The sequence below is a fragment of the Heliconius melpomene genome, chromosome 15 (assembly GCF_056956725.1).
Source record: "Heliconius melpomene rosina isolate 202511_hmr_F chromosome 15, ASM5695672v1, whole genome shotgun sequence".
Taxonomy (NCBI): domain Eukaryota; kingdom Metazoa; phylum Arthropoda; class Insecta; order Lepidoptera; family Nymphalidae; genus Heliconius; species Heliconius melpomene.
In genome coordinates this window covers 2,634,530-2,742,291 of record NC_140403.1, presented here as the reverse complement: position 1 = coordinate 2,742,291, position 107,762 = coordinate 2,634,530, and the positions used below count along the sequence as shown (strand labels likewise).

At 33.3% G+C, this 107,762-nt stretch overlaps 6 protein-coding genes and 1 long non-coding RNA gene across 13 annotated transcripts; 3 read left to right on the top strand and 4 right to left on the bottom strand.

Annotated features, from left to right (window-relative positions):
• Positions 1-2,308: 2,308 nt before the first annotated feature.
• LOC146531300 (putative sodium-coupled neutral amino acid transporter 12) lies at positions 2,309-9,289 on the top strand. Its single transcript, XM_085198471.1, has 5 exons — positions 2,309-2,603; positions 2,727-2,939; positions 4,059-4,318; positions 5,591-5,793; positions 6,429-9,289. Exons 1-5 carry the CDS (start codon positions 2,526-2,528, stop codon positions 7,187-7,189), a joined length of 1,515 nt encoding a protein of 504 aa, XP_085054597.1. The 5' UTR covers positions 2,309-2,525; the 3' UTR covers positions 7,190-9,289.
• Positions 9,290-9,662: 373 nt separating this feature from the next.
• Positions 9,663-29,945, bottom strand: LOC146531299 ((E3-independent) E2 ubiquitin-conjugating enzyme UBE2O). Of its 6 annotated transcripts, none has more exons than XM_085198463.1 (25): positions 29,610-29,944; positions 28,483-28,710; positions 27,973-28,215; positions 26,747-26,861; positions 25,244-25,375; positions 24,546-24,682; positions 23,675-23,838; positions 22,763-22,867; positions 21,978-22,185; positions 21,732-21,854; positions 21,446-21,546; positions 20,689-20,824; positions 20,064-20,150; positions 19,469-19,622; positions 18,576-18,763; positions 18,052-18,141; positions 17,539-17,736; positions 17,060-17,165; positions 16,555-16,657; positions 16,062-16,151; positions 14,255-14,373; positions 13,447-13,658; positions 12,962-13,159; positions 12,349-12,499; positions 9,663-11,761 (listed from the first exon to the last, which is right to left on the bottom strand). In XM_085198463.1, exons 1-25 carry the CDS (start codon positions 29,832-29,834, stop codon positions 11,382-11,384), a joined length of 3,993 nt encoding a protein of 1,330 aa, XP_085054589.1. In that variant the 5' UTR covers positions 29,835-29,944; the 3' UTR covers positions 9,663-11,381. The 6 variants fall into 6 exon arrangements, with proteins under 6 accessions (XP_085054589.1, XP_085054590.1, XP_085054591.1 ...); XM_085198464.1 differs by having other exon boundaries at positions 14,261-14,373; XM_085198465.1 differs by having other exon boundaries at positions 22,763-22,858.
• Positions 29,946-30,429: 484 nt separating this feature from the next.
• Positions 30,430-41,336, top strand: TBC1D16 (TBC1 domain family member 16). The gene is made up of 8 exons (XM_085198470.1): positions 30,430-30,950; positions 32,374-33,488; positions 36,183-36,379; positions 37,079-37,580; positions 37,783-37,927; positions 39,351-39,457; positions 40,221-40,402; positions 40,892-41,336. Exons 2-8 carry the CDS (start codon positions 32,620-32,622, stop codon positions 41,083-41,085), a joined length of 2,196 nt encoding a protein of 731 aa, XP_085054596.1. The 5' UTR covers positions 30,430-30,950; positions 32,374-32,619; the 3' UTR covers positions 41,086-41,336.
• LOC146531298 (uncharacterized) lies at positions 36,044-37,801 on the bottom strand. The gene is made up of 2 exons (XR_014878801.1): positions 37,639-37,801; positions 36,044-37,334 (listed from the first exon to the last, which is right to left on the bottom strand). It is a non-coding gene; the product is annotated as an uncharacterized LOC146531298 (long non-coding RNA).
• An 8,436-nt stretch (positions 41,337-49,772) lies between the features above and the next one.
• Positions 49,773-51,518, bottom strand: LOC146531296 (nudC domain-containing protein 3). The gene is made up of 5 exons (XM_085198460.1): positions 51,283-51,518; positions 50,786-51,204; positions 50,523-50,708; positions 50,324-50,439; positions 49,773-50,040 (listed from the first exon to the last, which is right to left on the bottom strand). Exons 1-5 carry the CDS (start codon positions 51,393-51,395, stop codon positions 49,888-49,890), a joined length of 987 nt encoding a protein of 328 aa, XP_085054586.1. The 5' UTR covers positions 51,396-51,518; the 3' UTR covers positions 49,773-49,887.
• A 513-nt stretch (positions 51,519-52,031) lies between these two features.
• Positions 52,032-89,986, top strand: LOC146531295 (uncharacterized). 2 transcript variants are annotated; one of them, XM_085198462.1, is made up of 7 exons: positions 52,032-52,443; positions 65,846-65,975; positions 82,961-83,066; positions 84,601-84,743; positions 85,083-85,180; positions 86,003-86,168; positions 87,980-88,225. In XM_085198462.1, the coding sequence occupies exons 1-7, from the start codon at positions 52,318-52,320 to the stop codon at positions 88,084-88,086; spliced, it is 876 nt and encodes a 291-aa protein (XP_085054588.1). In that variant the 5' UTR covers positions 52,032-52,317; the 3' UTR covers positions 88,087-88,225. The 2 variants fall into 2 exon arrangements, with proteins under 2 accessions (XP_085054588.1, XP_085054587.1); XM_085198461.1 differs by lacking the exon at positions 86,003-86,168 and adding an exon at positions 87,364-87,529 and having other exon boundaries at positions 52,034-52,443; positions 87,980-89,986.
• Positions 89,987-90,032: 46 nt separating this feature from the next.
• On the bottom strand, positions 90,033-101,335 carry Sans (SAM_USH1G_HARP domain-containing protein Sans). Its single transcript, XM_085198458.1, has 9 exons — positions 100,947-101,335; positions 95,378-95,521; positions 94,182-94,403; positions 93,595-93,818; positions 93,108-93,268; positions 92,484-92,650; positions 92,199-92,324; positions 91,678-91,796; positions 90,033-90,999 (listed from the first exon to the last, which is right to left on the bottom strand). The coding sequence occupies exons 1-9, from the start codon at positions 100,967-100,969 to the stop codon at positions 90,728-90,730; spliced, it is 1,458 nt and encodes a 485-aa protein (XP_085054584.1). The 5' UTR covers positions 100,970-101,335; the 3' UTR covers positions 90,033-90,727.
• Positions 101,336-107,762: the final 6,427 nt, after the last annotated feature.

Below are 107,762 nucleotides of genomic sequence, written 5' to 3'. Positions count from 1 at the left end.
AATAAATAGCATTAGTTCAAAATTATAATGTATTTAATGTACTTAGGCACTGTTAATAGGACAACAAAGATAATTACTTGCATGTTTAGGTTTTTAATTAATTCTATTAGAGGATCTATTAAAATAAATAATCGATAAAGGCGAAGAGGCCACGGCTGGAAGGTATGCGACATAACCACTATAATAGGAAGTATAGCAATAAAGTATATCTCAGCTCTTCCAGATTGCTAGGGCGTGTTCCACGTTTTTCGTATGATATAAGAAAAGCTATTGTTTTTGCTTAGTATATTTACATAGAAAAGTAATCTAACTGTAATAAAGCTAAATAACCGCATGATCGCATTCTAGTACGGAGCCGAGAGCTATTTCCTATTTAATTCTTCGTTATAGGAAACAAAAGCTTTTAAATAAATAAATATAGAGGATAGAGGACAATACTCTACATAGAGTACAAACACTACATATATGTTTGTACATAAAATGATAGTATTTAGGCCCTCAATGGCCTATATGTTTACTTATATTATTCCAGTAAGATAAATACAAGAATTCCTACTAGTATATACATAGATAAATACTAGTAAGAAAATTATGAAAATCAAGCTATATATACATGTGTATATAACTATAATATAATTATTGTTATTCCTCTTAGGCTAACAAAAAATATCTTTATACTGACAGGATATAATATAATATACCCAGTTTATGTTTTATAAGTATGAAAAAGGTTTTTGTTTTCTATAACTTATTTTATTTTAATTTGTTTATTGTAATAAATAAAAGAATATCGAACACTACGTTCTCTACTCCGAGTTGGACACGCTAGAGCGTATCTAGAGATATTTTCTGGGGGTCGGAGGTGGACTTTAGCTTTGAACAAATATGCCTGTGTGCCTAAAGGGTATTTTGTAATGTTTCAGGGCTATTTGTTGTTTATTAATGCTTCTGGGATGGGCACAAGACTTCTGAGATAGGCGCAGACCCCCGGTCTCCCCTTATTCCTACGGCCAGAATCCCACAACATTTACGTGAACAATTAGATATTTTTCAAATGCACTGCGATCAAAACAAATAACTACTTAATCAGTAAGTTTTTCGTTAAAACAATGGAGTTGCGAATAAGACGAGAATACTGTATAAAATACTCTACTTGTAGAGTGTTAAATTCCCTTTCCGAGCGGCCTTTTTTAGATTCTGCCACCAAACGTCAGTGTTTCTAAAATAGCAGAAATTTTTTACATGAATATACTTAATTATATTGCAAAATTTTAAATTAAAATTTTCAATGAGCTTTTTATACAGATGGAAGTGTCAGTGCTCCTTTTACGGGAAAAGTATAAAGGATAAAATATTTTAAACCCATACCCTAAAGAAATTAATCAAGATACCTCAACAGTTTAGATGTAGGATTTTTTTTTCATTTCACGATGTTTATCCATACCTGTATTTCATGTGACGCAATTACGAATAGATACCAATAAAGTTAACACATTCGACATACTACTACAAAAATACTATTAAAGGTTAAACTACTTTGAACTTTCCCTCCAATAAACCTACGACTCGATTTCGGAATGAGGCGTGTGTGGCGGTGTCCCTGCGGATAGGTTTATGTGTGCGTGCGTCGTCCTTGACAAATAGCGTTTTATTTTACAACAATAATTTTATTATTTATTTTGTTAATAGTTTTGTATTTTTATATTTATTTGTAGTTAATATAAACATCACTTTCTCATTTTTGGGATTTAAAAAAAAAATGTATTAGGCTTTTATAGAGTAGTTGAAACTATGATTCCATTTAAAGTGGTGCTGACAAAAACACTCTGTATATTTCTGTATAGAGATTCTCACAATTATCAATTTTTTTTTCGGTTGTAATGTTAATACTGTTTCTGTTAGCCCCATTGGCTTTTACAGTGAAACCGGGTGAGGAGAAACAATGGAACTCAGTGCCTGAGAAATTGCAAGCTCTACGTAGCTGCTTAAGAGGGAAATAATATTTAAATTTAATATATGGCAATATATTGAGTACCGTAATAAAATACTTTCAACTACAAAGTTAATTAATTGAATAATACAAACGTTTTTAGTAATAATGTTTCTACAAAATCATATATTTTGGATTGTAATAAATTTTGATGTTCAATTTGCCTTCTATATTAAGTAATTCTATTACTACTAAATATTTAATTTTAACAAAATTAGCAATTGCTATTTTAAGAAAAACCAGATTACGGTATTTTTTATAATTTAATATTTATTATTTATCTATTATAAATGTCAAAATTATCAATTTCAAAACATATTTTTATTTTCTAATGTCAGATAGACGTCATTCAACATCCGTGATCTGTCACTTCATGTGCAATGTATATTGTATATACAAATACCTACATAAAGAAATAATAATAATTGGACCATATTGAAGTTCAGTTATAATAATATTGAATAAGATTTATTGATAAATGTACGGTTAATTTCACGGCCTATCAGTCCGCTATGTTAAATTGTAAGCCAACGTTATGCCGCGTAGTCCATGGATAGTAAGAAAAATATTAAGAATGCCTTTAACAGAAACCAGTGATCAATACTCAGTATGGGTAGGTATTTTAAAATTATTTTAAATTTTTTTATTTGTTTTAATTAATTTGTTAGGATTCATTAATATTATTTAAAATTTGAGTTAGTTATTTGAGTTTATACAAATAATATGTTATTTCCAGGTGGGGTTAATCTATATATTCAATTTAATCGTTGGAACAGGAGCTCTTACCCTTCCAGCAGCATTTGCTCGAGCAGGATGGGGATTGAGCACAATTTCCTTAGTTTTCCTGGCTTTCATGAGCTTCATGAATGCTACATATGTAATAGAGACTATGGCATGTGCTAATGCTGTTTTTAAATGGAAAAGATTGCAATTCTTAAAAAGAAATAGTGTAAGTAACCACAAAATAACAGATAGAAAATTATTATTATACATTATTAGTAATTAAAATTTGAAATAACACAAAAATATGAATGAAACGAGAGTTAAGATACTCCATTTCTCTCTTTCTGCAGAATTCTTAAGGCATTGCTTAATGAGGGGTGGAACTCAACTCTGCATTTTTGTTTTAGTACCATAGCTAAGAAATGAAAATATCAATAAATAAAAGTTATTCCCCCTTAGTGGGAATCAAACTCACAACTGTTGCATTACAGTTACACTCTTGTGTCCTTGTGCCACAATGGCTTCAATTTGATTATTCATTCTTAAACTATTTGCATTTTATAATAATGGTTTAAAATTATTGCCTCATTTGATAACATATAATGTAATCTAAATACCTAAGTTTATAATAGTATTTATATCTCTTGTTATCTTTTATTTCTGCACTGAATAAAATATGTTTATATAATTGATACTGCTTTAACAAAATTATGAGAAATTATATTGTTACTGTTACTTAAGAATCAAATTTATTCTTTATTTTAAATTCTATAAATTTTGCTTTAAATAATATTCTAAATATCTTTTATAAGTTTTTATTAGCTTTGACCTTATTTAATTTAAAATTAAATAAAGGCTCAGTGATTATCTTGCTGATAAGTGTTATGTCCTCTTCATTGAGTTCTTCCACTCAACATTCCATACCTCGAGAATTCGGCGGAAAGTGGGGAATGGAGTGTCTTAACACTAAGTTCCCTCAGCCGACCCTGCTAATGTATACAAAATAAGATAATACTGTGTAAGGCTAAAAAAAATATATTTAAAACTTTTTATTTTATGTTAACCCTGTATCTCGTACAAATCAAGGTAGGCAGAAAGAACCAGTGAACCTAGAGTTTAGATACTCTGTTCCTATTATGACACTTCTGTTCCCCCATTTCCACCTAATTCTTGAGCACATGTTGCACTTTGCATTGTAAATAGATCAATTAAATATGTCGTGCAATTGGGGGAATGAATCATTGAGTGGGAATCTAACCCACAACCTGTCACGTTTACTTTCGCACCCTTTAATACGATGGGCCTCATTTATGAATCTCATTAAACTATTTTTATCATATTACAGGTAACAGAAAACGAATCAGAAGACGAAGCTGCAACATCCCAACATGGTTACGGAGAAATGGAAGATCCGCTGGTCTGCGGAGACTCTATACCCTCGCGCTATTACAGCCTCGATAATCGCATAGAGCTAGGAGAGATGGCCAACTTGTTTCTTAGTAAAGCGGGCAGAACTATGTTTTATTGTACGCTTTGTGTATACTTGTATGGGGATTTGTCTATTTACTCTGCAGCTGTTTCGAAGTCCTTAATGGATGTTATATGGTGAGATTTTTGTTTTACATAAGTATTTTTTATTTTTCTTTGTAGTTTTTAACTGATTTCGGTAATGAGGAAGTTCTCAATTTGACTGTATTTTTTGTTTGATATCTCAGATGTTTCAACTGGGTGAACTGACTTTGATTATTTCTATTTTTTTATTTTCTGCTTCTTTAGTGTGGCAATAGTTCTTGTGCTTGTAATAGTTAATTCAAAGGTCTAAAGCGCGGTGTTGAGTACCGAGAAAATTGGGCGGACAGTGGGCAACGAGGTCTCTTGACACTGGGTAGATAGAGAGAACTCTATATACTTAGGTTATGCAGGATACGGATTACAAAAAAATACTTATAAAAGTAAATGTTATTTACATATCTGAATATCGGCTATACGTCACAGTTTAATTTTTATTTGTTCAGCAGTTCTAAAGCATACATGTGCATATTGAAAAATAATTTATGTTTGGTAAAGTTCCGCTGCTATAAAATTATTTGTGCATTAAGTATTAAAAGAAATATGATTAAAACCTACAACTCAAAAAACTCTAATCTTAAAACAGTTGGACATAGTTTCTTTAATCACGGCTAAGAACATTATAGATTAAGTCACTTTTTAAACAAGATAAATTTAATTAAAATTAATCCATCCGTTCGGGAGCTACGACGGTACATACAAACAGACATAGATTACAGATACATATATCCTTCAATACATAAAACAGACACGTCAAAGTTATAACAAGCCTTTTTTGTTATAAATTATTTCAAGTGTATATGATAATAATCAATTTAACCTACTTAAAAACTAGCTCTGATAGAGGGAACATTCCGTAGAATTTTCAAGACATGGCATGTTAAGTGGCGGAACACAACGCCGCGTTTTTTCTCTTGTTATCAGAGCGTAAAAATTTAAATATAAATGATAATTTCTGTCCCAGAGTGGGAATCGAACTCGCAACCGTCACGTTACAGTCACACGCTTGTATTTCTGTGCCCGACGCGACGGCCTCGGTATGTATATTTATAAATACATGTTTTATTGCCTTATATGTTATATATTCTGTTAATACGTTTTTTAAAACGTATAAACATTAGAAACATAAAGGGATTAAATATAACTAAACGTTTCCTTTTTCTTCCTACCTTCAAGTATTAGCGACCACTTTCCACTTTCCGGAAAACTTTAAAGACATTGCGTGTTAATGGTAGAACTCAACGCCGCATTTTGCTTCGAAACGTTATCTTAAAAACAATATAAAAAAAACCTATTAACATTTCACAGTTCACCAGTACCAAAGAATCTAACAAACACAACTGACTGGGATGTCCTTCCGTGCTTCAACAGACCTGACGCGGTTTACACCCGCTTCGACTGCTACAGAGTGGCGCTGTTGACCTTCTTCGGAGCCATGGGTCCCTTCGTCTTCTTTAATGTCCAGAAGACGAAGTACTTGCAGTTGTTTACTTCGGGCATGAGGTGGCTTGGTTAGTGGTGTTTTTTTTTTAATTTTACATCTTATATATTTAATATTTCTTTTTTATCAGCTTCACGCTATATACTGCATAGAGTTGGGTAGGTAGTGGGAACGTAGTGCTAAGACACTTCGTTCTTCATTTTTTCAATTTTTCGAGGCATTGCGTATTGAATGGCAGACCTCAACGTCGTGGTTTCAAAGCGAAGAAATGGAAATATTAATTAATTTATTTATATAAATGAATAATAACTTACTTCCCCCGAGTGGGTATGGAATCCACGGCCGGCGCGTTACAGTCATACTCTTGTGCGCACAATACAACAATACGTATAGATATTATATAGAAAAAAATATTACAACAAATGGTTTTGAGGCTGTCATGGTGCAATGAAATAGTTACAAACTAAACATTTATTGTGGGGTCGATTCCTATTCGGAGGATATTTAAATTATTTTCATGTCCTCAATCCGGTAGACAAAGCGTGGTGTTGAATACTTAACACAATGCCTCGAGAATTCGTCAGAAATTGGGAATGGAGTGTTACGACACTAGATCTCTTTACAGGGCTTTGCAGATAAAACCTGCAAAGTTGCTGTTTTCGTAGAAAAAAGATAAACTATTAATATTATTTTAATTTGTTCCAGCTTTCGCCATAATGATATCAATGGCGATCCATCTGATAATAACGCATGGCCCGCAAGGTTCACCACCGGCCTTCGACGTCACCGGCATGCCGACTCTATTCGGTGCCTGCGTATACTCCTTTATGTGCCACCACTCTCTTCCTGCTCTCATCTCTCCGATAAGGGGGAAATCTAGATTAGGTCTCCATGTTTTCTTGGACTACTTTCTTATTACTATCTTCTATCTTCTTCTCGCTTTCACAGGTGCTTTCGCATTCGCCCAATTAAATGATTTGTACACCTTAAATTTTGTTCCCACAGATAATGAAAATATTTTATTGGAAATTGTTGAATATTTTCTAGCTTTGTTTCCGGTTTTCACGTTGTCCACCAGTTTTCCTATCATAGCTATCACATTGAGGAATAATCTGCAAAGTCTCTTCTTGGACACGAGTAGGTTAGATTCGTATAATTTTATATTGAGAAAGTTGATATTTCCCGTAGTGGCGATCGTTCCGCCGTTGCTTTTAACTTATTTCCTGGAAGATATAAGTATTTTGATTAAATTTACTGGTTCGTACGCTGGTACTGGTATACAGTATATTATGCCTACATTTTTAGTGGTTTCAGCGAGACGGCATTGTACGAATTTATTGGGGCTAGGCGTTGTGAATAAGTACAAAAGTCCCTTCTCCAACATAGCTTGGGCTGTCTTCGTTTTGTTATGGTCAGTTATGTGTATTATATTGGTCTCGGTTAATATGTTTGAAAAGAGTTCATGACATTAGATGGGATATATATACTTTCAAATGTTAACCTAAGTTTATACAAGCTTGATACTGTTCGTTTTTGTTTTGATAGTTATTTAAAATTTTTCTTTCTATGAATATAAATACCTGCTATTACCATGCTGGCAACTCAATACAAATTTCATTAAAAAAGTACTTACAAATTTTCTTTGTTATTTACTATTTTCAAAAGAATTTTTAGGGTTCTGTATTTTTTTAAGGAGAAAAGGAAACCTTATAAGATCAGATCAAAATTCATAGGATACTTCCGGTTGATCCAGAATTATGAAATTTTGTAGCTAGCATCTACATGTAGTTCTAGTTCAGGAAAAAATCTGAAAATTACATTTGTGGTTAAATAATAGCCTTACAAGGGGTGCAAAATTTGATATTAAAGCCGCTAGTTCAAATGAAGTATCAGATGAAATGGCTCTGGCTAAGCTAAGCCCGAATTTGAGAAAAAGCTCGACCTCCAATTTTTGTACGGAACCCTCGGTTTGATATAATTGATTTCAGAACAGATAAATAAATATAATTTATTTATTGAAAAAATAATAATAAAATAATTCTTTTATACTTGCATTTCTTCTACTTAACTACAGCTTTAATAAAATCAGTGATTTCTTTTTTATTCTCAATGTGATTTTGTGGAACACAGAAAAATATATATAATTTTTTTTTTCCAAAAATATGTTCAATCCAACACAGAAATGTATAATTATCTATTTTATTTTTTATTAAACAACCCCAAGTGTTCATGATTTGTGCCGCTGTATTAACAATTGCACACAAACTATCCTTTAAATCTAGTGATTTTGTGTATATATTAAATTTTTACTCAATTTTAACTAATTTAATTAAATTTGTTGTGTATTTATAATTTTTAAAAGGAAATTTACTATAAGGAAAATCTTTGAAAATTTATTTTTAAGTACTACTAACAAAAATAAAAATGTATATAAAATAGGTTATTGTATTTTAAGTATTGTGTTAATCCATTTGGGGTAAGGGGTAAAATTTTAGAAAACATTACACCCCTGTAACAAGGAGCGGAGTTCACACAAAGTCTTACTAACGTAAGATTGTTTTTTGCTACTACAACACGGTACGGGGAATCCCTCGATTTTATTAAAAAAATGTGTTACATAATACTGAAATACCTATTTAAATATACTGTTTTAAATTTGACAATTGAATGATATAGATAAATGATAATAATAGTTAGAAGTTGAATTTAATATGTAGTTAATACTCGAGTGGGTCTTCCTTTAATAGTTACTTCAATACTGCTGTTTGTAACCAAAGCTTTTACATTTTGCATATTTTGATAAATAGTTCTTAGTCTTTTTATTATAAAGATGTTTGTTTTATATTGTAACTGTATGAAATATTTAGAAGTATCTTTTTATAACAAATATCAAGTCTAATTTAATAAATTCTAAGTATTATTTTAAAGAAATCTGTGGGGAATGGAGTTCCATAACAATAGGTACCCTCTGCCTACCCTGCTATATGCGGGATACAGCGAGAAGCTGAAAGACAAAAAACTTATCAGTGATACAAAAAAATAGATACAATTACACGCATTTATTGATAATATAATATTTTGGTATTTTCTGCTATTACTCTCTCTATTTCATAATTATTAATTTGTTAAAATTGTAAATACGTATTGTATTTATAACGATATTGAGTTTTTTTATTTTCTTTTCTTTTATGTTAAAGTACCACCAAATAGCTGGAGCAAAAATGAACTTAAATTTAATATCGGCATGCTTCTAAAAGCATACATGTATAAGATATAATTATATTACTTATATAATTTATATGTATAATTATATTACTTATATAATAAGCAATTTCCAGTATGTATGTACCTAAATTTGATAAATTTTAAATTTACTTTGTGATATATCCAGAAAAATGATAATAATTAACTTTAAAATTGTATTTTGTGTATTGTTTCAATTACATACTGTGATAGAGTAACCATTTCGTACGATGTAAATATATATTATATATAAATTGACTGATGTATTGTTTTTTTTATAGTGCAAAATATTTTTACAAATAAATGTTTATTTGCGGGTTGTATATGTTTTTTCTTTTGTTTTCACGTTTTTTTGTCCTGTAAGTCACGAAGGGTGCTGTCCAAGGATGTATGTGCTGGATACAGCATAAAGCTCATTTAATGTAATTTTAAGATATTTAGATTAACCTTATATGAGAGACTATTGCAACGAAAGGTCCATCAGATTCTGGTAGAAATAATTATTTATTACGACACTAGAAATTTCCAGTTTATTAGTTTCTATATTTTGTTAAGACACTCTCTAAAGCAACTCTCTAAGCCCTGAAGGCATTGCCTGTTAAGAAACAAAGAAATGAAAATATAAATTTAAGTAATATTTCATTTCGAGTGTGGACTTGTGCCAAAATTATGCAATTAAAAAATAAGACACAAACAGAGGTTGAAGAATTATTATATTTTTATCATCATTACATACAGTTTGTCACTTATCGCGTACACAAGCGACAGAAAGCCTTTCATAGCTCAATTGACTTTGGCATGAAGTTACATCATATTTGTGCAAGCGGCGCCGCCACTCCGTACCGTATCCTATAAAGGGGCCATACATTAATTATTTCACACGAATTTCATTATTTTTTGACCCCGAATTCGTCCTTGTCACGTTTATAAATAATTATTAAATTAAACACCTAGTCATTATTAAATTAAAATAGGAATTCCAAAATTGTGGAATTTGAAATGTGAAGTCACGAAATTCAGGGCTCGCCACCTCACTCCTTGTACAGTAGAGTTGACGAGTTGTGGCTGTTTTGAAATTAGGTTGCGCAGATTCCATTCTAGAGTTTTTTGTAACTCTATTTTTTCCAAAATGTACAATACGCAAAAATTCATAAAACCCAACATCAAGGCGTCCACGACTCGCCTGTACTGTCTGTACTGCCCACATAATCCCGATTGACGTGTGACGCAATTCACGAATGGCCCCTAAGCACTAAAGATGAAAATAATCTCTATTCATTGACTAATTCGAAAATTTGGAATAGGACGAAAATATTTTGCTTGTTTTTTTTTCACATTTTAAGTCTGTATTCGTTAGCAGATCTACCGGTTATACAAGCATTGGTAACATATATATCATAGCGCCATTTTTGGAATTTCATTTCATTAATACAATATAAATAATTATTTAATATTCTAATAGTAAAAACGACAAAAAAAATACAAATTATATAGAAATGGAGTGAATATTACATTCATTATAATAACACAGAACGCACACAAAAAAAATCATTAACGAGGTATTTCACCATTCATACAGATAAAACCAAAGCGCTTCTATATATACACGTATATATATATGTGTGTGTATATATAATAATAATTTCAATTGATCTAGATTTCATCAACAAAAAAAAATCGATTTATATATATTTATATACGAGAATAGGGTCTAGGTTTTAGGCGTAGTTAAAATAATCTGTCTTTATCTTAAAGCAATAAGTATACAATAATATAATTCGAATAAAGGAGGCGACGACGCGAAATAATTTCAATAAGTACTAGTTACCTAACTTTGACCGAACAAAGAAGGCATTACTTTCAACAAAATAAATAAATAATGTTAATAATAATCTATAATTAATAAGTCTAATAATAATTCGCATTAGATCGAACTTTCCATTTAGAATTCCATACAAAATAAACTCGGTCAATTTGATATTATCGATGAATATGAACAACGGATGACAAATTTCATGCGACTTTATATTAATAAATATTATTATTAAATTCGCGATGAAATAATAATAAAAAAAAAACAACAACAAACGTGCCGCAACGCCCGTTCCACTAAAATAAACTATAGTCGAAAGTAAATCACAATAAATACTATACCTACGAGATACGAGCGTGTGACGTCACTCGCGCGACACCGGGGCATTAGGGTTGCCACATAACAAAAATATGAAAAAAAAAATTATAAAACCAATTATGTATATTTAAAAATATAAAGAAAAAATACCATTAAATTTGAGAACCACAAAACACTGTTTCATACGGACGCACTGGTCGGTAACAACAATAAAAAGTTATATAAAAAATAAAAGAAAAATAAAACCATCAAGTGGCAACCCTATCCCATCGCTAGGGATGGGGCTATAAGGCGGAGGGGGGCACTTCGATATCGTGGCGACGGAGGGCCGCGCGGAACGAGTCTAGCGACGACCGTAGGGTTAGACAGAAGCCTCGCGACGCTGGGATTAGGGGGTAGTCGGGGGCCTCTGGAGGACTTGCATTAGGAACAAGGGGTACTGGGAAAGCCTCAGGGAGATTAGGCACCAGGGGGGCCTCAGTGGATAGTGCCACGAGGCCCTCCAAACGACGGCATAAGGGCGCGGCATTGGTGCGTAGGTGCTGAAGTATTTCCTCGCAGAAAGGCTCTGGTGGATTCATGAGCATCTTCGTCATGGACTGCACGAGCTTCAGCAATACCATTTCGTTGTACATGCGCGAATTCTCTTTGCCTTGTTGTGTACCTGGATTTTAATAAGAACTTTGTCAATATTTTTTTATAGTTTCACGCTGTATCCCGCATATAGCAAAGTGCTTAGAGTTAAAAATTAAAAATAATTCCGACGAGTGGGTATCGAACCCACAATCGTCGTGTGTATAATGTACAATGTACTTTATTTAGTAATACATATCCTCGTATTTTAATATTATTCTAAAGAATAGGAGTAAGCCACAATATACATGCTGTATGGTGATACATCAGATATCATGAACACTGAATTCATAACTAAAACCATTAAAATTTAGAGGCCGTCGTGACGCAGCGGCATAAGGTTGTGACTGTAACGCGACGGTTGTGGGTTTGATCCCCACTCGAGGAAGTGAAATATTTATTTACGTTTATATTTCCATTTCTTCGCTCTGGTGTCGAGGCAAAGCGCGGCGTTGAGTTCTGCCACTCAACACGCAATGCTTCCAGAATTCGGCAGAAAGTAGGAAACGGAGTGTCTTAATACTAGGTTCCAATAAAGAAAATTTTCTCGACACATTTCAACATATAACGAAAAATAAAAGGCAGTAAATTAAAGAAAAAACATCCCTTATCCCTTACCCTTCTGTTTCTCATAGCCAGCCTCATTGAAATACGGCTCGGCGTTCAATATGAGCCCCTGTAGGGACACAATGACTTGTAGCAGAGAGCTGTCCTTGCCCCACACTTCTACGCCGCGGCCCGACCACGTGCCCAGCAGTGATACACACACCTGAGATAATGGCATTTAATTAAATTATATTATTATAAACTATACAGTTTTATAATAAATATTTAATCATATTTTTTTAGAAATGTAGTTTCAAATACAATTTTTGTATTACAAATTGTTATTACAATTTTTTTTTCATTATTTTGACAGATTGGGTCAAATATTTTTGCTCAATTTAGTACATTACTCATGAAATTTCGAAAATACACAACACTACACCTACACCTACCCACCATAAGTGGTAAATTACACGATTATGGTAATTTACCACATGGTAAATTACCCACATGCCCTCATTGTTCTTACCTTTACGACCATCTTATAGCGTTACTATATTAACCTCATATAATAATGTGTGTATACGACTTGGGGTTTAGCCTATAGAACACTGACTCACACTTCGATCAGGCGGTAGCGTTGCTATATTTAGAGAGTATTAACCCCATTTTATGATCCACCTACCTTGCCATCTTCATACAAATTGGGATTCAGCCTGTCGGAGCAGTACGAGTGGTAGTGGCAGAGGGGAGGCGCGCGCGGATACTCCCCGCCCAGCTGCACGTCGAACACGAAGAGGCCGCCCTCGTAGGGGGTGCGCGCGGGGCCAGCTATCATCACCGATATGAGGTCAATTCTGTCCTCGTATCCGCGGACCCATACCTGGTATAGTGATAGTTTGTAAATCATGTTATGATATATATTCTATTGTTAAAAGTGTAAAAATTTGTTTATGCAATTCAGCCAAAAAGAAAATTATTGCATTGTTAAAAATTTTACTCCTGACGGTAAATCTCATACAATCAACCTCCAAGTCCCAAATTTAATTATAATAAGGTAATCGCATCGTGGCCGCCCTAAGCGCAGCTATATATAGATGCATATTTGATTTAAGGATATTTTTACTTTTGATTATATTCTTTCCGAAAGAAAAATACGTATATACTCACACCGGGTGGCAGATCACTCTTCAGCAGCTTGATTTCTCTCTTCACAGCGGAGTAGAAGCTCCTGGGCTCGGAGGGCTGCAGCATGGAAAGACGGAAGCGGTGCGTGGCGGGTGCTGACTCTAACACGCAAAAACCCTCGCCCACTTCTGATTCGGCCTCCATGTCACCTTCAGCTGTTGCTAGCGGGGCGGTGGTGGTGTCAGGTTGTGGTGCTATTAGATATGGAAATATCATTGGTATAATATTTAGAAAGGTTTAATAAATACTCTTGTCTAGCAATATCAGAACTTTTTTGTTTGGTATGTTTGGTGATTGATGGATCAACAGTTGTCTATGATTTGAGAATTAATGTTTTCTTGGAAAATGTTGGGTCTGTGCTCGAGACTTTTTTTCTCAATATAGCACAATTCGTACCATGCAATATTTTAAAACTATCCGTCGATAAATCTTAAAATTAACATTAATATAATTTTATATAGCAACTTTATCCAATAACTTTCAATGTGTTATCTATAATTATATAAATGCTATGCTTATTACCTTATGAAATGTTATTAGATATTTAATTTATTTCACATTTCCAAAATATGCGTGGAACATATTCAGTATTATACATTTCTTTGCTCTGGTATAGAGGCAAAACGGGGCGTTGAGTGCCGGCATTCCACACGCAATACTTTCAGAATTCGCCGGAAAGTAGGGATCGGAGTGTTTTAACGCTAGGGTCGCTCTGCCTACAGTGCTACAGGCGAGATACAGCGTGAAGCTGAAATAAATTGGGCGGGCCAAGTCGTCGATAAAAACTAACCTTTGCCTTCAGTCTTGGTCGCAGCTTTACTGGTAGCATCCTTTGCGTCTGTTGTAGTTTTATTTTCATCGCCCTTCTCATCTTCGTCAGCCATACTGACCACTAACGCGCCGTATTGACTGAAACCAGCATCATTGATATATTATCAATTATATAAAAAAAATATATAAACTTTATTATATTCTTTTTTTTTAATTTTTAATCAATTAGGGAATCAAAATTGGGAAACAATAATAATCAATATTAATAATGAAAGAGTAAAAATCACGAAGAAGTAACCAATAAAGATTATTTGCTTTACAACAATAACTTATAATAGGAAGAGATGTGTGTCAAAGTAGTGTTAATAGTTTTTTTTTAAAAGAATAAACGAAATGGCTTACATTTAATAAGAATTGAATGACCAAAAAGATGAAATTGAGATCAAAAAGAAAAAGAGATTTAATAGGTCAAAAATCAAGTTTGTAAAAGATAAATTATTTGTACATTATAAGTTGAAAAATCTTCCCATTATAAAAGAAAACAACATAGCTCGGCCAAGAAAAGTATGACGTCTGTCACATATGTACATCATGCACACAAGGATACTTCTCAAAATTGTAGGATTATAAACATATATCGTATCACGCAAGACTTACATTAAACAAACATTGTATACTATTCTAACACATGTTTTGGGTACAAAGTTATTAATGCATCGGAAAACGGAGAAATTAAGTTACCACTTTTTACAGAGTCATCTACAAAATATATAAAAAGAAAAAAAAAACTAACTAAATATGTAATAAATGGGATTTGTGCTACTGGATTTTTTCTATAGGGATTTAAAAATATATATAAATGTAAAAACTTAATATATAAGGATATTAAAAATAAAAAAATGGCTCAAATGCATAGTGAAATATAATAATAACATTTTTCATTTTATATTTCTACATGACTATTTTGTGCACTAAAGAATATAATAATAACTAACATTTTTATTATTATTAACTTTTCTGTGTAGTAGTAATCTTTTTTTTTATCATACAGATAAATACTGAAAATTTTAAAATCTTAGCATCTGAGCCAATAAAAAAAATCAAATTAATTATTGACGCTTTTAATTAGTAAGATGACTCATAATTAAACAATTAAAAAATGCATGTCAATGAAATGAGTCTTAGTGAACAAACATCTTTGTTTAATATAAGTGATGCGAGTTCATATTGGACATATATAATTAGACATATATTAATTTATGACATTTAGATATTGAACATTGAGGGTATAAAAAGGCAAATGAACATTATATTAAACATAAACATAAAAATAAACATAGCACAGTCGGAGACACGGGACAAACACAACATGTGGTATGAACATAAAACATAACATAGATATTAAAAAAATAAAAAGCAACATAAACAAATATCTGTACATATCATTAATTTATATCCTTTCAACAGTAACAAATAGATTTTCCATTTTCCATTTTTAAACATTGACTACGAGCTACTACTCTTTTTGGTTTTTAAGATTCACTCTGTATACCACATATAGCAGGGTAGGCAGACACCGGCAGGCACCGTTCTCCATGTACTACCCAATTATCGAAACATTGTTTGTTAAGTGGCGACTTGACGAGACTTCACCAGAGCGAGAAAATATTTCCGAGTGGGATTTGAACCCACAACCGTCGCGTTTACCGCTACGATAGCACCTTTTACTTTATTATTTTTTAATATTCTCCTAATTTTCAGATATGTACAGATCTAAAGAATTAGCGGGATGGGGGGATAAACATAAAACATAAACAAAGGCTCACACTGAAAAGTGGTATGGTAACTTCTCTCCACTCGCGTTTTGAGTTCTCATTAAGCTGTTAAGGAATTCGGCCAGCTCTTGCGGCCTTCTCCTGCGGAAAACAAATTGCCTTTCATATTCACTTTTGTGGGCCTCTTTATACTGAGCCTAAGATAGCGGATTCGATATCCAATAAAGACTTTAAATTTGTTTTTAGTGTATGTATATTATGTATTAATTTTAAAAAGTTATATAAGTTTAATATGTGTACGAATATGTTTTCGTTAGCTTATTTAGACATTAGACAGCCGTGTATCAGTTGGACAAAATGTATTTATATATATTAATGTAAAAAAAAACCAACTAATCTGCATAAATATAGCGAGATTTTTGCATAAAACCTATACATTTACCTCACATCCTAACATATTATATAAGAAACTAAAACACAAGCAATTAATAAAATACATGAAAATATATATGAGAAAATACAATGAAAAATAAATATTACATACCGACTGACTTCAGCGTGCGCCTTAACCAACTGTCGATGAATAAGGGAGCAAAGTTTGTAGCAAACGTTACGTGAACTGCCTTCGGCTTCTGCGTCTGTTAATGCTGTTAGTAAAAGATAAGTTATTGTAATATTTACCTAATTTAATATAATAAATAAAATGATTTTTCCTCTGTGAAATGCATTTCCTCTATGTTATTTTTCAAATGCTAATTAATATGTAATTTTTAGGTTCACATTGTATCCCACAATGTCTGTCTATAGCAGGATAGATAGAAGGAACCTAAAGTTAGGACAGTTCGTTCAGCATTTTTTACTCAATTTCCGAGACATTCCTGAGTAACGGAAGTCAACGCTGCGTTTTGTCTTATAAACACGCAAGTTCTCGAAAGTTCGCCGGAAAGAAAGGAGCCGAGTATCGTTACACTACCTTGGTTCTGCCTGCCTACAGTGCTATATAAGGGATATATAGTGAAGCTATAAAAAAATATATAAGTTTCACTTACGATTTTCTCCTGTGGCGTTATCTACAGCGGTATTGGTATCCGAACTGGAAGCTTGGACTGGATCAATATTTATATTAAGAGATTTCTTTGGTGACTTAGTGTCTACCTGAAATGTAATAACAATAAATATGTAATAAAATTATATATCACCTAAACATAAATAAGTGGCTTTGAATGTAAATGAGGGGTATATTTAGAATTTTTAAAATCACCTTGAAATTATAAAATAGCTTGTATATTATTTAAAACTTTTAAAGTGTTATGCAAAATAAAAAAAACTTTTTTAGGAAATCATTTAATTTTTTAACGATATCCAGCTTGACAAGAAGTTTCTTAACTCGTTTGGCGTAGTGGTTTGCAAGAGGCGCGAGGCGTAGATCACTCGGAGGGTTTGCAAGAGGCGCAAACCCAAATTACGATAAATTTATAGATATACTATAGAATATTTACTTTAGTGTATTTTAAAAACAAAAAAGTACCTCCATAGGCTCTGCAATGGCCGCTATAGCTTGCCTAAAACTCTTCTCGTCCATGACAGTATCGCACTCGAGTGCAGGTTCGATGTCCGGCTTGGGGTCATCGCCGGGTGCAAACAAACGTGCCAGTTGTTCGTGGACGCGGCGTTCACCCGCGCGTGGTGTTGTAGCGCCGCGTTCTCTCACTCGTTCTAGTAGACCCTATGGATGGAAAATTTAAATATTGCATTATATATTTTTTTCAGTAACACGTTTTACACCGAGATTTGTAAGTAAAGCAGAGTGTTAAAACATTCGGCTTTACTTACAAATTCGAGTGATGGATATGGTTTATTTAATTATGCTTGTAAAAATATTTATAAATTGATAGTATATAATTAACAGCCAATGGTAGGGTTATGTTAGTTTGACAATTCAAATGTCCTTGCAAAAGTTTATATGAACAAAAAATATTTTGAATTTAAAATTAATAAATTAAAGCGACATAGTCGTTATACATAAATTAACGAAACCTACCAAAAAGTGATCCTCATGAAAAAAAGTGGTACCCATCAATTTGTCTAAGAATCTGCAATCCTTGTAGAGATTTAATAATTTCCGCATTATCTGTAAACATGGATAACAAAAATTTTTGAATTCTGTATTAAATATCTAACAATTTATATAATATTAAATAAGAAGAAATGTTGTTCTTATTTAATATTATATAATTAATAACAAAATAACAAGATATGTTAAAATAAGTAATAAAAAAAAATAAGAAAAGTATATTTTAATATATTAATGCCAAGTGAAGGTAGGATCGAAATAAATGAAATTTTTGTTTTTTGCCCTTGCATAGTATACCCAATGTACAGTATTATTACAATTTTTTCAGCTTCACGCTATATCAGCAGGCACATATGTAGTAGAGGGAGCCTATTGTTTAAACACTCCACTCCCCACTTCCCACTGAATTCTAGATGTATTGCTTGTCGAATGATACAACTCAACGCCGTGTTTTCGAGTGTATTACAATAATAAACATCGACATAACATACCTCCTGGCTCTGCAGCGTCGGGTGTTTTGCGAATAACTCCTCGAGTCGGCGCATGGCGACTCGGCCGCGCTCGATGTGCGCCGCCACGCGTGGCTCCAGCAGCTTGGGCAAGCCCGCGCCCCCCGCGTCCTCCGTCCCCGTCGCTGACGCTGCCAGCGCCGCCTCCGAGCTGGGGCTGCTCGTGACCACTGGCGACAGAGAGATAAAAGCCGATGAAAAAAATATAATACTGTGAGCACGCTATAAAGCAAAACTCCATAATCAACATTTCAAACATTTCTATCTCAAAACATAAACAAAGTGGGAGCGTGTGCGCTCCTTTTACGGCAGCTGCATATAGGGCAAAATATTTCAAGAAAATTAATCAAGATACGTCAACAGTTTAGTCGAAGGTTTTTTCCTCATTTCACTATTTTTATCCATACTGTATTACATATGACGCAGTTACGGATAGATACCGTAAACACCTACTACTACAAAAATACTACTAAACGTTGTTGAGCTGTCTCTTTTCATTCATAAAAGACATACTAGAACGAGAAAGGAATATCTCTCGTTTTATTTTACCTATTTTCTATAATAAACCTAAACAAAGTTTTACTTCACCGGAAATACTTACGACTTGATTTCATGAATGAGGCGTGTGCGGCATTATCGCTTTGATAGATTTGTCTGTGTGCGTCATTCTTAACACATAGTTTTTTATTTTACAATATATATATTGTTTGATAAAAACACTCTTTTATTTTTGGAAATATCTCTTTTGTTTTAATTGTATTAGGCGTTTATAGAGTAGTTAAAATTGTGCTTTCATTTAAAGTCCTGATGGTAAAAACTCTTTGTTTAAAAACACACAAAAATAGACTAATAGCGAATATAAAAAAAACAGCTACCAGGACCAGCGATTTCAGCACTAGGTGGCGCTGGCGGTTCGTCTGGTGTCTTGGGTTCTGGTTCGTGGGTTGAACTTTGAGTCTCCCATGTTGCCTCAGAAGCTGAACCCTCGGAGCCCCAAAATTCACCATCCTCAGAGTCATATTCGCCTACCTGATGGAATAAAAAAGGAATCTTTATTAATATGATTTAGATGAAGAGTTTGTTAGATTAAACGCTCTCATCTCACTAAGTATTGTTTTTATTAGCTTCACACTATATTCCGCATATTGCAAGATACTTACGATTGCATATCCTTTTAGTAGCCGCACAATTTTCAAGACATTGCATATTGAGTGTTGTAATTCAAAGCTACGTTTTTTGTCTTAATCCGAGAGAGAGCAAGGAAATAATAACGTCAAACAATTAATTTCCCTTAGCGGGAATGGAAACTACAATCATCACCCTACACACGCTACAGCAACGCTACGCTACACGTGCCAATGCGCCACGCCGGTATCTTATTTTATTAATATACTATTAAATAAATTTCAACCAAAATTTAACTTCTTTAAAAATAACAGATTAATATTATTTTATTCACAAGTTGGTTACCTTGTATAAATCCTGTGGCCAGCACATACTCATATGTCCATCCACCCACCACACTTTAACGCGACCGGTTGGGAAATTATCGATTACCTAAAAATAAAATACATATTCGATTTTCTTACAAAATAATATTATATAAAACAAAAATTTTATTTAAATATAAAATGCATCAAAACGCATCATGTGTTCAAATCTTTCTTGATCTTCTTGGCTATAAATTATAAGGAACGGATATAATTAAGCTACGCACACTAGCGCACACTATATAATTAAGATTAACGAATGTTCTAGGGAACACCATTTTTAAAGACAAAAATTGCTTTATTCTTGAATGATTTCAGAAAGGAGCCACCAGAATACAATAATTCAAACAATATTAGCGCCGAACATGCAATACGGTTAACAAGCCCTTTAAGGTACAGTACAAAAATGACTTGGTTGAAATAATTACCAAAAGGTTTCAATACAAGATTCTTATGATCTTCGTTTTTTCAGCTTCACGCTGTATTTCACAACATAATAGACGTCCGTTCCCCACTTTCCATTAAATTCCATTTCATCATATGATATTATTTAAAATAAAATTTAACAATATTTTTAAGATTTAATTTGATTCAATAATAACAACCTGTCCCGCAGTACAATTGGCGTCTTCGCCGGCAAAGTTGGCGACGCGGATGACAACTGTCCCAGGGCGGTACTGAAAGTCCGGGTGGTCCTTCAAATCGTATACGCTCATTTCACTCTCGTATAGCATTTGAGGCCTGTAAGCATATATAACTTTTTTTTAGTTTCCCCACTGTATCTCACGTATAAAAGAGTAGGCAGAGGGAACCTAGTCTTAAGACAATGCGATGGTAATAAATCAACTCCTTGTCTTGTAACCAGAGCGAGGAAATGAAAATATTAAACATTTCTTGGGAATCGAATCCAGAGCCGTCGCGCTTACAATCACCCCCTGTGCCACTGAGCCACGGAGTCCTCATGTATAATCATATTTCGTTATAGAAATTTCACTACTTAGCGAGTGTAAGTAAGTACTAATAATACATTGACGTTTTTTAAATAAATGGGCATGTTAGTGATGCCATTGAGGAATAGTGGGACAGCGACTAACTGTATATGACGCTAAAAAACACAAGCGCTAACGCGGCAAGGTGTTTCGCCATGCAATGTCTGAAAATCACACATTAATTAGTGGAGGAGTGTTTTAACACTAAAAATAAAAGATGAAAAAAAAAAATCAAATATAATCTGCTGGAACTGAACGAAACTTGGAACAGGTTCCCCAATTTAGCCAGAACGTGACGTGCCTAGTAGGTACTATGCTACGAGCAGCATATACATGTATATAAATTAACAAGAAATATATAGGTAATACTTACACGGGCTCATCTGCGCTAGTATACGTGCGATACCAGTGCACGATGGCGGTGCGGCCGTGGTGGTCCACGCGCTGGACAACGCCGTACTCGCGGTGTTTTAGCTGTCAATAAATAAAAATAAATAAATAAATTAGCTTCACGTTTTTTTAGCGCACATAGCAGGATAGACAGAGGGTTAGTGTAAGTAGGGCCTAATGTTAAAACACTCCGTTTCCCACACTTAAGTATATTTTTAGTCCCGTCACTTTTAAATTTTTATACGTTTTCAAAGATAGTAATAATTTACCTGATTTTCCTCCACATTGGCAGCGCCATTCACAACAAAATCCCCGGGGAAGCACTCTTGTCCGTCCAAATGGTGAATTGGATACAGCTGAGTGGAGGGGATTCCCATTTCGATTGTGCCATCCTGCAAGATCGTAAATTATGTTTAAAAACAACAAATTGACAAATTTTGTTAATAAACTAGTCACCTACTCGTTTGGGTAGGTTGGTACAAACACACACAAACACACGCACGAACATCACGTACCTGCCACACCACGTTGGCGCGGCTGCTCGTGTGCAGCGTCTCCACGACGACGCGGTCGGCGCGACGAGGGGGCGGCGCGGGCGGGGCGCGGCGAGCGGCACGTTTCAGCCGCTTGCCGCGCAGGAGGCGCACCGCCAGCTGCGGGGAGCGCGCGCCGCGGCCCGACCCCGATGCCGCGGACGAGCACCGTGACGACCATGTTGCGCCACTGTCGAAACCAATGAGATAACATTTTATTACAGTACGGTTGACGAGTCCTCCAGGGGCCGTCCTAAGGATACTGTGGATGGCTGCGCAGATTTCGATAAAGAATTTTTCTTACTTATGATTATTTTCTTCCCGAGTAGAAAAAGCTTCGAAAACTTGACCTTGGGGCGGCAACGACTCGTTGACCTTAATTTACCAATGTTATTTACTTATATAATATATTTCTTTATTTTTCATAGTCGTCTTCTTCCTGGCATTAATCACGGCTATTACCAGGGTGTGCCTTCCTACTCAACCTACTCCACTTTTTATTTTTCATAGTATGTAATGGATTATTAGTAATTGTTGTTACTTTTGCAAAACCAGAAATACGACTTTCATCATATAAAAAAAAAAACAAATAATACAAAAATCATCAAAAATTCACAAAAAAATATATAAGTAAACAAATTATAACACCCCAAAATTTTTTTATGAATAACAAACTCAAACACCATTCAATTAATCAATCACAACTACTATAAACTCTTTTAGAATTAATTATAAAAAAACAATTAATCAATAAATGGAACCCTCACCTGTCAGTGTCGCTGCCGTCGCTGCTGGTGTTCTCCCAGTTCTCGGAGTCGTCGTCGTCGTCGCGCGCGGGCTCGGGGCTGCGCGTGTGGGATTTACTTAGCGCGCTTTAGTATACACCCCTTTCGTTATTTATACATCTTCATGTTTACTACTACTATGTCATATTATCACTAGTTTTTTTATTTTATTTTTTACTTCACGCTGTTTCTCACATGTATGTAAGCAAGCGGGGTAGGCGGAACGTAACTCAACGCCGTGTTTTGCCTTCTTACCAGAACAGGGAAAAAGAAAATAATACATGGCATGAAGTGGGAGTCGAACCCACAACCTTCACGTTTAGTTTAGTTTAGCAACTGCTGCGCCACGACATGGCATTGCGTTTATATTTCTTTGTATTGTATATTTAATAAAAAGGTAGGCCGTCGTGGCACAGCGGCACAGGGGTGTGACCGCAACGGTTACGGTGTATGGTGTACGGTTACATTTTCTTTTCTTCGCTCTGGCGTCGAGGCAAAGCGCAGCGTTGAGTTCTGCCACCCAACACGTAATTCCTCCAGAATTCAGCAGAAAGTGGGGAACGGTCGGTGTCTTACACTAGGTTCCCTCTGCCTACCTTGCTGTGTGCGGGATACAGGGTAAAACTGATTTTTTTTATCTAAATCCAATCAAAAATCTAATTTCGGAAGAAAATTAAAGCTTTCTTCCATTTTTCGAAGTATTGTGTGCTGAGTTGTCGAATTCATCGCCGCACTTTATCATATTATGAGGGCGAGAAAACAAAAATATTCAATAATTCACTTCCCTGAGTGAGGATCGAACCCACAACCATCGCATTTAAAGTCACATACCTCAACAATTTTTACAAATGATTTTATTATAAATTTTCAAATAAAACAAGCTACAATGCTCACCTGATACCCGAATCATTCTTCTCTTCAGTAGTCTCTTCTTGACTGCTTGCTATTGGTAATGTGACATCTCCGATAGGGTCTATTTTGATGCTTGGGCAGTTCAAATCCACTTTGAGTGCATCATCTAATGATTCTAGTTTATCACCATCTACTTCCATTTCGTTCTGTAATTTGATATAATAAATTAATAATGTTATTAAAAGTTTTTGTATGTCATATATATATTTTTACATTTTTGTGTGTGTGTTATTCCATGCTTAGAAAGGAAAAATGCTGCTTAGAAAATATATAATTTTTTTGCACCTTGGAATGCAAACCAAGGAAGTCAAATTAGTCTTATATTTTTTTTGATGTAGACCAATATAACTAGTAGAAAAGAAAGCTGTAAGTCTCTTATAATATTTATACTTATATGTTAAAAATATATATAAAAAAAAACATTTGATTAATTAAAAAACAATATTTACAACTTTATATACTATTTTTAATAAACTTTTCATTCATTTGTTTTGCTTTGTAGAGTTCTTCTAAAAACAGTACACATGTCAGTGTCAGCATATGTAGGCAATGTCAGTAGTTGACCATGAGGTGACTGAGAAACAATGTCAATGTAACATTCAATCTGTAAGAGATTGTTATGGCTTCCTATTGTTTTATATTAAACTATTTATTATATTAAACTAATTTAGTTTAAAGCTGGACCACTCTTCCGTTAACTGTAGATGCATACTGACATTTTAGGATTTCTCCTTACTTACGATTATATTCTTCCTGAGTGGACAATGCACAATAGTTCAGAAAACCTAATAACTATAACTGTACTCTATGACTGAACTGTATATTTAAGCTTTAAAGTAAAAATTTAACTTACATCAGCAGGTTTCAGTTTCCTATGTGCTGATGCCCGTTTCTTTGGCCTCGACGGCATATGATCGGTTGAGTTTGTTTCAGTCTTTGAAGTCTTTTTACTTGGACGACTTTGCTTCTTGAGATTTCTGTAGAATTTACCTGTAATGAGAGGTTCATAGTTTAAAGATTTTTAAAATAAGTTATATGTGTCTGTGGCATGGTACCTGCACAGATGCAAACAGATGGATAATTATTTTTTGATTTGAAGTGTGACAGTAAAATTGTCGTATAATTCGACTGTCCCTAGCTAAAGTATCGAAGTGAAAAATTGTAACGTTTAAAAACGCATAAATAACTAATCTTGGAATAATAACAAAGAGAAATCAATTAATACTACACTTCTTAGTAGTTTTAAAGACCATTAAAAACATTTGATTTTTCTCTTTCAATTCTTTACCTAAGCACCATCGAGTCGTTGAAAAATTGTTACATGGACCTAACATTCAATATATTATTTTCGAAAGAACAAAATATTTTAAAAATATAAGTTTTACGTAATTTTATCTAAAGAATCATGTCTTGTAATTGTAATATATAATTTTATCTAAAAACTTTTTAAAAAAATTAATAAAAATATTAATTTTGCCTATTCTAAATGTGTTAAATAAAGTTGTTGAAATTTTAATAACAATAAAAACGTTTTGTTATTACAAAACTTACTCTGCTGTTTCCTCCATTGCTTCTTGCTTACGAACGTGTCTTCAGAACCAATAGTAAGGAAATTCCTATCACCGACCTGCAGTGTACAAGGCTCAAACACGTTCAGCAATTTAAGCTTTTTGAGATCATCTCCTGGAACAAGACATATAAGTAAAAAAACACCATGTAACTTAACAGAAATCGAAAAAGAAACGAGATATAAGTATTTTAAATATATTGTGAAAAGTGTTGTATAAGGGGCCATTCACACAAATTAAATGGTTTTTTTATCGTACAATTAATTAACGAAAATAGCATTTACTTAATTATATTTGTATATTACATTTTGAAATGTCATATAATGATATTAAGGACCCCTCCCCATCCCTTTGTCACATTTCAGCGACCTTCTCCATCTCCTTAACTGGAAATCCACTAGTACTGACTGCCTTTGATTATTGATCTTTTTTTTTAAATGTACGCTCTATCCCACACAGAACAAAGTAGGAACCCTAGTGTTAAGACACTCCATTCCCCACTTTCAGCGGAGTTCTGGAGACATTTCGTTTTCGAAATGTCCGAATGAGAATATTTAACATCTCACGTTTACAGTGGCACGCGGGGGTGCACCCCTGCGCCAAGGCTGCCCTCTAGTTTCATTCAATATTTGTGATAATCGCGAAAATATACGATCAAACAAATACGTTTAATCATTTTTAGTTTATAAATCTATTATCCTTTTTATTATTTCGCACGGAATAATATATACAATATATTATAAATATTCAATCAAAATAAAATATAATAAAATTTTTAAAAAAGTCCAAGATTCGTAGTACGCATCTTAATTTACTATTCTTACTTACCGTATCGATTGTTATATTTATAGCGGCGCCTTCAACTTACTATCGTAGGGCTGACTGAGACTTGTATTGATTTATTTACAAATTATGTCACTTGTTGCTAAATCATGTAACTGTGTAACTACGATTATGAGAACTTCATTTTTTGTCGTACAAAAATTATAAAAAAACCGATTCATGTTTATTCTTGCATAACAGGGTAAGCAGAGGGAACCCAGTATATACACTTAGGTTCCTACGCATCATCATACTTTCGAGATATTGCGTTTTCGATAACTTAGTCATTACCACGCTTATTCTATCGGATCCACAAAATGGAAATTATTTCAAAATATTAGGTACCATTTCACCGAGTGGGTATCGAATTACAAGTATGCAACGGAACACCGACGAATAACTTGACAACGGAGAAGAGAGAGAGAAAGTTAGGCTCCCTCTGCCTATTTGCATATAGCAGGGTAGGCATAGGAAACCTGAGAACCTAGTGTTATAGTAGGCACTGCTACATTCCCCTTTATTGTGTATTGTGTGTATTGTGACACATGTGTATTGAGTTATAACAAATAGTTGTGCGTTAAAGTCATGCAATCAACGCAACAAATTAGACGCAAACGAAGCCACGTGTAAAAGCTAGTAAATTAATAGAAAATATAATAGTCACCTTCAACGAGGAACTTAGGTTGGTGCAGGACTGCGGCGTCCGCCGGCTGCGTGCAGAGAGCTCGGCACTGCCAGTGCACGTTGACACTCTCCGTCACCACCGCCTCCACAGTGAACTGGAACAAAGCATATACATATTTAATTTATAGTACTGCCGACGAATATTGGCCTGCGTAAAGTCGATTTGTGCACTCGGGAAGAAAATCAGAAAAATCGGGAAAAGGACACGAAAGTCGAGGTCGGCGTTGAGTTCTGCTATTCAATACGCAATGCCTCCAGAATTCGGCGAAAAGTGGGGAATGGAGTGTCCTAACACTGGGTTCCCTCTGCCTACCCTACTGGGAGGAAAATAATTGAAAATCCTAAAATCAAATTGTCGCAGTCATCTATCTGCTGTTACTGATAATATGACGGCACCCACGACTCAATGACTGTACTACCGGCGGCGTAAGAGGAGCGTTTCGATTTTTATACGTTCTAAAAAGTATATATCAAGCGAACGCAGTCGAAGAACGTCTGTCCGTAAATACAATGGTTGTGGGTTCTTTACTTAAATTATTTTCCTATTCTAGTAAGTCTAACCGCGGTGTTTAGTTCCGCCATTAAACACCCAACGTTTCGAATTCGACAGTTACGAGCGGAATGCAGAAAACATAGTGTCTAATATCTCTCTGCCCTTAAAAGCAAGCACAAAATATTTTTATTTAGCACTAACAATGATGTATAAATCATGATTCATAATCAACTAATAGATGCTTTACATACTAAGTAGTTGTTTGACAATCTAACAATAATTAATAATAACAAAATGACAACATACCTAATATGAGATTAATAAAATATATTTTACTTATGTCACTTGTCACCAATTTATCACAGTTAGTGGGTAAGGGTTATATTCCCATTTAAATAAATATATACATCGGTCTTTAAATTTTGAAATGGCTTAAAAGTCTATAATAACTCTACTTGCCTAAACAGATAAAATACAATTATTCACTGCATTCTGCATTTTAGCAACATATGTTACTATATTACTTAATATTGTAAACAAAAAAGTTTATGAGGATGGATGGCTTGATACACTTTCATGCATAAACTTCTGTACAAATTTAGAAGAAACTTTATTATAATACATCATATATATGTGTGACATAATTTATTTAAAGAAATATATATAATTTGGTTATAATATAGCACTAAGTTTCACTGTTAATATAACCATACCTTATAATCATGCATCTTGTGTTTTCTGGCTACTTTCATTTCCTTGGTCATGTGGAGCCAGTTTGCATTGTCCAGAGACCCGAGGGGACCATATACTACTTGGCTTGGATAAAACTCAGACGAAGAATAAGGAGTTGCACGGCGACGCCTCATAGAGTAGTCTTCTAGAGGACATGTGTCTAAATCTGGATATTCTAGTTTAGAACCATCTGTGGCAACTAGACGGAGTTTGCTGTTTACTGCCTGAAACAAAAAAAATCCATCCTAAGTGTAAGTAATGACTTTAAAAATATAAAAAAAATATTTATATAGAAAAGTTGCAGAATTCTAAATGCTATTGGTTGGTTAGTTAACTGGAATCTAATATGAAACAGTTTAACTAGTGAATTCACCTAATAGGCACAATACATATTTTATTAGTCTTACGAAGATTTTAAAACGTCTGGGTATGTGAAATAAAATTTCTGAGGTTTTTGTAACATACAAATTATGCACAAAAAATAAACTTACCTTCGATGTTCCCACCCAAGAATCAAGACACACAGCCAAATCAGGTGTGAATTCTTCTAATGGTTGTAATCTTTCACTCGCTACATTTGGTATAACATGTTTAGTTCCCACAATCTGTAATGCTGCTGTCATTACAATGTCTCTGCAATAGCCACGCTGAGTGTCTTTGCCCGCAATGAGACGTCTTACTACATCTCCGGGCATAAGTGAGCGGTCTGCGAGGCCAACCTGTTAAGTAATTCATTATATTTAGATTTTTTTTGTTTATATTGTATCCTACATACAGCAAAGTAAACAGAGTCCGCTTCCCGCTTCCCTATTAAACTTGAGGGTATGTCTGTGTATATGTTAAACCTACAACTATTATGTGTACAGTCAGATTCTGAAGTATTTAAGACTAATAATTTACGATTAATATTTGGAATAAATTAAGACTAATCATTGAAATAAATTAAAGTAAGGTTTGGTTTTGTTACTTAATTAATAATAGTACTTGTCCAACATTCATATTAAGACACAAAATATGATTGCAGAAGTGGTTAAAAAGTAATACATATAAAAGAAATTGCTTTAATATCTTATGTAATACAATAACAATATAAAAAAAATATTTCTTTAATATTATTGAGTTTGAAATCACATTTATAAATATAGTAAATGTCTTATTATATGCATCAAAAGTAGTATGCCTTTTAGTGCATCTATACTTGATATGATTACAAGGTGAAATCTATTATTTATTAGATAGTCTGCAATGAAATATCTTGGTAGCCGAACTGTTAAATGAAAGTTGATCATTTATTTAAGATGTAAAATTGTACCTATACTTAATAAGGATTACTGCAATTTAACAACATGAATTAAACAATTCAAGAAAAGAAACTTAAGCATTTGACAAAAATTGAGATTTTTTTAATCTTGCTTGTGGGTAGAATTTAGATTATTCACACATTATTTTATTTGATTATTTGTTCATAAAATACCCTAAAAAATAATAATAAACCTATTAATCATATTTTATTAGTACGCCAATATCGTACAAGATTTTGTTTATGAGCTTTTCATATAATAAAAGTTTAAATTATTCAAAAAGACACTGCTGGGTTCCACTAATTTGGGGAGCTTACCGATTTTTCTGAGATGACACGCTCAGTGCCTGATGGGTGCCAGACCACACGAATTTCGCCTTTTTGTATAGGTGTTTCTATGTCGCTCTCCTGATCACTGGAATTGGCTTCGTAATTCTCCAATACCAGGCCGAATACAACTTGGCCGCGGTTGTTGATTTTATACACTTCATCCTCGTAAAAATATTGAAAGTCAGTTGGAGATCCTGGATTTTGCCCCGCCATATTGACGGGAATTATCTAAAGACACAAATAATTTTGTTTTTTACGTGATTATGTTCTTTCTGACAGCTGATTGCAATGTGTGGCGCATGCGTCAATTAATAATTATGCAACAGAAACGCCATCATGCGGCGTTCATGTAAAAAACATTGTTGCACTTCTTTTTACGTAGTTGCCTTTTAACTTTATTGTAGAACTATTATCCAAATAACATTTTTTTATTTCTTTATGGATATTTCGAAGCATATCGCCAACGTCTGCGAAGAAATATAATCATAAAAATTATAGTCAATATTTGTAAAGTTAAAAAGAATGCAAATAAAAGTACATAATATAATACATTTTAATGTTATAAATAAATAAATAAGTGAGGTCGACGTGGCTCAGGGGCAAGCGTGCGACTATAAAGTAGTTGTGGGTAAAAAATATACTTTATTGATTTATTTTTTATAGTCTTTTGTTGTTAATATATTATGCAAAATATAATATTTAGGTAGGCAACATTATTGTTTTCGATCAAAGTTCGAATACTAACGCGGGTAGTCCAGTAGTATTATTGACAAAGCAAAAAAAAAAAAAAATAATAACAAAGTCGGTGGGTATATTCAATGAATACTTATTTTTTATAAATATTATAACCTTATTTAAATAACACGTAATGTCCACATACCAAAAGTATTACAGTTTTGACATAACAAAATTTCTAAGTGGTGTTAACCGTATTTATTCAATTATATTTGCTAGTCTTATCTTAACTGAATCTCTGTTTAACGTGCATTCTCTTATTGTGTAGTGGTGGTAGCTTTTTTTGACTATATTTTCTTTGTCAACGTCGCATTGGCGAAGTGATTAGTGCTGAACCGGCACGCTCAGAACGCCTTAGATAAAGAACAACAACAAAAAGCTACGCATAATTATTTACTTTTAAAGCACCATCATAAGCTTATTTACATTTAATCTGGGCGTTATCGGATGCACTTTACAAATATAAATATGAATTATATATAGAACTATGAATATACCTACCTGTAATATTATCAATACAATAATATAAAAAAATGTAAATTAGTAGTATAGTATCTAATAGCCATGTGTATTTGAATACTTAGTACAAAGTAGGTAAGTTGTTTAGATAATTTGAAAAATATTTTTATATTTTAAATATTTTTTTACAATCTTTAAGCATTTACCATCAGTGTAAAGACGGACACTCTGCTCTCTATTTACTGTTTATCTATTTAAAGACTTTGTACAGTATGGTTGATTACGTCGTGCCGAAGTTAGTAATAGATGGCTGCGCAAGTTATTTTTTTTTCTTTTGATTAGCTACTCCCCGAGAGTACAATAACCAAAGTTTAGAAATTTTAACTTCAGGGCGGCCATTATTACTATGAGTAGGCAACCTGTATGTTAAGTCCGGACTAGCGTAACGGTACGCTGCATTATCCAACTAAACCTCTGGAATAAAGAAAAAGAGAGAAATATTATATAAATTAAAAATTAAATCAGTTTCACGCTGCATCCCGCACACAGCAGGGTAGGCAGAGGGAACCTAGTGTTAAGGCACGCCGTTCCCCACTTTCTGCTAAAATCTGGAGGCATTGCGTGTTGAGTGGCAGAACTCAATGCCGCGCTTTGTCTCAACACCAGAGCGAAGAAACGAAAATATTAATTTAAATAAATACTTTATTTCCTCGAGTGGGGATCGAACTCACCGAAACCGTCGCATTACACCCTTATGCCACTGCACCACGACGGCCTATGTGAATGCTGTTTCTATTATTAAATAATTAGGTACTATCAGCGTTGTATAATGTTTATATTTAATCTCATGTCTTCAATGGAGTCTGGAAAACAATAAACTTAAACAAAAACTTACTATTGGCAACAATGATATCATACTATATGGATACATATGAAAATCAACAGGAATTTTTTTACTTGGCTAAAAAAATATCGTGTTGCATATCTGTGAGAATTCCAAAAGTAAAAAGGGGTATATTACGCTCAGTCTTGGAATTCGTTAAAAATAAATACAAACATTATTTAAAATAAAATGCAATAAAAAAAAAACATTAAACATATGCATTTATGCATGTGTGTGTATGTATTGATTTTAAATACCTACCCACACATCAAAATTTTTATTCGCATACATTTATAAAACAAAAAATATATAAGATTCTTTATTGCACCAAATTAACACATAATAAAACATACATTACGAAAAGACATACACAACGGTGGACTTATCTCTAGAAGAGATCTCTTCCAGCCAACCCGTGGAAGTGGATAAGTGCAAAGTAGCGGGAAAGACAAGATAGTGCAGTGAAATTGAGAAAGACAAAAACAAAATAAATAATAAAATAAAACTAATAGTAATAATAAATATAAAAAATAAATAATTAGGCATGACATACACACAAATAAACATAAATATAGCTATACAAAATAAACAATATATTATAACATTTAAATATAAATACATATATACTATATAATAAATACATATTCTAAATAAAACACATTTTACAATTTACAGTGCGGACATGCGTAATATGAGCAAGACGTCGGTATATTGTGTCACAGCCACAGTCACAGCTGACGTTACTCCGAGTCCGACCTCTGCCGATCAATACAACGTTATCAACGATATTTAACCCAGTGTGGGTGTTTACATGCGCGCCGGCCAGTACTCCTGTAGCGCTCAAATGAAATCCACGCGAGTGATAACAATAACTTAATGATATTTCACAATATTGGAACCAAACCAGAAATGTAAACCAGCATGCCTCTGCCCGATCTCATAAAACGTGCGTCTAGCTATTTCCTAGGACTGGAATTCGAAGACGAGGAGCCCCACGACTATGTAGATAATGAAATTTTGTTTTGTAAAAATAACGTGTGCGTTCACCCACCGACGATCGCGAGACACGAGCTGGATATTGTCCATCATCCCGGCTACTTAACAGTGACGACGAAGGTTTTTACCGATCAGCATAATAATGCCAAACGTCCTACTCTTTTCCTCAATTGGATACCTAATTCCACTTTGAGGAAATGCCCATCTGCTGTAGAAAGCAGTCCCAATGATGAACTTGTGTACATAAGGCCCACAAATCCTCGAGATATACCACGACAGAAATCTCTACCGGAAAAACCAAGGAAATATCGAAATAATGACAACGCTTTCTCCGATTCATCTGAAACCACAAGTCTTAATTCAAATTCGGACAAACAAAGTGTAAAATCGAGTGACACAAGGTATACGCAAAATGATACGACGCAGGAGGAACTATCATCAAGCTCTAAGCCGACTATCAAATCCATGGATTCTAGTAAAGATGATGTTTTCGTGTCTATAGAAAAGGATGAATCGAAAGATCAAATATTCGAATATGACCGGCATGTGCGCTCGCAGTCAATGACGTCAGTTAACATTACAATTGCTAACCCAAATATAGAGAACGTTGATCTGACCCCTGACTCCGTGTCGGGGAGCTGTATGAGATCTCTGTCTATGAGTTCTTGTGATGAAGGGAACCCTAATTGGATGAGTACGCCGGAGTTTTTGGCACTAAAGCACAACTTGGTCTTCCCTGACAGTGTGCACAGCTCCCCTGTACCGCAAAGGCGACAACCATTAAAATGTCGAAGGTGAGTGACAAGTGCTTACAATCTAATTTAACTTCTCAAGAATTTTACGTAACACAGCTACTTATGTATATTTTCCAAGTAAGTAGGTATTTAAATATTTGTTGTACCTAATATATTATGATGTTTTTTTTCTTTGTCCATTTCTTTATTTTTCTTATTGAAACATACTTATCTTATTTGATACTCGAATCGAATTATTTTTACATTATATTGGGTCATGTTCAATGGATGCAGCGGAAGTGTCATACTGTTTCATTTGCATTATTCACTTTAGATAATTTACAAGGTTATTTTTTCTAAATAGTACCTATTAATCTAGGGTTGCGTGCTTAAAAGATATTTGTTTATATATGATAAAACAATTAAAATAAAAACGACAACTAATGACATAAAAATTTGTATATTATTGGTATCGTATTTTGGGTTTTTGTACTCACAGAATTGCATAAATTAACGAGCAGCTTTAACAAAACACATTTAACTTGAATATAGGTGTAATGTACCTATTTGTAAATAGGTAACCATTACATATCGAAATATCTATTTGTTTTGCTGTTAATAATCAGTTTGCTCTTTTATTATGGACTTCCCTAATGATAGTATAATCTGCAAATTTACGTTTGTTAACTTTTAAATTAGATACGGAACCCTCGTTTGGCGAGATCGACTCGCACTTGACCGGCTTTTTTTATTAAAATTGTTTTCCTTATAGTGGGCAGAAAATAAGAAAAATAAATTAAAGTGAAGATGATTTCTTACGAAATTAGTTAATATAAATGTACTTATCACCATCTAATAGTTACATCTAGTAATTACACATAGGTTGATTGACACGACTGTGGTACTCTATTCAATGGAATTAACAACGAAGCCCTAACACAGTTGATCAAATGTCAAGCCAAAAACCACAAGGAGGATTTTGGGATTACCCTTTAGGTCTTTAATCCACACGCAGCACTCAAATTTCATGAGTTATTGACTACTCAAAGTTCATTAATTTATACAATACACGTATATATAAAACCTACATTAGATTTTATGGTCAACTGGTACCTTCGACACGTCATAATTGAGGAACTGTTTATTTAATACATTTTTTTATTTAATTATTTCTTTATTTAGAATATTTTTTTTATTTATAAGAATTTCATACAGGTTTGTTTTCTGTAGGTATACCATTAAACATAAAACACCTAAATACATTTTTCTTTACTGTCTTTCTCAAGTTTCTGCCCATTTTTAACCGACTTCTGTAAGAAAAGGAGGTTATCAATTCGACTGTATTTTATTAATTTTTTTTTTATATTTGTTACCTCAATAAATGTACATGTTCTCCTATACCTACAAATGCAAATCGATTCCACGCCAGCGTCATAATATCCAATATTTTAATATTATAATATTTCAACAAGTATTTAAAGCAAACATGTCGAAAGTTCATATACGAATACATAAATTTCATCTGCCGACTGCCGTTCGCATGTCATTAGCAGTTCCACTTCCACCGCATTCCCTCAGGCCTCGCCTGTCTGGAATGTGGCTATTACGTTCTAATGATCCTGGGTCCTGGAATTGGACTGGAATATCTAAGCTTACCTATATATATTAAATAATTGTACGTGAATTATCTCCTGAAAATTCGTGCGTCTCTGAAAATATTTGTAGGTATTGTAGAGCAGTAAAGCGAATAGTATAGTGCTTAATGGAGTGAATTTAATATTGAATTTGATATCTGTTAAATAAACTAATATTTATCTATGAATCTTTCCATAACGTATATTTAGAATTAAAAAAACTACTGTTCTTTACTTGTGTTTATGTTTATTAAAAATTTAAATTAAATCAGCTTCACGCTGTATCCCGCACACAGCGGGGTGGCAGAGGGAACCTACTGTTAAGCCACTCCGATTCCCACTTTCCGCCGAAATCTGGAGGCATTGCGTGTTGAGTGGCGGAACTCAACGCCGCTCGTTGCCTCGACACAAGAGCGATGAAATGAAAATATAAGTCGAAGAAAAAGGGATCGAACCGACAACCCTCGCCTTACAGGCACACCCTTGTGCCGCTACGCCACGACGGCTTTTGTTTATTATTTTATACCTAACGGGTAAACCGTTGCAAAATATTTTTTACTATATAGCCTATATGGTAAATTAATCTCGTCAATAAATAATACAACACATACAAAGGCATAAAGAAAACATTATAAACAGTTTCAATGAAGTCGATTGTTTCTGAGTTCTGTAGAAATGTATTGTTACTGAAAAATATATTTTGATGATCTAATAAATTCCCAGCTATGTTGTTCTTTTTGTATACAAAATATGTTTATTTCTATCCATATTGGAATTAAAAGAATAATTTCGCCGTTAATTTATAAACATAAAATTAGAACATGGGCCTCCAGAATTCGTCGGAAACTGGGGAACGAAGTGTCTTAAAACTAGATATAGCGGTATAGCGTAAAGCTGATTTGGTTTTATTTTTATGAACGTAAGTTTCTGATAAAAAATAATAAATGTCGTTCAGAGGACATTTTAAATTAAACTAGGGAATTAATTTTATGAAAACTGTTTTATTAAAAGATAAATATAATATACATATATCTACTTAATTTGTAATTGCATTACAATCATATTTATTAAAATAAGGGCTGTATTTTTCTAAAATCTACAGTAACTTTTTTTGGTCCAGATTCTCCGTAGATCTAAGCCAGATGCGATCATTGCGGCTGTTCTTCAACGACGACAACTGCACCTGTGGGCAGCTGGTGGTAGCGTCCAGGGAGTCCCAGTACAAGATATTGCATTTCCATCATGGCGGGCTCGATCATCTAGCACAAGTGCTGCATAGGTGGCATTCTCTATTGCACAATATTAAACTAACTTCAGGTAATAAGTTATTTGTTGTACCTACCTACTAATGTTAATACGCAAGAAAAAGTGAAGCTTTTAGTTTTCTTTTCTCGTCCTCATCTGTTTCTTCAGCTTCACTGTATATCTCGCACATAGCCGGGTAGGCGGAGGGAACCCAGAGTTAAGAAGCAGCCGTTTCCCACTTTTTTCCACTTTCCCCAAATACTGGAAGTTTTGCATGTTACCAGAGCGAAGTACTAAAAATATTAATGATTCCAATTCCTTGAGTGGGAATCGAAATCACATCCCGTATCATAGCGTTTACAATGACACACTTGTGCCTCTGCGCCTGAACACGCCTCATTTTGTATTCTATTTATTGATAATATGGTATCTCTAATAATAATATTAGTAAGATATTTGTTTTAGATAAAAAATGAGATAAATATTATATTGTAATTGCCAAATCAAAGGTCACTGGTCCCATTACCACAACAGAAATATATGTGCTACTTGATATAATATCAGATACCGATATTGAATATTTATTTAGGTTGATACTTTATTTAATATATGTAAATCAATGGATTTTTTTAGATTTCCATAATAAATAGAAAATTATAAATATTTTATCTACCGTTTGAAACTGTTATCGAGTTCGAATAGTCTGTAAATTATTTATAGCTTTTGTTGATGGTATAAAATTTACTAACAATGTTAATATCATTTTTTTAGGTTCCGAGGAATCTAACTTACCTTACCGACACTTCATGGTGTGTCGTCCAGAAGTTCAGAAATCAGAACAGCATCCCGAAGAAGAAAAAGTACCAAAAATCACTCCTGAACTTTTTTACGGTAAAATCATGAATGCTAAAGGAATGATCGAAGACGATCTATTTTTAAGAAAGTGTGTTTTCTTTGGCGGACTTGACAAGGAGTTGAGACGAGAAGTTTGGCCGTTTTTACTGCACTGCTACCCATATAACTCTAGCTATGATGAAAGAGAAATAATATTACAAATAAGAACAAGGGAGTATGAAGAGATTGCAAGGAAAAGATTGGAGAAAATGACTCCCGAACAGCACGCGGTGTTTTCGAAGAACGTCCAAAGCGTTATCGAGAAGGACGTTGTACGGACCGACAGGGGAAATCCCTTCTTCGCTGGGGAAAACAATTACAATGTAGAAATAATGAAGAATATTTTACTTAATTACGCCGTTTATAATCCAGCTTTAGGGTACGTTTTAACTTTCATATTGTTTTATGGAATAAAACATAGAAAAGAATATGCTTACCTACGTTTGTTTTTATATTGCGAGGCCTGCCTACCTCTTACAACTCTTACATTAAAATGTTTTCTCATGTTACATTAAAATTACCTTAGTTAGTTTAAAACTGTTATAAATTTAGGAATAACATTATATATTTTTTAAATCCAGATACACACAAGGCATGAGCGACTTGTTAGCGCCGGTACTGTGTGAAATTAAGTGTGAAGCGGAAGCGTTCTGGTGCTTCGTAGGGCTGATGCAACGCGCCATATTTGTTTGCACACCCACCGATAATGATATGGATAATAACTTGGTAAGTATTGACATAAAATGATTATATTATATTGATTGTGATAGTTGCAGTGTTATTGAACAGTTTTAGTTTGAGGATCGCGTCCTCGATGGTTAGACCATTGGCAGGACATGAGAGTCAATGGTGTTTCGAAGATGCTAAAGACTGTGCAAAGTGGAGTAGGTTGAGTATGAAGGCAAACCCTGGCAAAAGCCGGGATTAATGCCGGAAAGAAGAAGAGTTTAATGGCAGCCCACAACTTGTCGCGATTACAGTCGGAGCCCAGAGTAGCACAGATTTTTTTTATGAAATACAAAATCTTCTACATTATTATATATATCTAATATTATACGGGCTGAATGTTTGTGGTGCTGTCAATTTCTAATTAAAAAATGTACCTACCTGGGTATCATATTCAACTTTTAATTAGAAAAAAATAAATAGGTACTTGTCTAAAGGCAAAGCTAGTGATTGGTTTGCATTCACTAGCTTTGCCTCTCGACGATATGAATAGTAATGAACGAGGCAATGAAAGCCATAGGTGTAGCAAATTACTTCATTTTGTATTCAAGTATGACAACTTACTTAAAAATTAATAACTGTCGCTTAGGAGTTGACTTGAAATTTGCATTTTTTATTAATTTAACAAAGGTTCTAGTCTCGTACAAGAAATAGGATTATCGTGAGAAAGTCTATAAAGTAATTAGTCTAATATACGGAGAAAGTTAATTTTAAATGTATTATTATATACTTACTGCTAAATCGAAAGTTGAGTGACGACTTGACTACTAAATTAACAACGAAGTTACGAACTTATTGATATTTCATGAAGATTGGTTAAATACACGCGAAGAGTAGCGTCTGTGTACCCGATCGATAACTGTAGGGAAAGTTAAAAGTAGGTATTAACTTTGCTAAAACTATGAACTTAATTTTGTAATATATTTGGAAATGTGAAAAATATTTATTTACCTAGAAATTAGAGTGTTGTGTCTGTGACTGTAAACGGGACAGGTTGTAGATTCCCCACTCCAGGAAGGGAATGCCTCTTTAATTTGGAGAAAAGTGGGGAATGTCTTAGATTCCCTGCTTATCCTGCTATGAGCGGGCTACAGCGTGAAGCTAATAAAAATTAAGTGTTATATTTATCAATCAACCGCCATTTCTTAGAGTAATGTATTTAGCGAAAAATCCCTTTATGTCCTAATATAAGTTACATACATGTATTAAAATTAGCAATTAAATTATAGTTTTCTCAAAACGTCACGTACATTAGTTCTAAGTTGCGTAAATAAATAAATATTAAAATTTTATAGTATAAAAAAAAAACATACAGTCAAATTGACAAACTCTTTTTCTTACAGAAGTCGGTTAAAAAATGAGCTGAATCCTTATGTGTATAAAATATTAAGGCATTATCAAATGTATTCTATTTGTTTCCCAGAGCTACCTTCGCGAACTAATAAGGATAATGCTGCCTCATTTCTACAAACATCTAGAGAAGCACGTCGACGCCATGGAGCTATTGTTCTGCCACCGATGGATATTGTTGTAAGTTAAACACAAATGGTCAATTTTTCATATTACTTAAAATAAATGCGACTTTTTAATATTTATGTTTTAGAATTTTAATATCCACATTAAAACAATTAAAATCAGCTTCACGCTGTATCCCGCATACAGCAGGGTAGGCAGAGGAAACCTAGTGTTGACACTCCGTTCTCCACTTTCTGCCGAACTTTGAAGGCATTGCGTGTTGAGTGGCAGAACACAACGCCGCGTTTTGCTTCGACACCAGAGCGAAGAAATGGAAATATAAACGTAAATAAATATTTCACATCATAATATCCACATAGTAGTTAATATACGCCTAAAGGTATTTTATATTGCCCTGATCTCCAGGACATGGCGAGGACATCAGGTTCATGCTATAAAAATATTATGTTCTTGTTAAATCCCAGAACGCAAAGTTTTGTTACTTAGGTAGATATTAATACATAAGTATAGCTAATAATTGTAAATATTTAGGAACCAATTATAATATTGGTAGGTTATTTTTTGTATGTTTTTTTCGTAAAATTGCAAAATTGCATATTTAATAGAAATATGTTTAGTTTTTTCATATCTATCCGCAAAAGCAGTTATTACCGTAAAATTATTAATCCTACCAGTACTTCCAGAGATATTAACGAACAACAAGCGAACAAACTCAGCTTTGTTATATTAGTACTCTATAGATAAAGATATCGTCATAATATATAGCTAACTTTTTATGATATAAATTAATGAGTTCCTTTTTATCTTGGATTTTAAGGTGTTTCAAACGTGAATTCACCGAAGCAGTGGCGCTACGCATGTGGGAGGCTTGCTGGGCGAACTACCAGACCGACTACTTCCATCTGTTCCTCTGCCTCGCCATCATCGCGGTGTACGCGGATGACGTCATCGCACAGGATCTGAATACTGATGAAATGCTGTTGCATTTTAGTTCCTTAGGTAAGATTTTTATATTATTTTATATAAATCCGTCGTAGTGCAGTGGACACAAGCGTGTGACTGTAAATGTGATGGTTGTGGGATCGATTCTCATTAGCGGAAATAGTTCTAGAAACAGGGCATAGCGCGGCGACAAGTTCCGCGACTCAACACGGAACGGAAAGTGGGGACGGAGTGTCTTAACACTAGGTTCCTTCTGACCACCTTCCTATATGCGGAGTACAGCGTGAAGTTGAAATAGAAGTTTTATTTCCTATAAATTTTTCTTTCATAAGTAAACAAGAACGTGTAAATTAAATAGACAATTGAATTCAGTAAAAACAAAGACATTTATATATAAAAAATAGTTCTCTTCGGTTTTTCAATTATCGTCGTTTCTAGAATAACTAATAGTAGTTTTTGGATCTACTCCGAACTGTGCGGAAGGATGAAAAGATTAGTCTTTAGCAAACATAAATCGCCATAATAAATTTGATTAAATATTTCCAGCAATGTATATGGACGGGCGTCTGATTCTTCGCAAAGCCCGAGGTCTGCTGCACCAGTTTCGACAGCTGGTGAGGATACCTTGTACTCTAGTGGGTATGTGTCAGCGATGCGGCCCCGGCATATGGGACTCCACTCACCGACCCAACGTTGAGTGTACTGGCGCTCATGATTTTTGTGAATATGCTGTACAATGAATTTTATTAGTTTAGCTGTTATTGAAAATTTAAGCGTTTTGTGTTGTAATAAGGTGCTTGGTAACTCCGAAACTCGAGTTCTTTTAATTAACCCTAGAATCTAAAATAACCTCTAGACGAACTTTGTTGTCAAAGTACAAAATATTGCTGCTTTTGGTACACAAAGTGAATTATTAGAAATATCACGTTTTCGGAGTTAACCCGAATGCATGAATGTTTGAATAAAGGAATAAACTTCGAATGAGAGAAAATTTTCAGTATTGTATTGTCATTGAAACAAAATGGCGGATAGTTAACATTTTGACGTTTAGTTTCGACATTTATATGACAGGTTGGAAATTAATGTTGGTATATTTTTCTTTTCTTCATCAATATATTAAATGTGGTAGGTAAGGGCATAAACGTAATATGTACAAATAGGTGTATGAAAATAATAAAATTAAATAGATATATGAATTTATATTGAGCTTAAAATTATTTTTGAAACAGTTTTAAGGTCTAGTTAAATGCATTTTAATGCAAATCTGATCCAATTAGACTGGTTTTGTTTGCTTTAAAAGCTTTTAGCTATATTCAATTACTACCTAATGTTGCAGTTCAATAGTCTACATTTATATCATTAAACTAAATTATTAAGAATTTAAATCAATAATTAGATATTATTTGGGATGTGACGATGCACAGCATCTGTGAGAGGGCGCTGTATACTTCCCTTTGATTATCCAATGATTTTCACTTCCGGTTGCTGTTTTCGACCAATCAGCGATCGCCGGAAGTCACGTGGTCTCAGGTGGTAGGGCGCCGGAACGTATAAAAGGCGACACTACGCTTCTTATCTCATAGCGTCGTCGTCGACGTCGAGGGAGCCCTCTCTCTCCGCGGCGCAACCTGGCGCGCCGTGCCTCGCGGGATCGACGCCCGCACCAGCCGCCTCGCCTTCCCCAGGCCAGGCACCCAGGGCCTCGCGCAGTGCCCACCGACACCAGGAGCTGAAGAAGCGCTCCCCCTCCGCGCCCTCCAGGGTGCTGGACATACCATGTCCCCGCAGTCTTCACTGAACAGGGACATGGTAGTTTTGGCAGAACTCAAGCACAATGGCGCGCTGAGTCGGGAGCTGATGGAACACATGGCCGTGTTCCTAAACGACCGTGCTCGAGCGTTGGACCAGACGCAGTCGCAGCCCATGTACCTGACACCGGTGCGCCGTCAGCGCACTGCAGAGTACGAAACCCCAGGCACTGGAAAGCGCCACTGCCCGGTGACCATCCAGGCCAGCCGGCCTGAATCAAGAAAACGCCCAGAGGGAGGCAGGGTCGGCAAGGACATGCCACTCCTCGTTCCTCCAACTACAGTTGCTTCCACGTCGGACCAGGCAACGGGTACCGTAACCACAGCGACCACCACTTCGAGCTCAACGTTCGCCGACGCGCTCCGGGCACCTGGCCCAAGCCGGGTGACACAGGATGCGCCAACCACTGCGACCTCTGTAACACCCAAGCCGCGCTATCCCCCGCTGATAGTGGAGAATATGCCAAATTGGGCGACTCATTTCCGGTCGCTCCACAACAAATTGGGACAAGCACCTAACGCGCGCCCCTTCGGTAGAGGGGTGCGTTTTACACCCAGCTCGGAGAATGAGTACCGCGTAATACAGCGGTACCTCTCTGAGCTCGAGAAGAGCGAGGCCATATCCTGGTTCTCCTATGCCCTCCCGGCGGAGAAAAGCAAGAAGGTAGCCATCTGGGGGCTACCCGTCACTACTACCCCGGAAGTAATAACCGATGCCCTGGCGGATCTCGGCTTCACTGCCGAATACGTGCGTCCAATTAAAGCGAGGAAGGGGAGGCCCGGGTGCATCTTCCTCGCCATCCTGAAGAACACCCCGGACCTGATACCTGGCATCTACAGCGTGACGGAGTTGTTATTCATGCCAGGTATCAAAATAGAAGCCTGGAGGAGCAAGAGGGGCCCGGCGCAGTGTCACCGCTGCCAGGCATTCCGGCACTCCAGCCACGGGTGCTACCGGCGGCTGGCTTGCGTGAGGTGCGGCGAAGAGCACCTCGCGCGCGATTGCCCGAGGGCCCTCGATGTTCCCGCCACGTGCGCCAACTGTGGCGGCGCCCATCCCGCCAACTACTCAGCCTGCCCCCAATACAAGAGGGAGCTCCAGAACAAGAGGGCGGGCACAGTCGCCCTCACAAAAGAAGATTCCACCCGCAAACCCAGGACCTCAGCTCCCTTAGTCTCCCCCAACACGGTCGGAGCGGAGAACGCAGCCGCCACTCTCATGGCCCCCGCCAATCCTGCTACGGAGAAGGGTGGCAGAAGACTCAAGAAAAGGGGAGGGAAGAGGACAAAGAGACAAAAGGCCAGCGAACCTCCTCCTCCCCTCGCTGCCCCCTTGAAGACTGCAGCCGCGGCCCCTGATGCCGCGCCTAGAACCACATCGGCCACAACCCGCCAGCCGACGCACGCTATCATCGTCAGGGCCATCGACACCCTCAAGGAAGTTCTCATTGCCTTGCAGGAGGGTCGTGACCCTGTCCAATGCGTGCTAAGCGGGATGAGCAACCTTCTCCTTCACGCCTGAGGCCCCCCGCGTACTCTATTGGAACGCCGCAGGACTCCGCCGTCGCCTGCCCTTTTAAATTGCGCTGGCGCTGGGAAACGGCATGGCGCTGGGAAACTACAGCTGGGCGGATGCCCTCTCGCCGTGGTTTCTGGCGGCGGCCATTACTATGACCGCGTCATTGTGGTGGGCACTAGGCCCGGTGGAGTTGTGTCTGCCAGGGCAGGCACAGTGCAGAGGAGGCAGGGGAAGGGGGGATGAGCATATGCCACCTGGGCGGTCAGCCCAGCCAGGTGAGACTCGTGGTTACCCGCGAGAGGCCCAGCTTAGGCGACCAGCGACCGAGGTGACTGCTCAGGAATCGGAAACGGTGGGAGAGGGGGGGATAATATCCCTCGGCAGGCGTCTTCTCTCGTCTGGCGGTCGGGTGTGGAGTGGCGCGATGCTACGAAGATGCAGATGGTCCGATGCATCGGCACGGCGGAATGCGTTAGACGCGAGCCGGCCGATGTGAGCCTCCAGGCTTTCCATTTTGAGGTCTTTGTGGAGTGTTGAGTTGCGAACATAATATGGTGCCTGGGTCACTCGCCGTAAGGCGAGGTTCTGGACCACCTGCAGGATTCTTCTTTGGTTCGCGCTGACGAGGGCGTACCACGCCGGGCTAGCGTACGTCAAGTGAGGCCTGACATACGCCTTGTACAACGCTATGAGGTAAGAAGCGTAGTGTCGCCTTTTATACGTTCCGGCGCCCTACCACCTGAGACCACGTGACTTCCGGCGATCGCTGATTGGTCGAAAACAGCGCCCTCTCACAGATGCTGTGCATCGTCTCTCCACAATAATACAAGTTTTATTGTTATGTAAAACTTGTACTATTTTAATTCTATAGGTGGATATCTTGATTGAAAATAATGATTCAATGAATGGCATATTCTCTTAATCAACGTCAATTTAAACGAACTAAAAAAAGTAATGTAAAAAATAATACAATTTCTCATAGATGTTTATAATAAAAATGGTTTTATATGCTACCAAATATTAAAATAATTAATACTATTCTTATCGTTAATTAGAAAATATTTACTAAATGCATAAAATCGTTTGATAAAATATTACATATTATTGTAGGTAATTTGACAACTGGTATCACATATGAAGTATAATACTAAGAATTATTTTCAGTGCGATAATTTATTATTTTTGAGTTTACTATGATAATTTTTTATTCATTGAAATTTTCTTATGGTCGTTGATATTGTTAGTTACACGTCGTTTCATAATATCTATATATATAAAAGGACTTGTCCTCACTGACTGAGGTAAGACGCACGCACACCCTTAACCGCTGATGGTAGAAACGTGAAATTTGGACAGATGTTTATTTTCGTAATCTGGACATCCATTAAGAAGGGATTTTGAAAAAATTTTACCCTAAAGGGGCGAAATAGGGGTTGAAAGTTAGTATGGAAGAAAATTTAAATCGGCACCGATTCTTATAAAATTTTAAATTCAGACTCTTAAAAGTATTTAATTGAACACGTGTTTCATGGTTTTCTAGAATTCTTTCCATAAGGGTGCAAATAAGGGGTTGAAAGTTTGTATGGAAAAAATCTTAAATCGCCGCCGATTTTTATAAAATTTGAAATTTAGACTCTTAAAAATATTTCATTGAACACATGTTTCATGGTTTATTAGAATTCACCCCTAAATACGTAAGCGAAGCTGCGCACGTCCGCTAGTTATTTATATATTAATTACCTAATGTTTATGTTACTGGTAGGTACGTATCCTTAAATTATAACTATTAAGAAGAAATTTATATTTGGAAATGTCATATCATCATATAACCCATAATATACAGTTTTACATAAAATAAAAGTATTATTGGGTACATATCTAACACAAGAAAACAAGGCTTAGCTATTTATTCCAAAATCCTGTTCAGGTAGTTATCATAAAAATTGTACCTGACTAATTGTATCCATCACTAGTTAATTTTTAAAAACAGTATAAAATAGGTATTCAATATGAAAATATACGAAAATCAAAACTAAAATCAAGGCCCTTCTAGAATATATGTTAGATACCATGGGTGGTCCATGCCAATAGCCGAAGTCGTTTAGTTTTTTTTTTTTTGCAATAATCACAATTATTATAATTTGTAATGTTCTAATAGTTTAATGTATAATGTTACTAGTCAGTATTTAATTATTATTCAGTATTAATTAGAACTATAAACGCATGCATGTTTGACAGACATCTTTTTACACATGTGCCATAAGTAAATGTAAATTTTAACCAAAAATTAATAAACCAAACTAAGTAATTAAATATATTGTTTAAACGCTATAAAATATTCTCTAATAACTTGTTAATATAAAATTACTATTTTTAATGTAAACTGTAGGACATATCAATGACAACAGATGTGTTCCATACATATTCATAATATTTAAAGGGCATGAATAGTAATTTATATGCATTTATGCTAAACTTTGTACCTGTCAAAGATTAAATATATATATTTTCCTAACTATACACATATGCAATCATTAATAAAATAAGGAATAATTAAATTTGTGTTTAATTATTTATTATTAATATAACAGATGTAATGTGTATTGTTAAAATCTAAGCAAGTTTTAAGGGAGGAAGCTAGAATATTGATAAATTGAGCATGCTATGAAGCCAAATACATATTTTACCTAAACTTTTTTAAAAGTATAACAATGTTACTGAAATACATCATTATATTATAATTTTTGTTTTTAAAAATAAACTTTTTTTCTGTAAGCGCAATGTAGATAATAATAACCAAGTTTCATTAATATTGATAAAATTATATACCAGTTGTTCATGTATCAAAATATATTACGTGAAATCATTTGTACCGTGTTTAATATTTAACTACCTATATAATAGGACCTTTATATAAAAATATACTATAAACTATTATAATATTACTTGATGTATTTTCTTGTGATGATTTACGACTTCAGTAACGTTTTGATGTTAGGTATTATTATTGTCTTAGCTTTGAAAAAAAAAGATTTTACGTACTTTTTTTGCCTTTGCCGTCAACAAAAACTAAAAACATCTGTTCAATATTGCATTCCACATTTTATGTATGTTTGTTTAATATTTATTTAGCACATTGTGAATTGTTGCCTATTCTGTGATATTTAATGATCTGCTTTTAATATGGGTTAAGTATACATTTATATTGTAATTTGTAAACACATAGCCATATCTCGTAGAACGTAATAAATGTATAATTATTGCAGTAATTTTGTTTGTTTTATTTGTATTGAACATGACAAAATATCGCAGTCAAGACTACGGCTACGTTGAAACATGACGGAAACTGGACGTTTTTAAAATCACGTGGATACCGCGCGTGTAATACTTATATGGCCAATATAATAATCGTCCAGACGTTTATTTTAAACCAGCTTTTATTATGGAGCGTAGGTAATAAGTAAAAGCATCATCCATTTACTTTGCGGACTATAGACCTCTATAAAGCCCTGAAGTTGCTATAGACGGCTGAGCAGATTTGGTTATAGGATTTTTCATACTTCTGAATATTTCCTTGAGTAAACAATGGGGATGGCTTGAGTTCAGAAAATCTAACTTTAGGCCGACCACGAGTTGTTGACCGTACTGTAGTACCTTGCGCTGCAAAATATTTTTTTGTAGTAAGAAAACTTATGTCAAACAAAAGTCAAATATCGCTCATAAATATATTTAAATGTCAAATGTCACTGCGTTAAAACATATGTTCCATAATCCATGGTTAAAGTAAATAGAATTTATTTAAGCCATGATACCATGTATTTTTAATATTTAATTGAAAATAGACTAATATATGGTAAAAGTAAATTCTATTTATATAAAATATGTGGTAATTCTGTTATCTGTCTAGTCTAATCAATTACAATCAAAGAATATAAAACCACATGACTTGCTTTTTGTTATTATGATATGTTTTGAATTGTTATCGCAAGTGTAATAATAAACTAACACATTATATAAGTATTTGTTTTTCAATTGTTCTTTAGTCTAGAGTTAATTGTTAACCTAATAACTAGTGCTCTTATAAGTAACTATAATATATTTACAATGGCTAGAAATCTGCCGAAAACTATGAAGGCTATAGGACTTTATAAATATTTACCGATAAGTGATCCAAGCAGTCTTTTGGATCTCGAAGTTAGTTTACCATCTATACAGAAAAATGAAGTGTTGGTAAAGGTAGAGGCAGTAGCAGTTAATCCAATAGATACAAAACAACGAGCCCCTAAACCAAATGTAGAAAAAACACCACGCATTTTAGGATGGGATGGAGCTGGCATTATCGTTGACAAAGGTGAAAATTCAAAATTATTTAACATTGGGGATGAAGTATTTTTCACTGGTGATCTAAGAAAGAATGGCTGTAATGCTGAATATGTAGCACTTGATGAAATATTAGTGGGTCCAAAACCAAAGAATTTATCTTTCGAACAGGCTGCAGCTATGCCTTTAACAGCTGTCACTGCTTTGGAGTCCCTTCAAGAACGTTTACAATTATCAATTTCTGATTCTGGTAAATCTTTGTTAATTATCAATAGTGCTGGAGGTGTAGGCTCAGTGGCTTCTCAATTAGCAAAGAATTTGGGTATGGTAGTTATAGGAACAGCTTCAAGGAAAGAAACAGCAGATTTTTCCCGCAATCATGGTGCAAGTATAATACTTAACCATTCTCAAGATCTGACACCACAACTTGAAGCAAATGGATATGGAAATGGTGTCGATTACATACTGGTTAACTATGATCCATTCCCTTACTGGGATATTTTGATGAAAGTAATAAAACCTCAAGGCAAAATTTGCTTAATAGTTGATAGTAGTGGATTAGTAGACTTGAGACCATTGAAAGACAAAAGTATCACATTAGTATCAGAATCTATGGTTACTAAAATAAAATATGATACAGAAGATAAATTTAAACATCATGAAATGTTAAAAGAAGTGTCTAGGATGCTAGAGAATGGTCAGTTGAACTGTACTCTCAATAAAGTTATTTCTCCAATAAATGCAGCAAATTTGAAAGAAACTCATAAACTTATTGAAAATCAACGCACAATTGGAAAAGTTGTGTTAAAAGGTTTTTAGATTCTTAACAATTGTAAAAAGCTTCTTAACAATTATAGTTTCACAAAAAAAAATTGAAAGTTGTTGCCTTTTATAGTAGGATGTTATACATATTATAATATGGACTGTTTATTTTGAAAGTGGTGTAAGTCCATTTTTGAGAAAAATGAGCTATCACGTAATTCATGCTTAATTTAATGTAATTTTTTTATATATAACTAGTCCGTGTTTAATTTCTCAAAAAAAACCCATGTTTTGAACAACTTAAAATCGGTTGGTAAATGAAATTGCATAATCATCGACATACTAATCTTTAATTTTCTCGAAACAAAAGAAAATGGACTTACACCACTCTCAAAATAAACGGTCCATATATAAGCTAGCAAATTTTAAAATTTGTCTATTTTTACTTTGAAACAATGAAAAAATAATTTGACTACACTTGTCACTAATAACATCAATATTATATAAATTAAGTGGCACAGCGATAAAGGATAAAGATAAAGTTCCATCACCAACATACAAGAACACTAGGTTCACTTTAAGTACCCTGCTATATCCAAAATAATTACATAAAATGTATACTGTATAAAACAATCAGCAGATAAAAATGTGTCTGTGTTATTTCTTAGATTTATTAACAATAATTTAATTACATAAAAGCATTATTATAAAGTAATATTGAGAAAAATATAACACAAGCACCAATCCACAGACCACCATTGATCTATTCCTTACATTCTATATATTTTAGACATAAATATTATTTTATTATTACACGTTTTAGTAAAAAATTTCAACCTTTGCCTCCTTAGTAAGGGTACAGAGTACTATAAGACTGATAATAAATAAAAGTGTGTGACTTGAGGCACAACAGCAGTCCCTTTGTAAGTGAAGACTAAAACTCTGGTTATAACTGGTTTCTTGAGTGCTGAGTAATACACATTGTCCTCTACAATATTGAAATAGGAATAAAACAAACTATATTTAAAATTGATTTATCAGAGAGTACATAAAAAAATAACAAATAATAAAATTTTGCCTTTTACAAATATACTAGTTGATTTCACAATTATTAATCCTTTCAAACTCCATGTTTATTTCATAAGAACATTTGGATTAAACTCTTGACCTTTAAATGGGGATCCCTCTGCATTCCAGGCTTTTTTAAGAACTTCCATATTTCTAATTTCATCACTGGTTGGTAGTCCTTTTAACTTTTGTTCTTGGTTCCATTGTAACTCCCTTACCTAAAATTTGTTAGTTTTTAACATAAATAAATAATTTGCAGCCAAAGTAAACAGTACATGTATAAACATTTATGGATTCAATTCCCACTGTGGGGCTTGAATTATTTTCATTATGTCACTCTCATAACAAGCACTATTTAATTCTGCCCCTCTATAGGTGTTATTTATCTTAACAGTATGTTTATTCTGCCTTACGCACAGTGTACAGTGTGAAGCTAATAAAACAAAAATAAGTATCATAGGATATTCTGCATTGATTAAGGAAAATATATAAATGACATACTTTGGCAATGTTATCTTCAGGCAATTCATCTAGTGGCCTGGAACAATCAATTTTTGATAGATCTATTTCTTCTTCTCCGTTGAGAAACTTGTTCCACCAGCGCTCTTGTTTCTTTTCTGTGAATACAATTACTAAGTAAAAATGTGTTGTGTATGTACGAAAAAGGGTGGAGATGCTTATTTTTATTTCATTACTTTACCTAAATGTATTAATAATCTGCCCTCACTGATACTCCAGAAGCTATCAATTGTTTTAATTTTAAATGGCAATGTGTCTTTTAAAACAATATTTCCATTGCGATTTGCTACACATATGTCTCCAGAATTTATAAGCACTCTTAAATCTTTAGAGGATTTTATGTCTGGTGGCAGCTTTACTGTAACATCTACAAATAATTTAAGAATTAAATACAAAAATTGTTGTCAGCAAGCAAATCATTATAAACATTACATGAATGTTTACCCAAGTCCATTATTGTTTGTGACCATGAGTAATTTTCCCTAGCTGCACCATTATAAGCTTCACTGTTTTTCTGTGTGATAATAACTGGTGGTTCATAATCTTCTGGGAAAATAGTTTTATCATCTTTCTTTGAAATATTATCGTGCGTACATAATTCTGACGGGGAATGTTCACTTGTGTTCAAAGCAACTTTATCAACATCACCACTAGATGTTTCGTTATCATCAGCAGTTACTTCTACTTCTTGAGCTACAGTAGAACACATGATTTCATTATTTATATCAGATTGTTTGTCAATACCAGAATACCAGTTTTTTGGATCACATTTTCTCAATACTTTAAGCACAAGTTCTTCAGCTACTCCAGGTGGAAATCCCATGTTGTCTTCTGGGTTTTTGGCTATATAGTAGAAATCAGTACTGGAATAAAGCGTAAATTTAATAAAAATAAGTTTTCACATTATTTATTTATCAATATTTTATATAAAAATTACTTACCGCCTTGCGAGAAAATTGAATATAGCTGAAAGAAAACCCAATATAGATTTTTCATTTTCTAAAATAGACGTAAAAACATCATCATATTTATCGTATTCATAAGTATTAGTCATTTTTAAATATTAGAAATCAAAAAATATTTTTCAATTGTTTGTTTTTTGTAATAATAGAAAATTCGCACAGTTTATAACAGATGAAAAACATAACACGACAGTTTGACATTGGCAATTGAACAAAATGTTGTCATATTAATCTGTTGCGCTCCCATGGGCCATGGCTACTAATAATGTTAAATAATTAATGTTAAAATAATTTTTCCTGTATTATTTAGATTGATTACAAAATAACCTTTTTAAAGCTATATAAAAGTTTAATTACTTCCTCATTTTTTTATTGTACATTAAAAATGAATTCAGTATACATATTTAGTATCCAAACCTAAATATAGCTTTAAAAATTTTATTTTGTAATGGTTCTAAATTTTGATAAATTTACTAAAAAATATGGTAAACATGTAGAACTTGCAACATTATATTTAATTAAGTTATTAATAAAAACAAATATTAATTATCATTATTTTGTAAAAAAGTATACAGAAATACTTTTATCTGACTTTAAAAAATATTACTTTATTTAAATTTATTTCGTTTAACTTTATAAAGCCAATGTTACTAGATAAAAATAATAATTTTGTAGCCTGGCAATGACAAAACAAGTTTAATAATTTGCATTGTTCCCGCTTGGCGGAGTCCGTTCGCTTTCGAAAGTTTCACATCCGCAAGAGAGCGGCAACTCGACAAGTGGACTTGACAACGCAAGACGAAGCGAAGTAGGCGAAGAAGTATCGCGCGCGAACTACGCTGCAGGCGATGACCGCATTCATATGAGTTTATATTAAGTTGTGTTAGTGCTGTCGTTTTCCCTGTCCCGCTAAGTGTCCACGAAAATGCTGTATAGGTGAACTTCCAGAAGAAACGTGTTGTGATTGTGTTAATATCCTATCTCTTCTATCTCAGTTTCTTGAAGGTTGTAAAAATGCCTTGCTCTGCGGTAACTTTGTCTATAGCGACCATTACGGCGATCGTGGCCGCTGCTTTAATGGCAATCGCATTCTCTACAGACAACTGGCTTTATATTGAAGTTAAACGCAACAGTATACAGGTAATGTATTTGAGATATTATTTGTTTATTAATTAATAGTACCTATATGTAAGTTTGCAAGTATTTTATAAAAGTACTGCGTGTTTGTTGTATTTTTATTATTAGCCTTGCACAAAGGCCGTATAAATCAACAGTTTAATTTGAAACACAGTTCAGTTGAAAAGTTTTAAAAATCGTAATCAGCTGTTTCATTCTGGATTTTTTCTTTCATAAAAATATATTCACATGTACGTTTTTATACTTTACTAAACATATATTAGAAATAAGTATGTAAACAGGTAAATTAATTGCTTTCGAGTTCAATATGTGAATAAAACGAATATATTTCCCTATTGTGTAGGTTAAATTCATTCTTGTGTAAAATTAAAATGAAATATCTACGTTGATGAGGCAGTAGCACAAAAAAGAATACAAGAAATCCATATAAGAATATAAATTAAACACGTCAAGGAAAAGCCTGTATATTAATATTGTATCTAGTATGATGCAGCATATTACTAATTATTAAGTATATGTTATACGGCTGCCATTCTTCGATTCTGCCATTAAATCTAAGAAATAATAAAAATTGGTCTGTTATATTGTCAGAAAAAGATTTAAAATATTAATTTATATGTAGGACACGAGCAAAATTTCGCAATAAATATTAGGTATCGTAACATATTTTTTAAGTCCTTGCCTGAACACCGTTACAGAAGACACGCTACGCATAAATATGCAAGTATTTAATAGCACGAATGTGTGGGTAACTGTACTATACCGTGAGCGACTCCTGCGCATCCATTCGTGCAGATAAAGAAGCCAACGATAAAGTTTGTCGTAAACTCGTAGTAAGTTAATATTGAGGTCGAACTCTAGTAAAATTTAGGTAGAATATTTAATTAAAGAATATTTAAGAGAAACTGAATCAAAATTTTAATAAACCTAAATACAAAATGGTATTTCTTTAATAAGTTAATAATAAATTAATAAATAAATCCTCAACATAACAATAGTTTGCTTATAATTGTTTGACACTTTCTTTTTTACTGCATCCTAAAACATAATTCATAACTTATAAAAAGGAGAAGAAGAATGCCTCCAGAATTTAGCGGACAATGGGGAACAGAGAATTTTACAGAGAGAACCTATTCTCTCTGTCTACCATACTGTGAAAGGGGATACAGCGAGATGCTAAAAAAATAAAAAGGTTATACGGATTGGAACATTAAAGTGTTTGAGGAAAACGATCGCGGACGCCCTCGTATCTTTTATCCTGTACAGGTTTCCTTAGGATTCTAGGAAAGAGGTGTGGAAAAAACACAGGCAAAGAAATGTTTGCCATTTGTCATAATATATATATAAATAATAAGAGACTTATAAAATTTAAAAGCTATACTTTGTTTTCCTCAAAAATATTTTATTTTGTAACAATGACATGTCATTACGAGCGGTAATTAATCATTGATTTGACCAAACCAGTTTCATTAATTTGAGAATGTCGAAACTTTTGTGAAATTGCGCATTTATTACTAGTACTTGCTAGTGTGCCGTTCATTAAGAGAATTACTTTCAGAAATCTTGCTACAAATTATATATTTTTTGGAATCCAGGTCAGTTTCAACATACAAAATTTCAAACTAAAACTTATCATTTCCTCCATTTCATATCACATCCGGTAATTCTTTAAACTATTAATTTCTTATAATAACTTATTTTAATATAAATATCATAATTTCTACTCTCGACTTTAGAAAGTGACGACGCGGACCGCCCGTTATGTGAAATGACGAGTATTATATTTTTCGCGTCATTTTAAAGAGTATTCTTAAGAAATTTCATTAAACAAATTATAATATAATAGCTTAAGATAGTAATATAATATACTTATAAAACAAACGCGGCTTCGCCCGCTTAAAGCTATTGTTATATGATTGATAAACTATACAAAATCTTTACATAAATTGCAGCATGTGTTATTCTGATGTTTTTGATAATACTGTAAAGTTTCATTCAAATCCGTTTAGTAGTTTTTGTGTGAAAGTGGAACAAACGTCCATCCTCGCAAACTTTGACATTGAAAATATTTGTCGTATTACATATTACTATGGTAAAATTGAAACCTATTGAATTTTGCTGCTTGTTTAAGCAGATTATGTGAATTTGAAACTAATATCAAATTCAAATTCGTTTTAAAAGGTATTTTCTATTAAGCTACTTTTATATAGAATCATGTAAAAAATATATGTTCGTTCACGTAATACAATAACCATTTCCCTACGGTTTTGAGAACTCAATTTTAATTGCTATTCCAAACTGGTTCTCCGTTCTGAGTTGAATCTCCATTTACGTAGGTATGCAAATGTTTGAAAGCATGCATTTTAAAACTGTAGAGGAAGTACCGTCGCGTCAAGTTACAAGAATATGGAAAAAACAAGGGAGTTATAATTTTTACCTGGCGTCACGCCCGGATACCCTTTTTTGCTTTATATTTTTTTAGTATCGAATTATTTTGTAAATAAATACTCTGTAGTAACATAAACCTTAAACCCTTATCAGGTTTATTCCAATGCTGCCAAGCTTTTATCATATAAATAAATATCAAAGAAATGATAAGTAAATTGTCGTTATACTACATTGTTTTCGTCCATATTTCCGTTTCCGTTTATTTATTTAAAAATAGTTTACAAAATCTAAAATTGTCATATTGACATAATAAACTGAATGTCGCGGTCGTTCTTACGTAACATTTGTCTTAATTCAAAACAATAATAGTGTAGTATTAAATTATCAAATTAACATGTTTCAACAAAACTACCTACATATTGTAGTCATATTTCTCTAGTTACAAGCAACAATTAAAATTATACCAAAGTAACAATATTCTCAATGAAATAATCAGCCTACGCTGTATCCCGCACACGTCAGGTGTAGGCAGAGAAGACCTAGTGTTAAGACACTCCGATTACCACTTTCCGCCGAATTTTTCGAAGCATTGCGTGTTGACACCAGAGTGAAGAAAGGAAAATATTAAATATTTCATTTCCTCGAGTTAGGATCGAACCCACAACCACTCGCCTCTGCGCCATGGCTGGCCCCGCAATAAAATGTTTATATTTATTCAAAGAACTGACACTAAAAGGCAATGTCCTATAATCAAATTACTTACGCATAATATGTAAAAGGATTCTCGTATGCTCATATCGCTTAAGCTGACTAGTCATGGCTGACTCAAATGACACATTTTTTAATCTATATTATATTAGTTTTACTCAGTTTTTTATACAGTCGCTCCGTTATAAAACAGATAAAAAATATTTAAACAAAATATGTTTTTTTTTTTATTTTCTTACACCGAATAAAAATGCAGTGTTTATAAATTCCCCTGAAATATTTTGAATCTGTACTTATATTTATTTTATTATCTGTACTTATACTTATATATTATGTAAGTTAATTATATTTATTTTATTTTATGATGATTGGATTTAAAAAATAATAATTAATTATTACAAAATAATAATAAAAAAAGAAATGCACTATATTAAATACGCTTGTCAACAATGCTTATACGGTATCAACCTGCTTTCTCGATCACGCCTATTTCTCACGACTTATAACTCTAAGCTTGTTACATTCCGCTTCCTCGTGATATTGTTACGTACTTTTAAAAACACCCATAGGTCTAAATAACATACATATGTATATTGAAAAATCTAAATTTAATATTGAAATATCCAAAATACTGTTGTACAGACGTATATAAAGATTTGTTTTGATGTATATTACAATGAATATTATTATTAATAAATGATGCTTCACGCTGTATCCCGCACAAAGCAGGGTAGGCAGAGGGAACCTCGTGTTAAGGCACTCAATTCCCCACTTTCCGCCGAATTCTAAAGGCATTGCGTGTAGGTTTCTTAGTAAATAAAATAAATAAATCAATAAATAATGTTTCTTAGTAATATCACTTAAATAATTTTGGAACACATATACAATACATACTTAAATATAAAATATATTACGTGTATCATGTTAGTACGGTCAATAAATTTACAGTCCTCACAAGGGTGTGACTGTAACGCGACGGTTGTGGGTTCGATCCCCACTCGAAGAAGTGAAATATTTATTTACGTTTATATTTCCATTTCCTCGCTCTGGTGTCAAGGCAAAGGGCGGCGTTGAGTTCTGCCACTCAACACGCACTGCCTCCAGAATTCGGCGGAAAGTGAGGTACGGAGTGTCTTAACACTAGGTTCCATCTGCCTACCCTGCTGTGTGCGGGATACAATGTGAAGTTGATTTTGAAGAAGAACAAACACTTCAATATTATTACAACATAAATATTTAACTTGAAATTCATTTACGTAACAACGTTCGGTCAAGCTCCGTATACTATTGTCATAAGGCAAATAGAGATTTTAAAGGAAAGTGTGGCTAATTTCCCAACGTCGATGATTATCACCTTTCACGATCACTTGTATGAAGCAAACATTTATAGTTTTCCGGCCTTTCACTGGTGGTTGGCTAATGAAGTTTAGTTTGAAACAAATGGATCATAAAATGAAATATGTTTACGTTACTTACTTTTGTTTCCCTTTGAAAAAAGTGATAGATGTCTTTAAATATGAAGAAGTAAAAGATTTATTAAATTGTATGAAATGGATGAATGGATAGTTTTCCGGCCTTTCACTGGTAACTAGTATAAAAAGTACTATGGGCCCGAAAAATATTTCTACTGTCTTCGTAGATATATTTATTATGAGTATTTGCTTATCTTATATTCTTGGCCAGTGACATTAGATAACTTAATAAAATATTTATATGGGAATTATGCTTTCTAATAAATAATCGTATTATTTAAAATTATTTCCTCACCTTTCTACCATAAAATGTAATATATTTTAATGACCAATTATTATTAAGTTATTAAGATTTGAGTCCGTAGTGGCGCATGGGGCGCAAGCGTGTGGTTGTAATGTGACAATTGTGGGTTTCATTCCCATTCGAGTGAATGTATTATTGCTTATTATCATTCGTGATTCTTCTCTCTAATACAAGCGCGGAGTTGAGTTCCAACCATGTGGAGAACGGAGTGTCTTAACTTTGGGTTCCCTCTGCCTATTCTGCTATATGCGGGATCCAGAGAAAAGCTGAAAAAAATTAACGTCTTTTTTTAATAAAATTATTAACTAATCTTATAAAACAGTGTGCCGAAAGACATATACTTTCTCACCAATACGTATTGCTCGCGAGTTACGAAAGCAGCTAATTTGAGTAATCATGCTTGGCTTCGGTACAATAGGGTCACCTGGATTGCACGTTTCGAAACAAACTGGTTGCTAATGTAGACGTCGCTATAATTATTATAATTATGCATTTCTATTAACTTGTTAATACCATATAAGGTATGCAGTTTTGATTTCCATTTCTTTTAAGTTGTAAGATCCAAATTATAATACATTTTTAACACAACTAAGTAACTTTGTAATAAAATGTAAGAATCTGAATTACACGCACTTTTAATTGTTGTATCATCATGAAACTTGACAATTATATGGTAATTAGATAACAATATAATAATTTGGTACCATCCTAGAGGGAACCTAGACCCTAACCTAACCTAGTGTTAAAACACTCCGTTACCTTTAAGACACATCTGTTTCCCACAAAATATTGTACCAATTTAATCAAAATGTCATAGTAATCTCTATATGTAATTTTATGAATACTTGACTAAACGAGTTGAAATTCATCACGTAGGTAGGTCAGGGAGTGTAGGGGAGCACGGGAGGATTTGCCGAATTTCCCGGGGGTAGGGGAAAAGAAATGAGAATTTACATTTTACAAAATTGTGGGCGACTACTAATAATTATATAATTATGTGTTTTTTTAGTTAAATTCAATGGTCATGTAAATCAAGGGCAATGTTAGTATGAAACGTCCTCGAATAATATTCTAAACTACAACTACCTAGCATACCACATAGTAGTCTCAAATAACGGTTTCTTGCCAAACTGTTAACTAATCTTTGTCTTCGCACGTCACTCTCTCATTATTGTTCGTTTGCGGCATTTTGGACCACTTTGAACCACTTTCGTAATTGAAGTTGGTAAATAGAATATTTGAACTATGTTAATTGACTATAGTTTGCTTCAAAATTATTTTATAAGTAAAATATGAGCGTTGTGGCTTATGAGAGACTACCGGCCCTAATGCGGCTTCGCCCGCTTAAGCTTATCTTTATCTTTAACTAAAATATAACAATATTGTAGAAAAATTATACAGAGTGCTTACATGAATTGTAGCCATGTGTTATTCTGATTATATTACTGTAGTTTCATCTAAATCCGTTCAGTAGTTTTTGCGTTAAGGTGGAACAAACATCCACCCTCTCCATCCAACTTATAATATTAGTAAGATTTTTGTTAGGCCTACTAAATGTCATTCCACTATTGTTACCATATCCTGATGAGCTATAGACGCCACAATGACTAACTCTTCAACGTAGGACCGAAGAATTCAGAGAACCGCTTTAACCGATAATGGATTTCTATTGAAAACGACAGACTTCCACTAACTATTTGTAGTACTAATTCATTGTTATTTTACTCCATTATCTACTTTCAATAATGATGGACCATATTGATGTAGTATGTGAGTATTGATGACGTAACTCAACGCCTTAGTTTGTTCCCCTGAATGGTAACCGAACCCAAAACCGTACCGTTTATAATTACACGTTGTCTTATTATGCCACGATGAACATGAAAAGTAGTACAGTATAAACTTTATTATATCTTATTTTGTGATGAGTTACTTCTCGGATTACTAGGACCAGATGTACTTGTACTTAACCGCAGGTGATTTCTATTTATAACTAACAACAGAAGAGGGCTTTGGCTTTTCTTCACTGGAATTAAGTGCTTTTTACTTTATAGAAAATGTTTAATATAAATAATTAGAATTTACTATTACGTTCAAAACTTTTAAACCACGTATTCGGCTTAGAATTAATCTAATTTAATAAAAATAAAGAATTTTTAGCTATACTATTTACTATATGCAAGAATCATTCTCTTTAAGTAGGTATACTACGAAATTACATTAAATTTTTTAACGATTATAAAAACATTTTATAATGACGAATCACCAATTTAAGAAGCCTCGTGGAGGTAACGTACGTTCTTCCGACTACCCATACACACGCAGCACACACACACACGTACGTATAACTATATGCCTACGGTACACGTGGTAGTGTGCGTAAAGGAAGAGCGTCGGCATTGCAAGGTGACCAGGACGGGTCCCGCATATATACGTGTTCTCGACCCCGGCCATTGTTCTCGGGTTGGCGTTGTGCCGGGAGTTGGTACCACATGTTGATGAAACCCTATACTTAATATTATATTTCGTTATATTGTTATATTATAGTTTCTATATGTTTATTGTAGAGAAAAATTAATTAATTTGTTTATATTTCAGTTTGTATTGATGAGTTTTGTAATATTTTACGTTTATATTTTCATTTCACTATTTGAAATATATTATAGTTTTCGATTACATACACATTTAAAAAGTCATAAACCACCATTTTTTATTTTAATTTTGAAAAATTGTCACTAAATCTTAGTAATTCAACAGTGCAATAAACAATATATTAACATTAGCGATTTTTCACTTTCGATACCTGGGAATCATCGATTTTTGTTACGTATAAAACGGAGAGTTTTTTTCAAATATACAAGAATAAATTATAAAGATGATATCGTATTTCTATTTAACAGCAACCACATTTATTAATATTAATAGAAAATTCCTGAATTTCGTCATAGCATTCCCAGTACACCCACGCACAGCATAAATGCAATATAAGATCAGCATTGAAGTGATATAAGCGATATTGTGAACAATTTTAACGACATTCCAACGTGCTCAATCATACACCGTTTGTTGTAACGCTACTTGCTTGCAATTCTGAAATACTCAATTTTCCTGTGAGTCAAATTATTGTAAAATTATATTTTTTTATCAGTTTCATTAGGCTAAGGGAACCTAGTGTTATGACTCTCCGTTCCCCATTTCCCATTTGTGGAGGCCAAGCAAGTGGCGGAATTCAGCGCTTTTGTGTCGATACCAGATCAAAGAAATAAAATTATATATAAAACCGGATACTTATAGTGTTTTCTCTTTTTAATTTTACTAACCAGAAAAAGATAGTGTGATAGTTGGTTATATATGAAAAAAAAGTGATATTTGTAGGTGGTCGCATAATTTATGTAAGAGCCAATTTAAAGTAAAAAAATATTGATTAAAAAGATACGGTCCACATTTTTTTTCTCAAAACATACTAAGTGAAAGTGACAATTTTCTTACAAAAGATATCAACGAGCTTCCAAATATAATATCAAATGTTTATGTTTTTTTGTTTGTTTGACAGAATTAAACTTACTTTTTGCATCAATTTCCTGAAATTATCTGTAGCAGTCACAAACTTACTGGTATTTTTACATTTTTAAAGTAATCACTTAAGAAAGAAAAAATATAAAAAAAAATTAAATCTCTTCACATTCATACTTTTTATACGTTTTCTATTTTTTCTTTTTTTTTAAATAACAATTCTGTAATATTTAACATATTATGCTAATATTTCTAAGTTAAGTTTACTCACTTACAGCAGGCCATTCATATCTTACTCAAATATTTGTTCGCCGTAAACGGAAAGTCCACGCGTGTGACTTCGGGCGAAAGTTAGAGACAATGGTCAGTCAATTTTAATTATGTGTAGTTGGCGAAAGTCAAATGTCATTTGAAAATATTTAAAGATGCACCTGTCAGAATACCATTACTTTGAAAGTTTTTCCATGTATTATACAGGGTGGAATTGTCAGCACCACTTTAAATGAAACCACAGTTTTAACTACTCTATAAAAGCCTAATATAATTCGGAAAAAAAATAATTCCCAAAAATGAAAAAGTTATTTTTTTAACAAAATAAATAATAAAATTATCGTTTTAAAATAAAACGCCATTTGTAAAGTATAACATAGGCAAGCACACAATTACCTGTCAAATCGGAAACGTCGCACACGCATGTGTGCGTCACACGAAATACAGATGTGGATAAAAATCGTGAAATGAAAAAAAAATCCTACGTCCAAACTGTTGAGGTACCTTCATTAATTTCTTAGGTGTGGGTTTGAAATATATTACCCTATATGCAGTTTCAATAAAAGAAGCGCTGCCTCTTCCACCCTGTATATTTTAAAAAGACATACAGACAACAGTCTGTGTGTTTGTTCACGCTAATCTCAAAAACGGTTGAACCGATTTTATTAGAGTTTTCATTATTGTATTTTGGCAAGCTCCCCTAAATCTTTTGTGCTTATTTTATTTCAATTGGTTTATAAATAAAAAGGTCGCCATTTTAAAAAATGTTGTTCGATAAAATTGGTACTAATAACTGTTTAAACTTTACTATTAAATTTAGGTATAGATATTGTTTTTAAAAATATATTTTTATTAGAAGACGAAAGTAAATTAATAATAATTATATAATATATTTTAAGCAGGCGAAGCTGCAAGCGGGGATTCGAATATTGATTATACAAACGTACATAGATTTGCATATGAGTGAAACTGTGGGTATATCGTTATAACTATACAATAGTAATTCTCATTGAATAGTCGATATAAAATCATATATAAAAACGGCGATCGATGAACTCGAGTTGAAGGAACGTCTCGCTCGGATAGCTGTTCAAAAAAAAACTTTTCTAGTGCTATAATCTTAGAGGAGAGGAAATGCAGAAATATCACGTGCTCTTATTTATTTATATTTCTACCTGCAGACCTTTATTTTTTAAGGCTATTTCGTTTTAGCCATATCTTATTTCATAGTTTTGGATTTTTGGTATTATAAACGTGATACTAAAAATTTCAATGATATTTTTAAAATATTGAATTCGTGTAAAACAATAACTTTGTAATAATATATTTTATTATTTCAAATAAATAATAAGATACAATAATATTTACTATTTTTTTGATAATCTTTTAGCTATGTAATTTATTTATAGCATTTTTCTTGTTTTGCTACCTTAATTGCTTCTGAGGCTAAAGTAACGATACGGGCGTATGTACCATCACACTTACCGCTTTCTGTTCCAGACACATTACGTTATATCTCTGCTTTTTTTTAGCGTGAAGCTAAAAAAAACTAGGTTCCCAGTTAACCTCTGTATGGGAGCACATAGCAGGGTAGACAGAGGGTATTTGGGAACCTAGAGTTAAGACACTTCATTCCTATTAACTTCTGTTCCCGATTTTCTGCCGAATTCTGGAGTGAGTGGTAGAACCCAAAGTCGCAATTATTCATTTTATCTACTATCTTTAACTACTTGTTGGATTTCACAAGATTTACTTTTAATATAAAATATAATTGAATAATTTATAATGAATGTAAAACAGTGTGCGGACTGTCCGCGTGCCAGCTACTTTCTTTTCCAAGTAAAAGCTGCGATAGCATACATAATTCGTATGTTTACAGTTCGTGACAGCTACTAATTTGGAGTCGAGTGATAACTAAACAGAATATTATATTTAATATTTGAAAGTCACCATTGGTTGTTACTGTCCAAAGTAAATGTAATTCATAGATAACTATACTAGAGGCCTTGCTCTTATGTCGTGGCAAAGTGCGGTGTTGAGTTCCGCCACTAAACACGCAACGCCTCCAGAATTCAGTGGAAAATGGGAAGCAGAGGGTAAACACTAGGTTTCCTCTGCCTGGGATGGAACTTGAAGATGAATATTATAATAGTTGGTTAGGGTAACGTTAACCTAAAAGATATAGACAGCGTACTCACAGTTTTTTTAAAGAAACATCTGTAACGTTAAGAACTAGTTTCAAGAGCAAAAAATTGAAGCTTATTTAGGTGGTACCTTTTAGCTATGAGAAATTTTATAAATGTTCATTTTGTTCACTTGTCTGTCGTAGAAATTCTCTTGTATTAGATAACTATTCTGAGCCGTCATTTCCGCATTGCTAGATACATAGCTGAGCAAATATTTATGCATTATAAATTTATAACTTTGAAGGACATAAGTAAAGTAAATGATGTAAATTTATTTATCAAATTCCAGTAAAATTGTAAAGGCCAGTAGTGGCGCAGGGACAGAAAGTGTGGACTGTAAACGCGACAGGTGCTGAGTGGGTTCATTTCTTTGAAGGGTGGCTATGAATGCCGCCACTCAACACGCAATGCCTTCGCTTACGCAGAATTCGGAGGAGAACGGAGTATCGCAACAGTAGGTTTTCTCTGATAGCTCCCTGCTGTGAAGCGATGAAGCTGACATTGTAAAAAAATCTCAATTTCTTACGCACATGCTTTAAATCATGAATGAAATCAAATATTCATAAATATAAACGTTTTGATGATTGTAATTTGAATACTGTCGCGGATATACTGTTTATAAAAAAAGTTACAATTTTATTATAATAAAGTTTAACACAATTCTTATTTCTAAAATCAATAACAATAAATATATATACGAATAACAATCTGCTACTACTATAATAAAGTAACTAATTTGAAAGAATTTACTAGAATATTTAATATTTTTAATGATTACCTGTTTCTCACGACTAATGGCTTAGTTACGTTCTACAAATGTCGATGACAAAGCAACCTGACGGAATTCCGCTTCACAATGTTATCGACGTAAGTTGATCTTTACACAAAGCCAAAGAAAGTATGTGTTACAGTTGTTTTTTTTTTCAAAGACTACCATTATTATTTGTTTATAACTAAACGACAACAAGTTTCGGGTTCTATTGCCGCTCGAGGTAATGAAATATTTAATATTTTCATTTGCTCGCTCTGGTAACGAGGCAAAGCCTTCAGAATTCGAAGAAAATTGGGGAACGTGACGAACGTGTTTTAATGGCTACGAAGTGCCTTAACACTAGGTCCCCAGATTTGCGCTATGTGCAGGGGGGCTAACAAAAATTAAAAATCTGAATAAAAATTAAGAGTTTGTTTAACGGAACGTGATATTCTTTAGATCTAAAAGTTCGAATTGAATAGTTCTTTTAGCGTTAGATTGTCCATTTACTGAGGGAGGCTACAGGACACTGCCTACCTGAAGTTTACAAATATATTTTTTATTAACTTACAATAAGAGAAAAGATAAAAAAAACAACGTTTTCCCACTAGGGACTGAGGTATATAAAGTACGTACTTATGTAACTATACCTAATTTTGTAATCACTTTTAATTATAAAAATTGTTGTTAATCTTATCAATCATGATGATCAATCTATACTGAAATATTTAACTATGCAACGAACCGTTATATAAGTCCACTTATGTATAAAATATCTTGAAGAATGTTGGTATTTCATGCACCTGCGTGATATTTAGCACGAGAGCATTTAAGGCATACTATAAAAATAACTAGAAAAACTATTTAAATTCAACTTCAACTGGAATTATAAAATAAGACGAAACATTTTAATTGCAAAACACAGACTATACTATCTAACAAAATTACGATTATATATTTTTTTAGCTTCACGCTGTATCCCGCGCATAGCAAGGTAGGCAGAGGGAACCTTGTATTAATACACGCCGTTCCCCAATTTCTTCATTTTCAAAGCATTGCGTGTTGAGTGTTGGAACTTAACTCCGGGATTATTCCTTCGTGCCAGAAAGAAAAAATTAAAATATTAATAAGTAATAATTCATATCTTCGAGTTGGGATCGAACCTACAACTATTACGTTACCGGGACAAGCGTCGCGACGGCCTAAGGCCGTTTATATAAAATCTTACAAAGTACTAAAAAGAAATATTCAGTTTTGTATAAAATTATACCTGCATTTACAATAAGAATACAAAAAAAGGAACAATCCAGTATCCTCTACCCTACCAAAGAAAGCGCAGGTTGCTCTTTCATATAATCAATTATCTCCGCCCTTGAAGGTCAGTACAGGAATGAGACCGGTCCAGGCAAGGAGCGGACGAACTAATAAAAACAAGTCGGTCCACGTTTAACATCAACAACTTAATGATATATTTAGTGTTTTTATAATGTGCTTATCGGATTCAGAAAATGTTAATTTAATCTGTATTAAATTGTTTTTGTGACACACTTTGTTTGTGTATTATTTTTATGAAAAATCCTTTTTTAAATATTTAAAGAAAATATAAGTCAAGTTGTTTATTTGCTTAAGATAATCTTAATGCAAGGATAAAGAACTCTTTGTACTGTTATCAATTCAATACTTGTAAATAAAACGAAAAAATATATTATTCTAACCTCACCTAATGAGATCTATTATATTTATTTAATTAGATTGAGAAATTAGATTCTAAATAATAAGATTTTAATAGTAAAATATATTTTATTGTTCACAGACATACGTAACGGAGAACACGGATGTAAACTCTCAGGCCATCCTCGACAGCCTCAACAGCAAATACTACTTTTACACGCGGACGCGAGGGCTGTTCCGCAACTGCTACCCCAAGGAACGTCCACCTACAGGTGAGATACGTCGTGAGATGCTTACGTCATAAAATCTAAAAATCTGCTTCACGCTGTAGGCAGTGGGAACCTAGTGTTAAGACACTCCGTTCCCCACTTTCTGTCGAATTGTGGAGGCATTGCGTGTTGAGTGGCAGAACTCAACGCCGAGCTTTGCCTCGACGCCAGAGCGAAGAAATGGAAATATAAACGTAAATAAATATATCACTTCCTCGAGTGAGATCGAACCCACAACCATCGCGTTACAGTCACACCCTTGTGCCACTGCGCCGCGACGGCCTCTGCGTTTGAAATAGAAATTTGGTAATATATTTCAAATTTAAGATTTTCAAATATGTATTGTCAATAATAAATAAGTGTATCTAAATGTAAATATGAAATTATTGATTTATAAAAAAATTACCCTGAGTTTTTTTGCGCCGGTTCTTAGGGCTGTGGCAGTAACTTTAGTGAACTGGTGGTAAATTATTAATTGATGTTAAAAAAAACGAAGCAGTTTATAACTTCTTAATTTAAATAAAATTATTTGAATACAATAAATATTGAAGAAAAAGAAATTTAGTTTTAAGAAATTTAACTGCGCAAGCTATGGCTCTACGATATTGATTGGAAAATTAAGCCTCATATGCTATCACGCATCAAAACGATATCCTAGACCCTTATAACCACATTCGTACCGAAATAGTACAGTGATGTACAACAAGACATACCTTTTAAGGCGTGCGTACCTACGCAAACTGAATATACGGTGGTACGTAATTACGGCCTTACTTTCGAATCAACCTTCGAATGACCTAAAGGAAATGCCAGGACGGCGTTGAAAGGTGGTCACTTATGCAAATTGCCAGCCAAGAAGCTAGTTTCACTGTAAATTTGCATTAAACTAGCCCTATCTGTAGGTATTCTTAGTTTTAAGTAATATTTTAGAGGAACAATATTATTATTTTTTAATATAACGCTACCGAAATCGATTTTGCAAATTACAAAATCTCTTTACTTCTATTAATTAAGCTTCAAGAATTCATAATAGAACAGAACAGAAGATAAATGATGATGAATAAGTTCTTCTCCAGAGCAAAATCAATCATAATTGCGCCGTCCGTCCGTCAATCCATTATCTATTCGTAGTGCGTAATTTTCTAGGCTAAACAGCCAACCGAGCGCAGGTTAAATTCTCGACCGCAAGCCTTTCACACCGGTTTCTGTGGAGAAATTTTGCATGACACGGAGATCACTCATCTAATATCTTGTGTGTTGATGAATTTTTTTTTCATAAACAATATGTATAATTTTATAGCCGCAGCTAAAGCCAGTCGTGGCCAAAGGCTAATTTCTGTTCTTCGCTCTAGTGTTGAGGCTAAAGCGCGGCGTTGAGTGCCGCCACTCAACACGTAACTCCTCCAGAATTTGGCTGAAAGTGGGGAACGGAGTATCTTAACACTAGAATCCTTCTGCTTACCCCGCTGTGTGCGCGACACAGCGTGAAGCTGATTTTATTAAAAGATAATTTTACAACCGTATCCATTTCTTTAATTAACCAGACATAAATACCAAACGAATAACCGCGTTTTATTAAAACATAATTAAGAAAATACACTATTACCCATAAAAAACTTAAGTAAATTAGTAATTAAATAGATTATAACCAAGTTTTTTCAACCAAGAATTCTAGAATAGAAGTTACCATGGTCAGCACACACAGTTGTTATTGTGCAGTCAAACACCTGTCTTATACCGTACCGTACTACTTACTGTGACCACCGACCACGGAGACCACTGCTAAGATATGATAATACTACCACTATATTCTAAGTAACTCGATATATATTTCCTCGACTGCTGAACATTACGCGCAGTTCTGCCCCAATAGATTTTAATTATAACCATGAAAGTATTTGTAATTGGGATAAACGCACTGCTTAATAATCTGTACTCATTTTCTTTGAGCAAATATTGTTTTGTTCTCTATAGCTTGTAAAAAAGTAGAAAGTCTTTTATAATAAATTTATAATATTTATAAATAAGATTGAGGCCAGTCGTGGCGCAGTGGAACAAGCGTGTACGCGACAGGTTGTGGGTTCGATTTCGGAAATTAAATATTTATTTAAATTTTTATTTTCATATCTTCGCTTTGGTGTCGGGTCAAAGAGCAGCATTGAGTTTCGCTCATCAACAAGCAATGCCTCTAGAGTTCACCGAAAAATGAATGGGGAACTGAGTGTCTTAACTCTAGGTTCCCTCTGTATCCCTACTGTTTGCGGGAAACAGCGGGAAGCTGAATATATATTTGCCTTGGACTCGTGTGTGCTACCTCAGTTAGCGGATAGGTGACAACTCGTATAATAGCTGAACGTGATTTATCTATGTGCTATTTGTTTGTATCACCTTGAAACTATTTATTATATTAGTCAAGCACGTAACGTTATATTGTAGGAATTTCGTATTTAAACATGTAAGCAATGTTAATTATTATTTAAGGCTAGTGGTCGCGCGCGGCTTCGTCCGCTTGAACTAAAATAGGTTTTCTATACTGTTAATAAATCTTAATATATCTCTTTTGTGTTTTAATTGCGCGGTTCTTTCCGCGAAAATCACGATTCCCCAAGAATTCCGCAATGAGAAGCGAACTTTATGTTGGACCATAACCTTCACTATCTGTCAGTAAAAGATCCGTAAAATTGGTCCAGCTGGTGTTCCGGAGATTAGTTAGGACAAACCGAAACACAGACAGACAAACATTTAAAAATAGTTTATGTTTTAGTATCGTGTAAATAACTATATTAACTTAAACTAAAAAACACAGCTTTTATGATATCACAGACAGCCACTTAAATTTTTATTTAGGTTTATGTTTAGATATAAATGAGGAAGAAATGTTCGTAATTAGAACTCACTCTGAGGTAACGTAATTTTTTTATGAAATAATTGAATATTATATAAAACGTGATATTAAATTATGTATAACCTTGAGTTACAGAAGGTTATATATAATTTAAAAGTAGTAAATAAAAAACTAGGATGATATTAATATTTATCAAGTATTATATTTTATTATTTTTTCAGCTTCACGCTGAATATCCCACACAGCAGAGTAGGCAGAGGGAACCTAGTGTTAAGACACTCAGTCCCCCATTTACCGCTGAATTCTTGAGGCATTGCTTGTTGAGTGGCGGAACTCAATGCCGCGCTTTACACCAGAGCGAAGATATGAAAATATACATTTAAATAAATATTTAATTCCCTCGAGTGTGGATTGAACCCCAACTAGTCGCTTTTACAGACATACTTTGTAACCCTACGCCGCGACTGGCCTCTAAATACATATATATGAACATAAGCCAATCGAAGATGTGGAGAACAAAAACTGAGCTGCTGCATTAGTTTTTTATATCATTTTTTATCGAAGCTTCCTAGTATCGAATTTTAGATTTGACGATGTTAATTTAAGAATCCGTTAATAATAAATATTAATTGAAAACGTTTCTGTAATTCTCCTTAATTATAAAACAAAAGAAAATAGTATAACCGAGAACTAAACTTCGACGACGCTTCCCACCTTCATCATCATGGTACCAATAGATATTTGGAAGAGAGCTAATTAATAAATCTACCATACTTCCTTCCTTCCTTCCTACCAACAATGCTATCTTTAATTTGACAATGATAGGCTCGTAATAGAGGCCGTCGTCGCCTACTCTTGACAATACCTCAACCTTGACATCTTGTAATAATTACTACTGAATAAATTTAGTTTTATATAATGTTAAATAAGTTATTTTACGCTTTAACTTTTGAAATATGGTGATACTTGATTTTTTAAATTATTGAATGATTAATTTCTATATTTAATAGCTACAGTTTATAGATATAAATTATAATCATCTTCACGCTGTATCCCGCACACCGCAGGATAGGCAGAGGGAAGTTAGCGTTAAGACACTCTGTTGTCCATTTTCCGCCGAATTTTGGATTCATTGCGAGTTGGCTGGCAGAATTCAAGGCTTCGTCTGTACCTCTAGTGGGAGTCAAACCCCCAACTGGCCACGACTGGCCTCATAGATGCAAAAATATGAATAACTTTAATCTAAAAGTAGATTTAACCTCCTTTCGTGGCCATATTTAACTAAATAATTAGAATCGAATATTAATTTGCAAGTCCATTACGAAATTGCCTTGATAAAGTTAATTTTACCTAAATACTATATGTATTCACGACAACTCGAACAGGTGGTTAAGCAAGACCTCAATTTTGTTACTTATAAAATACAAGGCTTGTTAATACGATCGAGTCATGCAATGATTTAATGAATGGAACGTGTGATTGTAGAACAATAAATAAGAAAAAAATCACAATATGATAAAAAACTTATAAAAAATATATGTCTCGAGGCACTAAACAGGTTTGAATCGGCATAAATAAGCTGCTTAACGATGTTGTAACGCAACTAGTGTCTATAATCTCTTTAATTCATGCAAAATTCCTTTGTGACTCAAATCTTTCGGCCAAGTATTGCGTAGAAACTTAATTATTAAACTGTTATTTTTCTCTCAGCATCAGCTATATCCCGAAATGAACAGTAGGCCCCTACGCTACGACGACCTCACTAAAACTGGTTCTTATCGGATTTGGAATATTAGAACAGGAATAAGTCGACCTTGGATACTTTCAAGCCCATAAGGAATACTAAATTAGTAAATTACTATAAAAACTACGTATTTACATAGATATGTCGTTTGGATAGTTCTGCAATGTAAATTTTGATACAGTTAATTCAAGGTATTCGTTTCACTTCTGTTACCACATATGAAACTAACATGTTTTCTAAAAGTGAACAACTTAAATATTTCTCTTTAAAGAAAGAAATATTCAAGATTTTCATTTCTTAGCTCTGGCGTGCCTCCAGAATTCGACAGAATGAGGAATAGAAGTATCTTAATAGGAACGAAGTGTCTAAACACTAGGTTTTCAAAGATACCTACGTTAGGTACCTAAAGATTTTTGTAATAAATTTTTCAAAGGAAATTACATGATTATGATGGCAATACGATCAATCAGTTGACGACAAGTATTAAGACAACATGTTAGCTTGTAATAGCGTTGTATAAAAAAACTGACAACGTAGTAATAGCTTACTAACGACATCCATTTACTGTTGACCGCGACTCTTTTCTGGTTGAAGATAACCTGTTGCTGTTACAGAATTTCATTTTATATACCTGAGACCAGTCGTGGCGCTGAGGCACAAAGTGTGTAAATGCGACAGGTTATGGGTTCGATTCCTACTTGACAAAATGAATATAATATTTTCATTTTCTTCGCTCTGGTGTCGAGGTGTGGCTTCCGCTACACAACACGCAATGCCTCCAGAATTAGGCGGGAAATGGGGAAAGGAATTACGGACTCCTAACTAGGTTCCCTTTGCCTACCCTCTGTGTGCGAGATACAGTGTGACACTAAAAAAACATTGGAAAGCTGTTCTCTTATTATTATGAGACTTTCTTTAGCCCAGATACAGATTTTTGAGTCCAGATTTTGAAATGGGTACTTCTTATGACCTTTGTATATTACTCTAAAATAGATAGTTTGCAAATATAACTTAAAAACAAAATTATTATTTACTAAAAATCCAAATAGGACAACATAAATTAATATTAATTTTTAATTATATTTGCAGATAAATATTTAATAATGCAATATAATTTTTCTGTGAAATTGGTGGGCGTGCGTTAAAACGTTCATCCGGCGTACGTTTTACAGGTGAAATCTTCGTTCCACTAACGCGACCGGTCTTGGTAAGTGGAGTATCATCACACCTACCTCGTTTATAATAGTTAGACGAAAAAAATGATATTTTATATATTTTAGAGGACATCGTGACCCAGGTGCACCAGGGTGTGATTGTGAGGATTTGATTCCCACACGAGGTAATTAGTTATTGTTTATTAATATTTTCACTTCTTCGCTCTGGCACTAATTCAAAACCCTGGCGTTGAGTTCCGCCACTCAATACGCAATACCTCGAAAAAATCAGCGAAAAGTGGGGAACGGAGTGTTTTAACACTACAGCGATAGCGCGAAGCTGATTTATATATTTTACCTAGAAACGTTCACAATTCTGACTCTCTCAGAGGTCAATTATTGGTTGGCTCCCTTGCCTCGCTTACCATTTCTATATTTATGATAAGTGAATATAATATAATACATTTTATGAATGTCAAATTCTCTTACTTCTACAAAGGCATTCGTAGGACTTCCCTAACTGAAATGAAAACATTTAATCCTGATCAAACTTGCAATTGATTATATGACAATAATTCTAATAGCAATATCTAAAACCTATATACGTACGTACATATTCGATGAAACTGTTTATTTTAGAATTAAAATATATTGACCTACTGAATTTATTAATTAAGTTAGACAAAATTTTATTTTCTAAGATAAATATCGTATAAATTATAAATTAAATATTTAAATTAAAATAAAGAATTTCTATAGCAATTGATGACTTGTGTTCGAGTATTTAGAACGCATTAGTCTTGGATGGAAATGAAGTAAGCGGTTCGTTGGGTGACCATTTTGTTGGTACAGTCAGTTATCTATGGTATTTAGGGCACATGGTTGCGGGAATTACTTTAAATATCCAATATCGATTATTGATGCGGAAAATGATGTTTTTGAGGTTTTTCGTTCTTTATTTTCGTAAAATTTTATAGTATTACATTTTTTCAGGTGATCCCAAAGGAAAATAACATTTCTATAAATATAAAAATATTTTGCTTCTTGGGTCTGCTAGTAAACAGTTCAATGTCTGCATTTCGTCTGTGTGGCGGAACTAAACACCGCGATTTGTCTCTCTAGATCGGAGATTGAACACAACGAGCGTTTACAATATGAAGCTGTTCTAATGAGCTACGATGTAAAACAAGTCTTAATATAGATTTAAAAACCTAACCATAATTTTCTAATTATATTATATTATTATGAATTAGCGTGTAATATTTTGGTTCCCAAGGCTCCTTCAACAAGGTCTTACCGATTAAAGAATATCCGCTGTAAATTCTATGTAGGACTTGCGAGTATCGTGATGTCATTCTTTATTATAGTTTAAGTGTGATTACAGCTATAAACATTATAATCTGTAAAATTACTTAAGTATCATACCCTAAAAATTTCTCATTGTTTACTTGTTTGTACAAATATAATTTTGTTTATTGTCTTATGTATATGACTAGCGGACGCTTGCAGCTTCGCTTGCCTATTTAAGGGTGAATTCTAATAATCCATGAAACATGTGTTCAATGAAATATTTTTAAGTCTAAATTTCAAATTTTATAAAAATCGGTGACGATTTAAAGATTTTTCCATACAAACTTTCAACCCCTTATTTGCACCCTTAGGGGGAGAATTCTAGAAAACGATGAAACACGTGTTCAATTAAATACTTTTAAAAATCTAAATTTCAAATTTTATAAAAATCGGTGCCGATTTAAAATTTTTTCCATACAAACTTTGAGCCCCTATTTCACCCCTTTAGGGTTAAAATTTTTCAAAATCCCTTCTTAGTGGATGTCCAGATTACGAAAGTAAACTTTTGTCCAAATTTAACATTTCTACCATCAGCGGTTAAGGCTGTGCGTGCGTCTTACCTCAGTCAGTGAGGACAAGTCCTTTTATATATATAGATTATATAATTTGCAGTTTCTAAAAGTTTTTCTTTATAACAAATTATAACAAAAAAATCCTTGAGGTAAACGTGACAGGTTGTGGTTTCGATTCCCACTTCAGTAAATGAAATATTTAATATTCGCTTTGGTGTCGAAGCAAAGAACGAGGTTGAGTTCGGGTACACAACACTACCTCCAGAATTTTGCGGAAAATGGGGAACTGGAATGGGCTTTAGTGCGAACAGATTTGTCTTAACACTAGGTTCCCAGGTTCCCTCTGCCTAAACTGCTAACTGGGGAATATAGCGTAAAATTAAAAAAAAAATCATTACAAATTAAACATTTGAATAATAAAACACAGAAGTACGCCTTACAAAAAAATATACAAATTATTTAATCCACGGGAAACAGGAAATAACTAAAAAATATTATTAGTAATCGATACCAATTATTTATTCAACAAATATTATAATAACATATACGTTTTCCATTCTGACTTTCGATTAATCATTCGTTTCGCAACCGACCGGCCCTGGCGAATCTGAACCCGTATCTGGTGTTTTGTAAGCGACCAACGTACCGTGAAGGAATGTTGGCCTCATGCTTAGGATGTGCGAGTACGATAGGTGAGGCCTCGTATCATTTACATGCACATTTAACTTCGGACAGTCTCTTTTTATGTTATGGCTTTTATAAACACTATTTCTTAAGGTTAATTTTGATTAGGATGCTTAGATAAAATAAAATTTTAGCATGTATGTTATAGTTGCTAGCGACCCGCTCGCGGCTTCGCCCGCTTGAACAACATAATTATTAATTTACTAACTTATAATATTTTAAAAACAATGTATTTAAAAATATATATATATTGAAAAGTAAAATTTCAGCCAATTCAATAAGAGTTATTAAAGTTATAGCAAAAATACTATAGTGAAAATTGCAATTAAATCTGTTAAGCCAATTCAGGCAATACAAAGAGACTAAAATTAAAATAAATAATTGTTTTTGGTTCTATTACGTTATTAAATGCCACAATCATTTTTTGTTTGTATATTTATAATAAGTAAGGTGTAAATTATTTCTAAAATATCTATAGAAATATTTTTTTATTTTTTAACTACCTACGTAAAAGTGGAGAAGGAAATATTGCATGTTGCATCTTCGCTCTGCTTACTTCATATTATGCGGGACCCCGTGTTATGCGGGAAATGAGTGAAGATAAAAAATGAGTAAAAAAATACCTAAATACAAGCAATAAGGCCGCCTTTGCTTACTGGTTTTTTTTATTTCTTTTCTGTACTATTTGTATTATTCTTTTTCATTTATTTGTGTGCAATAAAGTATAAACTAAAACTACTAACTAAACTAAATACCTCCTCGTTTGAATGAAATATTAAATATATTCAATTTGTCGCGCCCTTTACAATAACTGAAAAATGGAAATGTTTTAATGAAGTTAGTGAATTCTTCATGTATTTTGAACAAATAATAGTCTGTGTATTGTCTGTATGTAAACAAATAGGTAATAGGAACAATTCCAAAAGGTCCAAAGGAAGTCAAAGGAGTCCGTTTATGAAATTATAATAATAAAGGATTCTTAATATTTTACTCTCAGTTATCTCATAACTATAATTGAATATTTTTTATAGGAACATTACATAAAAGTGTTTGACTGAAAATCAATGCGCCATTAAACTTTCACATCTAATATCTAGTCTTTGAGAGAAAACTAACATAAAACTTGTAAAACAACAAGTATTATCCACACATATGTCAATATATTATGTTCATTAAGAAACAAGTTGCGTGCATTGCATGGCATGACTTAATAAGTTGTCATAGTGGTATTATTATAATTTTTTTAGCTGCATGTCGCACGCAGAGGGAACTTAGTGTTAAGACACTCCATCCCATCTTCGGCCGAATTCTGGAGACATTAATATAAACTTTCGTCTTTCTTGGCAGAGCGAACAATTAATTTATTCAATTTCCTTGAGTGGGAATCGAACCCACAATGTGTCGCCTTGACTTGCTTCGAAATGTCAAATAATCTTCATTTATCTTTTATTATTTAAAATAAACATAGTAAAAAGCAATCATGCTATTATGTTTACTATTAAATACGCAAAGAAATTGGTTGTAAAAGACATGTCTTGCATTTACAGTTATTGGAGAAATGAAAGTTTCTCCGTTGCATAATAATTTTGATTAATATTACGGTGAAATAAACATTAATATTCTTATAAATATTAATATAAACTTTCGTCTTTCTTGAGTACTAATGAAATAAAACTTGTGTACAATTAAGTAAGAAGTATTAGCAGTATTGATTTGCCTATTAAATGTTACAATATAAAAATTATATATTTTTATTACTTTTAAATCTATATACTTATAATAAAATCGTACATGGGATATGAGAAAAACTAATTTTGGGGCATCTTTCAAATAGGACACAAATTAAGATTTTTTAAAATTTTGGCCTGTTTATCTGTGTGTTTGTTTACGCTAATCTCATCAGTTAGTATAGAATATGTTTATATCTTATAAAAAAAAATCTTTTCTATATTTTTAAAAGCTTTTCGTTTAATATATTGTTCGTGTGTTTGAAAGACTTATTTTTTATTTATTAAGTTAGTTATGATGAAGGATAAAGATGTCTTATGATAGGATCACGTTTTATTTTTAGTCTAGCTGTCATGATTTGCGTTCATCACGTTTTCAAACAATTTGTTGCTGATTGACGGCTGCCATATTAAACGCTACGCCATTAATATTTAAGATTATTTAAGAGAAGATATTACATTTTAAAATTTTAATTGCGAAGAAACGGACATTACGTAAACCATTCCATCCATTAATAATAATTATTTTTTTATTTACGGAAACCTAGGATTCGATACCTGAAAAGGCTTCACATTTTTTTAATATATATTTTATTATTTAAATCTCATATAACTCATACATGAAAAACTGCTACTATATATTTTACGATATACTTAATTAGAAAACTATCTATCCCACATCTACTTTGGTAATAGTTCACAACAACATTCCAAATGCGTATCAGCAATTAGCAGCAACATCTAAACATCGGAAAAGCGCAGTGAAAGTGATACTGGCCATAGATAATTGGCGGGAAAAGTAAGGTGTGTCCGCCATTTTGTGTTTTCTTTCCGGATATTGTTTTTTTACTAGTTTTATTACGCATCTAAAATCTATATGTAAACATTAAATGTTGATCAATTTACTATATGCAATTTCATGTAATTTTACAAGCTTAGTATAATTTATTGTAGAAATCTGACTATAATATTATGGCCGTTTAATCTCTGTTATTATTTATTGCTTAGTATTGCCATATAGGAAAATCGAGTCATGGTTGACAACGTAACACTAAATAGTAAATAACCACGTAGTAATTGTACAAATATTACGTACAACCGTACCGTGCATAGTATTACATTCAATTTACGGTTTCGTAACCGACGATACGTTTCCTTTAATAGATGTTAACTATAGATACAAAATATTTTATAATTTTGATTATTATAAAAAAAATAAGATTTTAATTTCGTACATTTAATGTTTAATGTAATTTCAATATATTTTGTTTTTTTATACCTTTTGTGTTTTTTTACTGAAGTTTTTAAGTAGTCTATTAGATATGGTTTGATAAATATAAATTAATAATAAATAGAAATAAATAATAAATAGAAATAAATAATAAATAGAAATAAATAAAAATTACATCTAGGATATGCATGTAAACCACAACATTGAGTTTTAATATACATAGCATTAACGAAACGATTGAAACACTACAATGCTATGTTATTACACACGTAACATGCGGAAATATTTATGAAAAATTACTTATTTAACGCTATTATTCTGCGGTAAATATGTAATTCTTCATATATATTTCCGTATTCTCATAAATATTCACAAGTTTCCATACATTCGTATTAAAGCTGAGTTTTTGGCAGACATATGGTTTACCTACTCTCTTTTGCATACTATTAGGTTTTTAAACTTAAAAAAATACTCTTAAAAAAATGTAATTTTAAAAATCAAGTAAATATTTTAAAACTGAGTTATGACTATATAATTAGTTTGCTATGAAAAATAAATAGCAACTCACACTGTGTCTATTGTTTAAAAATACTAATGTTTCTTATATAACACTTACATAAATGTAGATAGATGGTAAATAGAGATTTTTATTTTCACGGATAAAACAATATTATAGAAGTGGAAATAGAAAATATTTGTAATATTGAGTTCCTTTTATAGTAAGTATCTTTTATATGTTTTTTAATAACTGCAGTTGTTGTAAACATTTTAACTCTGGTGACAGTAACAATTGTATCTAAATAAATAAATTGACGCAGCGTTAACTTGCGTTATTCAACATACGTTGAATTGAAACTGGGGCGGAAAGTGAAGAACAGATTGTCTTACATTAGGCTTCTTCTGCCTACATTACATAAAAAATATTTTTTTTAAATATTATTGTAGTGTGGTTCATGCACATACATAAATAAATTTATCTTATAATTTTTTTAATAATTACTATGACGATTATCAACTAATATAATCGCTAAAATTAAAATTGAAGACTTTCTACAGTGTTTTTCGTTCAAAGTTGACTGTACGTTACTTCCTTATTGTCTGAAATGGAAATTACTATTCAAATTATCTGCGCTAGGTGGTAATAAGATCTCTCGTAAGTTTTGTATTATGTATGTGTAATTTCAGAAGTCATTGTCTAAAATATATATTATATTTAAGCTTTGAGTTCTGCCACTCAACACGCACTGCCTCCAGAATAACTTAACACTAGGTTCCCTCTGCCCATTGCTGTGTGGGATACAGAAACTGACTTCATTTCAACAGTCAGTCAGTCAATGGATAAATCATGGCACGTCTAACACCTCGTTCGAGTCACGACACAAGGACGTTTGACTTTCTACTGCACCCACCAGATCTGTAATGTCGTCAAACCGGGTTACCCGTTTTGAATGATTATCATATTTGGACACACCCCAATTATAGTTCGTGTAGACATTCGGATGCTAATTTTTTAAACTTTTAACTAAAATCAATTTGAAATATTAATTTGCTAGTTAATTTTTTTCTACTATATATATAACAATATAAAATAATTGTTTATCGGTACACTTAGGTATATTTTATTAACATATTATTAATTTTACTTATCTTCTTAAATTAATTTTCTATCGACATTATGCATTTTTTCTTCACCAATCGTTTCGTAATAAAAATTGAATTGGACATTGTTTTCTTCAAAAAATTACATCTTTTGTTTACCTACTTCAAATCTTTCTCTATGAAGAATATTATAAAATCGAATTACCGAAGAAAGTAATTCAGTAGTAACTATGGTATACAGAAACGCTAAATAATAAGATAAAATTCGCAATTTAAAGTAAAAAAAACATATGTTATAAGCTTGTATTTTATTTTGAGCAATAATCAATCGTTCTTTTACGATGTTTCAGGAGCATTCATTGCAAGGCATCCTGTATAAAATTTAAATAAGAAAACAACCATCTCTATATAGCGGAAAAGTAGTAGAAACGAGTATTACGTATACTTAAATATTTACACGTTGCCTTACAATGTGGGCAGAACAATGCATATTAATATTGATGATCTTTTAACATTCGCGAAATACTAAATAGTAATAATTGTAGTCAGCCTTGGGCTAGCTTGGTCTTGTGACGTCCTAATCACTATGTATTTATTTTTATTATTTAGTATTTTGCTCCTTATTCATATTTTACCTGTAGATTTCAAAATGGACCTTTATTTATATTTATAACAATAACAACAGAAATATTGATTAATAATATTATATTATTAAGAAAATAAACCCACGGCCTACGTCCAACAGTGGACAAAAGACGGCTGTTGATGATGATGATGATGAAATCCACGACCTAGGACACCGGAGCACTTATTTTCTGGCATACTAGGCGAGCATAGGTAGATGGGTTCAATGCTTATTGAAAATAAAATAATCTGGTGTCAAGACACTCTGATCTCCATTATTTACTGATAATAGTCTATCCTCATAATATCATTCACATTTAAGAAAACCTTACGGAAACGTGCGTAACATGCGTCTACGATATCTAGGTGATTGTAAAAGCTGACATCGCTGATTTCTCTTTTGCTAATCACCACATAACATCAATAAATATATTTTATTTACATTTAATTATCCATTGGCTTCATATTTCTGAATTACAAAAAAAAAAAAATTAACTGAGGCCATCGTAGCGCAGCGGCAGAAGGGTGTGACTGTAACGCGACGGTTGTGAGTTCGATCCCCACTCGAGGAAGTGAAATATTTATTTACGTTTATATTATATCTTCGCTCTGGTGTCGAGGCAAAACGCGGCGATGAGTTCTGCGACTCAACACGCAATCCTTGCAGAATTCGGCAAAAAGTGGAGAACGGAGTGTCTTAACACTAGGTTCTCTCTGCCTACCCTGCTGTGTGCGGGATACAGCGTGAATCTAATTTAATTGAACTTAATATATTTGATCGTTCCAAATAAATAAGTGCAATTGATCAGATAGCGCTTTCTTTATTGACTGGAATTGTTTGAACGGCACAATTGTTCACAAATGAATCTGCCATTGTGCTACTAATATAAAATCTAGACCATTAGGTCTTGTTGAAGATTCTGAAATAAAGAATGACTGGTTATATAACTATATTGTTAGTTTTTATATTTAGTTTTTATATTTTACTAGTACTACTAAATTTAGATGGTTTTTAGTGTTATTAACATAAAAAAACTATAAATATTTCTTACTTTAACCGAATTGGGGCAAATGTTGTTATACTCGTAGTTAAGCGTAATGTTGATCAAGGTCGGAAATTGAACTGTCTCTAGATCAGGTCAAAGAGTTTTTATTGGATTTATATTGTAAGTAAGAAATTAATTAATTGATATATTATATAATATTTATTTCAATAATAAAGAAGTATAAATATACGGTATTAAAATAAAAATATTAGTTAACTCCATATACTTTTTACATTTTTGAAGTGTTATTAGAAAGAAAAATACTTTTTAGAAAATATGTAAAAACTTGAACGTAGCGGGATTTGAAGCCGCGCCTCTTGGAAACTAAACATCTTTAAGTTGAAAGATTTAATAGTAAAAGAAAGCGAAATAATTAAATAATAGTATAAATATCTAGCAACGAAATCAACGAAGTTTATACTATAGTTGATATTTTATCTATGGGAATATGTGATGTGAAAAAGAAGCTAGATACAATAGGCGTTTGCATTAAATCTGAGTTTTCATCACCTCTTTTAATGATTATTAGACTGTTTTAGTCTTTCAAATAATAAATCTTGGGTAAATATAAGAAGAATCTTATATAATCCATAAAAATTTCATTTTCTTTGCTTTGGTGTCCAAGCAGACATTGATTCATTCAGAAAATGGAGAACGGAGTGTCTACGTTCTCCATTTTCTGTGACACTATGTTCCCTTTGTCTAACCCACTGTAGGCGGGATACAGCGTGACGTTTTTTCTGTAACTTTTAAAAGTATGTACGAGAATAACAGGATAAATTATAATAAATATATTATAATGGTAAACAAATCCGGAATATAATAATTGAAGGACATAAAAACGATTTTATGTTACACATGTAAAATGATAACGAAAGTGTGCCAATTAACACTATTAAATACATAATTAATTATATAATTACATTTATTAATGTTTTTTGAACGAAATGTATACTAAATTTCGGTTGAGGATAAATTTGGCATATTAATTATCTTCATATTTTACAATTTGTGTATTTGAGTTTAAAAAAATAATAAGTAAATTCATAAAAAAATACTTATATTTGTAGTTGTTTTCATACAAAATTAGTGCATGGGGCATATGCTTAATTTAAGTTGTGGGGCATATGCAAATGTTACTCCTGGTTGAGCGAGTCCCATTCGCACTTAACCGATTCTTTTATAAACATACGAGTATCATCAATTGTATATATCGTTAATTAAAATCTACATTAATTTTGTATCTATTCAGAATATTTTATTACAAGTCTACGACGTCATTAATAAATAGAAACTAAGTTCTATTGTTATTTTGCCTTAAGGAAGGAAAATAGTAAAATCTATTTTTATTGCATAAAAACATGGTATCTAGAGTAATACAGGAAGTTGTTGTAGAAATGAAACCGATGTAGTTTATTTAAAATTAATATATATACCTACACATATAAATAAGCTTAATTAATTTTGATAAAACGTAATATATATATTTTTAGCTTGACGCTGTATCCTGCACAAAGCAGGGCGGGCAGAAAGAACTTGGGAACCTAATGTTAAGACACTCCGTTCCCGTTAGGACACTTCCTTTACCCACTTTTCGACGAATTCTGGAAGAATCGCTTTGCCTCGCTACCCAAGCTAGGAAATGAAAATATCAAATATTGATTTTTTTTCAAGTGGGAATAGAACCCACAATCTTTCGCGTTTACAGTCGCACACTTGTGCCCTGCGCGACAAAAATAAAATAAACATATATTACAGTAATATTATCAAAACTTAAATTAAATAAATAAGTAATATTTTGAAAACCTGTTGTAATAGTGATTTCAATTTGTAGACATTTGCAGACGGATGTTTGTAAGTTGTAAGACGGTGAGCAAATAGTGACTCATTCCTTTAATATTCAAAAATAATTACGTAGGTACTTGAAAATGATTTTGAATCGTAACTCCGATAGAAATAGGATATATTTTTATTTATATTGTATTTTATTAATATAACAAACAATATGAACCCGAAATCAAAAGGTTTAAGTTTCAAAAATTAATAAATAATATTCAATACTCATATTATATATTAAATTGAGGTCGTGGCGTAGGGGTAAATGTAGGGCAAGCGTGTGACTGTGAACACGACAGGTTGTGGGTTCGATTCCAACTCGAGGAAACGAAATATTTAATATTTTCAATTCTTCGCTCTGGTGTCCAGCCGAGGCTCGGCTTGACCTCAGCCACTCAGCACGCAGTGCCCCCGGAATTCACCGGAAAGTGGGGAGCGGAGTATCTCAACGTAGGCTACCTCTACCTACCCTGCTACATGCGGGATACAGAGTGAAACTGTATAAAATATTAAACTTAATGATAATTACAATCTTAATTTTAAGATATGATCATAATTTCAAATTAATCATTAAAAGTTCGTCATACTTAATTTGCACAACATTTCTAATAAAACAATTTCTTTCTATTCTTCCAGTTGAAATATACCTGTCGCCGGTAGAAACTCACTGCAGCAACGTCGATTACTTCATACCCGATGAGAACAACGAGACAAGAGGTCTGTCCGAGGATGCGATGAACAGGTAATTTTGTATTGTAAAAAAAATAATAATTAAAATCAGCTTCACGACGTATGACAAGTAAAAAAAAATATATAGAAGAATATGTATTTATACAATAGTTATATTTTCTTGTTAATATGCTACTGCTAGAGAACGCCCTATTTAAATCCTACCACGTTTAAACATTTTAATTACAAATGGTTACAAGAAACTCGTTTTTCCTTCTGATTCAATACATACAGCTTTTAAGCGGATTCATACAAATATAATCAATTTCTATTGGAACCACACACAGCCCATCCAAAATAGAAAGTATTTATTTGAAAAAGTAAAAAAAGTAGTACACTAATATATTTTAGAAATCATTCTATATGAAATATAATATAAACCCGCTACCAACTCGCGATTAGCAAATTGACACCACGAAGTGACGGTCATACACTGATATTGGTTATTGGTATTGGTGCCTATACTGCAATAAGGCCTTGGAAACGAAGTGGGTCGCACAATCTGATCGACCGAATAACTATAGCCAATTGAAGTATTGTCTGTGTTTATATTATTTATTATAGCTGTAAACTTCTTAATTGATATTCAAAATGGTAATGTTCGTCTCTGTGGTGCGGTTAACGCGTGTTTGGTATTAAATGGTAGTTGCGAATTCAATAAGGATTTCGGGAAACCAGTAGTCATATTTAGCGGAAAATCTACGAATAGGGGGGCTGGGTGGTCCGTGTCCTTCCTATCCAGAAGTCTTGTGCCCATCCCAGGAATTACACTAACAAAAGATTGCCCTGAAAAAAAAAAAATAAAAAATATCTCTAGATACGTCCATGAGCGTAACTTCTTCGAGTATGATGCGATTGAACATATTTAAGTGACCAAAAAAATCAAATTTATGATTTATTTTTTAATTTCATTTATCTGTCTTCAGCTTTACGCTGTATTCCGCATATAGCAGGATAAACAGAGTGAAACTAGTGTTAAATCACCCCGTTCCCACCCAACACTAACCCCCTCTATAGCAAATAAACAACACTAATATAAAAATCTAAATATTAAATCTTGTCTTTAATTCTATTTAATAAAAACACGAGCTTCCAAATTAATATTCAAATAAATATAGGCACGCCCCTGACAATCGTTACAGTAACAAAGATTCATTAACATTGAATACCACCTGAATACCACAAGTGGAAACTACGATTTGCATATGAAATATTAAATTTTTGTATGTAATATATGGAACAGCTTGTTAAGTAGGTAGGAACTAATCAGAACATAAGTTCAATAACTTATGGGCTAATGTTAAGAAGTAAAAGTTATTTCTCTACTAAAAAGTAAAAATCAATCCATATTTATGTTTACTAAAGCCTTTGTAAACTTGTAAAATAATATTTAAAACTTAACCACTGATCACACATTGCCTCCAAAAAGCGAAAAGTGGGGAGCGGAGTGTCTTAACAATAGGGTTTCTCTGCCTTTCCTGCTACAGTGTGAAGCTAAAATTTTTTTTAAACCTCTTAATAATATAATGTTTACAACTTAACTCCAGGCTACACATGGCTCGGTCCACGGTGGCGCTGTTCATCGTAGCGTTCCTATCTCTCTTCATCGCGTTCTGGACCGGAGTGGTTGGCTGTTGGAAGCGCAGCCCTGGCAACATAACAGCCACTGCCATACTTATGCTTGTTACTTGTAAGTTTTTTTAATAGATTTCTATACTAATATGTGAAAATAAAATTTAGTGATTTGAGAATGTACATTTCGTATAGTCTTCGTAAAAATTAAAGGTAAAAATATACTATAAATTATAGGTAAATATACCTATCTACATAATATGTCTATAAATTAGCACAATTAAGTATATTATTAGCACAATTTAAGAAGTAACAAGCTTTTCGTTTTTCAATTTTATCCTTGTAATAAGTCACTCATATTTACCTAATTACTTTACTCCCTACTTGGCTGGCTAATACCCTAATAATTTTAGTTAATATTTTTAAAGATAATTTATGAAATTTAAACAATTTTCAGGCTTACTGTCAGCGGGCGCCATGGCATTATGGCATGGAGTGGAGTTCTACGAAAAGGAAAAAGTTGTTGGCGAAGAGTATTATCAGCAATGGCCTAATGTAAGTTTAAACATCCATAAATTATATTAATTTTAAATTAAGGAAATAACGGTGGTAATTATTTGTCTTTGTTTTGTCTAAAATAGAGATGATGTTTAAGGAAAATTCAATTAATTATTTAGTTCAATTAATAATCTCAGCTCTACAGGATATAAACAACCATTATTAGTTCTCGGATTCCCCTCTAATTGTGTTATTATTCACATTACAATGAAACATACTGTTTCATTTTGCGATAATTTGCAATAATTGTATATCTTTTTATGTACGATCGGTACTTTTTTAAAATAACTTTAATTAACAAAAAGTACTGATGAGATGTATTAATTATTATATGTTTTTACATTCTTATTATATAACTCTCGGTTTACAAGATTTATATAGCTCAGTGTCCCCTTTGTGAGTTCCCTAAGAGATTTTAGTTAGCTTATATAAAGCAAATATTTGTTTTTAACTTTTACTATTATAACATATTTTTCTTCAAAGTAGCCAGCTATTCAATATATTTTTTTGTAGTTTTACGGTGTTATTCCTCATATAGAAAGATAGACAGGAGGAACCTAGAGTTAAGACACTCTGTTTCCCATACATCACCCTAATTTCGACACATTGTATGTTGAGTGGCTGAACTCAATGATGAGTTTTATCTTACCAGAGAGAGTTTGTCTTACAGTGAGAATATGAAAATAATTCATTTTCCTGAGTGTAAATCGAACTCACAGCCGAAGCCGAAATCTCGTATACCGTCAAATGCTAGGCCACGAGGGCACATTCAATATTTATTTATAAAATTTGCTAGAATCTAACTGAACCCCATGACAGGTATTAAAAGACTACTCGTCGATTTGGTACGATTGGTCGTACATCCTCGCTTGGTTGTCCGTTGGTGTTTCCTTTGGAAGTTCCATACTTTTCTTCTCGGCGGCCATTTGTCTCAGCAAAGAGAAGCGTCGTGAACAACAGAATAATGTGCAGTACATAATGCCAGGTTAGACCGCCGTGCGACGCCATCTTGAAATGCGACGCCATTTTGTGAAGCGGTGAATGATTAACGCTTGGCGGTTACGGATGTATAGGAGGACCTTTTGTACATTATTTTTTATGTGCCTTCATTTTTATTTATTTATAATCCATTATCATCAAATAATATGATTTACATATTACTATTATATATAAGTATTTCATGTATTTTAACTTCATACAAATCCATTTTATTATAAAATAATACTATTTACAGATGAAGGCCGATTTAACTTAGGTTATAAAGACGGGTAAGTATGAAATACTAACAAAATGCTTTCTTTTTCTTTTCATGTTTCTCTGAAACGTGGCTACTGCGTATAACGACGGATATGCGACCGATAATGCATTAATTATAAACGTAAAAAAAAAACTTAATATCTGGTTTACGCCAATGCCGTACTAACTCGCTTATATATTAATATGGGATATGTATATAATGAACATAACAAATTACTTTCACAAAACTCTTTTCTTTCCCACACAATAATTATTTATTTCACATACCTTTTTGTTATCTTCGACACATACACTGACATACAATTTTTTTTATAAAAACCGCCAAATTGCTACCGAATTATTTCGTATAAAATTCGATGACTACCCTATATCGCTAATAAATCGTGAATACTTGCAATTGTTCCTTTATCGCCATTATATACACGCTTTGTACATAAATATATAAACAATATATGCATATAATGTAAAAAAATATGTATTATACCGTACATAATATTCATTAAACAAATCTTTAAAATCTTTAAATATTTTACACGGGCCGTTATGCGCTATTATTACTATATCAAATAAAATAACCTGGCTAAATATAAACACATTCTATGCACCACGGATTTTGCGCCATTACTTTAACACAAATACATATATAATATATGACCAAAATAAAAATATAAAAATGAACACATACTATAATTTCAAAATACACACAAAAAATTACACACACTATTCATTATAACCCGGCCAAATATAAAATACCTACATCACAAACCACGAATTGTGCATCACTACTCTAACATCAATTACCGACATAACATATAACCCGACCCAAAAACACACACTACGCACCACGGAATACGCGCCATTACGCGCCTTCATAACATATAACCCGGCCAAACGCAAAACGCACACAACACGGTATAAACCAGATATTGCGTGATAACGTCCGCGTGTGGTACGACTGGTCGTACATGGTGGCGTGGTGCGGCGTGGGGCTCGCGCTGCTATCCGCCATCTTGTTTTCGTCGGCCGCCATTTGCTTGCGCGGCGAGCGCGAGCGCGAGGAGGCGCTTAACATGCAGTATTTAATGCCGGGTAACATTGATTGTAGCTTATTTTATAAACGGCTTTTGCGGTTTTTGTGGTGGTTTTATTTTTAGGTTCCAAAATAATATATTAAAGAAAGAAATATTTAGTGTATTTCTTGTTCATTGGTTTTGTTGAGATTTTGATTGACATTTGTCGATTTTGTTATCAAAATCTAAGTTAAAATACAAACAGACACACATTTTCATTTTATTTTCTTTTGTACATACTTATTTCAAATTTCAATCTGCTTTTTCCAATTCTTAAGTGCATGTAGCTAAATGTAAGTGGTCTTGATAAAAAATTTCCACCAATTGTTAAGAAGTACATTTGTATAAATTGCCATTGACACAGGCTGAACTAGTTTGTTAATAAAAAAATCTATATTATATTTTTTATAAACGTTTCAACTCTTTCAAAATATATTTTGATAACTAACAATCATCATGATCATTTCAGTGTACCCCCAAAAGCAACAATACGCGTACGCCGGCTACCCCCCACCCCAAGCGTACCCCCCCGGCCCCTATTACCACGGCTCCCAGTACGGACCCTACAACTACTGAGCAAGCGACCAGATGAGGGACATAGTGGCGTACAACGCGCCCGCACCGCAGGCACCCGCGAGAAACTCCCCGCAACCAAATCCATCCATATTAACTTATAACTCCCACCGGAAAATTAAACGACCACTATTGAGCGATAAGAAAGTTTACAGACCGATAAGAAAACTAACGCTGTCGAGGATCGATGAAATACCGAGACCTAGATCCAAGAGTATACAGCATTCAACGGATTTCTCTTCAACAAGACCTATGATGAGATCCAGGTCTAACGTCTCTGCAGACACTAGCAGATCTGTGCCAGTTTGCAATCAAAGTCAGGATATATCGAATCAAATGGAAAGCGTTAGTCCCCAATATGCGGAACCTAAATACGACTCTGGTTCTGATGAAAGACCAGCTTCCATGATGGATTTACCAATAATGGTTCCCATGGACCCCTTAACCGGGGCGTACATTCCGTATCCAGAATACGCATATTATCACGACGATAACTGTAGATTCGGTCGTTATAAGAAAAAACAATCGAAAAACAATTTGTTTTTGGCGTTCATGTATTGAAATTAATATTTTAATAGGAAAGAGGGTAGTTTTAACGCGAGTGTTCTAATTTTAAATGGTAACGAGTTTCGAACAACGCCGTCACAGCGGAATGTGACGCCACGCCCATAGATGCTTTTTACTGAAGAAGGTTTTTTCATTGAATATTATTCAAAACACACGCTTTTTTAATAATGGGTGACCCGAATCTGGTTTTGTTAAACTTATTGGCACGTTTTTATTTGGGAATTTGCTGTTATTCGAAGCTTATGGTGCTTTTAGATTGATCGATTTGTTTTATAGTAATCTGATTGTGTGAACAGCCTTTATTATGTTAATTATAATTATATAATTTTGTTAGGAGCTGATTTTAATGACATATTAGTGTTAGATTATTTAATTTTTTAAATAAATGGCTTCGAATGACTGCATTTCCTCTGCGCACGGCTTTACGAAACTCCGACACCACCGTCACTTGAAATTGTTTCCATTTTTTTTATAAAACTGTACGAACAAACGAATTATAATAATTAGTATATTATTAGGTATATATAAATAAATAAATAAAATCAAAGTGTACTTATTAGATGATAAAGTACTTTAATTTAGGAGCAAGTCGTCAAGACTCCGCCATTATCGAAAAACAAATGTTAGCGTAAGATCTAATGTTAAATTACTTGAAGGGGTTTTAATACCTTTCTTTTAAATGCTCATTATACGTATATATAATAATATATAAGAATAAAACATATCTCGTAGTTAAATATAACGTGTTGATCAAAAAGTTAGTCTGACTGTCTATCGAAATTGTTTATATGCCGTTCTCAGAGACGTCAACTAACGGTTAACTGATATTAATTGACATTTCTGAGTAGGGCTGTACAAGTAGTTCTTAAACTGAATAATTCGAATTACTTTAAGAATATATATTTAGAATTTGCATAATAATTTAAATTTAAAAATATATTTTATAACTTTCTATAATGACTTGTATGTGAAATTTAGTGTTTTTATATTACTGGACCATAAATGTTTTATATAAACATTTTTTCAATAACTAAAATTTAATTGCGCAATTCATTGGTTGGAATATGACTGAAATTATAATCCGTCCTCTACAGAGTAAAAAATCATTTAACATTTATAGTAAATAGGTTTGTGGAATATATTGTATGTAATATTTCATAGTCACTTTTTAAATAAATGATTTAGTTAAGTAACACTGTAAATTAATCAATATTAGATGTATTTTTCGGTATTATTGTATTAATATTATTATTATTATGCTATTGGAGATTTTTCTAGAATATTTTCCACTGGATTTGTATTTAAATTTCGAATAATAAAAATTGTAAAATTAAAATAGTTTTTTTTCTTTTACTTATATTTAAATAAAATAAAACACGTAATATTTATAAAACTTCATGTATTTCATTATAATATTATATAAATTACAGAAAAAATATTTTTATATGGCGAATGGATGGAATGGAGTGCATTTATCACATCACTTTATGCTTATTAATTATATACTTACATTGACATCTCAAACTCATACATTTAAATGACAAAACGAGTGCAAAAACACAGAAATGAAGTGCCTATCGTCACTGTACAATCAAAATGTAATATGAATTTATATACATATATTTATTTATTTATTCCTCTATAATGTAAATTAATTTTTCAAAGAAGTACTTATTCGGATCGCACTCGATTAAAACAGTTTTTTTTTACTTAAGTCATAATAAAATTTTCTTCAACTGACTTCAAAACAATAAATTATTTTATGATTATTAAATTAAAATTTATTTATATTTTTAAGAAATTATGTATAAATGTACTGCATATATTTTATGTCACGATAAGACTGCGCTAGATGTTTTTCAAAATTTCTAATTAACAAGCAAAGAAGTTATACGAGTTTCTAATGAAAGACGAAACAAAAACGCAAACGCAAAACGCATTTAAAATATTTAAAAACAAATTCAATTAACACATCTGAAAAGAATAAAAATTTACTAAAAAAATAATAAATTTTATTGTCATCATTATTAATACATAAGAAATTTAAAATATGACCACTCAAAGCATAATTTTATTATTATATGGCCGTATCAATCATAGGTCCAGGATGGGACAACGCTTGTTTCCTTTCTTGCACTGCTGTCACCAGTTTCCGGTACGGACCAAGTGGTAGTCCCAATGATTTTAAATCACTTTCAGTTAATAACATTAAGGCATCTAAGTCGATCTGTTCGTCTTTGAATTTTTGTATGTACTGTGAGAGCCCCCAGGCGGTAAGGAAGCGTTCAAGCGATGAATATCCTGATTCTTCAACTTCTGCTTCTTCATCTGAAGTTATGGTTGAACTGCCTGTAAAATGTAAGAGACTGTTTCGTTGAGTTATTTTTTCACACTGTATCTTGTATAAAGTAGAGTAGCCAGAGGGAACCTGGGAACCTAGTATTAAGACACTTCGTTCCCAACTTACTACCAGGTTCTTGAAATATTGTGCATGGGCGTAGGAAGGGAGCCGGGTGGGCGGTACCAGATCCCCCAGAAAATATCTCTAGATACCGTAATAATATTGCGTGCAATATACTAGCAATGAGAATTTAAAATGACAATAAAAAAATTGTGTAAACAGATTCCATATTTCATTAAAATCATGTTTGTTCTGTTCTTGGAATTTATCCAACCGTTCACTTTTGTTATGTTTAATTTTTTATGTGGAACTTCTAGTAATTTTAAATGTAAATATAGTGTTATAATACATATTCACATATAAAATACATAATTTATAAAGTTTTCGGAATACAATAACAGTTTATTAATTAAAAAGGCAATAAGAAGAGGAGGCACTCGTGGCACAGCGGCACGCGACGTTTGTGGGTTTGATCATCACTGGGAAAATTATTATGTATTAAGACAGAACGCAGCGTTGACTTCCACTTCCACACGGAAATTAAATATCATCACTAGATTCCCCCACGGCTAAAAAAAAAGTTTTCTGTGCACAATACTTTTATAGAAATAAAAAAAATAACTAACCTGACTGTGTAGAAGCCCACTCAGCAGGTTGGTAGGCGTGTCTCGCCAGTGAACCCGCTGACCCGATAGACAACTCCTCGCTCGCTGGTAACGCACTCAGTGTTGCTGTTATTGATCGCCTGGAGAAACGTGGTATTGGTTTTTAAGTAATGATTGTTGATTATATGATATATTCAATTGATATTTGGAATAATTTATGGTTACTAAAATAACCATTACTAAAACAAACCAAACATCATTAAATTTTATATAAATAAAGGAACAGTAGCGCAGCGGTACAGGTGTTCGACTGTAAACGTGACGGTGGTGGGTTCAATTTCCACTCAGGAAATAGAATTTTTTAATATTTTAATTTTTCGTCACTTAATACGTAATGCATCGAGAATTCGGTGGAAAGAGGGGAATGGTAATGTATTAGTAGCAAGATAATGTCTTAAAACCTAGGATCTCAGGTTTTCAAAATTCAAATTGCCTACCTTGGTTATATTTGAGATACAGCGTTAAGAAAAAACAATATGTACCTAAATGCTACACTTCCAAAGCCTGGTCTGTCGAAGATACTGGCAGGTTCCTGTAGAAGAACTTCTTGACCAATACCGCTGTCCTCACCTTGCATTGCTGCTAGGAAATCTGGTTGGCTTGCTGACCTAAAATTGTTAATATTAGTATTAAGTACTTGAATAGTAAAACAAAACAAAAAATATTTTGTCGCGCAAAAGTACTATTATCGACTCCGAACAAAAGGAAATTTTGAAACCAATTAGACTAGACAATATAGTTCAAAACGTCAAAAACCCCATAAAAACCTCGTCAAAGCCGGTTTCCTATTATCAGCTTCGCTAAACACATCAGCCACAGCCCCTCGCTGTTGAGGTCCAGCTCCGAAAGTACCGACGTACATCACTTCTGAATCACGTCGCAAACCACTTAGTGATGTTACTGATCTACGACCTGTTGTTTCTGTTTCTCCTACCTGGAAGCAATTAGTTATTAAAGAGGTATTTTATATATGAGGCTGTCGTGATTAAAAACGCGGCAGTTGTGAGTTTGAATAAATAATTCTAGAATAGTCTCAATACTTCTCACAAATGCCGATGTTTTATTTGAAACCTTCCACAGATAAAACTACAACAAATATGTTACTTCGCCTCAGCTATCATCGCATACGTAATCGAAATTAGATAATAAAATAAACAAAAAAAAAACAGTATCACACTATCAGGCTTGTAGCAGGATAGGCAGAGGGATCCTAGTTAAGGTACTTCACTCTCGACTTTCCGAATTCTGGGAACATTGGGTGTTGAGTAGCGGAACTCAACGCCGCGCTTTGCCTCTATCCTGCTCTTGAATGGGAATCGAAGTCGTACCATCAATCTGACGCTTGTGCCACTGCGTCAAGACTGGCCTCAAAAATAACAATAAGTACTCACCTTAAAATCATCTTTATTAGCAGTATTTTTCCCCAAAGTACCATTTTTAAGTTTACTGGCTAAAGCCTTCTTGTATACAGCACCTCGTCCTCGGGCGCCAGAGTTCACTGTTCCTACTAAGGCACTGTATGTCGGTCGGGGCTGGTCGTCTAAGAGATTACCTATTGAATAAACAAAAGATATATATGTTTTAAATTTATATGTAGGCGCAGAAAATTTTCGATGATTTTTTTTTAAAGTAAGGTTTATTTTTACAAGACAAAGAAATTTTATTTGTAATATTTTCGTAGTGAACTAAAGTGTTTCATTGTAAACGTAGTCAAATAGATGACCAAATATCTCATAATCTAACTTAACAAATATAAAAATGTAACGATATTTTGATCATGTTTTCGGCGTATCTATAACAATTCAAAAAATATTGAAATTTAGCTTACTAAAAAATAAACTATTTTTTAGTAAGCTGCCTTCTAAATTTCAGTATTACCTTGACTGGACGACCTCGTCATCTTCTGTTTAAGGGCCATCAACACATTACTAGGTCTGTGAGGCATTGTATTGGTTTCTTCGTAACCATTGTCCCATTCCTTTGTCAGCTTCTTAAGTTCCTTTTCAGCTAAGATTTCAGCTTTACTTTGTCGTTTTGTGTATTGTTTTTGTAATTTTTCATGTTCTTTTTTCGCCTTTTCTTTAAGCGATTTGGCTTTTTTCCTATGAAATGTAATATGATTAAAATTATAAAAACTAGCACTAAACTAAATATATCTTTACAAAATCTACTACTAGATACTCATCTCAGCTCATAAATATGAAAAAAAAAAGAATTTGACTTGAAAAGAAAAATTGGTGATGGCGAACGCTTGTATATCGCTTTGAATACTGATGCTAACATAATAAGGGGAAGGAAGGAGTTGGGAAATACCTAAGGAGTTATGAGTAAATATGCAAATGATAGAAATCCTTATAATATACATAGATTAAAATATAGAAAGATTGTTAAAATCAAAGCAAAATAACCCTTCCTTAGCAGTCGGGAATCATTATTAAAAGCAAATAGCAATGAAAACTATATACTTGTCATTATTCTCCAATTTGCCGGCAGCTTGATCGAGGAATCGTAAAATATCCTCTCGTCCGTTAATGCCGGCCAGTTCTTGGGCGGTGTGGCCATCTACATCCATGGCGTACAGATTAGCACCAAAGTTCACGAGGAACGTCACACATTCCTTATGACCTCTTGCCGCTGCCAGGTGGAGGGCTGTATTACCGAAGTAATCAGCTTTGTCTGGTTCACCCCTAAAATTAGATGATTTTTTTAAAAAAGTATAGGTACAATAGATATTATAGCTGGATACAGCTTCTAGCTGTATCCCGCATACAGCAAAGTACTTAGAGGGAAACCACTGTTAAGACACTCCGTTTTCCATTTTTTGCCGAATTTATTAAGGCATTGCGTGTTGAGTGGCGGAACACAATGCTGGGCTTTTGCCTTGGTGTCAGAGGCAAATAATGAAAATATTAAGAATTAATTATTAATTCCCTCGAGTGGGGATCGAAGGGATCGAACCCATAACCCTTGTGCCCCTGTGCGCCACGACGGCCACAAATATTAAAAATCATTAAAGATATCAGATTTTAATCTTTTTATAACGATTTACATGCCGTTTTATGAGATATATAAAACATTGTGTAAATTATGATCTACAAGACGTTATCGTTGCAATAAAAGTTTAGTGACGTCATAATCAAATAGTGTTGCCATGATAACAGAAATCTATTAGGCATAAGGATTTTTATTATATCTTTTTATTCAGGCTTCGAGAGTGCTAGGCTTAAAAATATATTAGGAATGTAATATAATGCTTTTTAATATTTTTATCTGCATGTAAATGTCAATAATTTGGAGAATTTCATTAATGATTTTCTACAGTATAATAGTAAACCAGTCTAAAATTTATCCGGAACATTCGAAGATTTGCGGTTTGTAAAAAATATACATAAATCATTTAACAATATCAATTTCAATAAAAAAAAAACAATTTGTGGTGATGTCGATCAAGAGCCGACTCTGCCATGACCGGTTTTTAAGTGTATCACGTGTTGTCCTAAATTCTTGCAAAAATTATACGCCTTTTTCATTTTGTATGCATATAGGCATATAGAATTTAAGCTGTACTTTTTATTTATGGCTAAAACGGACATAAGAACGAATCTACATAAAATGGGTTTTTGTTAATATAATTCTACATATTTAAGAACTTAAAACGAACCCTCTTCCACATAGCAGCCTCAGAGCCTCTATATGACCTTCGAAGGCAGCCCACAAAGTTGGTGTCATGCCAGACTCGTCCTTATTGTTACATTCCTTCCTCGTCGCCTCGCGGAGCACCTCCAATAAACCATCTTTGGCAGCCCTGGAAAATATATGAGTGACTTTTATTTTATTTGGAAAAAAAATGTGAATGATTTCTATGTGGTTAATATTTTGCACTGTAAAATTAACTGTAATAAACTTTAAATATATATTCTTTTTTTTGTATATTAGCGGTGTACCCCCCAATAGAATGGTAGGCAGAAAGAGTTAAGTGTTAAGACACTGTTCCACATTTTCCACTGAATTTTCGTTTGCGTGTTGATTGGCGGAACTGATCGCCGCGCTTTACTTTGTTGTCAGAGCGTATTTAACCTAAATTAACAATTAATTAGCCCGAGTGGGAATCGATAATCGAACCCGCATCCGTTGCGTTAACAATCACACGCTTGTCCAACTTACCCAAGACTGGCCTCAAGAGATTATATATCGCTTCAAAAGAGTATAATTACAAAAATTTAAGATTTCCACACTTAAAATGAACCTATAATTTGCATTAAACAATAGAACCTACACGTACCTGCAACGGCCGCCCGGACTCCGGAAGCTGTGAAAAGTGAAGCATGGAACTGCCAACAATGGCTGATGACTTTCACCGAGATGAGGCAATCTCGTGTGAATATGCTTTATGCGTGACTCGAGAACTAAACGTGGTACTATTTTACGTTATAATGATTGAGATATTGTAATTATCATTAATTCATCACTTTTGTTTTTGATTATCATTATCATCTTTTATTGTCGGAAGATATTTTGTTTTAGCTTCACGCTGTATTCCAGTACGCTGCGCATGCAGAGAGTACCTGGGAATCTAATGTTAAGAAGTGTGTTAACACTAGATTCTCAGGTACCCTCTGAATTCTTTGCTATATGCGGCATACTTCCTCGAGTGGCAATCGACCCCACAACCAGTGTCGCTTACAGTTACACGCTTTCCTCTTCAAATAGCCTTCTATAATTTTAATTTCAATATATTCGATTTAAAGGCAAATAAAAAAAATTATTCCTTTTATTTCTTTTGTCCTACTCGATGAGTGTACCTATCACTGATATGAAGACAAATAATTTCCTGATAGCTTATTGTATTACATATCATTTAGATAAAGATATTTTATTACAATACAATATCAATTTAATATCAATTACATTAATTTAATACATGTTTATAAAAAAATATCATAATGAAAGCTTAATATCACCATCACCATCCGCCGAACTTTCGAGGCATTGCGCCAATGGCGAAACTTAACGCCGCACTTTTGCCTTGATACCAAATGTGAATGATGAAGAAATTAAAATATTAATAAATATCTAATAATTTATTCCCCAGAAGCTGAGCCAAAATGAACATATTTAGTAAAATGGCTAACAGCCTTGGTTATTGAGTTTTTATATATTAGGAGGGGGATTAATTGCGTGGAAAGTATTTAAATAGAATGATGACAATGACTGACACAAATATGTATATTAATGACAAAATTATTTTGTAACAAAACCATTAAATAAATGGTATATGGTTATCCAAAAAATTTATAAGTATATTTTTTATTTAAATCTTTTACATAATAAATAATAATTATTCCCTCGTGGGGTGGGGGTCGAACCCAAAACCATTGCGTATCTATATACGCAGAGTCAATCCCATTAATCCATGAAGGCCTTTAGTTCCTACAACCACAATATATTATTGTAAAATAATCTAAAATCCAAGATCCAAATACAATATTTCAATATTTAACCAAAATTTGCCTCCATTTACAAAAATTCAAACAATTCTTCACTTACAATATAACCCAAATAGAATTTAAAATAAAAATTGAACGTATTTTGCATTTTAAGCACACAAACGTGTAACGGGTAACCTGACACCTGCACTAACAATCGATAAGCTGTTTTAACAATGAGGAAAAGTGTTTCTAATGATGATAGCCATAGGTCCTAGGTTCCTTTCTGTGTCATATATGGTGGTATCTGCCCCCATAGCTATATGTATTTGCTGAACCGTAAACGCAGGGTGCAATACTGTTCTTTTATCGAGAATTGTAGTATTAATATTATAACTTAAAAACAGAAATAAATATTTTGAAATATATTAACCCCATGGGAATTCCATTCGGGGGGTTTGATTAAATATTTTCCCACTCGTAAGACAAAGTTAATCGTCGAGTTCCATCACCCAGCACGCGTTGTCTCAAAATTTGAGTCCTCTCTCCTCTATCCTTTAAATTATATTTAAATTAACTAAAGAAACTAAAGTTAAGTTTAAGTAATAACAATATTAACAGTAGCAATTAGTAAAAATCAGTAGACCTATTTAAATATAGACATAATTTAAACAAAAATATTTATTTTATATAATAATGATAAATAGAATTTAGCCCAATGTTGTTAATTTTTACTTTTTGTTGTTAACTTGTAATAGATAGATAAGAAAAAGATAAACATATATTTTATTGTTTTCCAATGTTCAATGATATGGTGGTGTTTTGTGCGAGGTGCGGAAGTATAAAGCTGTAGGAGACACGCTCTGGGTGTCAAACGGTCAACGTACCGAGTTACTGATTTGTCAGCCTCAACACCTAATGTCAGGTTCATTCTCGGAAATTTCAATGTTAATATTTATTTAGGTATTTTTTGTTTTTTGTATAGGTATGTTTATGAAACGCTTCCCACGACTGTCGCAAAATATTGTTTAATTTTATATTTGCAAATTAATAATTACTATTAATACTTATAGGGATAGCTTAAAGCTAAAGAAGTGTAAGAGATTGCAGAACTAGTCTAGTTGAGTTTTTTATATTTTGTATCTAATGTTAAGACACTGTTCCCCATATTCCGCCGAATTCTGGAGACATTGCATGTTGATTGGCGGATTTCAACGCCGCTCTTTGCCTCGAAATTATAAATGTAAATAAATATTTCATTTCCTCGAGTGGGAACCCCACAACCGTCGCGTTACAATCACACCCGGACGGCCTCAGTTTTTTAAATGACTATTAAAATTACAAAAAAATGAAATTTGAACGATATATAGAATAGAAGTTTAATATGACTTAGGTATATTATAGTGATAATAATAAGCATACGTGATATGACTGTTACAGTACTTTGGCTCGTGGAAATTACAATATAAAATGAATAATAAAACGTTGATATGGTTCTAGGTACCTACCTATGATAGAATATGATAATATTTAATAATATATTATCAATTAAAATTGCAACAGAAATAATAAAAGAAATTGTTTCCTCAAATATTTAGTATTAAAAAAAATTGTCTACGCCGTTAACTAAGTTTTGTTAGTTTTAGTTTCATGCTCTATTCCGCATATAACAGGATGGACAGGGAGAAATGGGAACCTAGTGTTAGCTGTTAAGACACTCTGTTTCCATTTCCGCCGAATTATGCAGGCACTGTAAATTTACTTGAATATTCAGTAATAGCTATATAAAATACTAGCGGCCCGCTCGCGGCTTCGCCTGCGTGAACTACATTATTATTAATTTCTGTCTCCATGACTACCTACGTCATATAAGTGACGTCCATGCAAAATTTGAGACTCCTAGCATTTGTAGTAACGAAGTTTCATAAAAACTTTCAACCCCAAAAACAACCCCTTAGAAGTCGAATATTGTAAATTCCTGTCTCAGCGAGCACCTACGTCCTATAAGTAACTCCTATGCAAAATTTGAGATTCCTAGCACATGTAGTTTCTGAGATTGCGTGATGAGTGAGTGACCTTTCGATTTTATATATATGTATAGATAAATAGCAATAGCAAATAAACTAAATAAATTTTCCTCCTTATCTATGTCATATTACAAAATGAGGTTACCGTCACACAATATTACTATAAACGATTCATATTAAAAAGTTAATATACGTGTTTAAACACCGGAAGTCTCTCCGGACGGTTAGTTAACTATAGCAATGAGATATCACATCCAGTATTCGATTTCTAGACAAGATGTCTCTAAATAAAGAAATCTTATGTATGTCTGTTAAGGTGTCATTTTAGTACGAGTGTTTTTTTCTCTTTTTGGTCTGTTTACATTTATATCTCGTGCACCTTTCTAAATAAAACTGCGCAGGTAAATGTTGGTTTTCTCTTTTTTTAGCTTCAGCTTTTTTAGCCATAGGTATATAGCAATAGGATAACGAGGGAACCTGGCGTTAAACATTCTGTTCCCCATATTTCGTCAAATTCTGAAGGAATTGCGTGTTAAGTGGCGTAACTCAACGACGCGCTTTTGCCTCGACACTAGAGCGAAGAAATGAAAATATTAAATATTTCATTTCCTCGAGCGCGAATCGAACCCACAACTGTCCTGAAGTTTGAAATGGTAGTTAATTTTTTAATAGCATGTTGGGTTCATAAAAGCAATCCTACATATAGCCTATACTTACAGTAAAATAAAGTAAAGTAAAGTAAAGGTAATACTAGTATTCCTGATATACAATAGAATATACTAAGTTTAGCCTTCACTGCTGCAGCAGACTGTACCCCACACTCAGCAGGGTAGGCAAAGGGAACACTAGGGAACACCCCAAGTCCCATTTTCCGCCGAATTCTGGAATGAGAATTCTGGTTGAGGGGCGGAACTCACCGCCGCGTTCTTACTCGACCCAAAGCGAAGAAATTAAAATATTAATTTAAGTAGGTAAATATTTAATTTCCTGTTCCTAATTGGGGATAGAACCCATAACCTTTCGCGTCTACAGTCACACACCTGTGCCCATACACCACGACTGGTCTTAGGATATATTCTCACATTTAAATATTTTTCATATCAACGCAGATATGTAGGTATGTAGTTACTAGACGAATTATGATTTTTATTTTATAACTTAACGCTCTACGTGATATGGCGCGAAATAATTATTTTAATTAATTGCTTTTTTTGCTTAATTACTTATACTAAATATAGGCGTCCAAAGATATTAATATATTCTTTTAACATTCATAGTAAGTACTGATATTTCAAAAAAAGGTTTAAGTTATATATAAGCTCAGGTCGTTGTGGCCCAGGGGCACAATTGTGTAAATGCGACGGTAGTGTGTTCGATTCCCTGAATTATTATTTCTTAATATTTTCATTCTTTCGATCAAGTACATATTATGGAGAGCGTGGCATTGATTTCTACCGTTTCCTCAAAAATTTGGAAAGGAAAGTGGGAAACGGAGTGTCTTAACTATAGATTCTCTCTGCCTTCCCTATTATATGCGGGATACAGCGTGAAGCTGATAAAAACAGTTATAAATGTAAAGAATAATTATAACAGGGAATACAGAATAGAAGGATTATAAGTTTTCACAAATTACCGATGAAATTAATCTTATCTTATTGATTGGTTGATAATATATGGTCTAATCAAAATACCAAAGATACGTATTTACTTTTATAAGTATTAATATATATATGTAGGTATATACTTAATAGAGGTATTATATATTATAAGTACTCACTTGTGGAACCTATCCGTAGTCATTTTGAGCCTAATTTAGCACCAATGTAAAAAAAAAACACTTTTATTTGAACAGATTATTCAACTCATTTTCAATGTCTCGAACATAACCGCGAAATAATTATTAATGGGAAAGTTCTGCTTTGTCACACTTTACACTTCAATTCGTTCAATTTGTTTTGTTTTTAACTGAATTTTTCTCACAAAATCTTTAAGTCAAACTTACACAAAGTATAAAAACTTATAGAAAACGTTTAATGTCAATAGTTTCTTAGTTCACATAGAATTCCGTCGCCGATAATAGTAAATAACATTTAATAAACAAAATAAAAATAAAATGATCGAGAGCTATGCACCTGGTTTGTGGGGAAAAGTGAATACTTACTAAAATCGTAGTGAAGATAGCAACGATTCAAATCAATGACCTCGCTGATAAATATCAGCGCCCTCTGTGAAATATATTTGACACTGCTTAGTACTCGTAAAAATGTAACAGCGACATCTATTGTTGAATAGATACAATAATAAATAGCATATGTTCAGTTCGTCTTTTTGCCATAAGATGGCATTAGCCGTATACTAAAAAAGTAAGCAAAAGTATTTTTTTAAATATCAAACTATCAAATAAATAGTTTGTTCAGTGGAGTTACTTAATTATAATAGCTGGAACATTAGATATAAAATCAACACAAAATTGGTCTATGTAGATACTTAGTTTACATTCAAAATAGCACTCATCTTATAGAATATTGTGAATACAATATTATGAAAATATATCTTTATTCTATTAAATCAATACGATGGTATAAAATATTTGAGCCTTTTATTAATAAAATAATAATTGTACCGGACAGAAAGTTGTTCAGTTCGCGTATTGATCTAGAAAGAGAGCATTTAAATCAAAGTTTTTCGCCTCATCTGCGTTTGGTGATATTAAATGCAAGTCAACTACCAAAACCTTATGCCACTGGCATATTTAAAGGTTTAACTTGATGTTTCCTTTATAATAGGGCAAGTAAGACAACTTGAAATTAAAAGAACAAAAGTAAAATAACTACAAAACACTACTTTCTTCGCTTTAAGTCCAATTTCAAGATAGAGCAAGGAAATCAGAATAGTCCACTCCCCCAATACGGATCGAACCCACGACCATCACGTTCACACCCCCACTCCCACTACACTACACCTATCTATTTAATTATTTACTCAATTAACACCAAACCCAAACCCAAATCAAAATGAATAACCATATCTCTACCATTAAAAGGCAACAAGCTAGCAAACAAGCAAAAACAATAACCTATTAAAAAAGATTAGTGAAACAAATGGAATGTTAAATGTATATGACGAGATACGACACTTTATTAGTACGGATCTACTGTACTTAACCTGGTGAAGTACTTCCCAATATTTACCTTCCATTAGTGGTTTATCATCTAATGCGTTTCATATGTAACCCTTCAATCAGCTGTATTGCCGATAAAGTAATAATTTTAGCTAAAACATTTATCTAAGTACTATCTCTAGCGTACTCGTATATGCAAATATAATTTTGTTTTGATATTATAATTTTATATTAAAAGTGCTGGTAGATTGTTTTTGGGTATTGTTTTTGATTTAGTTAGTTAATTTTGATTGTATTGTCTAATTAATGGTCTTGTATTACCAGTATTTTTTTTCAGTTTTATGCTGTTTCCCTGTATGTAGGTGTTCACCTGTATGTAGGTGGTGGCAAAGGAACACTCCGCCGCGCCGCGCTTTGCCTCGACATCAGAGCGAAAAAATAAAATATTAAATATTTCATTTTCTCGAGTGGGAGTCGAACCCACAATTTTTTTCCTTTCTTCGTTATGGTAACGTGGCAAAGAACTCCATTGAATTCTACCCCTCAATATGCAATGCTTTCCGAATTCGGTGGAGAACAGAGTGCCTTAACAATAGGTTCCCAGGGTCCTCTAGCCTGCTACACGTGGTAAAGATACAGCGTGAACCTAAACAAATAAAAATTAAACACGATTGTATGCACTTTAAATTAATCTTTAATTAGAAATGACTTCAAATAATATGAGACCATACAAACAACAAAAACAACAAACACGAAAAAAAAGTAAAAACACACTTCACACCACCCTTATTACCTTAAGCGAAGAATGAACAAATCTCATTTCCATCAAATCCGCTTAAGCCCTAAACATTAAGATTTACGGTCCCCCATCGGGAACCTAATTAGCTTACGCGATAAACACGAAACAAACGTGATATTATAATGATGTCGTAATCCTGCCGAGATGATTGTCGATATATCTTTTTTTATGCTCTTTTATCGTCAGATAATATAATAATCATATCTGACAATAATGGCATGCCAAATAAAATCTACCTACCCTATATTGGTTTGGAAATTGTTACGAATTTTATCAACAATGACAACCAAAGAAAAATATGCTTTAACCATAATGACCAAAAGTCCGAAGTTCGGTTGCGACAAAAAAATCGTGTCGGACATATTCGATTATCCAAAAATACCGAAGCTCCAGTACAAATTGGGTAAGTTGGGAACGCGGGAAAGCAATATGTTTTTATTTCTTTTTAATTTCCGGTTCGCTTTAATGGCGTCGAAATCAATATAATGGTGAGGCGGGCGGCGCCATTTTAGCATTTTGTGGTTTTGCTCATTTAACATCATTGAGTTTAACCGACCGCGCCGGTTTATATAATTATATATATTTATTTGTTTACGTTTTGTTGTTTGATTTCAATCCTTGTTATAATATTTACTTTGGTGATTCATTGGTATCGTTTGAAGGGATGTGGGAAGAGGTGCGAGGTGGACGGCATTTATCTAAGAAATAAAAATATCTTCGTGCTTTTTCTCGCATAGTAGGCAGAATGTACATAGTGTTAAAATATTCCGTTCCCGCGCACATCGCAATTTTTGAGACATAAAGAATTTGAGACATTGCTCGTGAAACTCAATGAAGAAATGGAAGTATCTAATTCACTTTAAATGAAAATCTATAACCGCACTGATTGTCTAATCAGACCGTGACACAATAAGCACTTTGTATGAAATGAAGTACAAATATAGCAAAGTTTGTAATTTTTTTTTTTATTAAATGCCTAATTTTTTTTATTTTAAATGCCTATAAATATCCCTTTTTGGGGTTTTGCCTTTATTTGTATTGTTCTCACTTCATGCTAAATTTCAAGACTGTAGGTCCACGGAAGTGCCCTATGCGTTTTGATAGCTTTATCAAGCTGCGAATTTCATACAAAATGTAGCAAAATCGATGCATAAACGACGTTTTTTTTTGGTTGCGTTGATTTAAAACTTTGATTTTTGTTTCATTCAAAGGATCATAGACATAAATATTGTCATTAATTTCAGCATAATACCTCCACGCTATCTCGAGACAAATAGCCTTAACAAACGCACAACCACGTGAACCTGTAAGGGTTCCGTTTTCACCTATTCAGATACGGAACCCTAAAAAAAAATGTTGTCAATCATTTTCCAGTCGATTTAATGTTAGAAAGCCTCGTATTATTTTCAATGTATACTCCAGTCGATATATCATTCAAATGGTACCTGCGACTCGCATCAATCAAGCTTTCGCACTTGCTATGATATGGTCATAGTAAATTCGTAAATAAAGGTTCTGTAATAGTCGATATGAAAACTATATACTCATGGTCATTTACGAGTCACTCCGACCAATCAATCGCGGTGTCGTCGCATAGAGTAGTTGTGGTGAGAGGCTTTTGGTTAATTTAAATATAAATTGTTAATGGGCTTCTAATTTGGATTTTTTTTTAGCTTCCAGCTTGTAGCAGGAGAAGCAGAGGGAGTATATTAAGACACTCCGCTCCTCAATTTCCGCCGAATACTGGAAGCATTATGTGTTGAATGACGGAACTTAACTACGCTTTGTCTCGACACCAGAGCGAAAAAACAAAAATATTTAATATTTCATTTTTTCTAGTGGAAGTCGAACCCCCAACCTGTCATTTTCATAACAAATTTCATAACTTCATAAAGAGAAATACACAGAAATAGAACAACAAAGAATAAATCGTAACGTTAATATATTTTTTTGCTGTCTCTACTTACCAATCTTACTGTTTCCGTACTACCGTTAATATAGTCATCCATATACTTTCATTCCATACAAAACTATCATCTATAACAAATTGTTTGACTAATATGATTTTCCATAATAAGTGGCGAGTCACTATCGACCTAGTCACTTCCGCCACTTAGCGTTAGAGACTCCATTAGAACAGGAACCCGTCTGGTACTTTGTACGCAACTAGAGTACGCTAGATGTAAATATATATATATATATATATATATATATATATATATTGACATTTTATATATTATTATTTATATGTAAGTAATGTTTTTTGTATGTTATATTAATAATTTTGTATGATATAAGAATTTAATATATTTATTTTGAATATTAAAAGTATTTTACCTTTCCTGTCACACATCAGTTCAGGCACAGGGAAGCTGAGAACCTAGTATCAAGACAATGAGTTGCGGAACTTAACGCCGCGCTTTCCCTCCTTAACTAAGTATTTATTAATATATTTTCAACATTAAGATGATTTTTTTTAGATCAATGATATGCAGGTTAAACGCCTTAATAGTATTGCATTTAGGTTTTTGTGCATATTTTTTTTTCAATATTACAAAGTGATCATGCCAAAAGGCGTGAAATAGCCAAAACAGTATTTATTTTTATATCGTGATTTCAGATCTATAGATTACTAAAGAAATTTTAGGATTTTTTTAGCTTTAAACGTTGTCTTGATAAAAAATAGTATAAGATTTTGCAGATTTGTAAAAGTTTAGACATTTAAAATTTCTTATGAAATAAAATTGAAACTAGTGAAAAAGTAAAATTATTTTTTATTCATACCAGACTTGTACATTAATAACAACTAATTAATTTATTTATTTGTTCTCAATCTTTTCGTAATGAAAGCACCTACTGAATCTAATTAAAAGTTTTATCAACCTAAAAAATCTGCGAAAGTATTAAACTTAAACATAAATCAAAATCGAATATTTATAAAAAAAATATTTCTTCGCTCTGATACCAAGGCACAAGCACGGCGTTGTGTTCCGCCACAACACGCAATCTTTTGAAAAAATCACTAAGTTCCCTCTGATTACCCAGCTATATGAGGGAGAGGATATTTTGCAGAAAAAAAAGAAAAAATATTAATGAAGCTTAGACAAAGGTAATATCCCCACTTAACATAAGATCTCCTTATATTATAGATTTAGGCAATTTTAAAGAAAATACACAAACATATTTTATTCTCATACAACGATAAAATAATAGCAATTTTAACAGAAGAAAATGATATAAACATTATATAAGTGTTAAACGTTTACTTTGCTATGATTGATAGTGACTTACGGCTCAGATAATCGTGTGTTGGATATTGGACACTCTATTTGACCGGAAGCCGGAAATGGCCACTAGCGACCGCCATTATGAGCTTCTGGTAAAGCAAATGCTTATTTAGTATCGTATACCAAATGTGCAATATTTACTTTTAAACTATATTTAGATTTATTACAGGTTCTCGCTGTATCGCGCAGGGTAACCTGGGAACCTTCCCATTAAGACTTCCCTTTCCCACTTTGCACTGAATTCTGGACGAGTTGCGTAATGAGTGGTGAAACTTGACGTCGTATGTTTAGATTTCTTCTCTAATATATAAGTTTTTACATTTACAGAGTGTTTGAATTTAGTGCAAGATTATTTCTTTGTTTTTTTAATTGTGTATTATTTAGATATAATTATTTAAACAATTAGATAGGAGGTTGATATAATATAGGAAATGGTTGATTTTTAAGACAAATATCTACATATATCATAACAGTTATAAAATAACAGCTACAAATAAAACCACCACAATATATGGCTCTCCTTTTATCTACAATTGACTTTCTTTAATGTTTTCTGATTTCTCTCTCTCTCCTTTCGGATAATATAACATTAACGAGATCAGTAAAAATATAAAACAATATTTCACTGGTCAATTATCATGTAAAGCTGATATTATATTTATTTTCGAAATTGTAAAAGTCTTTACAATAAATAACTCTTGGTGACAATTTTTCATCCGTCTTCCCGCAATGTTCACTGAAGTCGACCAATAAATCCTGAATAGAGTTCAAGTGAAAAAGACTTGAATAATTTTAGCAACTACGCGGAGTGGACGACATTTGCATAAACGATAATATACATTTTTTATTATAATTATTTCATAATATTCTCTTATGAATAGTGTTATTAATAGATCGATTGATGCTACTTTTTTTGTTCTCATTCTTCCGTTTATTTAGGATTCGTTTCATGAGAATCTTATTGTTTTTACCAATTTGTTAATTTCGTTGAAGGTAATAAATGGTAATAAAAAATTGTAACTATATATTTTAGGACGATTTAATTTTTCATTCAATTAATCAATAACTTTTTATTATTAGTTGATAACAATTTAAACAACTGATAAAGTCGTGTCGTGGTCTTACGTTGTAATCAGAAGTTAATCTTTGAAGGCTATTTTCGGTCTGTAACGAGTTTCAAATTGGAAAATCTACTCGGAGACTAAGTTCAGAGACACGCCCTTGTTTTTCCAATTTTCGACTTTCAACCCGAGGAAAGCTGTAATCAACGTTTTAATAATATGTTTTGATGGCAGTATAATTATTATAGTAATTTACATAAATAAATGGCATTAAATATAACAGATAAAAAAATATAAAATATTATTTTTAATACAGATAATAAAA

What these genes read in the sequence shown, in the direction of transcription:
- LOC146531300 (XM_085198471.1), top strand. Translation starts at nt 2,526, where the DNA reads ATGCCGCGTAGTCCATGGATAGTAAGAAAAATATTAAGAATGCCTTTA. An exon ending in AATTCTTAAAAAGAAATAGT is followed by an intron (nt 2,940 to 4,058) that starts GTAAGTAACCAC and finishes ATCATATTACAG; the next exon opens with GTAACAGAAAACGAATCAGA. An exon ending in TTCGGGCATGAGGTGGCTTG is followed by an intron (nt 5,794 to 6,428) that starts GTTAGTGGTGTT and finishes AATTTGTTCCAG; the next exon opens with CTTTCGCCATAATGATATCA.
- LOC146531299 (XM_085198463.1), bottom strand. Translation starts at nt 29,834, where the DNA reads ATGGCGGGGCAAAATCCAGGATCTCCAACTGACTTTCAATATTTTTAC. An exon ending in TTCATGAGGATCACTTTTTG is followed by an intron (nt 17,737 to 18,051) that starts GTAGGTTTCGTT and finishes TTCCATCCATAG; the next exon opens with GGTCTACTAGAACGAGTGAG. An exon ending in TAACGCCACAGGAGAAAATC is followed by an intron (nt 16,658 to 17,059) that starts GTAAGTGAAACT and finishes TTTTACTAACAG; the next exon opens with CATTAACAGACGCAGAAGCC.
- TBC1D16 (XM_085198470.1), top strand. Translation starts at nt 32,620, where the DNA reads ATGCCTCTGCCCGATCTCATAAAACGTGCGTCTAGCTATTTCCTAGGA. An exon ending in GTTTATAATCCAGCTTTAGG is followed by an intron (nt 37,581 to 37,782) that starts GTACGTTTTAAC and finishes TTTTAAATCCAG; the next exon opens with ATACACACAAGGCATGAGCG. An exon ending in GTTGCATTTTAGTTCCTTAG is followed by an intron (nt 40,403 to 40,891) that starts GTAAGATTTTTA and finishes AAATATTTCCAG; the next exon opens with CAATGTATATGGACGGGCGT.
- LOC146531296 (XM_085198460.1), bottom strand. Translation starts at nt 51,395, where the DNA reads ATGACTAATACTTATGAATACGATAAATATGATGATGTTTTTACGTCT. An exon ending in TTCAATTTTCTCGCAAGGCG is followed by an intron (nt 51,205 to 51,282) that starts GTAAGTAATTTT and finishes GCTTTATTCCAG; the next exon opens with TACTGATTTCTACTATATAG. An exon ending in ACAAACAATAATGGACTTGG is followed by an intron (nt 50,709 to 50,785) that starts GTAAACATTCAT and finishes AATTATTTGTAG; the next exon opens with ATGTTACAGTAAAGCTGCCA.
- LOC146531295 (XM_085198461.1), top strand. Translation starts at nt 52,318, where the DNA reads ATGCCTTGCTCTGCGGTAACTTTGTCTATAGCGACCATTACGGCGATC. An exon ending in CATACTTATGCTTGTTACTT is followed by an intron (nt 84,744 to 85,082) that starts GTAAGTTTTTTT and finishes AACAATTTTCAG; the next exon opens with GCTTACTGTCAGCGGGCGCC. An exon ending in CATGCAGTATTTAATGCCGG is followed by an intron (nt 87,530 to 87,979) that starts GTAACATTGATT and finishes TGATCATTTCAG; the next exon opens with TGTACCCCCAAAAGCAACAA.
- Sans (XM_085198458.1), bottom strand. Translation starts at nt 100,969, where the DNA reads ATGACTACGGATAGGTTCCACAA. An exon ending in AAATTGGAGAATAATGACAA is followed by an intron (nt 93,819 to 94,181) that starts GTATATAGTTTT and finishes TACATTTCATAG; the next exon opens with GAAAAAAGCCAAATCGCTTA. An exon ending in GACGAGGTCGTCCAGTCAAG is followed by an intron (nt 93,269 to 93,594) that starts GTAATACTGAAA and finishes TTTATTCAATAG; the next exon opens with GTAATCTCTTAGACGACCAG.